This window comes from Danio rerio, chromosome 20 (genome assembly GCF_049306965.1).
Source record: "Danio rerio strain Tuebingen ecotype United States chromosome 20, GRCz12tu, whole genome shotgun sequence".
Lineage (NCBI taxonomy): Eukaryota > Metazoa > Chordata > Actinopteri > Cypriniformes > Danionidae > Danio > Danio rerio.
The window spans coordinates 39,494,552-39,638,730 of NC_133195.1; the positions used below are offsets into that span (position 1 = coordinate 39,494,552).

Consider the following 144,179-nt stretch of genomic DNA (forward strand, 5'->3'; position numbering starts at 1 on the left):
ATCTGATTTATGTCCACATATAAAGGAGGCATGAAACCAATCTCTAAATATTCGAATGCATGCATTTTTGTGTGTGTTTGTGTGTGTCTATATGGTCATAAAACAGATACGATCTGTATCACATATGAGCAAAACATCGGAATTGGGTAATTTTAATTGTGTAAACGTGGCCAATGATGGGCAAAACCTGCAAAAATATGTGGATTTCTACACATGCAGATTCCATGTGGGCCTAGTTCATCTGTAAGTACTGTAATTTTTTTTTTTACTTCAGCAAAACATCCCTGCAGTCTGTGCGCGTGTTCAAATGGCAAACAGAAACAGTAGCCAAGTCTTGAACTGCTCAGTTTAAGGGAACTATTGAAAAAATCTAAATATAATGGTTTTGCCCAAAAATGTCCTCAGGGAAGTTTAAGGGTTAGATTATGCGAAAAAAAAAAAAAAAGTATTTTTCAGATTAGTTGTTCATATAGAAACCAAATCATGTACACTCTTTAGAGTTTTGTCTTTAATTCTGAAGTTCATGGATCTTGTGTTTTTTGTCAATTTAGTTAATTTATTTGTCTCAATTTGTATGCTTTTACATGAGAATTCTGCTATGCTTCAGACTAAAAAAAAAAAAATGATGCCTATACATTTATTTTCAGTTTTCAACTGGAATACAGAATATTTCATGAAATTTGAACCCTTTTTTTAAGACTAAAGACCAAACTCACTGTCTCTAAATCATAGGTCTCAAACTCAATTCCTGGAGGGCCGCAGCTCTGCACAGTTTTGCTCCAACCTTGATCAAACACAGCTGCTCCAACTAATCAAGGTGTTCAAGTCTACTAGAGAATATTAGGCAGGTGTGAGTTGGAGGTAGTTGGACCTAAACTGGGCAGAGCTGTGGTCCTCCAGGAATTGAGTTTGAGACCATTGTCCTAAATACTGTAAACATGATTTACCTCTGGTTAATCTAATCGGTACAGAAAAAAAATGCAAACAAAATAAAATCGTATGACAGAAAAAGAAAGACCACACACACAGTAATGATTACAAAAGTAACAGAGCACATAGATGGTTTTTACTGCTCCTTATTCTACCCTGCAATTACATTTTGACCAAGTGAAAAGACCTTCATTTGTCTTTGTCAGGGAATTAAGGAAAATCTATTTGATAGAGGCCCAACTAATAAGGCAAGGAAAAAGGTCAAATCATTTTGACTGTCTGAAGCCTGTGGCATTTTGTCCTGTTTCAGTCAAACGTGCAGTTCTAAATTATTAACACCAAAATACTGCAAGCCATGAGTGGGTGTTGAAGGAAAGAAAACACTTTTGATGAAACTGAGATGTGTCTAACAAAGGAGAAAACACTAACAATAACAACACCTTTCAAATTACATATCCTGCGGAACTGTCCTGTCATAGATGTCTGGTGCTGGTCTCCAACTGTTTAAACTCTTGACTTCAAGAATATCCTCCTCTCGCACACAACCTTTATGATTCTCTGCATTTGGTGGCCTGTACAGTACAGTAAATATGCGGTAAGTTTTATACATATTTCTTATTCGCCATGAAGCTGGTTCATGCCACCATAAACGTATTAATTTTCCTACCTTTTATATTTTGTTGGGGGTTTTAAGTGAATAAGTGACTTCAATGCGCCACAAGAACTGGACCTAGAATATTACAAAAGTAAATAAGAAAGAAAGAAAATCCACTCTCAACAAACATTCTTAAACATTTTGTAAGCACATCATAAGGTTAAAATGTGCAAGCGCACTTCATTTGACCTTCCCCCCCGTGTTCTTGTTTTAAGAGTGGTTTTCAATTGTATTTCATAATAGTTTCACTTCTATTGTCATGAACATTTTCTAGAACAGCAATGCATTTAAAACAAAAATATTAAAGCTTTTTTGCTTTTGTTTCTGCTTTTAAAGAGACCCTATTATGTGTTTTTGAAAATTTCTATTCATGCAGTGAATGGAAACATCAAGATGTGATTTAAATCTGAAAGTGCACTTTGTTTAAAACTATTGATTCTATTTAGTCGACTTAAGAGTCAAATAAATGATTCATCCTTTGTTCAGATCTTTTTTCTGCACTTGTCGCAACAATACGGTACATCTCCAAATGTGAACTGTGGGATCGGATAAAACGTGAACTTGCCTTTCTCTTCAGACACTAGTGGAGAGTGAGGGATCATGGGATTGATAATGATGTGAAGATATACTAGTATAGCCAACTGTGTGCTGTGTTTGTTCCTGTCATTTTTCTGATGATTGATACAATAACCTACGCTGCAGCGCAGGATTCGCCAACCTTTTGCTATTAAAGGAAGGATAAGCAAAGTCAGTAACTGTTACAAACTTTGTATGGACCACTTTCTTCTTCCCCCAAATCCTGTAAGTGTTTCTCCTTCCTACACCATGTAAAGTGTGATAAAAATCGTTGCCTCATTTTCTGTGGTTTGCAAAATATGTATTTAACTGTGTGTTAATTGTGTCTTGTGATCACTCCACGCAGCTTGTCATCACGAATCTGTAATAGATCAGTGCTTGTAATGTATCTCTCATGTTAAATTTGTATGAGCTATTTCACATATTGTGTCCAAAACCACGTTGAAAACATGACGCGTGCCTTCTCCTTTACCGATTTAAATGTGTTTTGTGCTTGCAATCTACTGCTGTTTGTTGCTACTGTATGTCCATCATCAGCTGTTACTCACGTGCGTGGCATGGTCAATTTTCTAAATAGTTCAACTTTTGCCACTGTGTGGATTATTACTGAATGTGTTCTGTTGTTTATACTTGGGATTAAAGTTTAGAATAGAGTAATTTACTGGTGTTTAACTGCATTGCTTTAATGCACTCCTGCATTGGGCTCTCACATATACTCTGAACTCCGGCTACTTCATAGCCATGGTGGACTTTTCTCTAAGTCTCGCGCTGAACGCAGTCCACAAATCACAACAAACTGGTTCATCGGACCAATCAGCGCAGATTAGCCTCACGCAAAGGAGGGGTTTGGGAACAAATGAATCACTGAATGAATCATATTGTCGTTGGGATAATTAGGTAAAAATAAATGCAAATTATAAGACAATGAAAGTGTTTTTGGATCTTCCATGCATATCAGCCTGTTGTTGGAGACCCCCAAAACCAAAATATGACCTTTTTAATGCAAAACAGGGGCTTTTTAAACCTTTAGACCATAGACATTTTTTATGATAGAAAACCTGATGGAAAAACAAACATTAGTTTGTACAATTTAAAAAAATTGTCATAGTTAAAACAATGTAAATACAGTTAACTTGCAAGGAATAGCTGTAGCAAGGAAAAACTGTTGCCTGTTCTCGGCCAAGCATAATTTTACATCAAATAAAAATAAAGCCATTTGTTGTATGATATTTGGGTCCAAACTGTATGAAATTTAGTTTAATTGACGAAAAAATGCTTTGAAATGCTGTGCTCATATTTCTTCAATAAATAGACATTTTTCTGTTCAATAATGAGAATAGACATGGCCACAGTTTTGTCTTTTTGGTCTTTCTTGTCCTGAGTCTGGAGTAAACATTTTATTCCTTACCCATAATTGGTTGTGCACCATGCTGCTGATTCACATTTATGAAAGTCAGGGCTGTACTCTGGAACTAGAAATGGTCTGACCTTTCTTGATGGGTAATTGCTGTATTTGTCTGTCACTGAAATAAACCAAAAAAACAAAAAGATAACGCTTATTAAAGGGAAAGCTCGCTCATTATTTACCCACCCTCAAGTACTTCCAAACTTTTATGAGTTTCTTCTGTTGAACACAATAAGAGATATTCTGAAGAAAGCTGAAAACCCTGTACCCATTGACTTCTATAGTATCTTTTTTTCCCAACTATAGAAATGAGTGGTTACAGGTTTCCATATTTTTTTAAGTTATCTTCTTTCGTGCTCAACAAACCAGGTTAGGAGAGGTGATTGTCTACTAATAATGACATTGCTATACTGTCACCATTCAAATCCCGCATCTACTACCTGCGCAGAAATCAACAGTGCAGCTGCGTTGTAATGTATGTTGGCAGACTGAAGTAAAAATTCTTTGAGATTTGAATATTTTATCAATTGTGTGAGGTGATGAGCTTCATGCAAGATCTGGCAACAAACATGGGCAAAAAGTGATTTTGATAACTATAATGGGCCATACAAATTACATGATTTTCCCTGGAGAAAAATGAGAGGTTGGCAGGATATGAGTGTGAAATCCAGGAGACTCATAGATCTAGAAAATGGAAGTGTTGGCAGGTATGGTAAAAGGTGAGAAAATGATAACAAAGTTATAATTTTTGGATGAAAAGAGTAGTTATTTTCTCACCCTTTCAACAACAAAAACGAAAGTAAACCAGGTTTGCAGCAAGTATGGGGTGAGTAAATAATTGTTTCGGTAAAAAGAATGGATATTTTCCCACCCTCCACATGTTCCAGTTGTCTTTATGTTTTCTTTCATCTATTCAACACAAAAAAAGACAATTTGAAGAATGTTGACCAGTAGCTATCAACTTCAATAGTATTTTTTTTTTACTATGGGTGTAAATAGCTACCATTCTTTAAAATATTTTCTTTTGTGTTAAACACAGAAAAAGAATCTTGTGAAAGTGAAGAAATTGTAAGGAAATGTATTTTTTGGGGTAAATCTTTCATTAAAGGTCTTACTGTTTCTTAGGCTACAAACGCTAATCTATTACACAGAATTACAAATGGCCTAATGTCCTGACAGATGCATTTCTAAATGCAATTTATTTTTAAATAAACGGCTGGGAATATCAGAAGTGGGAGTAATCATCAGCATTGATAATGTCGCTCTTACCCTGCTTTTTCTTCCCTATGGATGATTCCAGAGAATTTTCTGAAATGCATCTTGTGCTTCTTGTATGATTAATGCCATCCATATAACATCTTTTTCCATTGTGATAGGTTTTGGGCTGTCCAAGGTTTGGATAAAAACTCCATTCAGACCCAGACACCATATTAGCCTCTAAATCGACACAAATAAAGATAATAATAATAATAATAATAATAATAAAAGGATCTTGGAATCTAATGATAAATACCAGAGAAGAGGGTAAAAGTAAAGTCTTCTACTGCAAAAAAAAAAAAGAAAGAAGAAAAAAAAAGAAGCTTTTCTAACTTGGAGTTTTTTTTTTCCAAGTCCAAATATCCAATATTAAACCAAGCAACATTTTCTAGACAAGTAAAAAATATTTTTTATTTTCAAAAACAACAAGTCTAAATTAGAGTTGGACTTGTGAATTTATGTTATTTTATTTTCTTTTTTTGTAAAACAAGCAAAATAATTTGCAGTGAAGAAAGTAAAATAATCTTATTTCAAACTCATAACAAGATTATGGGATTTACTCAACTGGTAGATTGTTTAAAGAAATTAAATAAATTATAGATTTTTTTAAGATAGAGAGTAATAAAGAATGCAGAGGTAAAGTCATGTGTGAAAATGATTCATTATAGCCGCAGTAAGGTAAAAACATGAATGAAAGTTAGATGGTGTGTTGACGGAAACTGCATATGTGATGAAATGTATCATGTCTCAAATAATTGTTGAATCAGTTATGATACATTACATTTACTTCAGAAAAGTCATGGTTTATCCAAAACATATTAGTTACAGTAGCAGTTAAACAATTAAATAAATAAACTAAATGCCCATAAATGCCCAATTTTTATAAAAACAGATTTGACATATTTGTGGTCATATTAATGATCAACGTATCTAATCATAAACATGAACAGTTGAAGTAAGAATTATTAAACTTCCTGAATAATCAGCCCCTCATTTACTTTATAGAGAGAATAATTTTTCAACACATTTCTAAACATAATAATTTTGATAACTAATTTCTAATTACTGATTTATTTTATCTTTGCCATGATGACAGTAAATAATATTTGACAAGATATTTTTTTAAAAACACTTCTATAGAGCTTAAAGTGACATTTAAAGGCTTAACTAATTAGGTTAGAGTAATTAGTTAAGTTATTGTATAATAATAATTTTGACCTTAAAATGTTTTTTTTTAATTAAAAACTGCTTTTAATTTAGCCGAAATAAAACAAATAAGACTTTCTCCAGAAGAAAAACTATTATCAGACATACTGTGAGAATTTCCTTGCTCTGTTAAACATTATTTGGGAAATATTTAAAAAAAAAGAAAAATAACTTTGAAGGGGGGCTAATAATTCTGACTTCAACTGTACAGGGTTTATATACATTTTACTAATAAAATTCAATGACTTTTCAATGACTTTTGCAGTTTTACCTAACTGGCAGATTGTTTAAAGAAATTAAATATATATATATATATAAAACACAGTTCATTTTGACTTATTAATTCTAAAAACAAAACTATATTTTTTTATCTGTCTAGAAAATGTTTCTTGATTTAAGAATTTTTGGGTTTTCTGACTAGAAACAAAACTAAAGCTCTCATTAAAAGCATTTTTGCAGTGTAGGGAAGTATATGTTCTACAAGAGATCCTTTTTATTAAAACTAATAAACAGACTTTAACTACTGATAGCCTGACTCACGTGGGAATGATCTCATGAGTTTTCTTTCACTTGGAAACTTTATGTCTTTGATGTGTGGAAATGGGGCATCGCTGTATCGAGGTTCAGGTATCCAGCGCAGATGGGATTTCCAGTCAAGGTCACATCTAATAACCAAAGGCACTGGCATCACATTAATGTAGTGTAGAGGAAAAAAAACATTTCAATGGCACTAATTTGGACGTTATATTTAACTTATTCATTTGAAAATATAATCAGGGACAGATTACAAATGCATTAAAACTAGCTTTAATGCTGTAACCAAAATCAAAAAATCCACTCAAGTATTCAGTTTGATTAGCAATTTAAATTATACAATAATACCTGCTTTCCCCGCTTCAGAAACCAAAGGGAAATTTGAAAAGCTGTCACTTAAAAGTAATTTCAACTGTATTAATCAATTTTTAATACTAGTTATGGGAATAATAAATTGATTTATGAAATACTTACTCAGTGAGCACAGGCTCAATGTGTGTAATGTGAGGTTTGAAGTCCCGTTCTTTTCCAAAACTCCAGAATGACTCACTCTCTGTGGGTTTCCTAATTATGATAATAATAAAGGGAATAATCTGTTATAGCATGCATTTTGAATCTTGAATGTAAGCCTGCTTGAGATGAATTGTATAACATATATTTGTATACAATTTGAAGTCAAGTTAAATTATTTAGTCATTAATTTCTCTATGACACAAATGTTAAAAAGCTAAGACAGATGTTGTGGTAACACTCATTTTATTTATTTGTTCATTATTATATTAGAATACATACAAAACCTATGTTGCACCTCACAACAACTATGAAAATAAAAAGGAGAATATGTGAAGAGTTAAGATGCAAAACCTCTGTGTCGTTTGACATTTCCATCAAAAATTAACATTGTTTCTCAGCCTCCTTTGTTTATGTTGAGATATTTTACTTTAAAGACAAGGAAAATGACTTATTCTTTGCCATAAAAGTGATATTACTGAACATAGGCCTACACAGGAGCCTGATAAAAATGCTAATTTTAGAGAAAGATTACAGCATGCCAATAGGGAAAAATAATTAAAGTTTAAGTAACAAAGTAAGCAAGCAAAAAAATAATAATATTAAACTCTGTACACAAATTGGATACTTTTAAAGTAAAATAAAATGTGTGTGGACCTCCAAAATACAGAAGTTATAGAGACGTTTTCAAAAATAGTCTTGAAACACTAAACAAAAAGTTGCTCGACATTCTTTAACATCATAACAAAATTCACATCAATTTTGTTCAATTTGTGGTATTTCTACATTATTTATATAGCCTGGGAGAACTATGTTAATAGTAATCTTACCTCTTGTCCATTCTGTAGGCTACAAAGGCGTTGTTATAGAGTGACGGTGTTTCAAAAGAGAGTTAAAGGCTGCAGATTTGACCATTGTTATAATCCGTTGCTCGGAGAACACAAACAAAACGCTACATGTTTACTGATGTTTGTATACAAAACACTTATAATAAGATTTTGTATTCACTTATAGGCTAATCATTTATTGACTGATACAGGCTATGTGCATTCTTTATTCATTAGGTCAATATTTATTTGTTTGTTTTTTGTTACGAAATACGTCAGATTTTTTTTCAGATTGCCTGACTTTGGTTTGTCGAAACGCAAGATGGCGCAATAAAACCATTTTTCCCCCTAAATCCATTTTTTTTTTACTTTTTTTTTTCTTAAATCTTTTTCCTGTCTTGGCTAAATATCTAACAATAAAATACGCTTTTAAGGCTGATTATTGGCGTTACTATAGTTATTTATTTATTTTGGGAAAAAAAATGCTCAGAAAAAAATAGATATACTGACGAAAATTTTTATTGAAGGCTACTGGGAACAAATCCATTTTTAAAAACAACAACGACAACAACAATTATACAAAAAAAGTAAATAATAATAACACTGATAATAATAATAATAATAATAATAATAATAATAAATAGGCTACTAGAGTCTTTCTGAACTGCAGATAAAATGTTATGCTAAGTGGAAAGTCAGCATGAGGACTGATATTCACAAATTTCATATATCTGAGAATGATATTATAACTGTGAAATCTCATAAAAGATAACTATTTCTAAAAGATTATAGCATGCATTATAGTTTATTTCTTTAATCCAAGTATTCCAGCTTCAGATGCGTTATTATGCAAAAAATAATTTGCATTGTAAATGTAGGCTAAATTATGTTTTTAAAAAGTTATTGCAAATAACGTTATGGGACATGATTTGACCCAGTGATGAGAGAGAGAGAGAGAGAGAGAGAGAGAGAGAGAGAGAGAGAGAGAGAGAGAGAGAGAGAGAGAGAGAGAGAGAGAGAGAGAGAGAGAGAGAGAGAGAGAGAGAGAGAGAGCTCTTTAAATCCACCTGTTAGCCAGCATATTCTTGCGCCTTCTGTTTGGGAAGGTGAACTGATCGCCAGGACCGCGTGTCAGTGATTTAACTCAAACTTCTGTATTTCTAAAGTCCTCACTGCGCACATTCTTCATCTTTAATGGACTATAAATGCCGACGACACCATACGGGACAATGTTAATGCATCGTTGGCCACAAATGCCTTGATCTCCATATGGACTTCGCCACAGAGCTGCAACTCGCGCAATATCGCCACGCCACCGGACTTTTATTTTTGTAATTATTATTCATTGGTGAATATGGCGAAGAGATCGCAGTGAACTGGAGCCAAGGTTTGCAACACATTGTTGCAAATATTAAGCAGAAGATCATGATGCTCTCCCTCTCGCGTGCCCCGTAACTGCTTCCATTCATTCAGTCCAGTTTGGCGCTGAGCATCGTCTTCTCTCCTGGAGATTTTCCTTCCAGTTTCCTCTCAATTATGTTCACTTTCGCTGCCTTTTGCTACATGCTTTCCCTTGTCCTCTGTGCTTCTCTCATCTTCTTCGCGATCTGGCATGTAAGTGTTTGCATCTTTGGCGTGCTTTGTGTAAATATATTGCTGCAGGATGGCATGCATGCATGTGTTTGCTGCATCAGACAAAACTGTCCAGCACCTGATCAAAGGCTCCCTGATATCTCTGCCATGTCTTACATCACCAAACTATGATCGTTTGCTTTTCAATGAATAGTGACTGGGCGACAGCATTGACGCAGACCCTGACTTGGTGGCACCAGCATGTGCGAGGGAAGTCTTTTGCACACCTTTCGTGGGTTTTCCCACCGCTCTACCTTTCTTTAATGACTAAAGCACCTTTATGGGTTGTTTCAGATGGATTATATCCATGTATAACTGTGCTGAACCTCTTTTAAGCTACAGCTGTGTTATTTTCCAGTGCTTGACCTGTTTTGATGTTGAGCTGAGCTTTATGTCTGTGCACTTTTTGCAAGGTGTAACATTATTTTTTTCTTCCATAAGGAAAGCTGCATTAAAGCGCTCGCTCACATTCACAGCACTGCAAGACTGCTCTAGATTTGGGTCAGCACAGTCGTTTGCCCTAGGCTTGCTTTTGCATAGCAACAGACATTATAGCCCCAAGGGTTAAATAAGGGGTAATTATGAGCACATCACAGTTAACCCAAACCTTTTAGTAAGGCATCATTAAACTAATCTATTTCCAATATCTCCACTAATGTCATTTGGTTCTTCTAACAGAAGTTTTTTTTTTTATTTGTCAGATGTTTTGTATGGCAGGCAGGAATGCTGTCCCCAGCCGTTTCAGCTTTTGAATCTTTAATAGATTTAATTTGATCAGCACACAGTAGGAAAATCCTGCCATGTCAGTCGCCTTTCGTGTCAGAAAACTGAATGCATTTTACACTTTAGCTTCTGTTTTTGTGTTGACTGCACTTACGATATGGCAGAGATCATGAGACAGCTCTGTCATTGTAGTTTTAAGCAGTGCAAAAATAAAACACATCAACCTGGCATTAAAAGAGATTTGCTTGAGGTGTTTGTTGCAGTTCAGAATATTACTTGATGAGTATCGTTCACCCAGCATCTTTAAGGCATTGTGTTTTATTCAGTAATACACACAACTTTATTTATACTGTACATAAAAAGTAGTGATGGCATCACATGAATGCAGAAAATCCCAAGAGATTATCTTGAGCTGTGGTGTGAAAAGCAGAAGACAGGGACAATATTCTATGAAAGAGCATTTCACGCTTTTAAGAGCCCTCCATAAAGGCACCAGCACAAAATCTACTGTTATATAATATTTGTGATTTATTTATTTCTAGACAAAAGTTGTGTTCAAGTACATGGCCGTTCAAAAGTTTGGGGTTATTAAGTTCATTTTTTTTTTTTTCAAATAATCCAGCTCAATTTTTTTAATGAAATTATCTTAAAAAAACTCTTGAACCTTCAGACTTTCTTCAACATTTGTAATAATAAGAAATCTTTACTGTATATAAAACAAAATAGACTAATTTCTGAAAGTTTATGGATTGTGGACAAGTCATGACTGCTGAAATTTTGGAACAATAGTGCACATGGCTAATTTTGTATGGGCAGAAATTTGTATTTAAAGGGCACCTACCCCTTTTCAAGATTTAAGATAAACGTTTTGTGTTTCCATAATGTGTCTCCATAAAATAATTGTTATAGCTTTCAGAAGATAAGAAATTTCTGCTTTGAACTAGGGTTGTAACAATATACCGGTATGACGGTTTACCATGATTTGAACGTGCACGATTATCATACCATGAACAATTGCATATCAACGGTTTTAACCCTTAAAGACCGAGACAGCCGCCCGCGGCTAAAAATAAGTATTGCTCTTAAATGTTTAATAACTTTTGATCCGCTGATCCGATTCATACAATTCAAAGATTGGCATAAAGAAGAGAATCTCAGCTTTCCAGTGCTGTATCACATAATATTCGCGGACTTTCAGAGGCTCCGGAATCAGTGTGGTTACGTCATCAACATTTGACAACGCTGATTTGACAAAGAAACGCTCGTCACTGTGTCTCCGGACAAATCAGACATGATACATTGATGCATTGTCCCTCCTCCATGCCCAGATTGGTTCAAACTCGCTATATCACAACCAATAAGCATAGGTTTCGCTTTTGTTTGTGGACCAAGCTTTTTGAACAACACGGAATGAGAGAAAGGCATACATTTGTGCGCGGCTAAATAAAACGCAAAAAAAAAAAGTTTTGCATGAAATAATTCTCATACTAAGTACTTTTGCATGCACAGCAGCACAGAAACATGACAAAACAGTGACACAGCAAAGACGAACTGCTGCTCTTGCTGTTTTCAAAAGACGCAAATGAAGATGCAGCGGTTTGTCAGTCTGCATTGCAGACAACCATATTCAAATCCATATCCACTGACAACCATATCCATGCTGGCACATAAAACCTAAGGATGTTCCATATTGAATCTAGTTTCGTTATGTAACTATTTATAGTATAGTAAATATTTATATCTATTTTTTACTGAGGATTTGCACCATGTTTATTTGGACTTTATTTGGACTTTGACACATTATTTATTATTTTCTTATTTTTTATTTGTTCATTGTAAGTGGTGTTTATAGTAACTAAAAATATATTATTTGGAAAAAGTCAAATTTGCTTCACTGTTCTATTATTTTGTAACATTTGTAACATACCGTATACCGCGAAACCGTGGTATTGTTTTAGACGATTATCATACCGTGAAAAATTCATACCGTTACAACCCTACTTTGAACACAATGTTGCTGTTTTCGTTGCCTGTGCATTTAATGCTAGTTCTCCCCGCCCACAGCTCCCACATGCCTGTTAGAGTGTACTTCAATCTCTGCCTCGGCTGTGTCAGATAAACAGCACAGTGACAGACATGAAGGAAGCAGTTTTCATGTAATGTTTGTGAGAAATACTGCAGCAATAATTTCCCAATGATTATTTGATGTATTTGTTGGGAAATTGCAACAATGAGTTACACAAAATGTTGCTACAAAGTTCACGCACATACTCAGCGGACACACACACACAGCTCTCGTGTCTAACTTTGCAATGTTTTTGTTCGCAAATGTGACAGGATACACGTTAAAATACACTGCTGTGTGGATATCCGTTTTGTTAATGTACAAAATAATACCAATTTCAAAAGTTCACACTTAGCTGATGATTGATAATAAAGCTTGTTTGGCATGCTGTCCTGGGAGAAAGCCCTGAGCTCATGAGATCCTCGAGCCCTGGGCTCCCTCCCAGTTGCAGGGCGAGAGGGGAGTTTGAGCTTAGGTAGATCTTGATAAAGTCCCCCGGGCTTATTTCCAGCTAAATGACGGATATGGATGACTGAGGAGAGGTGTACTAGCTAAGAGCTTGGCTATGGTATCAATTTTGTGTTTTCAACTTTCTGTAGTTGTCAGTTTTTGAAATATGGGAGGAGAACCTGGGAAAAACCCACGTGAGCACCGGCAGAACGAGCAAACTCTGCACAGAAATGTCATCTGGTTTAGTAGGGACTTTAATCAGAGGCATTCTTGCTGTGAGGCAACAGTGCTAATCAAGACGAAGATAGTGAGATAAGAAAAACTGTTTATTTATAGTGAGTTAGGAATCATCTGATTGGAGAATCAGTCATGAGCTGACGCGGGGACAGCTTCAATTCAGTAATTCATTACAAACATACACTGCTTTAAAAATGTTTTAAACTTGTAAAACTCTTGATCTTTTTATCCTGGTTGCTTTGCACACGTCCTGCTTGTTGACATGTTTATACTCATTACTACGGGGACATTTTAATACTGTCAGTCAATTTGGTGGATGAGGAAACTGTAACGTTGCGGTGGGCCTCAAAATGGAAGGGATTTGGATCCTATTTTAACATCAGGGATGTTAAAAAATAGACGTATTGTCTTTATATCACCCCAATATGAATGTGGACATACTATACCTGCACACATTCTGTCCAAACAGCTTCCAAAAGATAATTGTTATCATAGGTGCTCTTTAAAATATCACCGCTTTTAGAAATAAAGATTCTAAAACAGGAACTGTAATAACATTTCATAAACAGTTATTTAAAGATCTAGCAAACACAATTTGAATGATCTTTTCCACTTTGAAGAACCTTTTGTGCAATGGAATGTTTACATGTTTGTTAAAGGTTCTTTATGGAACCATCAATACCAACAACCTTCATTTTCAGGAGTGTACCAACAAGTTTTGTGAAACAGCACTTACTAAAAGTAATTATATGCAAAAGTAATGAATGTATTCCAACACATCTGTCTTCTTTATGTCAACTCACACTACAAGCATAGCAGAATCTATCTGTAGTCCTTTTCAAAGGGATCTGAAGGGATGCCTAATCTGCATATTCCCCCATGTGTGTTATTCTACATCTGAGGGGAAATGATCCCCACATTAGCTTAACTAACACTGAGAGTCAAAAGCTCCCTCAGCAGATGTTTCGAGTAGACTTTCACAGCCAGTAGAAACTAAAACACATTAATGCCCACAGAATGCCTGGCAAGGATGTGCAGTTTAGAGCAGTATTTAACAGATTATCCATGAATGCAATGGTGCGTTCATCTGTGAAGAGTTGAACGTATCATTGAGATGTATAGTTCAGCAATCCTGCAAGCTACTTCAAAGAGCTCTTGTTAAACATTGGAGGTCAACTTGATTATTCTACAAGCTGAACTGCAGACTAATGTGCTGCACACAGTCTTGCACATGCTAACATGACTTGAATAATATTAGTACATTAAACACAAATCCATTCTGCCAGACACGAACATCTTAGCCATACTAAATAGTTGTTTATGTCTTTCAGTGTTCACAAACTCAGAAAATAAAAACGTGCTGGTGACGTCATTTTAATTTCCAACAGTTTGGAAATTAAATGTCTAGTGAGTGCTGTTCAAATCTTGTTTTTTTTTAAAGCAGATGAACATGGATGTGGCAAAAGTTTATTACACTGCTTGCTGTACATATTTCGGCTGTTCGTAAGTGAAATGCCCAGTGGCATTTAAAGTTTAATGCTGGTGTTTGAAAATAATCTTCCACCTACTCTACACTAAAACTAAACTTAACCATCAGTGTTAATAAAGCAAACGTGGAATAAAATCACATTTCCTGAGGTAATTTGAAGTATTAATGTAACTCCAAATGTAACTGTGGTCAGTGGTGAAGGTGTTTCATAGTATGAAATAATTTGATTTATAATTAAGTTTGCATGTATGAAGCATCATTAAACTCGATGAGCATACAACACTTAAAAGGCAGGGTAGTTATAATCCAACGATGGCTCAAATATATGCAAACATAAACATTTCGATAAGAAGTGTAATGTAAATTTTGTATTTAAAAAAAAATAACCCAATGATGTATGTTTATATTTTACCTAATATTGGATTTTGACAACCCAGCACCTTTCAGAGTGGATATACATAGACAGAGTTACATAATGATGTACAATACTGATAACTCATGGTATGTTTCTGAAGTAAGTTACAATTTTGAAACATGGCTCAGCTAATAAGAATAAAGGCTTGGAACATGTACAGTGCTCAGCATCAGAGTACACTCCCACAAATTTGTCATTTGAATTAATATTTTCTATAGGAAGCTTTACAATATTATATTTGTGCATATACATTAGATTAGTCAGTACTGAAGTGAAAACTGGAGCTCATTTAACAAAATAACTTACAATAACGATTAACGGTTCAAAAATTAGTAGCACAAATTAATGTTATGGAAAAATTTATATTTTTTAAATTCGAAAATAGCAAAAATCAAGATAAAAAAAAAAAAAAAAATATATATATATATATATATATATATATATATATATATATATATATATATATATATATATATATATATATATACATACATACACACACACACACACACACACACACACACACACAAACATAGACATATACATATATATATATACATACATACATACATACAATACATACAATATTTTGCATGAGTTTAAATGTATTATCTTTCCATTTCTAAAGATGTTATATGACTAAAATATTATTTAAAAAAATATATCTGTTTAATAAATCAGTTTTGTTTAAATGCAACAAAATATATTACCCATATTCAATGAGAAATTGATAAATGTATCCATTTTCAAAATAGGGTGTACGCATATATGCTGACCACTGTATACTTTTTATACATGTTAATTTGTTTCTTCATGTCTTTGTAGTCTTGGTGTTCTTATGTACAAGAACACTCTACACTGACATTTAAGTGCTCTAGCATAGGAGCAAACAAGCTAGTTTACCATCAGAAAAACAAGACGTATAGAACTGATTATGTGACGCCAACACCAAAATTTGTTTGTTTACAAATCAATCTGAAATTGCATACCGGCGGGGTTACAAATACTATATAGACCATTTTGAGGTCTATATATAACAATGGTCCTAATATATTTCCTCTATTACATTTTTCATTACCATAGCTCCCAAGAATCCAGTAAGGTCAAAAAATTAAAAAATGATGTTGTGATAGCTTTTTTAACGCAAAGCTATGATTGAATTGTTTCTTGCTACAGTTATGAAACAGTTTGCCAAGAAGCAGGAAATGTTTTTGGGCCAATGTCATGACCATATGGTCTATAGTACACTAAAAGCAGTATGAGAGTAGAGTAGTATGTCTGAATTCATAAAACTCGAAAAACAGTATGCGAGAAGTACCTGGATGACCTACTATTTCTGGCGATTCTAAAGTGCGCATCTGTTGGACGCTATGCTATCCCATGATGCACTACGAGAGAAATCATGAATGGGAGTGAAACTGGCATGAGAAGGTCACATGATAATGTCAAAACGGCAGATGCAAAACGTCCAAGTTCTATTCATACTGCTCACAATTATACTATATGGAATGTACTTTTCTAACAGTCGAATAGTACGTTTAAATTCTAATGCAGTACACTGCAAAAAATGCTTTTCTTACTTAGATTTTTTGTCTTGTTTCTAGTCTAAATATCTAAAAATTCCTAAATCAAGAAGAATGGTATACACAAGCACAACATATTGTCTTGTTTTGAGAAATAATATGCCAATATTAAGTGAGTTTTTTCTTAAAATAAGCAAAATAATCTGCCAATGGGGTAAGCAAAATAATCTTACGTCAAAAGAAAAAACAAGATTAATTTGCTTACCCCATTGGCAGATTATTTTGCTTGTTTTAAGGAAAAACTCACTTAATATTGGCATATTATTTCTCAAAACAAGACAGTGTGTTTTGCTTGTCAAGAAAATTCTTCTTGATATAAGACATTTTAGATATTTAGACTAGAAACAAGACAAAAAATCTAAACAAGAAAAGCATTTTTTGCAGTGTACCTACTGACTAGTAGATGATTTCAGACGCAGCCCTGATCTCTGGAGAAAGTGTTCTTACTTTCAAAACCATACTGGGTTGACGTAACCCAACATTTGGTTTGTCCATGTTCCTGGTTATGACAGCCCAATGTTGTTTGGAGTATAATAACACATTATGAATTGTGACATGACTTTACTACAGATAATGATTTTCTTATTTCCAGTTAAATTTAAACATTGAGTCAAACATGAACAATCTTAACACTTGTTTGATAAAAGTTTAATTTAATCCTAATTAATCCAATGGTTGGGTCTGTTCAAATTTGACCCACAATTTTGTTAAAACTACTCAGCAATTTGCAGGATGCTGGCTAGTGTTAACCCATATTTGACCCAAATTTGGACAGAAACAACCATTCCTACTATCAGAAAAATAAAACATATGGAACTGGTTAAGTGATGCCAGCATCATTCACTCTAAAACATGTTGGGTTGTATTAACCCACCATTGGGTCAAACATGGACAATCTCAACACTTGTTTGATTAAAGTTTTATTTAAATTTAATCCCAATTAACCCAATGGTTGGGTCTGTTCAAATTTGACCCACAATTTTGATAAAAACCACTCAGCAATTTGCAGGATGCTGACTTGTTTCAACCCATATTTGACCCAAATTTGGACAGAAACAACCATTCCTACTATCACAAAAGTAAAACGTATGAAACTGGTTAAGTGACACTAACATCATTCACTCAAAAAAATGTTGGGTTGTATTAACCCATCATTATGTCAAACATGGGCGACGCAGTGGCGCAGTAGGTAGTGCTGTTGCCTCACAGCATAAAGGTCGCTGGGTCAGAAGAGATTTCTGTGTGGAGTTTGCATGTTCTCCTCCCGTTCACGTGGGTTTCCTCTAGAAGTTCACAAGTCCAAAGACATGTGGTATAGGTGAATTGGGTAAGCTAAAATTGGCTGTAGTGTATGTGTGAATGAGAGTGTATGAGTGTTCCCCAGTGATTGAAAAAAGAAAATGAATGAATGAATGGGTCAAACAAAGACCAACTCAACACTTGTTTGGTAAATGTTTAATTTAAATGTAATCCCCTTTTTCCCAGTGGTTAGGTTTGTTCAAATTTGACCCAAAATAGTGTTAAAATAGTGTTAAAACCACTTGAATTAGCAGGATGCTGGCTTGTTTCAACCCATATTTGACATAAATTTGGACAAAAACAACATTCCTATGCAAGGATTTGGGTAGAAATATGAGTTTTAGCCCCCTGTATACATTAACTGTGGAAAGAATACAAGATGTTGATGTATTGCTAACAGTTAAATAAATTTTTGTTTTTCAAAATGCTGCTCTGTTTTAACCCAATGTTGGGTAAACTATGGACAAATCAGATTTGTCTATTTTACTTAAATTTGAGTTAAATTAACCCAAAATCTTCTCAAGTAAACACATGTTTTCCAATGAGACTATGTTATTTTTCTCATCTGGCTTATGTGAGCTAGTATTAGGATGGGCTCTAACCCAGAACAATGGGTAATACCACTAAGAGGATTAGTTAAGTTAATACTAACACAATTCAGGAAATAATAGTGTTAGAGGCTAGGTCAAACCTAAAAACATTTGTAGACAGTGCAGCAGGCAATCACACAACAATCCATCATTTCACACAGCCACATTCTCTCATGACAGATAGACAGATGAGGATGTTTATGACTTGGAATCATTGGAAAGATCTGCACTAAAGCAGTTAAAAACTATTGTTCAGTGCATCACATAAACACATCACATAAGCTTATATACAGTACAGTTGTGCAGTCAGCTCAGCTTTTTTTTCAATGAAACGTAATCCCCAAATGGGTTAACCGATGTCACATAGGGAACAAAACAGCAATGTTTCCACATGGATACACTGTGCACATGTTACATTCTTTGTTGATATTCTGTTTTAGTTGCACTGACTTTTTAGATGCATCTTAGAAAAAAAGAATGCAAGAAAATACTCTATTTTTTACAAGTGATTAAAATTCAAGCGCCTCTGTCAGGTTTAAACCCAATCTTAAATTAAACCAACCTGTTTTAAGTGCTTTTTATGCTTCATCAACATTTAGAGTAGTGTTCAGTTATTAATATGTCACTTGTGTAGTTTCCATGGCTCAGTGATTCCCCTTTCGTGGTATAAATTTAAATGTGATTATTAAAGGATGGCCAGGTTTTAAAGTGTGTATGTTTTATTTTTTTCGAGTAATATAGTGGTTACATCGCACACATGATTATCTGATGGCCAAGAAGAAAAAGAGAGAAAATCAAACCCTTGTGCTGACTGTCACCTACAGAATTGAGAGACCATTGATAGACTACAGGAGAGGCAATGCAGGGCAGTTTGGTCTGTAACAGGGGAAATAAGCTTGTCTAATTTGATCAAACTTTAATTTAAGCTTCTCTTGCGTTGTGAATGTTCTATAGCCATGAGGCACCACAAGACCATTTCTGCTCTAATGCACTTACTACAGGGGATAATTTCATGTGTCTCGCAATCTGAATACATTTTCGCTACATAAAGCACAATGATTTACAGCATCTTTTACTATAAAAAAGGTTTCACTTTTTACACTATTTAGCTGTTGCTTTTTAAATATGACATTTCTGTGTATCATTTTATACGGAGACCCGGAAGGGACATGATGGTGGGGGAAAAAAAATTGGTGGAAGAAAAAAAAAAACTGGGTGGGAGAAAAAAAACAGAGTGATAGGAAAACATATTTTTACGTTTTTTTTGCGTTCCCTTGCAAAGATGTTTTGCGTTCCCTCGCAAAGATGTCTTGCGTTATCTTGCAAAACTGTTTCTCCACAAACACTTCCTGTTCATTCATGTAAACCCTCACGTTTTTGCCGAAATTCTCCTGTATTTTACCATTCTATCCCACTATCATCCTATCATTAAGTATTATCCCATATTTCTCTCATATTTTTAATCTTGAAAGCACGCTAAAATTGATATTAAAATGTCTGCATTCACTTTCTTTACATTAAAGCTGTGCATCGATCGTTGCCTTTCATATGCAACCTCTGAACCAGAGGGTGCATGTTTAAACAGACAGACACAGGCCCGGATTGGCTAATCGGGAGGACCAGGAGAATTCCCGGTGGGCCGGTCCGTTTTTTGGCCGCGAGGGCCGGTGTCCCTAGCTCCAGAATCTGTTGCTCTCAGCAGTCACACTTTTAAAATTAATTTATTTATTTACTTGACCACAGTCTTCTTATTCATTATTTTACCGCAGCTCTGCTCTTTTTATATATAACCAGCCTGCAGGTTAATCATGACTCGAATGAGTCACCTCTAAATATCGAACTGTTGTGGTCCAGTGGTTAGCACATTAGAATACGATGCCGCTGTCCTGGGTTCGATCCTCGTCTGAGTATGTTTGTTTTTTTTTCATTTTTATTGTTAAGACATATAATACTGTTAGGGTTGTTGAACATTTGAAGTTCTAAAGCAGCTGTTTTCTTAAAAAAAAAGACGTGATAGTGTATTTAGAAACTGAATTGTAATGACCTAATTTTAATATAGTCAGTCGTGAACTGAGGTGGGCCGGTCTGAGGCTTGAAACTCCAGGGCTGAAAAGGAGTCCCACTCCGGCCCTGGACAGACAAATACACTGAATAATAAGTAAACATCTCCGTCCTGCATGTTTTATTTTAAACAGCTAATTTTCTCTTAAATGAGCACAAACAGTTTCTAAAGTAATGGAATGCTTTCATTATAGATCTGTGCATTCTTACAGAGACATCTCTGTTATCAAAAAAAACAAAACGAGAGATTCTTTTGCAGCTCACTTGTTTGATAACAGAGGTGTCATGTCACTTTAAATGGCGTGTACAGAAGCTGATCTGGGATCAGTTTATTATACGGAGCGCGTCTGTCAATCAGCGCTTATACATGCATTCACTGGTTCAGAGGTTGCATTTGAAAGGCGACGATCGACGCACAGCTTTAATGTAAAGAAAGAGGGATAGGATGGCAAAATATGGGAGAATTTCGGCAAAAACAGGAGGGTGAACAGGAAGTGTTTGTGGAGGAACAATTTTGCGAGATAATGCAAAACATCTTTGTGAGAGAATGCAAAAACCTTAGAAATATGTTTTATTATCACTTAGTTTTTTCTTTTTTTCTCCCATCCAGTTTTTTTTTCTTTCACCTTTTTTTTCCCCACCATCACGTCCCTTTCGGGTCTCCGTATTTCCGGGTCTCCATAGTTTATTGTATTTTACTAAAATGATATTCTTGTCACATCAACTAAAGCAACAGTTACTGCTATTGAAGCAATTATTTATTTTTTTCTATTCAATGGATAATTTATTTTTCAGATTTGCAAAATACATATCATCCTGTTTTTAATAATTTTACTTACAAATGACAAACACAAACGTACTGCTTCATTCATTCATACATTTTCCTTTGGCTTAGTCTCTTTATTCATCAGGGGTCACCACAGCCAACTTATTCAGCATTTGTTTTTCCAGCTGCAACCCAGTACTGGGAAACACCCATTCTTACACCTGTACTGCCGGCAAACCGGAGCACCCGGAGGTAACCCACATGAACACAGGGATGCCAACTGACCCAGCCGGGTCTCGAACCAGCGACCCCTTTTGCTGTGAGGCGACTGTGCTGTCAACTGCACCACTGTGTCACCCCTCTCACAAGCAACAGATAAACAGGCTTAGTTTTCCATGGTCGTGTCACACATACACAAATTATTTGAATATCAACATTCCTGTTCAACACAAAAATGTTTGTCCAGAAAACTCAGTTAAACATATAGACATAACATTTTAGCGAATATTGTTCACATAACATTTATTTTTATGTAAATCAATAGTTATTTACAATTCTTATTGTCTTATATATGACAGAAAAAGTACAGTGTGCTGAACAAATGGTGATTTAATTTTTTTACAGTGCAGTGTTGGGTCAAATATGGACAAGACTAATAGTTGGATAAAAAAAACGTAATTAAATTGTAATTTAAAAAAGTAACATGATGATTGAGTTTGTTTACCTTTGACCTTATGTTGGGTTAAACCAGTGGCGACCAACCTGGAGATCTACCTTCCTCTAGATTTCAGTTGCAACCCATATCAGACACACCTGCCTATAATTATAAAGTGCTGTTCAGTTCCTAATTAGTAGGTTTAGGTGTGTTTAATGAAGGTAGGGGCTAAGGATGTCCAGATCCGATTACAAGATCGGAAATCGGGCCTGATCAAACAGTTTCAGACTCGGATGTTACCTCCCAATCAGGAATGTATATGTGTGTACATATATATTCTCATCATTTTCAACACATCTATAGTTATGCAGTGGTACAGAGTTAGACCTCTACAGTCTGGACATATTTTAAAGTTGATGATTACAACATTGCCATAGCAAAACATGAGATGTGTAAACTTGGGATTGCAAGAACGACATTTGACACAACAAACAAACAGAGTTGTTGAATTTATTGTCCATTGTTTGTTTGTGTTGTTATATACATTAAGTAATTGTAAAGTGTTAGGCTATTGTAGGGGCAACACGGTGGCTTAGTGGATAGCACTGTCAGCTCACAGCAAGAAGGTCACTGGTTCGAATAACGGGGGGTCAGTTGACATTTCTGTTTGGAGTTTGCATGTTCTCCGTGTTCACGTGGATTTCCTCAGGGTGCTTTGATTTCCCCCACAGTCCAAAGACATGTGCTACTGTATAGGTGAATTGAAAAAACTAAATAAGCCATATGTGTGTGTGTGATTGTAAGAGTGTATGGATGTTTCCCAGTGCTGGGTTGCAGCTGGAAAAGCATCTGCGGGGTTGGTGGTTCATTCCGCTGTGGTGACCCCTGATGAAAAAAGGGACTAAGCCAAAAGAAAATGAAGGTCTAGGCTACTGTAAAAGGTGCATTTACAAAAAACAACTCTGGACTTTATAGCAATCCATGTGTACAAATATATAATGTTAATTAATTTGAATGTATTACAGTTGTATCTCCCAGCGCGCCTTCCACTTTATACGATGCTGAAATAATGGAGGATAAATTGGAACAAAGTAATAAAACGATCATGTACCCTTGAAGATCACACAAACACTACAAATCCGTGTGTCTAACCTAATGATAATGATCGTGTTCTTCTTCTTCTTTTTCTTCGGGATTTCAGATAACGGCCTTTGATGAGCTTCAGGCAGACTTCAAGGTGCCGATCGATCAGGGCAATCCACTTCACGCGGTAAGCCATACAAATAATGAACCCGGATTTATTGCCTTTTCCTGCACTTTCATGGAAAGTAAATGAGTCTGTGTATGTGTGTGTTTAATTGTTAATGGTGGGAATATATTCAAGCAAGTCCTCTGATCTTTTGCCTGTGCCAGGTGTGTTGCCTGCCCCAAACTCTCAAACATTTCCTGCCATCCGCAGCATCGCATGAATAATCCATAGAGCAGCTGTCTATGTGTTGTCTTTCCTCTGCTGGAGGCTCTGGCAGCTTTAATCTCGCTAATTAATTCAAACGGAGGCAACTTTTCCAGCTTTTTGGACACACCAACTGTTATCCAAAAGTTTACAACAACATTGTTATTCGACATGCCAGAATAATTTCGAGTTGCGAGATGATTTACATGCGAGTGATTCTATAACTGCGGGTACATTTTGGGTCTCCAAGATAAACCTCATAGTAATTTGCAATAGCAAAAACTTGATGATAGTTTTATTGAATAATAGCACAAATAAAATAAACGTATCTCTAAAAATAATGTTTTCATGTGTATTTATCAACATAATCAATAAATATTATACATTTTGTCAGTTTTGTGGCTATTTTATACCAATTCAGTAGTATGAAAATGTTAGATTTTTAAAAGTAGGCAGGTCACCAAACAGTGTTGGGGTAACGCATTATAAGTATCGTGAGTTACGTACAGTAATATTGTTACTTAATGTAATGTAGTAGTAGGCCCATGTAATGAGTAGGCCCACACGGATTCTGCATGAGCAGAAATTGGCAGATTTTCTTAGATTTTCAGCCCAACATTATGTCTATATATTGACTTGTCCTAATGTATGAAAATTTATATTTACTTAGTTTTTTAAATTAATTTCAGTAATATTACTGACTAATTTGAAAATGTTAATATGATTTATTTACAATACAGTTTGTAAAGTAATATTTTCTGTCTTTTAGCAGATATTATATGAGACTTTCTTTGTTTACTAAATAAGTGAATCTAATTAGATTTGCATTGTAAACATTAAACAAAAGTTAAATCGGTATTATTTTTTATTTCATAAATTACCTTTTTTGCTATGATACTCCCAAAATCATTCTGCTTAAATCTGCAGCTGAAATAGTCAAAAATGTGCACAGACTCTTTTTAAAAAAGCTACTTGAGTTACTTTCTAGCTTAGTTAATTCACTTTTAAAAAACAAATTGTTGAATTAAAACTATTGTAGTCACGTTGAATCCCGCACACAATGAGAAAATGCAGGATCAGACAGAAATGAAGACGTCTGAATCTTATTATTCTGCGATAGAAATATTCTCTTTATTTTGAACACAAAAGAAGATTATCTGAATGGACAGTGATTTTACTTTATAATAAGACAAAAGTACAAAAGTAGCAAACGCATTGCTTTAAACTTTCATTAATCTGTATATAAAGTGCGTATATAAATGTTAAATCGAGGTCCTTACTCTCTGTAGTTGTTAAAAATCCCAGGATGTCCTTTCGACAAGAGTAGGGGTTTAACCCCAGTATCCAGGTCAAATGTACCCACTGGCCTCTATTCATCATGGCCTCCTAACCATCCCCATATTATAATTGACTTCATTACTCTGTCTACTCACCACCAATCAGCAGTGCGGTCTGGTGCTATATAACTGATTTTGCGTCATCCAGGTGGATACTGCACACTGGTGGTGGATGAGGAGATTCCCCCAATGTGTAAAGCGATTTGAGTGTCCAGAAAATCGCTACATAATCTAAGGAATTATTACTTATTTTTATAATATGTAGTTTTTTGGGGAGTATTCACTACTTTCTTAAGTAACCCCCACCCCTTCACCCCCCACACCCAATTGTCATTGGGGGATGAGCAAATTGTATTAAATTGTATGAAGGGGATACGAATAGGTATTGGCCACTAAATCAAAACGTTACAAGTTGACATAAGATAACGTTGGTATTTACGGACAATTTGAATTCACAATATTAACTTAAAGACTGCATTAATACCTATTTTTGACCATCTCTGCCTCCTGAATCTTACATTCTGCTTACATTGACATTGTTTGAAATTTTTGAAATTAAAAACAATTATTTTTTGTCTGCGCCTACATTCTGGTCAACTCGCATGCAAATTGCTCCAAACAACTTCCACTGACAATCACTGAAAGACATTGAGCCGAGTCAACTCTGTTATTGTAATATTTCAGTGAATGTGTCAGTCACTTTTTAAAATCAGTGAGGAAACTACAGGGTGGGCCATTTATATGAATACACCTTAATAAAATGGGAATGTTTGGTGGTATTAACATCCTGTTTGTGGCACATTAGTGTATGTGAGGGGGCTTGTAAATAATTCATGAAAGAATAAAGTTACGATTAAAACCAAGCACACCATTGTTTTTCTTGTAAAATTCTCAATAAGTATATTAAGGTGTATCCATATAAATGGCCCACCCTGTACATCTGTTTTAGACATGCCATGTGGTATCTGGTTTGAAGTTAGCATCTGGAGCTAAAGCACAAAATGGTGGAATATGCCTGTTATTGTCAACTTTGCTACTAATTTAAAAGGTTTACCAATAAGTTAAACAGCAATGAGTTTCAGAATCACATGTTCCCTATCACATTTAAGCATTTAACTTTATTTTACATTAGTAATGGGTTTAGTTTACTGTCATTTGTTGTTTTAGTTTAAGGAAAATGATTGGAAAAATGCTTGAAATGTACCCGCAATTCTAGAATGAGTCATGTTCGCGCTTGATACCTTGCCAGGCTAAGTGCTGACAGAAAACAAATCAGGTATTTTCGGTCTTTTGGACTTTTGTGTGTGAAAGTCTCACCGTGACGTGTAGACAAAGTATCCGAGTCACGTATCCGCTCCACACAAAGCTTCCGCAGTCGTAATTTATTGCCGTCTTCCCAACAAAGTTTCAAAGTAAGAGATACAAGCTCTGTATGTCACCTAGCCCTCAGTCTGACTGAAGGGAACTATGGAGGATCTGGAAGGTGGGGGTGCTGAAAGATTGATGGGCTCCTAGCTGATCTCACCACCCAGTCAAGTCAATCTCACACCCTGCCTGGCTAATTGGTGGCTTCTGTCAGTCTTCAGCTGGGAGGAAGTCAGGGCTTCATCCTGTGATTCTCATTGGAGATCCCCTTATGACTCCAGTCTGTACAGTGTGTGTTTCTGTGTTCAGTCCTGCAGGCCCTTTTTCACACCTGCCACCAATATGCGTTTTATATCTGGAAAGAAATTTGTTTCTGTCTTTTTTTAGTTCTGAGAGTTGAATATAGTTCACCTAAAAATGAAACTTGTGTCATGATTTACTCACCCTCAACTGGTTCCAAATATAGTAGTTTCTTTTTTTTGGTAAAATTGTTTTTGTTTTTTTGTTTTTAATAATAATAATAATAATAACAATAATTATATATATATATATATATATATATATATATATATATATATATATATATATATATATATATATATATATATATATATATATATATATATATATATAATTTTTTATTTTTATTTATTTATTTTTTTTTTGATGTTGGAAAGTGGTAGCCATTGACTTGTATAATATGGAGGGTGAGTAAAAGACAATTTTCAATTTTTGTCGAATTTATAGATATAATATTGACCTTATTCTGCAATGCAGAAGTACAATTTGTTAGCTCTTCTATGTGATTGTTTTAGAACTTCCAATTATTTTGCCTATAGAGAAATCACTAGGAATATTAAACAGCAGTAAACGGTCAAAATACTTGCCCTACAAACAATTGTGTTCATGACTATACATACAATTAGAAATAATTTATTAAGAAATTACAAGTCAGTCTCATTTGTCAGTATAGCAAGCTGTTTTAACACCTAAAAATGAAAGAGAGCTGAAGAATAAGGTTAATAGTCACAATAATCACACAATTAATACATTGTTTAATGTATTTTGCACTCTATTTTATAAAACAGTTTATAAATAAATGTGGAGACTTAGACCCAATCACAATTCTACCCCGTAGCCCTCCCCCTTAGTCCTCGTGTTGCGCGTTTACTTGAAGGAGTAGGGGTGTCCCAATTCTCTTTACCTTGGAGGCATAGGGCTGAGGGGAAAGGGCTAGATAGCCCTTTAAACAGAGATTTTTCAGGACCACACTCGAAACCAAGGGGTAGGAAAATTTCCCAGAATACACCAACTACAACAGCAGCATAGCTGCACACAGAAGTAATGAGATGCACAAATCAGTATTTTTTGTCATTATTACAAATTTTTACAACCAACAAGCACGTTTTTATATTTTCACAACCGCGTTTATGTTTTACTTGCTTAGATGCTTAAAAAAACGAAGAAAAAGAAAAAAGCTAAATTTCCTATTAATAAATGCTACACTGTAAAAAAATATATATGTGTAAATATATGCTTAAAAAAACGAAGAAAAAGAAAAAAGCTAAACTTCCTATTAATAAATGCTACACTGTAAAAATATATATATATGTGTGTGTGTGTTTACAGAAAATATCTCTAGATTTTTCACAGTAATTTTTTGTCATTTCAAATTATATTCAAGACAGTAAAATGAAAAACAATCTCTCCAAATTAACAGTTTGACTTTCATTTTAGATACTTTATCATTAAAGACAAATTACTGACATTTTTGTTTTTTATACAGGGAAATTACAGTATTATTTATACAGTATTATTTTTTTTTAATTATATTCAAATCCGTAAAAATTACTAATAATATCTGTAAATTAACAGCTTGATTGTTATTTTATGTACTATATTATTAATGACAAATTACAGCAATTTTCCTGTTTTATACAAAAAAAAATGCAGTATTACACAAAATTTTTCCTGTTTTTTTAAGTACATTTTAAATTACATAAAATGAAAGTATTATATTGTAATTACTTGCTATGTAAAAAAAAAATTTTTAAATCATTAAAAAAGGTCAAATGACTGGCAGCTACGGCTGCCAAACAAAAACCATAAAATTACGGTAAAATTTCTTTTTTGAAATAAAGAAAAAAAATGCACTTTATTTTAACAAAGAAATTTTACAGTAATTTTATGGTTTTTGTTTGGCAGCCGTATGACATATGATGACGTGTGCAGGTGTTTTAGTGCTGTTCCATTTCTCAGGGGTAAAATTTTGAAGACCTTTACAGTGTTTCAAGGGCCAGGGGAAGGAGTAGGGGTACCAAAATAGAATTTGGATTGACCTTAATGTACTAAACTCCCAAAAATTACTGTGCTGCTAGTTGAAACTACTCATGTAAAATGAGCCTAAACAACACAATTCTCGAGGTTCTTTTGGGACAAATTAATTGTTTTATGTTCAATCCACAACAATCATTTTGTGTTGGGGCAGCCTAAATGAAATATTCTGAGCCATGATTTTTTTTTTTGTGTATTATATAAATATGTAAAATATTGGGTAACGTATTTAAAGGTGTCCTTTTTACACGGGTTCCGTGTATACTTACAATATAAGTAATTACAATTATTCATTGATTCATTTTCCTTTGGCCTAATCCCCTTTATTCATCAGGGGGCGCCACAGCGGAATGAACTGCAAACTTATCCATTATGTTTTACACAGCAGATGCCCTTCGAGCTGCAACCCAGTACTTGGAAACATCCATACACAGTCATTCACACATACACTTCAGCCAATTTAGTTTATTCAATTCACCTGTACTGCGTGTGATTGGACTGTGTTGGAAACCGGAGCACCTGAAGGACTCCACACAGAAATGCCAACTGACCCAACTGACTCGAAACAGCAACCTTCTTGCTGTGAGGCGACAGCGCTTACCACTGAACCACCCCTAATTATGTATTAAAATAACCTTATTCTTAACCCATATTCTAACCCTATAGCGAGTACATGTAATTAATTATTATTGTTCAGTAATTAAAAGAATAGTTACAATGTAACAATGACATATTAAAATAAAGTGTGACCAAATATTGTTTATACAATATGATTTTACATTAAATTGGGGCTTAAGTGTTCATTTATTATAGCATGTTTTTTTTTTTTATATCAGATGTAATAGTATATATCTTGTTTATCAGTAAATATAAAAATCCTTGAAACAAAAAACTTGCAAAAAAATTGCTAAATAAATTGCATCTGGCATTAAGTTTCTAATTTTTCAAAACAGTTTTCTAATGAAGTTGCCGCAGACTTTTACTCCAGTAAGATTGTGCGTTTGCAAGTGAAATGAAATATTAAGTAGGGGTGAGGTTTAATTTTTGAGCTCCTCCTATCATCATTCACTCTTCGCAAACTACAGGTTGGAGGGGTGCGGTTAATCATATATTGCTCAAACCACCAAACTTGCACCATCAGGCAAAGACCCCAAACAGTTTTCCAAACAGATACTCTTTATGTGGATTAACTTAGGGTGCTTTCACACCTGCCTTGTTTAGTTCGGTTTAAACGCACTAGAGTTTGTTTTCCCTCTTGGTACGGTTTGTTTGGGCTGGTGTGAATGTAGTAATCATACTCTAGTGTGAACCAAAAGCGGACCAAAAAAGCATACCAAGACCTTCTTGAAGAGGTGGACTACCATGTCACAGTTTAGCTAAATTGATTCACGCCTCCTCCTGAAGTGACTTGCGATGTGCCTTCGCTGTTTGCAATGCATTAAAACATTGTTTTCCAGTCGCAGCCACGCTTCATTTTCAAAAATGTTTTGTGTATACAAACTATATAGTATACTATGGCCATGGATACAATCAGCCAGTGCAGTCGTCCCTCCATAGTAAAAATCGACATTTTGTGTCTGCCAGCTTGTTTACTTGTGTGAGTTTCATTGCCATTTTCCAGCACTTTCATTCTGACCAATCGAAAAGCAGTTTAGGAAATACGTTTAGTAACATCTGGCCAACGATTGATGTAGATTTTGTCACATGACTGCATTTTGTTTTATTTCAACTGGTTAGGACCAAAGCAATCATGGTGTAAAACAGACCCAAGACAGCAGAAAAATGCTACAATGTATCATATGTTGCTCTTAGTCCGGACCAAATGAGCCGAACCACAGATGTTAAAGCACCCTTAAAGACTAACAATATGATCTAGTGAAACAAACACTGTATATTTTGATTTCATGCTGACTTTTAACATAAATCAAACTTAATTTAGTAGCGTTTAAAATGTAAAACATGATAAATCAGAGGTTGGGAGCTGACAGAAGCATCAAATTTAACTGCTCTTCACTGCCACTGCCCAGCTATTTCTGCGAAAGCTTTCAAAGTATAATTCTCCAGCAATTAAACACTTCTGATGCTATTCTTTTATAAGATGCTCTAATAATCCTTGATGAGTTTTCTTTGTGTTGAAACGAGGCATCTTTCGTGTTAATGTTATAAGCTCATTAGACCGAATTTGTATCTGCTGTGCTGCCTGATGCGCGCAAGCTTTTCGTATTTTCTCATGCTAATGTTCGAGACAGACATTACCATGCATGTGGCTGATTTTCTATGTAAAACAACACTAAATTAGGGATCATTAGCCTGCATGATGGCATGAGTTTTATGACACAGATGTTTGTCAGCATGCATAAAATGATTGATCCAACACATCAACTGAGATAACTTGTTCTTTTATTGTTATGTTGTCTTTGGATTTACTTATTCTTTCTTTTTTTTCAGAAGACACGTAATTTAAATCAGAATTATCTCTTATTTTAGCGAAAGAAGCATTGCTAAAACATTAGCTAACTTAGAGCTTATATTACCTACCAGCACATTGTTTTAGTAGAGGTCACTCGACTCTCCTCAGGGCCCACTTTGAATTGGATACGGATGGTCTCTTCGGGGTCAAATAGCATCTGTTACTCTCCATACCACTCAATTAACTGCATGAGCTGAGCTGCAAGTCAGACCAGTTTTTTTTTTTTTTTTTGCACTGAAACTCTAAACTGAATTGCTCAGAAGAGAAAAATGATTTTTTTTCAACTGAGAAATAAGTGATTTAACAGACACAGCAGTATGGGCTTTCTAAAAACCAAAGGCAAAGATTTAGCTAGATAAAGCTCAAAACATATAAACCATTCATTTATAACCGGGTTTGTGTCATGACCTACATTTTTACAAGCCAAAATATTTTATTTAAAAGAAATTTCATGTGATTATAGCAACATAGACTCAGCAGAAAAACATGCTTCAGCCTACATTTTTGTGAAACCACAAATGCGTATTTAACATACACCGAATGCGGTTTCCAAGTAAAATGAAAGCTATGAGGCAGCATGGTGCCAACAGCTTTTATTCCTTTTCACACTAATGATATTTATAGGGGCATGTTATTGATGAATAAAGGAATGCAGTTCTTTTTATAACACCACATAAAACATCTTAACGGTGTTCATGATATGTAAACAAATATGTTTGCCTCACCTATCGATCTCCATATGGACAACATTTCTACCATGGTCAGTTTGCTCGGTAGCTCACCTTGTACGATGTTGTACTTGTCACGCAAAGCACTCTAGTTCAAGTCAGGTGATAAAAGCTGCCATTTCTGGGTTGTGTTTTCAGTAGTGGTAGTCATCAGAGTTGAGAAACTTACAGTGCAATGAATGGGAGGGCAAAACTATTATACTCATTTTTTTGCTAAAATAATAAAAGGAAAAACTCCACGATGGTGTTATCAAGACTCATTTATCAGAAAAAAAAGTAAAATAGTGTGAGACTGATAACAGCAGCAAACAATGTCAAATTTACTGTCTCCCCATACATGCTGCAATTCAAATGCTTCGCAGAAGCAGTAATTTGTTTTTTGTATTTTCATGCAGAGATGACACTATACATAACTAAATATAGATATACATAAGTTAAAAAAATCGAAATATTAAAAACGTTTAAGGATTTAAGATGCTGATGTCTATTTCTACCATGGTCAGTTTGCTTGGTAGCTCACTTTGTCATATGTACAATGTTGTACTTGTGACGCAGAGCACTCTGGTTCAAGTCAGGTAATAAAAGCTAAAAGCCATGAAAAATCAAGGTAAAAATATGGAGTCACAGTGAACTTTTCGATAACGTTTGCTTTTGAAAACACTAGTGGTTGCGTTCAGGGCTGTGGTTTGCTGGTGATCTGACAAGATACACTTTCTCGTGGACGCATACAAAAAAAGACGTGTATCTGAAACATACAACAAAACATCAAATAAAAAAATGCATTTTAGATACACAAAAATGTAGACAGCACCCTCTAGTGGTTTTTTCATCAGAAACATACAGTGAAACATACCATAAGCAACGTATTTTACCTTTGGGTTGCATTATAAGTTGCACAGGGTCACAACATAATTTTTTTTATTTTGCATTAGCGTGGTCATATTTTAGAATTTAATTAAGCCTTTTCACATTTCTTGGTTTTTCAGTAGCAGAAGTCATCATAGTTGGAAGACGTACAGCGCAATCAATGGGAGAGTACAATTTTTTTTAAAAACAATCCTATTTGCTGGAATAATAAAAGAAAAACTCACACGCACACACACAAAACAGAAAATTATAATAACTTAGGTTGGAAAAAGTAACTCTTTCAGGTGTAAAAATTTATATGCAAATTTTTGTTGATCTAATTTACAGTTATTACAGATTATATAAATTGTTCTTGAATAAATTCACATTTCAAATAATAAAAGACAACTTTTATTTAAGAAAATGTGGTATACAAAATGTTTTATAAAAGTAAAAACATGCGGTAACACTATAATCATTACACACTATGAATCATTTATTAAGCATTAGCAAATAGTTAATTCATTATCTGTTAAGTATTAAATCTATATTAATAGACGTTAGTAAGCAGTTTATTTTTTACAGATACAAATGCCGTTTTCTTGACTTTAAAGCACATTTATAATGTGCTTAATGATTGTGTTTTTATACTTTTTTAATAATTATTCTTTAATTACTTAATTAAGTTTTGCATTATTTACAAACCATTTAATTAAGAACAGTTGGTGCTATTTTAAGATCATTCAGAATGCTTAAGTAAATGATTAATTTACTTTTTCAAATCAACATTTATAAATCTCATTATTCAGGCATATTAATAGTTAATTTGTATGTTAATAAATGCGTGACTAACTTAACTTCATTCAGATTTGTGACCTAATCCAGTGAGGATTATTTAAGCTTTATAAATCCCTTATAAATGACAATCAAAGGCTCAGTTACATTCTAAAGAGTACAAAAGAAAATAAACGACTTTGTTCATTTCTATTTGTTCGAAGATGCACAAATCAATTTGTATCAAATGAAAAATACATCTTTGCAGTTTTCTCTTTAATAAAATTACAGTTTAAACTTTACTAAACTACTTTTTTAATGTTGTATCATAATATATTGTTAAATTAATAGATTGTTGTTTTATCCAATTTTATTTAATTGTATTTATTTCTAATGGAATTTTACACTCCTGTTTTTCAGCACTGTTTTCAGCAAAGTTTACAGTAATTTTATTTTTTTAAATAAGATAATAAAAATTTATTGTTTATTTGTTATTCAGCCTTTAATTGTTATTAATAAGGGATTTACAAAACATAAAAAGTCCTCACTTTAGATTAGGTCACAAAAATGCATGAAGTTGATTTAATAAAGCATTTATTAACATACATAGTAACCACTTTATGCCTGAATAATAAAATATATAAGTGTTAATTTGAATAGTTTATTAATCATTTTCCAACTCAAATGTTTCTAAAAGCCACCAACTACTCTTAAATACAAATGATTTGTAAATTTCATTACTAATGACTAACTTTTAAAGTATAAAAATACAAATATTAAGCACATTATAAATGTGCTTATAAGTCAAGAATACAGCATGTGTAGCTGTATTTAGAAACTGCTTACTAATGTCTATTATTGTAGAGTTAATGCTTTATGGATAATGAAATATGAACTATTTGCTATGCTTAATAGATGATTAATAGTGTGTAATTTTTATAAAGTGTTACCAAACAGGCCAACCATAAACAAACTGGCAATTCACAACTTAGGTTTTTAAAGTTGTGTTCACATCTGACAGTTTTGGGTTTAGTTACAATGAACTCTGATGTTTGGCAATTCTGTGTGGAGTTTGCATGTTCTGCCCGTGTTCGTGTTGGTTTCCTCCGGGTGCTCCGGTTTCCCCCACAAGTCCAAAGACATGCGGTACAGGTAAATTGGGAGAGCTAAATCGTCCGTAGAGTGTGTAAATGGAAGTGTATGGGTGTTTCCTATTGATGGGTTACAGCTGGAAGGACATCCGCTACGTAAAACATATGCTGGATAAGTTGTCGGTTAATTCCGCTGTGGTGACCCCAGATTATTAAAGGGACTATGCCGAAAAGAAAATCAATGAAAGAACTCTGACGTAATTGCTATGATTGTGTGGTTCATTGCAAAAAGTGTGAACCGTGCCATTCTACCCTAGACATATACCAAACACGCAGATCCAAACCACTGAAAAATGGATGTAGTCCACTTTCAAGTGAAATCTGGTGCGGATTGACTGAAATATGAATGCAACACAGACCAAACTCACCACATGAAATCACCATGAGACCATTTGATGCAGTCTAGATTACATTTTATGATGATATTTTACGTGCATGCTTTGTTGGTTTTCATGTATGAGGGGATGCCAAGAACATATCCAAGTTGGCATCCATCTAAATTGGCTAGCTTCTAAAATGACCAAAATAATTTGAGTTTGTTTTCAGGCTTGTTTTTTGATCACATTTTTTTCATTCCATCAGCCTAAGGAATGCTGAACATTCTTCATGCTACAGGGATAATGCATCGTTGTTCTGCTGTGTTTGCATTTGTATCTCCGTCAAGGATTATCCATTTGCACGTCGCAGATTGGACGGCTCAAGAACATCGTACATCCGCTGCTGTATTGACTCTCTGTCCTATATTTAATATTTTGTTTACACTGTACGCCAGCACTTGTCAAGCAGAATTTATGCTGACGAATATTTCAAAGGGAGATGAGTCTAATTGCCTTCTAATTAAAAGTGCTGATATAGCTGCGGTTATCTTCACTCGCTATGGCTGCCAGTGGAATATATTTGCATGCTGTTGTTGAGGAGGGAAATAGTGTGAATAAAAATGTCTCAAGCAAATTGGGATGAACTAAAATGAGGAGCAGACCAAAAATAGTCAGCGTTCAGTGTAACTTTGGGTGTAATCTCTAAAACACAGCTGTGTGCCGGAACAAGACAGTGGGAAGTTGCCAATCAAAGCTTTGGGGAAAAAAAATCAAATCAAATAAAAAACAACTGTTTAGAAATGCACAGAAACAGCTTTGGTGAATAAAGCTGCATTTTTTTCCCAATTCAGCAAAGAAAATCATTTAGCAGCTTGTCATTTTGTCAAGTTTTTACTAAACAAATACTTGCATTGAATACATCCATTAAAACAATTTGTGTGTATATATATGTTTATACATCATCTCTCAAAAAGATCCTAGCAAAATTAATTCGGTCAGAATTTCTCAATCAAATCAAAATACCTCCAATATTAATTATACTTTGTAATTAGATTAGATGGCAAATAGATTAAATGATATGATATGTGTATACATTCTCCACCTCACCTGATTTATATCACTGCATTACCTTCTTTTTGTGCATCTTCTTGGCCCTGTACCATGCCTTCGACAGTGGTGATATTTTCAACAGTATGGGCAGTGTGTGGACGACCACTCACGGCCACATGACATACTGTTTCAGTGCATTCAATTTTCACCAACAAGTAATCCAATTGACCTTTTGTCCAGTTTTTAGTCAGAAATTCATGAATAAAATGTGTAGCCTTTCAGTTCTCATAATGCTTTGATTAAACATTTATTTTCATTCGAAAATACACTCTTTATTTAAGTTTTAAGCAGCTAAACGAGCAATATCGCATGAGTAGCAGTGCAATATGGCTTTATATCGAAACTGGTGGGAGGCATGCATTGGCATGAGGCTGTAGGCCAAATGCTTTAGTGTCCCACCAGCAGCCACATCGCACTACTACGAGTGGGATATTGCATTTATACAACAGTTTGACAACATAATCGTGTATATAAATAAAAAAATTCAAACATGGAGAGTCTAAAAATCCTTTTCTAAGAGGAACTATCTTCAACCATTCCTGAGCTGCACCATTTTCTGCAGAAACAGAAACCATTGCTTCTTCACCAACTTCACTTTAGAGCTAGTATTTGAATGATTTTCTAGTGTAATGTCCAAAGTGATAACAAAACAGGTGATTTTGCTGACACTTTAAGACTAAACGGCATGAAATGCCATCAATCAACAGAGATTTCCCAGTATTTCTCTGTTGCAATTGGGAGATCACAATAATTATTCCAGAAAAAGCCATAGCAATACAATTACTACCAGATTACTATTGCGTTTGTGATTAACGCTAAACATATGTGGGAATCTCTTTTTTCTTTTTTTTTACTGATCTAGTCTGCAGTAACAAAAACAAAAAACTCATTGGAGACAAATAGATGTTTGGAATTTGGATGTTCTCCCGTATTTATGTGGGTTTTCTTCGGGTGCTCCGGTTTTTCCCACAGTCCAAAGACATGTGCTATAGATGAATCGAATAGGCAAAATTAGCCATAGTGTATGTGTGTGCATGTGAGAGTGTATGGATGATTCCCAGTACTGGGTTGCAGCTGGAAGGGCATCTGCTGTGTAAAACATGTCCTGGATAAATTGGCGGTTCATTCCGCTGTGGCGACCCTTGATGAATAAAGGGACTAAGTCGAAGGAAAATGAATGAATGAATGTTAAATGAAATGAATGCATTAATGTGAACAATATACTGTACTTAGCGTGCAGGAATCTCTATTGTCTACAGATCATTTGAATATATAAAAGATATAATATACAAGGAAACAAATAGAGGACACATTTTGAGTTGTGTAACTAAACTGACTAACAAGGTCGCCTCTGGTAAAGAGAGCATTGTTTCTTGATGTGGTCACTACGGGTGGTTCTGTGTATTAGTGAATAATAGTGCATTATTTACAAGTGCAGGCTAGCAGAATATAAATAATGCATTGGTCTGAATGAAGTTGGATGAAAATGTAAGAAAATTGCAATTAAATATGTATGTTTAGACATCATTAATGCAGAAAACAGCATCCATGACCTCCTCCTGCCAAAGGGCATAAAAACAATGCTCTTTAGGTAGAGCACAGGCATTTCTTTCTTTTGTGTTGCTCATGTAAGATTTATTTGTGCAACAAATGTACATTGGCGCATGCCTCTATTTGAGCTCTGCTTCTTTTTTGAACCTCAAATAAGAAAAGCTATAGTAAGAAAATGCAAGGTTTAAATAAATGACTATTTAATTTGATTGTCCTGACTTTGCATTGAAATTCTGTTGATGAAATTTAATCCATTGCACTTGTGATTGAATGATAAAACACTGACTATACTCTATCTGGTAGTTTTTCTGTATAAAAATAGATTTTGAAACATAGTCCCTTGAGAATAACGCCACTTTCCTGCCCCCCAAAACATACATCGGATGTAATCGCCATATGCCATTTTCACGTGCCATTCAGAAATCTCCCTTCTGTTTTTTTTTCCAGCTCTTGGCAGTTGTTTTTCTAAAAGCAAGTCCCTTGATGTCCTTGCCAGTGTGTAGTGCAAGAGAACATCAGCCAAGAGCTGGAAAAAAACACTAGCCTTAGGCATCAGTGGCACGTCAAAGCCATAACCACTGGGCCACAAACACATACAAATGCATATATACACATTTTAAGAGATAGTTCCCTTAAAAAATCTGTCATCATTTATTTGTTACTTGTTCCAAACCAGATTTTAAATTTAGTTTTTTCTTCTAATACTAAACCAAAGTCGGTGACCCGGGGGCGTTACAGACTGTACCAAAAAGATGAAGGAGATTCCAGGAGTTTTCCGGGAGAAATAACAAAATGGGAGGGTGGCGGTAGATGAGTCTGAAATATGGGAGACTTGCAGGAAAAATGGGAGTGTTGTCAGGTATGTGTTGGAAAACAGTAACCATTGAATTACATGGTATTTGTTTTTCCCACTATACAAGTTAATGATTACAAGTTACCAACATTCAACAAAACAAAACAAAAAAACATAATGAAACTAGTGTGGAACAAGTAAAGAGATAGTAAATTCATTTATTTTCCTTTGGCTTAGTCCCTTATTTATCAAGGGTCGCCACAGCAGAAGGAACTATCAACTATTCCTGCATATGTTTTACACAACGGATGCCCTTCCAGCCAAAACCCACTACTGGGAGACATGCATACACTCTTACATTCACACACTACAGTCAATTTAGTTCATCCAATTCATCCAATTCACCTAAAGCGCATGTCTTTTGTGTTTTGCGCATGTGGGGAAAACCAGAACTCCTAGAGTATAACACAGGGAGATCATCAAACTCCACAGAGAAATGCCAACTGGACAAGCCAGAACTTGAACCAGCTGTGAGGTGACAGTGCTGAAAGAGTAAATGATGACAGAATTGTATTTTTTGAATGAACTGTCCCTTTAAGCTCAGTTAGAATCTAAAAAACTGCTCAATTTTATGATGATCAGATAAACTTTTTGTAGCAGGATGTGGCCTTTACAAAAGTTTTGTCCTTGAGACCTGTGTTTTAGGTGTTATGGGAGATTCACCAGATTTTTTTTCTCTTAACAGCGTGAAAGACTGAGGAATATTGAGAGGATCTGCTGCCTGCTGCGAAAGGTATGTGATGTTTTTCTTTATCTGTGGGGGGATTTTATGTTCAGAATGAGCCATTTTCAAACATTCAATTCAATTCATGTTTATTTCTATAGAACTTTAACAATGTAGATTGTGTCAAAGCAGCTTCATTGAACTTCTAGTACATTAAAACAGTGTCAGTCCTGTTTTCAGAGTCTAGTTTAGTTAAGTGTGGTTTAATTTTCACTGCTGAAAGTCCAAAACACTGAAGACCAAATCCCTTGATGCGCACATCCACAAGTCCCAAAACAAGCAAGCCAGTGGCAACAGTGGCGAGGAACAGACTTTACCAAATGACGAAAGTTTGAAACATCTTGGAAACGTGTTTTAAATTTAATTATATATTAAATAGTATAGATGAACATATTTCTATGAGTGGGGTCTAGTTTTTGTGATGTTTTGTTTCAAAGTAAGTATTCTATTGGTCAGTACACAGCTTATTGACTGATCAAATGTGCATTTGGTACTTTTATGAATTTAACAACTAAATTATATATACATATTTTTACATCCAAAGTTATTGTTAAAGGTTTATGAACTAATCTGGCCTCATACAAGATTAATAATATTATTATTATTTTTGATTAAAGAAAAGAAGCACATGAAAGTTCAACAAAATCACAGCTTAAATAAGAGATAGAACTGCAGAAGTATAAATGACTGGTAATTTAAAAGCTGTTCATTAAATTTACGAAAACAATATTCCACATTTATATCAAAATATGCCTACATAGAAATAATTTGAAAGTGTATGGAGGCTTGATACCATAATTATATTATATTATATTATATTATATTATATTATATTATATTATATTATATTATATTATATTATATTATATTATATTATATTATATTATATTATATTATATTATATTATATTATATTATATTGGTCATGGTCATATGGGCAATAGTGCAATGGGTAGCACCATTGCCTCACAGCAACAAGATTGCTGGTCTAAGCCCCGGCTGGGTCAGTTGGCATTTCTGAATGGATTTGAATGTTCTCCCCTTGTTCGCATGGGTTTCCTCTGGGTGCTCTGGTTTCCCCCACAGTCCAAAGACATGCGGTATAGGTGAATTGAATCAGCTAAATTGGCCGTAGTGTATGATTGTGTGAATCTGAAACTTATTCAAACCTATAAAGTTATTTTTCTGTATTTATTACAAAATAAACATCCTTCTAAATGAAGAAGAAAATATCTAGAAATATCTACACCTCAAAAATCCTCTTTGAGGTCTCTAATAAAACGTTGTATGGAACATCTGATGCTTCAGCTTTCTTTGAAGCTCATTAAAATCATATTGACAAAACTGCAGCACCAGCTTTACCATTTTGGCTATATTAGATGAGTTCATTATTTAGTCACTCTTTTTTAAACAGCAAAACATTCTAATCGTCACTATTATATTCCTAATAATTTATTATATATTAACCAAAAGTATTTTAAAGTGTTTCCTCACACCATTTTAGCATGAAAACTGGAAAGAATTGTGTTTGAGCATTTGAATCCAGGCGCTGTTAGAGAAGGCCAGAACCTGTTATGTCCCATATATTGTGCCCACATCAGCAGAACGCCTTCATGAGTAATATGTCTGGTCGTCTCGAGTCCCAGCTGCTCCATGTGCATGTGCAACTAGCAGAAAAGGTTTCTGCTGTCACTCGGTTTCACCTGACTGCAAATGTAACAGAAAACACTGTCTGACAAAAAACTGTGTCCACAAGGGCATCACATGTGCTCGAGCTGAACTGCTTGTAATATTACAAACACCACACTTAGGTTCACAGGTCTGAATTGTGATCAAATGTGTTAAACCCATTAAATTAGTGACATCTATGCAGTGCATCAATCACTATAGCATGTTTTAGCAATTGTAAATAGACCATTTAGTATTTTTATAGCATCTTTTCCATTGATTAATTCTTTTTTATTATTTATCTATTAGTGCTTACTCTTTAGTTTCTGTGTTTATGCTTTAGAACCTAGTTTCTTTTAGGTCACACTTCATTTTAAGATTCAGTATTTGCTATTAATAATTCTTTAACTATGAATTTTGCTTATATTAACTCCTGTTTGGCTGCTTAGTAATAGCTATTAAGGTAGTAGTTGAGGTTTAGGTGTTGGGTAGAATTAGGGGTGTAGATTAAAATCATGTGAAATACAGTATAAGTATTAATAAATATCCAATATTTTGGAATGTAAGTTAAAGCCTTTTGGCAAGATATTATTAACATGATTGACCAAATTTTATTAAAGAAATTACCATTTGATTCTAAGATTTATATCCTGTCAGTCCTCTCTTACAAAGCAAAGAGGTCATATTCATAGAAATGTGTACTTAACAAGCTAAACGTATTATTGCTTTTAATTAGAAAAATATAAATTAACCTAGAATTGGAAAGTGGATAAAAGAAATGGCATCACATATGTCAATGGAAAATATCACTTACTGTATATTGTCAAAAAAACAAAATGTGTTTAAAGATATCTGGAGACCCTTTAATAATGTCCTAAAGTAAATGTAAATTTTGGCAGTCTGCTACAATAAGAACAGGCTCTGAGGGAGTATCGTAGTATCATGGTCTAAACAAACTTGGGAAACACGCTTTACCTTATTTAAACATATCCCCCTTTTTGTTTGTACATGATTATCATTATGTAACCGTGTAATCTGTTGTAATATGCAATCTAAAAAAAAGTGATGAATATATATTATAAAAAAGTAGTCAATGCGTTAATAATAGGCATGCTAAAAAGCAACTTGTTGATAGTGAGAATTGGTCCCTATACTGTGTGCAGTACATGTTAGTTATTAATAGTACTTATTCTGTGTGGTTCTAAATTCTTATTTGTTCATCCTCATTTTGTTAAAAGTCTAAAATGACCTTAAAGTTACTTTTTGTTCTATTTCTTGTTACCTTTCCCTTTTTGGGTAACACTGATTATTATTATTATAATTATGTTTATTTAGAATATAATTTTCACATTCTGATTCCAATGACTAAATATTTTAAGGAATAAAATATTTGATATTCTTTGAAAGATTATAGCATTATTATGCTATTAAATTGCCATACTGGCATTATACACTTACTGGTCACTTTATTAGGTACACCTATACAACTGCTCGTTAACGCAAAGTTCTAATCAGCCAATCACATGGCAGCAACTCAATGCATACAGGCATGTAGAAATGGTTAAGCCGATCGGCTGCAGTTAAAACCCGTGCATTAGAATGGGATTTAAGGAGAGAGGGGTCTGGATGCAGACCTGGTGCAGTGCAATCAGGGCTGCATCCAATGCTTTTAATGGCCTCACCTAACCCCACCCCTAACCCTACACGTCACAGTGACGTCACTAGCTCCATTTGAGTGCATTGTGTCTGACATTGCATCGCTGAGTGATGCAGTCTCAGCTTGCATCATAAAGGCTGGATCCAGATACTATATTGTTTAAGGAAGGTGATTTAAGTGATTTTAAGTGACTTTAAGGCTACTTCCAGCAGGATAACGCACCATTATCATAAAGCGTGAATCATCTCAGACTGGTTTCTTGAACATGACAATGAGTTCACTGTACTCAAATGGCCTCCACAGTCACCAGTTCTCAATCCAATAGAGCACCTTTGGGAAGTGGTGGCACAGGAGATTCGTGTCATGGATGTGCAGCTGACGAATCTGCAGCAACTGAGTGATGCTATCATGTCTATATGGACCAAAATCTCTGAGGAATATTTGAGTACCTCGTTAAATCTATGCCACGGAGGATTAAGGCAGTTCTGAACGCAAAGGAGCAATGAAACTAGGAATTACTACTAACTAAAGATAAAGGATTAGCAGCCTAATTTAGCCTAACTAATTTTACATTTAAATTAGGTACTGGTAGTATAAAAATAGATACTAGTATGATTCATATTTAAGTGTAATAATAGCTTGCCGTATATCCTCCCATTCTTTTTTGTCTCTCAGTGGGGATCTTCACGCACACGACGCCTGCTGTTTGTCATTTATTATCATTATTAATTATCTTTGTTGTAAACACTTAGCTTAAGGCTCTTATCACTTCATAATGGGTTACGGAATCTTTGCTTTGACTGACATGAGCATAATGATCATTTATGAGAATCAAACCAGAGTAAATAAACATTCATTCCTATTCTGCACAGGTCCTAACAGTTCAGGATCTCTTTACTCAGCAAATAAGAGTTTTGTGTATTTATGTGGGAGAGAATAAACAGTTTTGTTGTTAGTGTGACTATATTTTATTGCTGAGTGCGTCTGTGTTTTGAGCATTTTATCAGAATGTGACGTTCATCTCTGCTCTCAGGTATTCAGTGACTAAAGTAGCAATAGATTATTTTCCCTTACCAAATGTGTGGGGTACTTTTCACAGCCGGCAAACTAACATGCATGTTTTCTAGTTGTTAGAATGAATGTCAGACTTTGACATCTGTGTGGTTTTGTGAGGATTCACCATAACACACAGATCGTGAAACGTCTGGGAGAATAAAAAGGAATAATGGTTTGTTTGGATGAGTTCGGAGACTGTCAGACAAACTAATGCTGAGTCACGCAGAGCTCCGTGCAAAGCGGCAGCATATTTTTAAGACAACTGCTAACACGTCCTTTCAGGATCCATTACTCAGATACCGGTCATTTACACACATAAACATAAAAATGCATGTAAAACAACATTCTGACCAATACTTATTGTCATATATAAACGAATAAGTCATCCTATTAGGTTGTACTTAATTTAAATTAGTAGAAACCATCTCTTTTTCAACAGTAAAACCTACTAAATTACAATTATTATATCACGAGTATTATATTATTATACAAATATAAATAAGCAATATCACACAATTAGCAGCGTGACATGGCTGTATACCGGCACTGGTGGGAGGAGTGCACTGCTACAAGTGTGATATTGCGTTAATACAACAGTTCGACAGCATTATCGTGTGTATACAAAAGAAAATCAAACATGGAGAGTCTAAAAATTATTTTGGAGAGGAACTACTTTTTTCCGCCACTCGTTCACAGCTGCAGCTGACATCAGGACAGCAGAAACCGTTGCCAGTTCACAAACGTTATTTTAGAGCTAGTGTTTGAATGATTCTCTAGAGTTATGTCTAAAGTGATGACAAAACAGGTGATTTTGCTAACATTTAAAGATTATAAGGCTGAACGGCAAGAAGTGCCATCAGTCTACAGACATTTCTTAGTATTTCTCTGTTGCGATGGGGAAATCACAGTAATTAACCCAGAAAAAAGCCAGGGCAGTGCAAACGCTACTAGATTACTGTTGTGTTTGTCTTTTTTTTTTTTTTTTTTACACTGAACTAGTCTGCAGTGGCAAAAACAAAAAAAGTAACTCAGGGTTAAACAAAGAGTGGCCAAAACAAAATACACTCCTGAAACCATCTCACACTCAAACCACTACAATTACTATGGTATAAATGCAGCACTACAACGTACAAAAGAGAGAGATCGACTTAGAATGTCATTTACCTGTTTTACAGTATAATGATTGAGCCCAGTCCCAATTCTACTCCTTAGCCCTTCCCCTTAACCCTACCCCTTGTTTTGCACGTTCCCATGAAGAGGTTAGGGTGTCCCAATGCTCTTTAGCTTAAAGGCTAAGGGGAAGGAGTAGATAGCCCTTCGAATGAAGATTTTTCAGGACCCCACTCGAAACCAAGGGGTAGGAAAATTTCCCAGAATACACCAGTCACAATGGAAAGATAGCTGTACCCGAAAGTAAAGAGATCCACAAATTAGTGTTTTTTGTCATTATTATGAATTCATACAATAAACAAGCATATGTTTTAATATATTCATAACGGCACTCCTATTTTACCATCATGCTTGACCATCATATAACATCAAATAGCTATAACTAAAATAAAAACAGCTCAATTTTGCTATCAATAATCCATAACAATTACTCCTGTATAGTAGTCCCACAACATTCTGTCACTCGATGTCGATGACACTTGAATACCCCGTCAGAAAAGTCTAGTGGCTGGGAATGAGCTTTTTACAGTGTCTGCTATAATGTTAATGTTGTTTCTTTTGTTTACATAGATGAATATGGCCACTGTGTAAATACGCAGTTCAGATACGATCTTATTGCCACATTAGATCATTATGATAACATGATATATGCCTTCAGTGATTTCCTGAAGATAAACAACAAAAAACAACACAACTGGAATAACTACAGCAGTCGCAATCGTCCCGATCGCATATGAAGCATGAGTTCGGGATGACATATGATGATGTGTGCAGGTGCTGTAGAGGTGTCCCATTTCTTAGGGGTAAATTTTGAAGCCATTCCCCTTCATACTGTTTAAGGGCCATGGGATAGGGGTAGGGTACAAAAATAGAATTGGGATTGGGACTTGATCAGCTGAAGTTTGAAATGATGCTGTTTTTCTCCTCCATGGGCTTATTATGAGGTCTCTGTCACCATCTTGTGGATGGACAAGGTCAACTGTCTTTGCTCTTCTCAATGACAGGCTAATGGCCTCTCCGAAATCATAAATATTTTAAAACAGGGACTATCCTCATAAATAAACTGCATAATTGCTATCTAAACGACTACATTCTCCACTAAAAAAAGCCTCAAAAGTACATTATGTTGTCTAACAGCAGCAATATTTGTCAAACTGTAGTGTCCTCTGCTTGTTGCTGTATGTGGGCGGAGAAATACACAAGGGTGAAGAGGCAGTACCAGTGCTTTTTGCAAAATATTGAACGGCTATCAGCCAATCAGATTCAAGTACCAGACAGAACTGTTCTATGTATAAACATACATACTGTATATATTATTTTGTGAAACATCCTTGAATTAATTTTTTATACTTTATTTGATTCTTGTTTTACTTGATTTTATACACACACATGTTGATATTGGTGGTTTATGAGGACTCTTCATAGTCGTAATGTGTTTTATACTGTAAACACTGCTTATTATAACCCTACACAATCCAACACTTTTTTTTTATTGTGAAAAGATTTTAAGCTTTTTGAATTACAAGGATTCAACACATGTTTCTTTCTTCTGTTGAACACAAAATAAGATCTTTTTTTAAGTTGAACATCTTTAAACATTGACTTCCATAGGATTTGTTCTATGGATTTGCATCCATTGCTACTATGGACGTCAATGGTGATCGGTTTTCAAAATATCACTTGTGTGTTCAACAGAAGAGTGAATCTCAAACAAGTAAATGAACTATCCCCTTAAAGTTTTGGCTTGAAATAGCCCTTTTCAAAATCACATAGAAAGGAGCTGTATGTCTTCTTGTTCTCTACACATTAAAATAAAAAGAAAACCACTTTACCAACATTCAGGGCAAACTGTTCGAATACAGTCAATATTATTTATTTTTTGTTGTTCCATTTTGTGTAAATATGGTTTCTGAGATGATTCAACATCATAGATTGCAGACCCCTGGTTCAAAAGTCTTATCAAATGTTTGATTCTTTCCTTTTTCTTTTTCATATCTGTAATTATATATCATGTACTCAACCATTATTAAGGAGGTTTCCTGAGATATCACACAGAGCTTTTATGAATAATCCTCTGCCTTTTAACTCCATCTTTTTATTTCTGTTTATTGCACATTTTGTGTAAATGTCCATATACACACACATACAAAGTTAGTAATTATGTTTGCTCAGGAAAAAAAAATAAACATGATACATTCTAATGTGTGAAAAAACATTTAATTTAGTCTTAATGTCTGTGATAACAAAAAAAACAGATGTACAAAGTGTACATGATCATTACTGTTCTCTAAAACTACAGTTACAGCATAATGATGGTTTAATTTAGCTGTGAAGTTCTGTCCCTGCAGTTTAGCATCATTGTTCTGACCCTGTCTTTCTGTTAAGCTTAGCTTTTCTCTCTCACTCTGAAGGTCAAGGTCAATATTCCATCAGCCAATCAGAGGCGTCCACCGGGGGAGCGCGGCGTAATCCCCTATGGTTGCCAACGCAGTGTGTTTGTTCTTCAAACGAGAAGCTACTTTTTGATGTTGCAGTACAAACGTTTCTGTCCTCTCATCACTCCACTTCACTCCACATTCATCACCAAAGGCATTTGCACAGAATGTGCGATAAACAGAAATGACAATGTGAGGTTAAAAGGCAAAGGATCATTCATAAAAGCCCCGTATGATATACATTTCTCCCAGGAAACCACCCTAATGATGGTTACATGATTTCAGCTATGATAGCAAAGAAAAGAAAAAGGAAAGACAATCAAACATTTGATAAGACCTTTAAACTAAGGATCTGCAATCTGTGATGTTGGATCTTCTCACAAACCACTTTTACACCAAATGGAGCAGTAAAAATAATGAATGTTGTTTTCAAACAGTTTAAACTAAATGTTGGTGAAAAGTGGTTTACTTTGAATTTTAACTTGTAGAGAACAAGAGAACATTCAGCTACTTTCAATGTGTCTTATGAAAAGGTTATTCTATTCTTCCAAAACTTAAACTGTTACAGGTGAAGTGGATATTCTTGATCATTTACTTCTACTATCTACTATAAACAAGATCACATACAGTGGTGGAAATAGTATTGAAAAATCATACTCAAGTAAAAGTACCATTACTTACCTAAAAAGTAGTGCAAGTAGAGTAAAAGTATCTTTTATAAATATTACTCAAAATAGGAGTAAAAAGTAGCCCTTTCAAAAGTCCTTAAGAGTAGGGATTATTATGGTGTGAAAAGCAAATGAATTGACATGTAATATGTAGATGTGTGTAAACGTAACATTCTCAAGTGCACTTTAATTTAGTTATTGCCCAGCTGGCACACAATGCCATAAGACGTTAATATTAGGTTAGATTTTGGTTGTGATGTCAGGTGACCAAAATTCAATGTCAAGCCATTATCTAAGGACGATCTTACTATGATGTCCAATAACGACATCAAATGATGTTGATATTTGGTTGATTTTAGGTTGTGTTGGAAAGTGACCAAAATCCAACTTCGAGCCAAAATTTTAAACCAACGTCATATTGACGTCAAATACTGACGTTTATTAGTCAAATCCAACATTTGATAGACGTCATATTGGTAACATCCACACAACATCAAGCTGTAACATCATTAGCTGTTGATTAGATTAGACTTGGTTGATTTTAGGTTGGACGTTGGACATTGACGTCGGCCTGACATTGAGTTTGATTTCAACCTGATTTTCATTTTTAAAGGTCATTTCATACAGTAAACGTTCGCCATCTTCTCATCAGTGACATGCATCTAAACAGTCTCTCGGTCATTGCGTGTAAAAAATTTGTAGACATCTTCTTGAATACTTTTAATGCTTCCAAACAGTTTGCTGCAATTATAAATCCCCATGTGTTGAGTTTATTATGATGCGATATACCTTCCATGTGCGATCTTATTAAACATTCACAGGACTGATTTTTCTAATCACCATAGACAATACTATGGTGTCTATGGTGTAGTGAAGTAGTGGCTGCAGGTTTAAGGAAAGTAGTTGAGTAAAAGTACTGATACTGCACTAAAAATGTACTCAAAAGAAAATAAAAGTACACATTATTAGTTTTAATAATAATTACAAATCCTGAGAAAAACTACTCAATTACAGTAGTTTGAGTATTTGTAATTAGTTACTTTACACCACTGATCACATATTAAAGGTATAGTTCACACACAATTTCCTTATATTACTCTCCTTTAAGTACTTCCAAATTTTTATGAGTTTCGTTTTTCTGTTCAGATGCTTTGATTAAGGCTAAAAACCTATAACCATTGATTTTCATACTAGAAAAATCAATAACCATGGAAGTTAATCATTATAGCTTTCCAGCTTTCCTCAAAATTAGAACGAAAAAAAGTCAAACAAGTTTGGAAAAAGTTAGAGTAAATGATGACAGAATATTTAGTTCAGTTTAGTTAACGATTAGATGGTAATCAACTAACCAATCAATGTGTTGATTGCAGGGCAAATAAGAAATACATTTTGACAAGAGTCAAATTGTTATGGCAAGACAACTGAGTTAGAATGTCTGAGATGGCAAGCCTTGTGGGTAGCTTTAGGTCACCAGAGGTCTGAGAAGAGACAAACCACAAACTGACGACAGAGTGTTGGGCGCCGCAACAAAAGCTGTCCTGTCTCTGAACAAGCAGAAGGCAGTCTGCTCCATATGTGGCTGTATAGCTGCAAAGCTTGCAGAATCCCTCTGATGAGCCCTGTCTGCTTTTGTGAATGCTTACAAAGGAGCACATGAGCAACTGGACCTTGGAGCAGGGGAGTTCTGATGAGTCACGTTTACTTTTATCACATGGACATCTATGCTTATGTGCTCCTTTACAAGTGAAAGTGATGGTACCACACACAAATAGAAAAAGTAGAACAAAAAAAAATACAGGACAGTCAACAATAAAAACAAAGTAGAAACAAAGAAACATAAAAAAGTGTAACATGCATACAAAACAGAAACCATGATGGCAGTAATACTACCTATTGTGTAAAGAAAGCAGGAATAATAGCAAGAATAATAAAATGAAAATGAAAAACCATCAGTGGTGAGAATGAGGATGTGATGAGGGGTTAACAACAGTGGTCGGATCTAATGCAGTTTTAACAGACAGTGTGGCAGGCAAAGTTTTGATGCTGGAACAAACAGTAACATGAAGATTATCCAAAGAGTAAACAGTGTAACAAGCGAAAGGGTCGAGACTGGCGGCAAAACAAACATGAACAGTATAAACAAGGAAGGGTCGAAAACACGGCTAGGTAATACAGAGGAAACACATCAGAATGATTGCTACAGGAAAACAAGACTCAGCACTCAGATGCATGTGTGAATTGTGCATATATATAGCCTATGTAATCAGTGATGATGTCCTTCAGATGTGTGTGTTTAATTAAAGTTAATGAGCATAAGGTGTGAGGAGATGAGGATTATGGGTAGTGTAGTCTAGTTCTGTGACAGATGTGATGTGTAGAGTGCCTTCTAGGGCCCTATCATACCCCGACCGCAATAATGCGCAAGACGTGTTTTGCGCGATGTGATGCTATTTTCAGACCAATGCAACCCTAATTTTCCCGTTTTGTACCACATTGTTTAAATAGCAAATTCAGTTGCGCCGTGTTGTGGACTCATGGGTGTGCCGGTCTAGAATAGAGATGTGTTAAGGTGCATTGGTGGAGCGTTGCTATTTTGAGGAACTGAAATAGACTGCGCAATTGATCAGCTGGTCTAAAGTCCAGCACAGAGTGCGTTAGTTGTGCGCCTTAAAGCTTACACATTGTTCAATACACACAGGATGTACAGCAATACGCAAATGTCAGGTTTTGTACCATATGGGGCAAAGGATGTGTGTTTGAATATACTATAACTCAGTTTTTTGACCACACTTTGTTATTATTGTATATTTATGTGTTTGCTGGAAATTAGAACTGAATTTAGAAATAGCTTTAAAACAAATATTTGCACTTAAACAAAATTAAATATGTAGGCTAATTAATGTCTTCAGCAGAGTGCACACAACACCGTTTTCTTATCCACAAAAGTGAAGGAATAAAGAGTAAAGAGAAGAGACAGTAGAGAGGCCAACTGGAGGAGGTTCGTTCTTTATCCGTGCGCTGCAGATGTGCTGTTTAACTGTTTTCTCACCATGTCAATAGCAAATGTACCATGGTGCGACGCAACCAAGGGAATGGGAGATGAGCCTCAGATTGATTTAATGCACGTTATTCTCAAAACACACCCATAACTGATAGCTGATGACAAAGGAAGATTATCCAGAATAATGGTAATATTAGTAAAAGTAGTGGTTATAATAATAATAATAATAATAATAATAATAATAATACAAAATTGGCTTTTCTCTTATTTCTAGTCATAATATCTAAAGATTCTTAAATCCAAAAGACTTTTCTTGACAAGTAAAAAATATTTTCTTGTTTTTAGAAAAAAAAAAGTACAAATTTTGGGAGTTTTTTCCCTCAGATAAGCTAAATAATATGCCAATAGTGTAAGCAGATTAATATATATATATATATATATATATATATATATATATATATATATATATATATATATATATATATATATATATATATATATATATATATTTTTTTTTTTTAGAGAAAAACATGTACATACTTTTTACACATACTTTTTACTTTTTACATATTTACATATTACTTTCTGAAAACAAGACAATATATTTGTCAAAAGATTCTTGTTAATTTAAGAATTTTCAGACATTTGCACTAAAAACAAGACAAAAACTCTACGAAAATCATTTTTTACAGTAAGTTACAACAACAGCAACAACAACAACAATACTACTACTACTACAACTAACAATAATAATTATAATTATAATAATAATAATAATAATAATAATAACAATAACAATAATAATAATAATAATAATAATAATAATAATAATAATAATAATAATAATATAAATCATAAATTTAAATAAATAAATAACAGTATTAATTAAAAAGGTTGATGTGGACATAAATTGAACACATCCAACCTATCTAAACATTACTATATACCAGGTAGTCAAAAAAGTTTTGCTGCTTGTTCAAACTAAAATGGGCTGAAACAACACAAGTCTTGAGATTTTTTGGGGGGTACTATCCCCTACAATTTATGTTATGTTATGTAACTTTTGTTAACTAATCAATTTAAGTTGAGACAACATGAATGAATAGGTTACAGTGTACAACCCTTCAAGACAATAGTGTTTTCTAAAAGAAGTGGCTTCTTTAAGCAGCATAATGCACACATTGCACACAAGTAACCCCCCTGGATTCTGCATTATTTTCATAGTGGTTACAAAGTAGGTCTTATTAAGGCATTTAGAATGATGCACATTTTCATGCACAAGTCGGAACAAATCTTGTAAACTGCTACCCCCCCCCACACACACACACACACATACATACACACAAGTACGGTATACTTTCCCAAGCAATCCTTATCTCATTAGAGCCGGGAATGCAATTCTTCTTTTTTTACGCCCTACACTGATATACTTGGGGGCGCAGTATGAAATCCTCCCTCTGCCTGGAGGAAAAGCTCCATTCGCCTTCAAAGGAAAAGAAGCGAATGAGGCGGGAGCTTTGTTGCACTGTTCCGAGTCTCTTGCCGAGCCCAAAGCATCAGACAGTCTAACACAAGACTAAACTATGCTGCTGCTCAGGTGTAGTCCACAAGTCAATTTGCATGAGCCTTGCAGATCGCTCGTGTGCAGTAAAAAAATATCTCAAGCACTTTTCCATTTATCAGCCCATGATGCATATGCTATACTCGAAACCCCGGTTAAAAAAATACGCCTTTGTTATCAAGGCTCTTATAGACGGCCTCTCGCTGCATGCTGGAGAAAAAAAAGAGCATTCTCCTTTGTGGCTTTTAAAAATAGCAGCATCTGGCTGGTAATCAGACAGTATCTTGTCTCTGTATGCATCTTGTTAGGTCTGAGACAGGGGTGTGTAGGGGGGCAGCAGGGGCCTATTATCCTGTCACAGTCTCTGAGACAGTGTGCTCTCTGCAGAGGTGTGGCAGTGCGTATCTGCTCTGTGGTATCATTAGCTCTGGCCTTAAAAATCACAGTGTTCCATGATAACTTTCAATTAGCGTAGCCCTTCCAGTTTGACGTCATTCTCTCCTACCCAAGGTCGACTTACATTTACATATATTTATAATAGTCTTTTTGTACTTTTTGAGTCCTTAAAGAACCCTTTCTGCTTGCCGGCAGTGAATATTTTGCTAATTTAGTTGGGAATTTATTATGCAATTAGAGCATACTTTTACTGATGATGTTCTAGACTTATAGAAACACAGAATAAATGTACAGCACTAGTGTTCATTACTTTAAGAATTTTGTGCTTGGTTAGTGTTCTCTTTCACATCAGTTACTATGGCAAGTATTTATTTCACTATTCAATTATGTTATAATTTATGTTATAATGTATTGCTTTATTCTGAGTTTGCAGGACTGAAAAAATAGCATGATACTACTACAAATGTAAATGTTATCGGTTAATCATGCATATTATTTATTACCATTTGATAAAATAAAGTGTTCCGCAAGAATTGTAGTTCACATTCATTACTACAATCTGAATATACAGTATATAATCCCTTATACAGAATGTGTCTGTAAAATTTCAGCTCAAAATACGCATCAGATTAGTTATTAAATGTACAATCTGCCCAATTTTAGTGTCTACGGACTATGTAGCTGATTTTGTAGCCTGTCTTTAAATGCAAATAAGCTGCTTCACCCCGCCCACTGCTCCGATGTTAGTGTCTGCTTCTCAATCGTTTCATCAGATAAACAGCCGTCAGTGATAGAGATAGACTCAGATGAAGCTGAAATAAGGTCACTGGACAAAAATACCAAGTAAGTTTATTTGATGAATTTGTGGTGGAGTCTGTTCAAGCCTTTCTGAAAGGATGAGTTACACACACAAATATATAAGCTCGTTTACTAGCACCATGCGGCTGTGGTGATTTTAGTGGTTAAGAATTACACAGCCATTTTACTGTTTTTATAACAAACATCCACTGTTAAAAAACCTTTTAAACTTATAATATTAATCATTGAGGTGCAACTGATCACAGAGACTTGCAAAAACTGTTTATGAACATGTGTATACATGTTATTATGAAGACATGGCACCTGTCAATCAATTTGGTGGGCGGGGAAACTGCACTCCTACATCACGTTGCAATGGGCCCCTATTTGGTTCCTATTTTAATATCAGGAAATGTAAAAAAAAGAGGCTTATTGTTTTTATATCACTCCAATATGACTGTGACCTACACACAGTTCTGTCCAAACAGCTCACAAAAGTACATTTTCATCATATGTGCCCTTTAAAATATATTACAGTTTTCAGTTGTGCTTATTTTGTATTATGTAGTTAACAATAACTTATTAAAAAAAGTTCAAGAATAAAAGCTCACAGCGCAATTCAATATATTTTCTTCTTTTATCAAGGCATCAAAACAAAAACTGTATGAAGATATAAAACATCAAATATTTAAATGTAAACCTTTCACAGTGCATAAAAATATGGCAGCAGCTAAGATGAGACCATCTTTCCATTGCTAGACTCATTTTAAGAAAGAATTATATTAATAATATTCTTTTCTTTTCTTTTTCTACCTGGAAGCATGTACTGTATAGCCTCAAATTCAAAATGGTGAAAATCACAGTCTGAATAGTTAATCACAGAGCCGGTTCATATGCTGTTCTGTGTCATGGGGTTAGGTGTTTTTTAAAGAGAAAATATGTATAATTCTTTGCTGTAGTTAATTATTAGCTGCTGCTGAAAGAGAAAGACATTAATTGGAGACTAGCGACTCTTCTGATCTGCTAAGGCCAAGAACATTTTGTAGCTAATCTGAGGACACAGAATGTGAAAGGCAATAGTTCCTGGATGTGAATTTATTTTACTGCACATACAGTACACTGTGCAAACATTTGGGAACAGTATGATTTTTGAACCCTGTTTTTAAAAGAAGCCTATTCTGTCTTATTCTTCAAAAAAAATAAGACGCCTCTTTTTACAAGAAAAAATAAGTCGCTTATGTGTGTCATGTAACGTTTGAGCTCAAAATACCACAAAAATATGTGTTTAGAACTCCTTTAAACCTTGAACCAAATTGTGCTATTTTGGTGACTGTTGCTTTTAAAAAGAGGGTGGAGATACAAAGTGTCAGCATAGTGGCAGATTCAAAACAGGACTAATGTTGACTTATTAAAAAACTGAAAATGTTAAAAGATGTGGTGCAGAAAAGTTAGTCTATGGAGACTACAGTGTTCATTTGTGCATCCTAAAACTCTAACTGTGCGTTCACACCGCAGGTGGCGAGAATGTCAAAGTTTGCTCTGGCCACCCTGGCGACAACGATGTCTGCCTTTACTTTATTTCGATTGGTTGCCGCCGAACTGCATCACTGTCTTTACCATAGAGTTGACTTAATTTCAACTCTCCTCAACGCCCACACAGGCGAACACGCATCGCGCCTCACTGCAACTCACAGCTTATCGTCACCGGTGATCAACTTCCGGTTAATTGACAATCTCACTGCTTTTTGTGTGAACGCACAGTAATGACTGATGATCGCTTCCACTCAGGGCTGTTTATACTAATGAAGGAAAGATACAATTGTATCATTAGAGGCTGGCGATGTTCACACACTGTTGCCACACAGGTGTGTTTAAACCCCTTATTAAATTAGATTTTTTTTTATTTTTTATGATAGGTCCCGTTTAAAATAACTGTATTTAAAATGTAATTTAAGATTCAAAGTTGAATTTTTGAGCAATTTTTGACATTCAGGTAAAATGTGAAATTTTTATTTCTGTATTTATAGTCAGTGAAACATTTTTCAGTGTTTATTAAACTCATTTGCTCATTGTCTTTTAAAGTCTTTAAATTTGATATTAAGCCTTGAAGGGCAAATACATCATATTATGCAAAAATATAATTAAATAGTTCATATATAGCATATAATTCAATAAATATGACCATATTAATTACATTAAATTATACATAAATTATACATAAAATGTTATGCTTAATAAAAAAAATCATTCTAAAACATTAAATAAATTGAAAACATTAAAGCAGAAATGTAACTTTCTCGAGCATCAACATTTTGTTGCAACACCGATTTATACATTTTTAAATTAAATTAATAAGTTGATTGATTCTATTTCTTGAAAAGTAATGCTAGAATTAATGATCTGCCAGATAGAACCGTATAATACCAAGCAGAAAATGACTGTTAAGAATTAGAAGGTTTTATCTGCATTTGCCCTGTTTGTTGTACACCAATTTGCAAATTAAGGAGAAATTTGATGATTTACATTTAGAGTACATTTAGGGTCTCTGTCATGGTAATGTATAAAAGAGATCTGTTCACACGTATTGTTTGCTATATGTTATGAAAAAAATTTAGAACGCAGAAAGAACGTTATTATTCTAAGGTGACGATTTATTATTATTATTATTATTATTATTATTATCAGTGTTGAAAACTGTTGTACTGCTTAATTTCTTGGAATAATGTCATAAGTCAAAAGTACTATTAAAATTTATTTTATTGATTTAGGACACATCCAATTGTTAGAGAATGCAAGTAAAGACAAATATTTTTAAATATTTCAAATTTAAAATTTTATTTGAACTTGCTATTCATGCTATTCTAAATTGTATCATAATTTTCACAAAATTATGAAGTGGGAAAAAATTCTACACACAATTATAAGAATTATCATCATTAAAGGGATAGTTTACTTTAAGCTGAAAATTCTGTCATCATTTAATCACCTTTTACTGTTTCCAAACCAGTTTGACTTTGTTTCTTTTATTGAACACAAACAAAGATATTTTAAAAAACATCTATACCAGGAACCATTGACATTCACAGTATTTGTTTTTCATACAATGGAAGTCAAGATTGTGTTTGACAGATAAAAGAAACTAATAAAGGTTTGAAACCACTTGAGAGAGCGTAAATAGGGAGCAAATGTTCATTTTAGGGTGAACTGTCCCCTTAATGACGAGTACTAACAATTTTTTTTAACAGAACAGCAAATCAGCTTATTATAACTATTCTGAAGGAATATATTTATTAAAAATATGGCTATTTTAAATTGCAATGAAATGTAATAATTTTACAATCATTTTGGTCAGAATCAATTTTGTTTTGATAGATCAGTCATATTTTTAAAATGTTTTCTCTTTTTTGTGTAAGCCTTGGTTAATTGAATAGACATACATTTAAAAAATCTGAAAGTCTTAATGATCCCAAACGGTTATTATAGAGGTCAGTTGTCTACCACAAAATACCTCTAAAATGTAGACAGCATTTGTCCCTTCCTTTTTTTTTATGGCTATTCTTAATATATACACTGTCAAGACGCATTGGCTCATTAAAGAGATATCCACAGGTTTGGTGGCCACTCCATTCTGCACTAATGGTGGGACATGTCATTAGCAGTAAGCAGTGTTAATTGGAGAGACCTGTAGTGTCAGAAGCGGAGGGCTGGAAAGTGAATGAAGAGGACACTCCACAGTAAAAAGCACTCAGCCACAGCAGACCCCTCATTAGGGGTGCTACATGCTTCGGAAGAGGCTCTTGTGGGGTCATCATGGGAAGAAAACTTTAAAACATTACACCTTATGCACTCCTGAACTTTGGTTTGAGCGGCCCTTGACTATAGATTAATGATTAGCATACATATATAGCAATGGTGTAGGAGAAATGGGTACTTTCTGAATGATGAAATATGTGCATTAGAGGCTTCAAGTGTACAGAGTCAACCAAATACAGAAAAATAGTTGATAAAGGTCTCCATGAACCAAAGCAACCAGCAACAAGTTGAATCAACACATTTCAAAATTCGATTTGAATTGAAAAAGAAACAAATATCAGACAAAGAGAGAAGTACAAGACTGTTTACTGAACAGTTTTAAAGAAAGATCTGAAACATACTAATTCTGATTGGTACCACAGCTGTATCACTCTGCAGCCCAAGACAGGTTACTCACTGAAACCAGGCAGGGCTGAGCCTGGTCAGTACCTGGATGGGAGATCACGATGGAAAACTAGGTTACTGTTGAAAGTGGTGTTAGTGAGGCCAGCAGGGGGTGCTCAACCTGCATTCTATGTGAGTCCTAATGCCCCAGTAAAGTGAAGGGTACACTATACTGTCAGTAAGCGCTGTCTTTTGGATGAGGTGTTAAACTGAGATCATGGTCAGTAAAAATCCCATGGAACTTCTTGTAAAGAGTGTCCTGGCCAAGTTACTTCTATCAGCCTTTACCTATGATGGCCTCCCAATTATCCCTATCCACTGTATTGGCTCTATCACTGTCTCTCCACTCTAGCTATAGCATTGCTGAGCATTTTCTTGTGGCTGCCATCGCATTATTCAAGTGGATGCTGCACACTGGTGGTGGTGTGGAGAGACCACCCTCATGATTGTGAAGCGCTTTTGGTGTATGGCCATACACAATAAATGCACTATATAAGTTCACATTACATTACAATTCTAACTTTCAACTAGCGTCCTATTAGCTGCCTATTATTAAGATATTGAGTGTTTATTTTCACTTGTTAATAGCAAGAACTAAACTGTACCTTGAAATAAAGTGTTGGCTACTCAAGATAACTACTATGCCATAATGCACTGCGAATGTCAATCAAATAAAACTGGCAAAGAAATATAAAACTGTTCATTAAAGTCATATTGAAGCAGAATATTTCAAGTTTGTTGTGAAATATGCCTATACAGTATATACACAAAGATTGGAAATCATTTGGAAATCATCAGCTGTATTACATTATTTGTGGTGATTTAAGGCTGTGCAGAGTTAAAGATCTCTACGATTGGTGGAGTTTCAATTTTAATTTTTTCAATATTATTTTAAAGGTAAATTAAGGTTTAACAGATTATAATTACAGATTATAGTTAATCCAGAAATCAATGGATTAACAATCTTGGCACTTCTAGAAAAACAGTACTATTGTTCACAGTGTAGCTGACGCTGATCAGTCAGCTTGTATTTTTGCTTATTCTTTTGTATTTCATTATGTGAATGTGTATTGGTGTATGTTTATGTCACAAATTTCTTTGTTTCCGGTTAGCTTGGGTGGGAGGTCACATGATTCTTGTTGATTGATTTAACCTGCGAGAGTTTGTATGGTCACTCAGCATAGTGAGATCTCAATGCAAGCCCCTGTTAAATGCTCCTGCTTATTCTACAGCTGGTTTTCAGGCCAATGCGGTAAACTAAAGATTGTTTTGTTTATTATTTGTTTATTTTGATGTCCTTTTGAATGTTTGTGTGAAACATTTGATTTGTTTATTTGTTTATCCTTTAGTTTTCTCGGTGTTCAATAAACTAAAAGCATGAACATCGGTATTTGGGAAGCGTGGACTGTTTAAATAACCAGCGGGTAGTTACACACGGAATACAGCTTTTTTACAGGTTTATACTGTTGCCAGTAAATAGAAGTTAGTCATTTCATTGGTATAAAATATCGGATGCTTGAGAATGGCTATTGGTCGATCTCATGTGGGTGATGGGTTGTCCCTCATCTCTCCAGTAAACTTCATTAGAGAAGAGATGTCTTTGCAAAAGGTAGAGGAAGTTAATTTGATTACAGATTATGAGAGTGTATGATTTTTTTAAATAATGATGTGCACTTATAAATGATTTATAAGAAACACGGCAACGCTCTAAAAAAACAGAATTGTCAATTTGGTTTCATGGTGTCTTAAGGCATGCTGTTATTACAGTAAGTGCCACAGCTGGGCTGCTGATTAAAGATTAATGTCACATAAATATCACACACAAGTTCACCCCAAAACTGCCATTTTTGTTTATGTCTGCCCCTAAAATGAAGGACAAAATATTGTGCCTAAAGTAAGTCAGATGTTCAGAAGCCCTGAAGTCTAACAGATAAAGGCCGATCTTCCAGATGGGCCCTTCCTAGACCAGCTGCCAGTCCATATTTACATGATTATCCAGCATTTCTCACTGCCCTCAGTCACTCTGCTCCAAAATCCACAATGGCAGAATGCAATCCCAGAATGGATTACAACAAATTCAATGGGAAAATAATAAAATCAAGATGGTGGACAAGGTGATAGAAACAATCAAAATCAAAATCATGATTAAAATCAGTAATATGAATATACTGTACATTTCGTTCAACAAATTGTTTTCAACTGGCATCAGTTAAATATTATTGAAAAAATAATTATCTTCTCCTCATAAATTGAAATGGAAGATTAAAACTCTACCAATAGGGTCTGTCAATTTTGATCCAATTGTTTGACCATCGGCACCATGTGCAGCTAATTAGTGGCATTGGCAGAGGGTTCAGTTTTTGCTTATTTTTTTGCTCTGTTTAAGCGATTTGGAGGTCATGTTTACTCAAAATAATAGTTTACTTAGAAGTGTTCAGATTTATAGTTCACAGGTAAAGTAAACGGGCTGTATGTCAAATTTAAATCAAAAACGCATGGGAGAGAGAAACAAACACAGCATATTAACCCACTCAACTAGAAGTCCTGAAAAAAATAATTAATGTGAAAAGCACTAATAAACTTGAATTGAATTGAATTGAATTGAATTGAATTGAATTGAATTGAATCAGTGATTCCATACATAAACTTTAAATTCCAGGGAAACTTTCCATTTCACAAAAGATTCTTTATAGTGGAAAAAAGCCCTAAAAGTGATCAGGCAGACCAAACTGTAAGTCGTAGAGACTTGAAACTTTGCCAGATCCACCCCATATGCAACATCACCAAGACTAGCCCAAATAGGTCTCATGTTGATGCTGCAGTGGTCCAAAACATGTGATTGCTCATAACCCCACAAATACTGGCCACAGACTCAAGTGCCTTACATCACTGGAATGCATATTGAATATTGAATGTTAATGTAATGAATATTAAAAGTTATTTTAAAAGTAGATTTTCCATTCAGCTTTACCACAGAATGGTCAAACATCTAAAGTGGGCGGGATAATTTTTATAGAAATCATATGTATGAGCTAGATCTGAGGTCACTGTATCACCACCATGTGGTCAAACCAGCCTGCTCTCACAAGGAAATGTAACTATTTTATGTTTGTCAGTTTATTAGCAAATTCGTACAAGTTCAGTCGTACGAAAATTACGATTTTAAACAGGAGGTGCGGCAGCCAACTCAACCCCTAAACCCAACCTTCATTGGGGATAAGTAAATCATACTAAATTGTATGAATGAGAATGTACGAATTCATTTGAAATAGCCACTAAATAAAAATGTACGAATTGCTGTGAGATAGCGTTGGTTAAACTCTGCTATTTTTTACAATGCGAAAAAAATTATAAAAAAGTGAATGAATGAACTGAGGGACTGCTGGCCCAATTGACTCAAAAATCCCAATGCAGTGTGGCAAAACTGGTTAGGTGGCACCTAGGCCACCACAAGTGATACTGCATTTTACATGCGTATATGCAACTGTATTTTGTACAATGTTTCATACCTTAGCAAGAACTAATGTTTGGTAAATCAGGGAGTGCATATAACACAGTAATATGCACTTGAAAGCATGAAAATGTTAACAACCGATTAGTCACACTACAGCTGGTAAAAAGTTGAATAATGCTGTTTTTCTATAGAAACTAAACACTTTGAACTAGTCAAAGATTTACTGTACTAAAGGATAAATACTACATTTTCACCAAAAAAAAAAAAAAAGAAATCACTGCTTGAACCCTGATAATTGCTGCTTGCAGCTATATTTAAAAAAAAAAATGTTTCTTTTAAGGACTGCTAACTGAAAGGTTTTATAGGGAACCCACATTGATTCTTCTGTTGCGACACTGAAAAGGTCCTTTTAGAATGTTTTTTTTTTAAGAGTGAATACTGAAACTTATTATATTACAACAATCAGGAAGATCATTTATTCTTGTGAGGAGAGTAAAGTTTTAGTCAAACTCTGAGAAACTCTGCTTTGCCAACGGCAGTTCACAATTTAGCTGAAACCCAGATAAGAAATTATCCATAAGCCCCAGCTTGAGGAGAATAGATACTCACCAAGGGAACAGTTTTGAATAATAACATGAATTTATGCTAAATAAGTTGAAGTCTTTCATTTCTGTACATGCTGAAATGTATGTTTAATATTTATCTGGTTATGAAAATGAGTGTGGCGCACAGACAGGAATTGCACAGGACTAGATATTCTCTGAAGTATTCATCCTTTCTTTTTTTTTTAATCAAGGATATTTTTGTAGTGGTGCTGAAATATTTTGGGCCTTTTTGCGCCAATAAGGTTAAATAGCTGGGACAGGTCGGATTTTAATGAGCCCTTTTACATAAAGGTTGGCCTGAACCACATTTCCTTTAGCCTGCTGTGAATATACTCCACAGGAGATTTTTGTGCCTTAGGAGGTTTTGTCTTAAATGATAAATGATTCACTAAAGCCGACCTTCAGTTTGTATCAGATACAACCACAGTTAATGGCTCCTAGATTCTGCAAAATTCTTATTTGTCGATGCATGTGAAGATATAAACTGTGGCTATTGTGTTTTTATAAGTGTTGTATACTTTACCTCTTCCACAATTTCTTTAGGAATTTGTCATGGAGGAAAATCTACTGAGAATAGACAACACATTTGGAAATAGTTTTGGATGTAGACATATGTGCAATCAATCTCAACTACTGCTTAAACAAACTGACCTAAGAGTCCACTTTCTTGTCCATTTACAGCAAAACTGGCACAGCGCTGTTGCCAAAAATTGTCCTGTTCTTCCTCAGCTGAAGGTGAACGAACATAACCTAGAAACCATGTCCTCAAACTCACAGTGTTAACTCCAGTGATCAGATAAGATTTTATTGATTCCATCAAGCACTCTGTCTTCCATTAAATTTTAATTCCACCATCATTTAATCATAGCTTAACATATTAATATCTCCTAAGAAGAACATAGTGTGTTGTGACTGTTTTGTTCATTTTTAATTTGAGTGAGTAAAAATACTCTTGTTAAATTCAATCAATGCATAAATATCAGTGTCAAAACATATTGCAAAACTATAGTATTTTCTCCATATAACTTCGAGACTGAATTTGATTTACATCTATACCAGGGGTGTCTAATATAGGTCCTGGAGGGCCAGTGTCTTGCATAGTTTAGCTCCAACTTCCTTCAACACACTTGCCTGGAAGTTTTATTATGCCTAGAAAGAGCTTGATTAGCTGGTTCCGGTGTGTTGGAACCAAAATATGCAGGACACTGACCCTCCAGGACCGAGTTTGGGCACCCCTGATTTATAAAGTATGTACGCACAACTCAAACCATCGAAGCATGAAAAATATATAGCTTACACTAGGGCTGCATGATATTGGAAAAAACTGCCATTGCAGTATTTAATTTTCTGCGATACATATTGCAATATTGAGAATAACTTTAGCTCATTAAATGAATAGCATTTGGAAATAATTAATAACGTTAGGTATTCCAGTGATGGGTTATGGCTGGAAGGGCATCCACTGCGTAAAACATATGCTGGATAAGTTGGTAGTTCATTCCGCTGTGGTGACCCCAGATTAATAAAGGGACTAAGTCTAAGGGAAAATGAATGAATAAATTATAAATTTGGGATTAATTTGCATGATAATAAGATGGTTTTGTAGTAGAGTGCATCTGCATAAAGTGTAATAAATCAAATCACAAGCAACGGTAAATACAGTAAAGCAAAGATACAAATGAAATAAATGCTTTGTGTTTTTTTCTGGGAGTCTAACAGTATTCAGGTAGACAGGTTAAATAATTAAAGGTAACGTAAATAACACTGTATAATCTGCACATGAATACATCTTTCTTGAAGTTACAAACTTTAAAAGTTACTGAATGCTTTAAACTGGTTAAAAGGCCTTAAAACACAAATGACACAATTTTTGGTGACTTTATGGTTACACTTTGCATGTACTCATTTATTAATCATTTGTGTTTTAACTCCTACTCATCTATAATCCTGATTCGACATTGCAGACCCTCCGATGCGACTATTGCAGATGTGCACATTGCCATATCAATGTTGAAACAATATATTGTGTAGCCATACACTGTAAAACCCAACAGTCAACTTTATCAAATGAAATGAGTGTAGTCAACTCAAAATTGACTGAAAATTAAATCTACTCATTTGAATTTGAGTTTTGAACACTAGAAATTATCTCTACCATTAATTTTACTAACAATGCTTTTGATAAACGCAGCCATGGGATGTTTTTGAGCTATCATAAATTATAAAATGTTTTATGACAATTAAGAATGAATCAAATATCAGACATGAAATGAGAGCACAGCCTTCAACCCAAGTCATTTGTCTGTGTTTTCTCTAGCTGGTGCTTCCAGAATACTCCATCCATGTCCTCTTCTGTATCATGTTCCTGTGTGCTCAGGAGTGGCTGACCGTAGGCCTCAATATCCCTCTGCTCTTCTACAACACATGGAGGTGAGCACCTGAACCAGCCTATTTATTCCTATTCAAAAAACTATAATGCACTCACTGTGTGCTTACTGTTAAATAAGTATCCTGACAAATCACATCTTTAGGGCTGATAACATGGGCAACATTTATATCCTGATTTAGTTCACTCAACAATTAAAATTTGGAGTAACACTTTAGTTAACCACTCACACGATTTATTACCAGCCTATTATTAAGATATTCACTTTTTTGTTAGCACATATAAAGTATGATCTTGTTTCACATCCCTAATTCTACTCAATACCTAAACTCAACTACTACCTTACTAACTATTAAAACACAGCTAATTAGTAGTTTATTGAGCTAAAAGACTTAGTTTGGCGATGCAGTGACACAGTAAGTAGTGTTGTCGCCTTACAGCAAGAAGTTCGCTTGTTCGAGCCTCGGCTGGGTCAGTTGACGAATCTGTGTGGAGTTTGCATGTTCTCCCTGCATTTGTGTGGGTTTCCTCCGGATGCTCCGGGTTTCCCCACAGTCCAAAGACATGCGGTACAGATAAATTGGGTATAATCTAAATTGTCCATAGTGCATGTATGTGTGCGAATGAGTGTGTATGGGTTTCCCAGTGATGGGTTGGCAACCCCAGATTAATAAAGGGGCTATCCGAAAAGAAAATTAATGAATGAATGAAAGATAGTTTATGGTTTGTTAGTGTGAATTGCACATTAAAATAAAGGGTGACCAAATTATGTTATAATTTACTCACCCTTGACTTGTTCCAAATCAATTTGAGTACATTTGTTCTGTGGAACACAAAAGAAGATATTTTGAAGAATGTTGGAAACCTGTAACCATTGACCATTGTATAAGAAAAGTAAATGGTTACTGGTTTCCGGTTATATTGTATTAACAATTATTTCATATGTCAATGAACCAAATCAAAAATTGATTAAATATACCTCTATTAAATTGAATTCCCTGTAAATATTAAATTGACGCATGAGCAGTGAGCTGTGGATACTAGTGAGTTTTATTTCAATCAAAGGCTGCAAAATGTTGAAACCTTTAATATTCATTATTTGTCATGCTAAATGATCTACACAATAAAATACTCAATATTTACATATGAATCCATCATTTTATAAGAGAATTGTAGCATCAGTATTCAAGGGATCCGTATTTCAGATCAACGACACTCCTAATGTATTCTCCTTGCCAGTAAATGAAGTGTCTTTTTGTCCGAATCTTGTCAATGCGCATTAGTCTTTTTCATTTTTGCAGATGAAAAAATACCAGACTGAATGTTTCATCACACAGTTAAACAACTGGGAAATCATAAGTTCGATAAAATGAGTTTCAGTCACTTTACAGTGGAGCTCTAAATCTTTCCTCAGGTTTTGATACTGAATGTTGTTCTCAATTACTGCCACAGAATATGAGAGATTGCTCTGCTGTGATTTTTCTGCGGAATGATGACATACTGAACTTAATCAGTAAGATAGTAATGTGGATTTGGATTATTGATGTGATTAGCTGGATGAGTTCACCATCAGTCATTTTCCTTGCAAGATTTATTGCTTTTTGCTTGCAATAAATCCACCTCTTTTTTCTTGCGGATCCAATGAAGCTGCTATCCAGCACTCTGTCACTTCATTTCTTCCACATTTTTTCTCCAAATGTACTTTAATGCGTCGGTTCCTTGTTTCTGATTTCCCTAATACAATTATTGTATCAGGGGGGCCGTGTTTTATAATTGCAGATTATATTTAAGTCACCCATCTCTAAGGAGTGCCTAGATTGATAAAAATACTCAGAATAAAGAGGCTTACACAAAAAGAAATTAAATTAAATTAAATTAAGAAATTGAGCATTTCTTAAAAGATGAAAAATAAACTTATAGGATAAGGATAATTAGGGATATGATATTTGTCTGAGATAACTTTCTGGAATTCTGGAATCTCAGGGTTCAAAAAAATACTGAGAAAATCGCTTTTTAAGTTGTCAAAAAAAGTTCTTATCAAAAGACATTGCTAATAAAAATGTATATTTATAATCTTATTTAATAAATTAATAAATTAATAATAATTAATAATAAATTATAATCTAGAACAAAATTACGTTGCACCAGAACCCCCCCCCCAAAAAAAAACATAAAAAACAACTTAGATTATAAAAACCAAACATAATAAATAAGCTTTTATAATTTCATAAATATATAAAATATAGTTATAAAATATAACCCAATTTTTTTTTTTATCATAGAAGGGAAAAAATAATACTTTAATAACTATTGCACAGTTTGTTATCATAGTTATAATATTAACTATTTGTGCTAGTTTAACTATTGTTGGGAAAAGAGAAAATATTTTTTATTATTTTTGTCTCTTTTTCTTTCATTAAACAATTATTTGTATTGGATATTTAAGGGTCCTAAATTAACTGCTTTTATTGTTGTGCAGAACATTCGTATTAAAAGAGAACTTAAGTCTGGGGTGTGGCCAATGGAGGACTGGAGAATTATTGATATTGACTCCACCTGTTAATATCAGTTGCCTATGAAAGTTGTTGCGCACCTCCTGAATGTAACTTTGGCATTGCATTGAGGATAACAAAATTCTGTGAATCAAATTATTCATTTGTATCCAATAAATTGCTCATATGTTAAACTTAAGAAAAACCTCTTCTGACCTTTTATATTGAACATGGAATTGATTCAAAATATCCCAACACAATATAATGATTTATTATTACATACTAGCTTTCGATAGTATTTAAGATATAGTATTATTCAAAAGTCTTATAATAACAGGATAAAAACTATTACAAAACCTGATTTGCTCCTCAGGTTTCTGTAACTGATGGCATGAGCAGACTATGGCCAGGGTAGGTTGGTTTCCTTAAAATGTTATTTGCCCTGGACAGACAACGTTGTTGATACAGTTCCTGATAGGTGTTATTTTGATTCCAACGGACCTTTCAGCTGAATTTATTATCTTCTTAATAATGTTCTTGTCACATACACTGCTATTCTAATACCAATAGGAGATGCCATTAGTGAGAACATTCAACAGCTCCTATGTAAAAAGTTGTAAGGCATATAAGCTCTTTTTAACCTTCTCAGAAAGTGCAGTCGCTGGTGTGCTTTCTTTGAAAGATAAGGAATTTCTGTGTGGAGTTTGCATGTTCTTCTCATGTTCATGTAGCTTCCTTCGGGTGCTCCGGTTTCCCACACAAGTCCAAAAATAGGTATAGGTGAATTGGATAAGCTAAATTGTCTGTAGTGTATGTGTATATATTTGCATGTATGGGTGTTTCCCAGTGATGGGTTGTATGCTGGATAAGTTGACGGTTCATTCTGCTGTGGCAACCCCTGAATAATAAAGAGACTAAGCCGAAACGAAAATGAATGAATGGATGATTTAATGATTATTTAAGGTAGGAATCTTCATAGAACATGATCTTCACTTTATACCCTAATAATTTTTGGCATAAAAAGAAAAATCAATGCTTTTTCGATACATTTGTTGAGATGGTTTTGTAGTCCAGGGTCCCAAATGCAAATGGGCACCTTTGATTTAAACATTAAATCAAAGGTGCACATATTGTTTCAAGACGCACTACCCGCCTTGTGTTTTTTCCCATTTTGCGGCAGGTACTTCCATAGCCCAACAGACACTAAAGAGCTTCTCTACGATCCAGCGTCTGTCATGAACGGAGACACGCTAAAATTCTGCCAAAAAGAAGCCTGGTGCAAGATGTCCTTCTTCGTCCTCTCGTTCTTCTACTATCTCTACTGGTGAGTAGATGTGCAGCAGTTGTCTCAACCATCAGGACTCTGTGCAGCTTGTTGAATGATTTTTATATCTTTGCAGCCTAATATGCTTCTTAGTGTGTGCCTTTGCTATAATATAAGCTATACCTGAAGCCTATGGCATAGCAGAGATGTATACTTAAACAAGCATTTGAACTGACAAGGACTCTGTGCTCTTGGATGGCGCCAGCAACATGCCTTTGGGTAGAATTCCTGATTCTTCTTTCCTCTACATTATATCATGTCACTTTAAATGTTAATATACACATAAAACACACATATTCTAAAAGCTCACCCTTACAGCAAACAGACCTTATGACCTTTTGTCAAATCTAAGACAAATGTTGTGTATCAGCCACATTTTGCATTATTTAATACTCTTTGCTTCTGGAATTGAAATTTAGTCATTTAGCTCCCTTTTTTCTAGTGTCTTCTGGAACTTGGTGCTTTTCTTCCCAACAGTTATGCAATCTCCTCTAACTGCTTGCTTTTCACTGCTGTTCTCTTAAAGCGAAGTTCAACAGAACCTAAACCTAATCGACAACATTTCTCATTTTAGGAAAGTAGGGGTTAAATGGACCATAAATGTTAAAGTACACCACAAGTATAGCTACACTATTTCATATCATAATAAAGTGCTCATTAACTTTGGCAAAAAAACACCTGCTCTCCAAAGGGTGCTAATCAATGACACACAGGTCGAGGTTGTGGAGGAATATAGGTACCTAGGAACAATCATTGACAACAGTTTAAAAATTTGATCAAAACACACATACAATTGTTAATTGGGCTCATTAAAGGCTGTCTTGATTGCGGAAACTCAACTCATTTAATGTACAGAAAGTTATCCTTAAGAACTTTTACAAGTCATTAATTGAAAGCATTTTGTCTTTTTCTTCATTTGCTGGATTTCTTCACTGTCTATAAAAAACAAGAATTGTCTTTATCGTTAATTTGTGCTCAAAAAAATTAGGAGTTCTCCTGCGAAGTCTTGCGTAATATAACAAACAGCATGTGTTTAGGATGGCACATAAAATGACAGCACACCCCCTTTAAAAAAACATTTTGAGTGGATGCTCCTTGGTCAACGTCTAAGGACAACAAGATGTTCCACAAATCGTTCTAAATTTACTTTTGTGCCTGAAGCAGTTAGGTTACCTAATAAATGAAGTTAATCGATGGATGATTATTATTAGTTTTTTTTTTTTTTTTGTACCTGATGTTAAGTGATGAGGTTTATTGTGTTAAGTGTGTCAATCTGGTTATATCTAAAGCACCACTATTTCAAAATGAATTATCCCAAGGGGATTAATAAAGTTTTAAACTAAACTAATAATGTAATATAAAGCATTAATCAATATGCAACATAATATGATCTAGTCGGACATTAATATTATACATTCTCAGAAATAAAGGTACAGGAGCTGTCACTGCGGCAGTACTTTTTCAAAAGAAACATATTTGTTCCTGAAGAGTTCATAATGGTACCTCAAATGTACTTAATGGGTACATTTGGGCATAAAAATGCACCTTGTATAAACATGTATCTTGACAGCTCCTGCACCTTTATTTCTGAGAGTGTAAATTCACTGGCCTTGTTTAAAAAGGATTATTAATTATTATGCTATTATTACTTCATCACACTTAAGACCTTTGTTTGTCTTCAGAAGACAAATTAAGATATTTTTGACTCTTCTAAAGCATATAAATACTGTAATTAATTTGCAGATATTTAAGAAACATGCCAAGTGAACATTCTTGTTTATCTGAAAAACAATGCTGAAGTCAGATATTCTGCTTTGAAAATGTGAGTTACGTGCCGGAACGCTGTCTTTGTTTGGTTCTTTTAACCTGCCCACTGCCAGTTTAGCCAATTATATTTCAGCACCACGGGTTGTCTTGATGGAAAACCAGCTATTTCATATATACATTAATTAATTCATTTAGAAAGGCTCTGGAATTGTAATTCAGTCATTTAGCCCCCTTTTTTCTTCTGGAACTTTGTGCTGTCATTCCTAGCAGTTATGCAATCTCCTCTAGTTACTAGCTTTTTACTGCTGTTTTTGTTTAAAAAGGATTATTAATTATTATACCGTTATTAGTTAATCACACTCTGAGACCTTTGTTTATCTTCGGAAGACAAATTAAGATATTTTAGATTAAAGGTGCTGTGTGTAAGTTTTTGACTCTTCTAAATCATAAAAATACCATAATATGTTGCAGATATTTAAAAAAAAAACATGCCAAGTGAGCATTCTTGTTAATCTGAAAAACAATGCTCAAGTCAGATATTCTGCTTTGAAAATGTCTGTTACCTGCCGAACGCTGTCTTTGTTTTGGTTCTTTTTACCCGCCCACTGCCACTTTAATCAATTATAGTTCAGCACTCCGGGTTGTCTTCATGGAAAAGCGCCTATTTCATTCAGAAAGGCTCTCAAAGCATGCGTCTGTGACTGAAATGCAACATGAGGTGGTTATTAATTAGCAAATAATATAAATATTACGAATGTAAACATTAGGTAAGCATGTTACATTGGAGCCCCGTGTCCTAACAACACGCTACTGTGACAACATTTGCAGAGATAAGCAATTTGGCTGTTTGCACCAGACGAAACACGACAGAAATTTAAATAGAGCCACTCAGAATATGCACTCACTTACGAAATGGTAAGGTTTATAATCTAATTAATGCATATTAAATATGTTTAACATTATGAAATCATTTGTGTTGGTTTTGAGTCCCTTTTCAGTCCCTTTGAGTTTCATTTCAAGATCTGAGGTGAAATGCTGAAGGCATTATTTTAAATATGAAATGTTTTTGTTTCACATTCTTTGATTTTTCCTGACAAAAATGCCTCTGGTCATGTACGTAAAAATCTGTGTACAATCTCTTTTACACATTTCCTGACAATTCCTTTACACATTGGCAATAAAAAAGCAATTAATACAGCTGTTATACAGCACTTGTAAAAGCAGTAAAACTAAATGTCTTAATTGGACTGACCCTGATTTGATATATGAGCTCAATTTGTCCGCTTTACCTACTTTAACCCCTGCGGCTTGATTTTCAAAGCACTCTAACTGTTTGTAATAACCACAACGTTGTGCTCCCTTTTATGAATCAATCTTACAAATCAATTGCAAATCCAATATCTGCACAACAGGCCATCACCCATCCAATTACATCAGTTCACTTTTTCTAAACCCCATTTAAACCTAATGACTCAAGAAAGGAGCGTGCCACTTTGATAGAAGTGAAAGAAAGAGATTTGAGCGAACAGACTAGTTCTCGTGTGTTTACAACGACCGCAAAGGCATGAGGAGCACTGCTCGCCTCGGGCTCCATCAGGATCATATCTATGATTATAGCTGAAATACAGCTTTCATTGATCTTACACTTTCAGCACGAACACTGATAAGCCGCGGTTCTCTATCTTTGTGTTTGAGACGAACCTTGAGATGTGCACTGAATAAAATAATATTTTCCAGTTAGGTTCAATGTATATATCCTTCCCATGCAGCAGTGATATCACTTAAAAGGACATAAATAAATAAAAAAAAGATTGAAAATATAAAGAAAAACCCATGCTGCTACTTTTGCAACCCCCTCACGCTGAAGATAAAGACACAGCGAGCCCAGAAATGCTTATGCAGTTTTTATCAGGGCAACCCCTTATTATGTATTAATGCCCATGAACAGCATTCTGGCATGACATCAATGGCCCCTAGTGTGAAGTCAGCACAGAAATTCGCCATACATCAACATATGGCAGTGCATTCTAAATAAATGCAATACATATCATACTGAACCAGCCCGGAGTGATGCTGGAGCTGGAGCAGCTGTCATTTTCCACAGTGTCAGCTGCTTTTGAAGCCTCTATCATCTTGCATATCTATGCCTCATCCAGATGTGAATGAATACAGGGGTTTCAGCTGGGTAAATTGAGGAGAAGATGTGTATCTGTGTTTGTTGTTAACTAGGAAGAAATGAACTAATTAAAGCAGTTTCCTGACAGAATGATAAAATCCTCGGGCACACACTCATTTCACAGAAGTTAAAGCATAAAGGGAGAAATTCCTATTTTTCAGCAATTACATAGGATGAGAGGTGTTTGGGATAAAGTTAACCCTTGAGCTCTTTTGAAAAAGCAATTGCACATTTGATGTTTCCAGATAAAAATGACAAGCCTTTTAAATAATAGTTTGTAAATTGCTTTACACGCTGCATAATGACCATTTATTTATTTATTTATTTATAATTTTTAAACAGGAAAAGATTAAAAGATAATCGGGCCTGACTCAGCATGAATGCAGTTTTTCAGCAGAATCCTGCTCTGCAGAACATAAAAACAGACAGACATCTCATCCATCAACACAGTACAAACAATCACCAAACATATAAAATAGAGAAAAGCAGGCTACTATCTCCGTGGCTACAGTGATAGTTGACCATCAGATGACGAGCATGGGATTTTTTAAAAAGTCTCAGTGTTTGTATTGTTTTGAGATGTTGTGGGATCTCATTCCAGGCTTTTGTGAAAACATAAAAGAAAGATCTTTAAATAAACCATATGATTTAATATTTTTATCAACTTGTTTTATCAACTTGTTTGTTCTTGTGACCTATTCTGTTTGGAACTGATTGAGACTTAGATGTAAATTTTTTGTGTAAAATATGTCTCTCTAAGGGCGTTGCTGTGACGCAACAGGTAGTGCTGTCACCTCACAACAAGAAGGTCGCTGGTTCGAGCCTCAGCTGGCTCAGTTGGAGTTTCTGTGTGGTTTGCATGATCTCCCTGCGTTCGCGTGGGTTTCCTCCGGGTGCTCTGGTTTCCCCCACAGTCCAAAGACATGCAGTACAGTTGAATTGGGTAGGCTAAATTGTCCGTTGTGTATGAGTGTAAGTAAAGGTGTATGGATGTTGCCCAGAGATGGGTTGCGGTTGGAAGGGCATCCACTGCGTAAAAAAATGTGCTGGATAAGTTGGTGGTTAATTCCGCTGTGGCGACCCTGGATTTGTAAAGGGACTAAGCCGAAAAGAAAATTAATGAATGAATGTCTGTCTAAACAGTTTATCATATTAGAGCATTAAACATTCAACAAGGAAAGTTTATTTTGAAATGCTTTAATTTTATATAAAGTCAAACATATGGACTTCTCAGTCCAAAATTCATTCATTTTCTTGTCGGCTTAGTCCCTTTATTAATCTGGGGTCGCCACAGCGGAATGAACCGGCAACTTATCCAACCCATCTCTGGGAAACATCCACAGACACATTAACACACACACTCATACACTACGGACAATTTAGCCTACCCAATTCACCTGTACCGCATGTCTTTGGACTGTGGGGGAAACCGGAGCACCCGGAGGAAACCCACGTGAAGGCAGGGAGAACATGCAAACTCCACACAGAAATGCCAACTGAGCCGAGGTTCGAGCCAGCGACCCAGCAACCTTCTTGCTGTGAGGCGACAGCACTACCTACTGCACCACTGCCTCGCCTCAAGTCCAAAATATCTGTACTAAAAAGGCGCATAAATCATGTTGCCCTTGTGAAAATTAACAAAGGCTTTAATATAGTAAAAAAGAAATAAGTAAATAATACAAAAATATTTATTACCATACTAAAATCACAGAAATAAAAGTTTAAAAATAGCTGTCGCTGGGACAGTTAAAAAGTGCTAACTATCACAATCACCAGTGATCTGGCATTTGCAGATCGCTAGAGAACTACAAATCTGCCACTATAATGAACTACACATCCCATCGTGCTCTTTACTCACACACCTGGCCCAGATTCCCCTTGACTGCTAACACACACAGCTGAAGCTGTTCAGGACTAATCAGATGGATTATAAACACAGCACACATATATCATTGCTGAGTCTTGTCAAACTGTAAGTGAGCATCACAAAGTGTTTCCTTGTCTTGCCGTGTTTTTGACCTTTGCTTTGTTTTTGTCTGTTTACGTTGTTTTTCCGCCTGTCCCGACCATTCACTAGTGGTAGGCAAAGTAAGGCTTCGTGTTACACTAAAACAGTTGAAGCAAATTGAGGTATTAAATCCCACAATGTAGAGCTGAGGTTTCAAGTGATTCCGTGAAGCAGTGAGAGTTTCTGACTAACATGAAGAGAAAATGGGATGTAATCAAGGGTAATGCATCTATAGATGTTAGTTTTTAAATGCTCTGTACTTATAATGTGTTTTGTGTTACCATTGGTCTGACATCCGAATGAACACTTTGTGAATAAATATATCTTGTTTTGGTCAACTAAAAAAATAACATGATTAAAATACATCGAGTCATAATTTCAGAGTATTTGTACATTGTAAGTCGAAGAGGGCAGCACAGTGGCTCAGTGGTTAGCACTATCGTCTTAAAGCAGAAAAACTTCACAGAATGTGAAATGGAGGTGCTCCTATTGGAGTTAGACTGGAGAAAAACTGTTATTTGCAAGATTGTCCTCTGGAATCAATAATAAAAAGAAAAGAAAAAAATAGGGTGGCAGAGTTTAGCTGATGCGGTTAACACAGTGCGGTTAACACATACATATATATATTAGTCAATTAACCCATTTTATAAATTAATAGCAATGTTTTCCACTTGTTTTAATGGGATACTTTGTAGTGTGCAATTTAACATAATTGCTTCTAGGAGTCGCCAATGAAAATAAAACAAACACACACAAAAAATAAATGTACACCAGAAATGAAGTTGGCATGGACAACACACATTCTCATGTTAATTTCATCGTTAGTAAATCCAAACGGGAGCTTGAAACCTGGTGTACGCAAAGTTTTTGTGTGTACGCAGCGTTGATACATGAGACCCCTGGTGTTTTGAAACACTTTAGTCACGTGACCTGGATTTTTCTAATCATGCTTCAGTGCAGTTCTTTGAAACACTTTCGCTTCGCAATCTAGACATTAAATCTAGAATTGGATTATCTACATGCTCCTGTTTGCCCCTGTTGACCGTTGCCTGTCTGACGAATCTTATCATAAACTGCATTTGGATCCTCTACTCTATTGGTCCCTGACTCCTTACAATAAAATGTACTCTTTAAGTAATGTACCTTTAGAAATGGTACCATCCCAGTGACAGCTTTTGTACCTTTATTTCTGAAAGCACATGGTTAAATTATGGTTATGGTTAATTTGTTATTAACTTGATTCAACTACAAAAAAAAACAATATATATATATATATATATATATATATATATATATATATATATATATATATATATATATATATATATATATATATATATATATATATATATTACAGTATTTGTATTAAAACCATGATTCATTTTGTTAGGGTATGCCATATATGGATTTAAACCTGTTTTACTAGGACTGGTTTTTGCAAGTTGTTAGTGACTTATAACATTAATTATTAAAAATTTTATTAAAAAGGGTCTATCACTTCTTTCAGATTTAACTCAACACTACTATTTTTTATGAAAACTGTCAGTAAAGCCTGTTTGTTTGTCTTGCAGTATGATCTACACCTTGGTGACCTCATAACAGAGCTCTCAACACTGAAGAAGACACGCGTCAGACACTGTTTTCGGAAAGCTCCTGCATTTGGACATTTTGACGAAACAAGAGCAGCACCAGACACAAGTTCAACACGCTGCAGTGCAAGACTTGACCCCACATTCCCAGAGTATCAGAAGAAGTATCAGTGTTGTTTACAGATCTGACTCAACTCCCTAAATGTCTCATAGACCCAGTGTGATGCGCTTTTCACAAGCTCACAGTAACGTTTGCACAGATTGTCTCAGGCATAGCACAACATGTCCTTTACCACTTTGAGGCGCAAAACCTGCCAACCTTTACACTCACTATAAATATATGTAGCTTAAAATATAACGTCGGATCAAAAAAAGAAGTGAAAAGAAACGTTGACAAAGTTGATCAGCGAATGTCACATTTTTACCAGTCACACACTAGGCCACTGAGTTTTGATTACATGTGTGAGAAGCTTTTGTGATATTTTCTGTGTATTTGTGCAATCCTAACATAAGCGTTTTTAATATGAACTGCGTATCTGTGTACATAGAGAACTTTTTGTGTAATGCTTTTATGTGTTGGTGTCAGTGGGTTGAGATGTTTTTTGGACTTTATATTTACAAAATGCTGATATGGAGGCTTTATTGTAGAAAACAAGAGCCACTTTTCCACAATTTTGCACAAAGTTGTTATGAGTTTGCACAATAGATACAGTTATTGGTCGTGGTGGAAAAACAAGTCATATTTATATACCCGGTACGAGTCTTCCAATATATTACAGTGTATTCAATTATCATACGTTTTCATTCTAGGGAAGAAATTAAAACCACAACTCATGATCTACAAGTTTCACTTTCTCATTTTGTATCGTTGTTATTAGAATAACTATATTACTGTTATACAGCAAGGTCAGCAATACTGAAACTATATATTTAGGGATACTTCTTTCTTTCTTTCTTTTGTGTCTATCTTCAAAAAAATCTCTATCCATCCATCCACCCACCCACCCACCCATCCATCCACCCACCCACCCACCCACCCATCCATCCATCCATCCATCCATCCATCTATCCATCTATCTATCTATCTATCTATCTATCTATCTATCTATCTATCTATCTATCTATCTATCTATCTATCTATCTATCTATCTATCTATCTTAATTTTTGCTCAAATAAAATTTCAATCTATCCATTGAATGTAATTTTTGCTAGAAAATCTATAGCCATCCATCCATCTCTCAATCTCTCTGTCTATCTGTCTGTCGTCTTCATTTTTGCTAAAAATAAATAAATCTCCATCCATCCAAATTAATTTTTGCTAAAACAATCTATCCATCCATCTACAAGTATCAACTTAATTATTGCTTGAAATTTTGTATCCATCGATCCATCCATCTCTCAATCTCTGTCTATTTCTCAGTCTATCTATATCCATTCATCTACAGGTATCCATCCATCTATCCATCCATCCATCCATCCATCCATCCATCCATCCATCCATCCATCCATCCATCCATCCATCCATCCATCCATCCATCCATCCATCCATCCATCTATCTATCTATCTATCTATCTATCTATCTATCTATCTATCTATCTATCTATCTATCTATCTATCTATTTTTGCTTTAAAAAAACAACTTTAAACACACTGCTACAAATTCATCAGTATTTATATGTCTTTCTTTAAACTGATGTTGGATCAGTCAGGTTAACTATCCGGAGTAACCACATGATGCACATAAGCATAAACCCCTCAAGACATCTACGTTACGCTTTGGTTGAGCACCATATATAATGCAGAGTACTGAAAATAGCAGTAGACACACTACATCAACTTCATCGGCGTGTAGGGGATAATAATACCAGTCCCCAGCAGTACTATAGTCTGCTGCTGTCATGTAGCCTGCTGTCTTTTGTATGCCTTATGTAGTTACACACATGATGACCAAACATTTTCTACAGTATATCATCATTGTGGACGTGTTCCCCTCTCCTAATATAATTTAAAACATTTGTATATGAAATAAAGCAGATTATTTTAAAACTGTTATAGGTGCTTTCTTAAGCTTGCATGTGGCATATGTATGCTTATTTTTAATGGGATATTTAGTTGGGATCTTTTACTCACCATCCACTTCTTAAAAACCTGTTTGTGTTTCTTTCTCCTGTTGAACACAAAGGAAGATATACTGATTAAGTAGCTATGATTTATAAAGTATATTTTGTTCCTATTATGTATGTCAATGGCTACTAGTTTCCAACATTTTTATAAAATTTTACATTGTGTATATCACAAAGAAGTTCACACAGGTTTAGAACCAGTTGGGTGTAAGTAAATGGTACAGTATGGAAATTTTAATTTCTGGCTGAACTATCCCTCTAAATATCTTTAACATTTTCTAATTATACTATAAATACCCACTATGTTAAGACTCACAGTTTCCAAGGGGTAGGCATGGATTTTGTCAATATTGATATACTTCTAATACAGCTCATTGATACCAGTTTTTTAGATAGTGCTATCAATTCCAATTTCGTTAATAACTTTTTGCAAAAAGATGTGAAAATATGTTAAAAAATTTAAGTTATTTTATTACTGTTAAGCAGTTTCCAAATACCTACTGTACAAGCAAAGCTAAGGTATGTGCATGAAGTACAGAGACATGCTGTAAATAACTAAATAGGGTACATGGCTTGAGTTGGATGGAATGTTTTGATAGTAAATGTTTTATTAGACTACTAATTTTGCCACATTTGTTTACTATTACACTACTGCATATTTTCAAAGACTATAGAATACACAAGACATGTCACTCAAATAGTTTTGAATGGGGAAAAGGGTCCAACTTTATATCACGTCGCTTAAACCTGTGAACTTACATGGTGACCAGATATGTAAGTAATATGTAACTACAGTAGATGTACGCATTGGTACATAGTATTTACTTGTGTGATACTGGTGTAACTACACGCATGTAACAACACTGAATAATATGTGTAAGTTCAAATGTGTAACAGGACATTGCAGAAGAGCAATGTACATTGCAATAGGACATTGTTAAATCAATTTGTGTCATTTCTCAGCACTACTGGTATTTGGACATTGCGTTTTGCAAATAGAGAATGCAAACTGCTGAGTTATTTGCTATTTTCTGATAAACGGTCATCTCGAAGTTTGTTCCATCGAATTAAGCACAAATAAGACAAAAAAGTAAATTTTGTGTATTTAAAGAAGCAGTCAATCATGAATTGTAAAAAAAAAAAAATAGGCTATAGCCTTACTTAAAATTTAAATAGCCAGTTAAAAATGCATATAAATGAAAGATAAATAACTTTTTTATGAAACCAAGAGAGAATATTGCGGGAGTCACAGTATAGTGGCCACATCTGTATAATGCAAGTGTGTGATTCAGAGACAGGACATCAAAAACTGGGTTGTATGGTCATCCTAATTTAAAACCGAATAAACTTCTGAAAAAAAAACAAAAGCTCAAATCAGTGCAGTGTACGCAACCAAACAGAGCAAGCTGTTATTTATTCACAAAAGAAAAGACAGGGACTGAGGACATCTTATTCAATCAGAACATTTTTCTACTTCCACTGTGTTGTTTCCTTTTTTTCTCATGTAAATGAGTTGCCAAACTGACGTGTTTAACCATTGAATTAGTGTTTTTTGCAGTCTTATGCATGACATGCCATTCTAAAAACAGGCCCCTCAAGTTGAAGTAGTTGGACTTTTTCACATCTCAAGGCCTCATGAACTGAATGTATTTCAAAGCAAAACACACTGGCTGTATCTAAAATCATCCCTATACCCTTAAATAGTGCACAAAGTTATATATACAACCACAAATCAGAAAAAGTGGGGACAGTTTAGAAAAAACATGAAAAAAAGAAAGAAGTGATTTCTTAATTTACTTTAAGTTTTTATGTGCTTCCATGATGAAGTGTTTCAGGTGTAATTTTGTACCATTTTTCTGCAAATCAAGTCTAAAGGTGGGCAACAACCAAGGTCTTCGATGTTTTGCTCTTCAAAATGCACAACACATTCTTTATTGGAGACAGGTCAGGACTAAAGACAGGCCAGTCAAATACCTGTACCCTCTTCCTCCACAGCCAGGTCTTTGTAATGTGTGTAGAATGTTAACCTGATTACTAGCCATAAATTGCTCCCAAACTTTCCCAACTTTTTAAAAATGTGTCGCAGATCTAAATAACAGGAAAGAATGTATATTTACAAAACAATTGAAGTTAATGAGACAAAACATGAAATATTTTGTGTTCATATTGTCTTCAATGAAATACAAGTCAAAGTAAATTTGGAAATCACTGCTTTCCTTTTTTTATTTGGGTTTTCCATGCTGTCCTAACTTTTTCTGATTTGGGGTTGTATTAAATATAAACATAGTAAACCTGCAGTTATATTGTATATAGGTATACAATACGTTCAATTTATTGTTCTATTATTTTACAACTTCAGTGTATGTGACCTATAAGAGAGCTAAAGGCATTGTTTTGTCACTCCAAACTCATATTAATTTCATCAGTCATGCATGTTCATAAACCATATGTGGTTATTTTCACTCAATTACCCACAAAGCATTTCTCACATCTCCTCATTCGATTCCTCACCCCGGAGTGATTCTGGAAAAAACCATCCACCTCTGCCTGACGTGTGTCCCCATCTCTCCTCTTCAGGGGACGCTGCCTCCCGCTTGTAAGTCGACTATTATCTGCGATTTTTGGGCACCAGGCCCTGTGTGGCAGTGACTGGCTGACAGATCGGTGACAGGCTGTCCTCCTGCTCCACCTGCTATCCGTCCAAATCATTGCCACATGCTCCATAATTACAGTTTGTTAAGGATGCGGCTCCCTTTGCCAACTATCTAACACTTTGCCACTTATAGCTGTGAAATGAACGTCATCAGATGTCTGCAAGTCCTGGCACGGCAAGAGCATTCTGTCACCCTTTCGACACCCAATTCTGACCCTGGTCAGTGTGCTGTACAGCAGATAAGGAATGAATTTTGGCCGCAGCTTTAAAGTCTCTATGAAACCAAAATGTCTCTTTGTTTTTTTTTTCATGTCAGCATTAATATGCTAGTCTTAAAAGGTCACGGCAGATTAAAACACATTTTTTGAGACACATATATGTGCCAAATTGCAAAAAAAAAAAAAAAAAAACTTCTAGGAAACATATATATTTTACTTAAAAAATGAAAACCTGTTGTTTTGGATTTTTAAGAACAAATTCATTCACATTCGGTAACAGCGATAGGATCATTGTATAAAATTCCAGTGTAGTGATTGGCTGACTGCACTGGCCAGTACAAAGTGACGTCATTGAGTTTTTAGTATGTCACTGCATTATTCATGAGGAAGAGTTGGTTTGAATCAATCAGTATGCTCTATTATGAATAAGATACAACTTCATTAATATGCATGAGACAGCGTCATCGCTTTTTAGCTGATAGAAAGAAGCATGGTGCAAATGGTATTAAAAAGCACAACTAAATTCAATAGATTGTTCAGAGACATTGGTCATCAGTGTTCCGTTTTAAAGTGTGCCACAACAAAAGTGTTGTTTCCGTTTCCCAGCGGTCTGCTAACACATGAGGTAAGTTTGTTTTTTTTTAAGAAAAATGGATTTGCCACATGGCAAGACGTGGTTCTAGTTTGTGTTGATTTTCATATATCTATAAATTTGGTAAGTGCATGATAATTGCTCTTTAGGTTTATTAAGATGGCAAAGTTCATAAGCAGTACTCTTTCAGTTTTTGAAGTCATATCTTAGTCAAGTAGAGTCAAGTTACTAAGTTCAGTTTTAAGGCTGATTTATATATCTGCGTCAAGCGCACGCGTAAGCTACGGCGCAGCCTATGCATGGACGCATAGCCCCTCACCGTGGCTGTCAGCGATGTTGACGAGCACCTCTCAAAAAATGTAAAGCGTACTCGTAGCGCAAGCTCTGTGATTGGTCGGCTTGGTAATATTTCTGACTTATATTGAATCTAAAGAGAAATTTTTGCTGAAGTAGTTATTTTTGTTATTATTCTCATAGCTTGATAATATTCTGATTAAAACACTGAAGTAATTTGGTCTGTTTTAAAGATGTTTTCTGATATTTTTCTGGATTTTGAATGAGCTGTTTTTGGACTTTGAGCCATTGTCTGCTATGGAGAGTAAAGGAGCTCTCAGATTTCACAGGAAATATCTTAATTTGTATACCAAAAGTAATTGAAATCAGAATTATTTTATTTTATTTATTTTAAAATAAATAATAAAATAATATTCTTTGGACATCAGAAACACATAATTCGATGAACTGAGAATTTTGGATTTCTGAAAATATTAATTTGCATGAAGTAACAGCTAATCTTTGCTCTTAAGAGTTCCATGTGTTCCACTCCCAGAAAATATCCCTGCCTCAAGCGAAGAGCTTTGCACATTATATGCTTTGACAAGTGTGCTTGTCCCCCACACAGTGCTGGATGGGCAACCTGTCAGCATGCCGGGTTTCTGAGATGCCCAACCTGTCAGCACAGATTACCCAGGAGGCCAGCTGAGCATGGATTTTTACCTGCCTGGTGTTTCTAGTGTTGCATAGCTTTTTCACCTTGATTCCATGGCTGCACACACAAACACAACATGTACTCATTGAGTCAGGCTTATGTTAGCATTTTTCAAAAGTTTGTACAGTCTGCGATTACTGGCGTGTCTAGCAACAATTCTGGCAACCAATCATAAAACCTAACAACCACCCAAGAGAAGAACTGTAGCCAAGGTGCATCTGTTTTGTTTTTTTATTTAATAATAAATCCTCTTAAATAAAATTATTATATGATCCCATGTAGCTTATTGTCTATTATTCAAAATAATCACATCTGTAAACTTTCATACAATTTGTTTTTTAGGCTCTTTTCCAACTGCACCCTCCAGCTTCAGTAATACACCTTTTTTTCTCTTAAGATGATGGCTCTCCTTCTAAAATATATTAAGCTATATTTTATGTATAAAACCCTTAAACTCTAATAGATAAACATTATAATGTAGATGATTTTAGACTGTGCTTTAAAATGAAGTAATTTTATAATTAGAATTATGTAATTATAAATATATTATAATTATAAACCTTAAAATAGTTAGCAGTCAATAAACATTTATTAGAAACTCAGTAATCAAAAGTAAATGTAATCCATTATTTTACACTTTTTACAGTTACACTACTTTTTACATTTAAAATAGGTTAACATTTTAGACATAACCTTCTCAACGCTGTTAATAAATACTAATAATCAGCCAAATTACAAGCTAAAAAGTTAGTAAAAGGGCACCTATGATGCAAAATCAACTTTTGAAAGCTGTTCAGACAGAACTGTGTGTCCCCTGTCATATTGAAGTGATATAAAGACAAGTCTCTTTAAAAAAAAAAATAAAAAAAAAGGATAAAATAGGATCCAAATCCCAGTGATTATGAGGCCCACCAAAACAGGGCAAAGGAGGCAGTTTTCCCCACCCATGGAATTGATTGACAGCCGCGTATTAAAATGTTTCAAGAGTATTGCGCATAAACATGTCCACAGAACAGGATTTGCAAAGAAACTGGGATTAAAAGATCTGTTCCAACTCTCTGTGATCAGCTCCACCTCAAGAATGAGGTCTACATAATAAATTCTTTATAAAACAGTGCATGTTTGTAATAAAGACAGTAAAGTTGTTAAGTAATTCATTGCCGCTGAATCACCATAGTGATAGTGAATCAACATAGTGTCAGTACAACAATATACGAGAAGCAACAATATATGAGAGCAAAAACAGTGCAAAGTTAAACGTGTGTGAGTGTACTGCAAACGCTGTAACGGCATTTGTGTGACTAAACTCCATCTCAAAGCTTGGTATTTCTGACTAAGGAGCTAGATTTCTGTTTAATCCGTGTCTGTCTCTTTCACTGACTGCTGTTTATCTGAAGTAACTCATGATACAAACCCGCACATGGGAAAGTTGGGCGGGGAAAAGCAGCTCATTTGCATTTAAAGGCACAAGCTACAAAAACAGCTACACTTTGCACAATTCTGCATTGTATAACACATAATCTGATGGCTATTTTAAGCTGAAACTTTACAGACACATTCTTGAAATACTAAAAACTTATCTTATTGTAAATTTTGTAAAAGGGGTAGAACAGGAGCCATTTAATTTAGTCCCCAAATGCATTTCCAAAAATAATCAGGGTTTGCTTGCCTTAAAATTCTTGGGCATATAATCTAAGATTGCTGAGTGTCAACAACTTTGGCCGTAAATCAGAGCTTCAGAACTTTCAAGACAGATGAGCACAATTTAAGAGGAATGCAAGAAAATAAAAGCTGATGCTTGCAAAATAGAGCAAACTCGGATCCTTTCTAGTTAGATAACAACACCGATGCCTGTATATGATGCATAAATTGGTCCACTGGGTAAAGTAAAAACTGACGCTGAGCGCTGTGCGCAGACATCAGAGAATGTTGTCCTCTGCAATGATTCCCAGCTCTCCGCGTCTGAACTAAAATCCATTTCAAAACATGCCAGTAGGGATGTAGAAAGGCGATAATAACAACATCAGGTGGAAGGCGCAGTGCTGGCCTCTCTATTGTTTGCACAGAACATTTATTTCTTCCCACCAGATTAAAAGTTGGCAAACCTGAGATCTCAACCATCTAACCCATTTAGCACAATACGGTGGCACTTCCTACTGTATATCTGTTAATCTGACACAACGTAAAACAACTCTATTTCTGCCAAGCAATCTGCTCTTTCTGTTCCTGAATACATTTCTGATTATGTACATTTTGAGTTCAAGTCTAATTGATTTATATAACTCTTTATACTATGCAGTTTTAAAGTGACAAATAGTCACATAATGATCAATGTTGGACATTCAGATACAATTATATAGTAAGGAGTACAATATGATAACTATGAAGGGTTTTCTACATAATACTTTAACAATAAAAGTGACAAGACTATCAAGTTCATACATTTTAAACAACATTTTATCTTTATAACCGAGCACCTAATATTTTTCTAAGACAATATGAATGAACTGTAAACATAAAAATATACCGGTGGCTTTTATTTTTGAAAAGGAGTTCTCATTTTAAAGTGAATGAAAATACAAGAAAGATGTGAAATTAACTGAAGCTATATGGTTCCAGAAAGCACTTTATACAATAATTAGGAAAGAGTGTAAAAAGACAGTAAAAATGCATCATGTAAGTTTATGGATGTTATTACTAGCTTGGCAGCATAGTTAGCTTTAATGGGTCCATTATTATATTTTAAAGGCTATTCGGGTATCTAAGGTATGCGTTAACAAAAAAAAAACTGCTACATTAAAATATACATTGTTATATTAATAAAATTATTTGCATTTTTCACAGATAACAATGGCTCTAATTCAGAAGTATCATGTAATTCATGTGAGAATGACAATTATCCGATCATAATCTCCTCTCAGTTTGCCCACATAGTGAGTTGAGAAAGGGCAGAGTCGGCCATCTGACTTTATTAAATACGTGTGGGTGCATGAGGTTATTCACTGACCTGAAGCAAAAAAACTAGAGACTTCTGACTCATGAGGATGTGCATATTAAAATGCAGACTAGTCAGAGCACCTTGACTCAGTCAGAGAAACAAATGCCTAAACCCACACAAATAAGCCAGTGAGATGTTTATGAATCCATTTCTTAAGCCTTTATGAAGATTGATGGATTTTGGTGTTAAGTAATTGGACCAGATTTATGTTACATTTTGCATCATTTATGATGTTAAAAATGCATAAATAATAAAAGATCAAAAATAAATAAATACTGTCAGCATTTACTGATGATACACAGTGGGAATGTATTACTGAAATAGAGAGAAATTAAAAATATCTTGCAAAAATCTGTGTTAATATTGTATTAACTCTGAAGTAAAGCGGACTCTGTTCTTCAAAATTGGCAGATCTCATTTAGGAAGTCAAAGTAATATTGAAAAGAAAGAAAACCCAAAGATTTTGGGATGTAGATGTAGGCCCTGTTTACACTAATATGTATTCATTTTAAAATGCATAAGTTTTGCTACGGTTACGACATTCGTCCACACTATCCTGGAGTTTTCGAACGCCGAAAAATGGAGCATTTTGTAAACACTGCTGCTCTGATTGGGGCTTTTTCTCAATATTAAGTACACACAGTTCAGTCTTGCATAATTAAGTTCAGACTTCGCAAGTTCGATATGGAAAACAAACTCAGAGGATTGGTCGGGGTGAATCTTCAAAGGGAACAGTGTACTTTATAACCTCATTCACATCACCCTGTGTACATTGTTTCACTTTCTTAACAATAAAATAAAAACATGATAAAAGGAACTGCCTATTTTATTTTGTATAGCTTCTTAATTCTTGATGAACCATCCTACATGTAAAGCTCTCACAAGGGGTTCTGTGCTCAAAGCACCCGCTGACTGCCTGGAGCTCAGACACGCGCATACACTGCAGTGCATGCCAGAGTGTGTGTGCGATCCCGTGTTGTGCACTTTCAACAGTATAGTGTGGACAGAGCTGTTCAGAAATGCTAGGTGAAACACCAGCGTGAATCTGATAAAGTTTTAAATTTAAAACTGTAGTCTATTGTCATCTGTTAGGTAAATAACAAACTAACCAGTACATTCTACTTTCCTTAGTCAGAATTTGGTCCTTTAATAATACAAATTTAAAACATAATAATAATAATAATAATGATAATAATAATAGTAATAATAATAATCTCTATTTAACAACAATACTAAAGATCAGTAGTGAAAGACGACTTCACTTACATCAGATTATATGTTTTCTTGCACAGCTGAATGTTGGACTTAAGGAAAATAATAGTTTGCTTTTGAACCACCTGTGTACGAGTTATGAGCACCCATGATTAAGTTTAAATCCATATTATAGACTTCCACTGAATGTTTTGAAACCCAAAGATTCCATCTGGACCTGCTAACACATGATTCCTAATAAATGAGCAGTTAAATTCCTCTGGCACGAGTACTAAAATGATCAAATGTTCTCAAAAGGCCTTCGATTCGATCTCAACACATTCCTCAGACTTCTCAGCTATTAATAACAATTAGCAGTGTTAACAGACGTGCTCCCCTATAACGAGAGTGGCTGTTTGCATTAATCCTGGGCTCTTGGCTCGGGCTCGTGTGTGGATTCGCCTCAGTGAATCTGGTGGAGGACGCCGCAGATGCCCGAGTCTCCATCAGTCTGTTAATTATGGTCAATTCGTGCTGCCTCTTAACCTTCAGCCTCGTCCTTTGACTACCTCGGTCAAATCGCTCATACCTGCACAGCATGTGGGAGGACAGAAACCACTCAAGCACACTGTATTCATGCTTTTTTACTGTAGGAAACACCACACTTCCTTTACCTCATGCTGAGCTGGAGATGTGTAATGATTGGATTTACTGTAACCGCTTTGTTCTGATGGATTCAGGGTTTTTTTTTCATACTAAAGGGTGACATAAGCGGTGTGTCTATGTGTGTTGTGTTTTGGTTTGTGCACCTCTTTGAGTCTGCCAGTATGATCTCTTGGCTGCCATTTTCTTGGATTGCTCGCGCTTACACCTGTGCCTGGATTATAAATGATTTATGTGCCTTCTGTCATGCTATAAACAAACATATGATGGCAAAATGTGGCTCAGAACAGACTGTGGCCCAGAGTATAAAAAAACTTAAAGTGTGTTTTAAATTAAATCTTTTTTTTTCTTTTTGTTTATCAAAGAATGCTGAAAAACATGTATCACTTATAAGCAGCTCAGCTGTTTTTAACATAAATAAAAAAAAATGCATCTTAATATTTGCAAATATGAATGTTTTTTGAAGGATTATGTGACACTGAAGACTGGAATGTTAATGCTAACAATGCAGCTTTAAATCACTGTTAAAAAAAGGAAAAAAAAGAAAAATCACAATTTTACATTTAACAAATAAATAGGAGCATAAAATAGACTGTTTAAATTTATCTTTAATTATATTTTTTCTATAATTTTAATCTTTATATTTACACAATTTAAAATTGATCTTGTTTATTATTACACACACACAAACTTTAAGCAAAAAAAGATTATATATATATATATATATATATATATATATATATATATATATATATATATATATATATATATATATATATATATTATTTTATTTATTTATTTATTTTTTAGGCAACACAATGCCAATGTTTCAACTACAAAGTTAAGAAATAAATATCTAGTGAAATAACCAAGATTTTAAATCATAACACAAAAAATAGATATATATATATTTATAATAAATATTAACAATAAATATTCATAATAAAAATAAATACAACAGAGAGTCTCAAAACCCTTTTGTATGAAGAACTACTCTTCCGCCATTCTTTCACATCTGCAGCTGACGTCAGAACAGCAGAAACCATTGCTATTTCACCAACATCACTTTAGATTTAGTGTTTGAATGATTCCCTAGCATAATATTCTCTAGCGTAAAGTGATAACAAAACAGGTGCATTTTAAGATTATAAAGCTGAACAGCATAAAATGCCATCAGTCTACAAAGATTATACAGCATTTCTCTGTTGCAATCGGGAGATCACAATAATTAACCCCAAAAAGCCAAAGCAACGCAATCCCTACCAGAATACTGCTGTGTTTGCGATAAGGAAAAGCGTTAAACACATGTGGGCATTTCTTCTTTCTTTCAGTTTAACTGTAACAAAAACAGTCTCATTAGAAACAGATGCCCATCTCCGGTTTAAGACTTTAAGATGAGTCACATCTACAATACACTGCAATTATTATGGTATAAATAAAGCACTACAACGTACAAAAAAATTATTAACTCTGTAATTAAAGCAATGGAATTATGTTTCTAACATTTATTGAAATAGAGAAGAAATGCTATTAGCCCTTTTCAAAACAATTATTAGCATTTATCTCAAACCAATCCCTAATAAATCAAATTATAAATTCAGTTATCCATTATTATTAGTAACAACAAATTGCAAAGGAGGGACAATTAAGAACTACACATTAAGTATTTTGTTGAAAACATACTCCAATCATTTTATTTACAGCTTCATCATTTTTTCCAAGTGTACATGAAATCCTGCAAATTAATTAGCACTGGCAAGACAAAAAGAGTAATCCAAGTAAAGGCTTTTTCCCTAGTCTCAGACTTTTGGTGCTTGCTGAGAATGTGGCGTTGGGGATTTCTCTGGTTTCCAACATTCATATAAGGTGGTATCCTGGCCCACATAAATCTCTGTCAGTTTGCCCAGAACTAAGGGCTGAAGACTGGCCAGCAGAGGGAAACAGACAAGGCGCTGGCAAGCAAACATCACCTCCTTATGCTCTGATGCACATTCAAATCCTCCATGCCCTTCTCTACTAGCACCTATTTAATATTCAAGAACATTTACCTCTGCGTTTAGCCATTTTAAAGCACAGACTCCATATAAAATATTGTATTTTGCAGGACAATCATGAGCCTATATGTTTTGATGTTGATGTTGTGTAAAAATCCATGTGATCAATGCAATATTTTGTATATAATAAAGTTGAATGCATTTTTAGAGATTGCTTCAAAAATAACAGGAGCACAGCAAGCTCATGGGAAACAAAAAAGACACTGCCTACAGTATTTAAAGACCACATTTCATAATATTTCTTTTGTTAAAGTATGTTTTGTACTGTCAATTATTTTCTCATCTGAATTTTATTGAGGAACCACTGCCACCTCAGAGAAAAAATGAAACCTATAATATGTGATGATCTTGAGTTGGATCTCTGTCCTCATAACCTCACAGATTCTGGGATGTTGAACTCATAAACAAATTGTCCGCAGCAGACAGGCTATGAGAGATCCTGAAATAGCTATAAGCACGTTAGTGGCTATTGGGGATCTGCAGATCTCCCCCATGTCCACAGAAAACCCAGCACAGAAAACTCATCTGAGCTTAAACAAACAACTCAGCTTCAAAGCAGCGATAAGAGAGGAGTTTTAATTCCCCTGGACCTTCCTCTACAGAGAGCTCTTTCTCTCAAGCATTTTTATTCTAACTTACATTGCAGTGTGATCAGCAAGTCCAACACAATCTCACGGCAATTCGTAACTTTTTGATTTAGTGGCTAATTAGTATGGGTTTGTACGATCTCATTTGTATAATTTACTACGATTTGCTTATCCCCCTATGATGGTTGAGGTTGGGTGCCACGCCTCCTTTATTAAATTGAACATTTTCGTACGACTGAACTCAGGCTGGCAAGTCATATTATTCTGAAAGAAGTGTTTTTGGTGACAGTTACAGTCAAGGTGTCATGATTAGATGTTCAAACCAGGCTTTAACTTGGCCTAAACATTAGTAACTCTCCCTTATATTTGGCATGGTGCTGGCCAAGAGAGTGATTCTGACAAAGTGGAAATCCAGGACACCTCCAGGCTTTTTTAAATGGTTAGCTGAAATGGTTAGCTGAAATTCTGCCCTCAAGCTGGAAAGGTTACATTTGGCAAACAGAATATGACAAAATAAGGGGCCCCTTCCATATATGTATAGGTTAATAATAGCCCCTTTCACACAGTGATACCGGTAAATATCCGGAAAATTTCCGGAACGACTTTACCGGTATATTCAAAAAAGCGCTGTTTACACAGGCGAGGACGTTACGGAAATTTTCCGGAAAAGAGCATTCACACATCCATTCCAAAATACCGGTAAATTCTGACATCATTCACCACAAATGAGCTTTTATACGGCTGCGCTTGTATTTGTAAACATTTGACTAAATTACAGACTCTGTGGATGATCAATATTGTGAACAACTTTCGCAGGATCACTTCAGATGTTCATAATATGTGCGTGTGCAGGCGCTCATAGGCGCACGCAAAGCTTGAAGGTAAACAAACAACGGCTTATCATAAGCATCTCATCGATGATTATTTACACAGTTGGCATTAAGAAGAACATATAAACGTGATCTGACTAACTTCTAGCAGCTAAATGTGTCTGGAAAAATATTCAAAGGCTTTTATCCTCACAAACCGCGCGGACGTAAATGCGTCTGACTGTTGTGATTGGCTAAAGCAGACGTCTCACGTCAGCACGTTCTATACGTGCATGCGCTTATTACGGGAATCTTCCTTCTGCATTGACACAGCGCAGCATTCCGGCAAATTGCCGGTAATGTTACAACTTCTCTTTCCGGAAAATAGCCAGAACGAATTTACCGGTATTTTCAAAAAGGACCTGTTCACACATACAACCTTTCCGGAAAATTGCCGGCAATTTTCCGGAAAGGTCTGTATGTGTGAAAGGGGCTCATGTCTCTGTAATTATGATATTTTATTTTGTAATTATTTTCACCTTTTTACATGTCATTCTGTTTTGTTTGGTAATCCACTAGTCCGCTGAGATTTATTATTTATTTATTTATTTTATTTTTTTGATGGTGCTGTATAATTGCTGTAGTTTTTGCTAGTGTTTTGGCTGCATGTTTTAGTTGGTATCAAGTAATAACACCAGACAATTATGTTAACGTGTGCGTGTGTGTGTGTGTGTGTGTGTGTGTACATACAGTATATATATATATATATATATATATATATATATATATATATATATATATATATATATATATATATATATATATATATAGTTAAAATCTGAATTATTAGCCCCTTGAATTATTAGCTCCCCTGTTTATTTTTTACCCAATTTCGGTTTAACAGAGAGAAGATTTTTTTCAACACATTCTAAACATAATAGTTTAAAATAACTTATTTTTAATAACTGATTCATTTTATCTTTGCCATGATGACAGTAAATAATATATTTGCTACAAATTTTTCAAAACACTTCTATACAGCTTAAAGTGACATTAAAAGGCTTAACTAGGTTAATTAGGTTAACTAGGCAGGTCATTGTATAACAGTGGTTTGTTCTGTAAACTATTAAAAAATAGAGCTTAAAGGGGCTAATAATTTTGACCTTAAAATGTTTTTAAAAAAATTAAAAACTGCTTTTATTCTAGGCGAAATAAAACAAATAAGACTTTCTCCAGAAGAAAAAATATTATCAGACATACTGTGAAAATTTCCTTGTTCTGTTAAACATTATTTAGGAAATATAAAAACAAAAAATTAAATGGGGGGCTAATAATTCTGACTTCAACTGTTCATGATGTACACTATTGGGTGTTATGTTCTCATAAAAACTTATATAAATAAAGTGAATGTGTCATGTTTACTGGTTTCAAGGTAAACCAAGGTAAATTTTCCATTTGTATTATTGTTTTACATTTTCAATCGTATGGCGATTGAACCAGCGAGTTATGAAAACATCTTCATCGGTTTGTCAGCACCCATGTTGCAAACCCTCACAACGCAAACAGAAATAGAAAACAGGCTGAAATTCCCATGCGTTTACTCCCGGCCACAGTAAAGTCATTATTAATTAACCCGATATTAAAAACTACTATAAATACTATAACACTGCAATTAGCTAAAGATTTTTAAACAATTGATAAATATGTTTACAGACAGTTAATAAATAAATATCTAACTATCTATATATCTATATGCCTAGTGTAACCAATCAATATACAGTAGTGTTAAATTTCTGACCTATTACTCACTGTTTTTCCTGCATCCCATTTTACAAAAAAATGTATATTTATTTAAGATCCACATCCCATTTTAGAGGTAGTGGCAGTGTTTTAGTGAATGCTATGTGTTGTTTTTAAGAAAAGTGACAATCGACACACCTATAGTTAAACTATAATTTGGTATAGCTTTTATTTTGAATAAATATTATGTGCAGAAATAAAATGTTTATAAAAAAATTCTAATTTATGTTCCAATTATTTAAGTTTCTCGTTAAACTCATAAATTACTTGACTCCAATATCATAAAAATAGTCAAATTCTGCATAAATATAGGATGTTCAACTAAACTTTTTATGCATCATTTACATGATATCTGCATCGTTTTTTAACTTTTAAAAACTATTTTGTTATCTCTTTGAAAAAAATAACTTTATGCATATTTCATGTACAGTTTATACTGATATGCAAGTACCTGATAATCAAAAGAGCATATCAACAGGACATTATGTTCCCATGCACATAGTATTTCATTACAAATCGATAGCGCCAACCCAGGCTCATTCTGAAAACGTTCAGCTACTGTATATACATTTCTGAAGAGCGCCATATATGTCCCAGGAGCTATGTTTTTATAGAATAAAATCACTGTCATAAATATTTTGTGCGTAAATAAAATTCATGCATCTGTAATTGTAAAATTGTAAAGAAAAATGGAGCGTACTCGTAATTTTACGAGGGAACATTTCCAAAATCTGCGACTGGAACAGACACAGATATGACATTTTCTTTGTCTGTTTGTATACAACTTTACGATGGGTGTACTTTACAAAAACAAAAATAGTTTCACTCTGGACACAAAGACCTGATTATGAGTATGAATCAAAAAGCGTCACTCCACTTTCAAAACTATGTCACCGCTGCCACAGGCATTATTAAACAAGCAAGAGCCATCAATCACACAAGATGCGCTTGCTGGGCACTCGAGCTCCCACACACCGTCTCAGGTAAGAGTTTTGTTATTCCCTCTTTGAGAAATGTCCGTCTCGAGCTGAGAAAAAGGTTGAGACTTATTGAGGTCCATTTTCGCTGTGCTTCTTGGACATTTTACAGAATCAAAATTAAGAACAGGCCGAGGATAGTGAGCATAATGTAAGTTAACGTTACAGGCAGCGAGCGCAGAATTTCTTAGTGAATCACTTATTCACTGTTGATTAATTGCTCCCTCGTAAAATTACGATTACACTTCGTTTTCCTGTACAATTTTATAATTACAGATGCATGAATTTTTTTACGCACAAAATATTTATGACAGTGATTTTGTTCCATATGTTTTTTTGCAGTTTTTGTTTTCGCGAATCCGCCAGAAGCAACTGTGTATGCTTTTTGAGATCTCAAATTTCTGTCACGAGTGTCATTCGCGCTGGCTGTTCTCACATAAATCCACCAGAGGCCGCTGTCGACTGACTGACTGACCGATCGAATGACTCAACGATTGACTAAACCCAACCAAAAGGGTTTTCAAAAGCACTGATTGACCCGCACACCCGCAATCCAGAAAAAGAAAAGCCCTTACCTGATTTTTACCACGTTTTCAGATTTTACCACATTCTCACCCTGTTATTTACTGTTTATTTTATGTTTTGGCTTCTGTTTTTGTCTTACTGGCTTTCTGGAACTGAACTCAAACACCGTCATAGAGGTCAACTCCTCTCTGTTTCTCAGGTCAACTGACGTAGGCAGCGACCTACTGGTCAAACATGTAACAACGGAAAAATCGTCCATATGAAGGTAAGCAGTCAGCTGGCAAACAGGAACAGCATTATACTGAAATGGCAGCCAAAAAATTATGCACACCTAAAAAAGTTAATGTTCTTCTATGGGTTACACACTAAGCTGGAAAAAAAACTGAGGATTTTAGTTAACCTTTTCTTAGCTGCCTATAACTTTTTTTTATTAATCCGGTTCTCAGTATTTGCCTTCATGCTTCAATCCACAAAGTAAGCATCCCCTATCTATCCTTAATTTCCGAGAACTCATTTCTCATATGGATGATGTTGGGAATATGTTTGTGTAGATAATGATGATGAGTCACCCACTGGATTCTGCCTCTCTTACAGCTGGATTAAAAGCAACAGCAGACCAACACATTTGCACATTCACTCATTATTCATCAATTGGTTTAAAGGGAACGCAGCCTTCAGAGGGGGGATCTTAGCTTTCATTGAGGTCGAATGAATGTCTCGAGTGATGCAGAATACATTTGGTGGCACTGGATTAGTAAAATGCAGAGAGAGATTAATTTAGAAACACTAAGGGACCAAAAAAAAGCGAGGGTGTGAGAATGTGAGTTTCTTGCTGGCTCGACTAGGCAATTTTTTTTTCCCTCGATGTGTGTTATTGGCACCATCGGAATTAGATGAAATTCTGATATCAAAGTCTTGCGCTGAGATATGAGAAAGCCTGTTTAGGAAATTCTCTTTAATTATGATGAGCACAGAAACCTTTAGTGACGGAAGCATGCGGTGTGCCTTCATGACCTTAAAGTGTCTTCACATTTCAGTGACAGGTCAGTTTCGCTAAGAGATGGAGAATGACTCATCTGGAATGACCTGCAATGTTTTTGACTACTAAGCACTGATAAAACAGATAAACAATTCAGTTCACATAAGGATAATATTTCTATTTGATCAAAAAAATGAGATAATTTGTAATATTGTGAAATAGTATTACAACTTGAAGTATTAATTTTATATTTTAATATATTTTACATTTTACTTATTCATGGCAAAGCTGATTTTTTTTCAGAAGCTATTCATTACTCCAGTCTTCAGTGTCATACAGTGATCAGCATACTGTATATAAGTACACCCCTCACAAATCTATCTTTTAAATTAATATTTTAATAGGAAGCTATACAATATTATATTTATGCATATACATTAGATCAGTCAGTACTGAAGCCAAATCTGGAGTGTATCTAACAAAATAACTTACAATAACAGTCCAAAACCTAGTAAATATTTATATGTTATAAAAAATATTAAATAAAATCTTTCTTAAAAAAAGAGGAAAAATGAAGAGAAGCAAAAAAAAAAATAAAAATAAAAAAATTTGTAGAAATTTTGTAGGTTGTAATATTTTTTTCAATATAATATTTTGCTTAAATTTAAAGATGTTTGACTAAAATATTATTTTAATATATCTGTTTAATAAATCTGTTTTGTTTAAATGCACTAAAATACATTGCCTATATTCACTGAAAAATGAAAAAAAAATCATTTTCAAGATGGGGTGTAATTAATTATTCTGAGCACTATATGATTCTTCAGAAATTATTTTAATATTTTGGCATATTTTGGGTCCCACTTTAAATTAGGCGACCTTACTAATGTACTTACATTAATATATTTACACTAAAATACATCATTTGTTACAATGTACTTACATGTAAATACATGTTTTTACATTGTACTTATGATTAAATACCTGCATGTAATTACATATATAATTAATATCTCTGTTGACCACCTCTTACACCTTAACCCTCCCTTGAACCTACCCATACCACCAAACTTGTCCTATCCCTACCCGTATCTCACTACAAGAGCATCAGAAGTGTTCTGCAGTACATTAAGAAAGTACATTGTAATATGCATGCATATGCTGTAAACTACAGTGAAACCCAGTTTTGACAGAGAATGCGCTTTTACTGTCCGAATATGCACTGACTTTTTAGACACTGGACAATAGAAAGGAAATGTGAATGATGTAGGGTGTTTTTCTGCTCAGAGTTGAAGTTTTTCCAACTGCATGCGCTCAGAGCGCTTCTGCAAAAAGCAAGTCACTGCAGGTGGTCAAATCGCAAGGTGCCCAGGGTGATTAACAGAATGCTAAATGTTCACTGCCAATTAAAAAAAAAATGTATGTGATTGGGGCCTAATGCAGCCATCCTCCATTGATGGAAGACGTTTTATATTAATATATGAAATGGTGTGGAAAAAAAGTGTTCGCCCATACTGATTTCACACACTTTTATGTTTCAGATCATCAAACAAATTTAAATATTTACCAAAGATAACATAAGTAAACACATCAGGCAATTTTAAAATCAAGGTTTTCATTATTAAAGGAAAACAAAATCCTAAATAGCCCTGTGTGAAAAAAATATATATAGTTTGCCCCTAAACCTACAGTAATAACTGGTTTGTTCACACTTAGTAGCAACAACCTCAAATCAAGCATTTTGAAAACTTGACAAGTCTGTTACATCGCTGTGGAGGAATTTCAGCCTACTTATATATATGTAGACAATCCCTTTAATTATTGTCATAATGGAATAACTTATTACTTAAGCTATATTAAAAGTTCACCCAAAAAGGAAAATTACCTCATCATTTATTCTCCCTCATGTAGCTTTAAACTTCTCTTGAATACAAAAGAATATATGACAAAAGCTTGACAAATACTGGTTTATACAAGATACTTGACAAATGCTACTGTAGCTGCTGGGAACCAAAGACTTACATAGTAGGAAATTCATTTGTAATTGTTTTGCAGTGATAGTGTTTGTCCCACATTCCTTGATAAATACAAATAAAGAAAGAACAGCATTTATTTGGATTGGATAGCTGTGGTTATAAAGCTCTTTAATGGGTAACACTTTACAATAAGGTTCATTAGTTAATGCATTTACAAACATGAACTAATCATGAACAACACTTGTACAGCATTTATTAATCATAATTGAACATTTACTAATGCATTATTAACATCCAAACTCATGCTTTTTAACATGAGTTAATGCACTGAGTTAACATGAACTCACAATGAACAACTGTATTTTCATTAACTAATGGTAACTAACATGAACAAATACTGTAGTAAATGTATTGTTCATTGTTTGTTCATGTTAGTAAATGCATTAAGTAACATTAACTAATGAACCTTATTGTAAAGTGTGACCTTTTAATGATGTAAACGTTAGTGCTTGCTTGTTCTACTTACTATAATCATTCTTAAACATTGCATATTCAAACTCTGCCATCTGAAATCTGTTTGCGTGAAAAAATGTTATCTTGCTGTTCTAAATCTCACAAACCCACAGTGTTTGATGTAGTTTTGCTATCAGAACAAAAACAGAAATCTTTGCATTGTTATTAATTGCTTCCGTTTACATTCATGTGGAAATTGCATTATAGAGTTGTAATTTTGGTTAAACTATCAATTTGTCATTATACAGCCTCCTTGTTACGAAATCCAATAGCCATTGACTACAATAGTATTTTTTCCTTTTATGGATGTAAATGGACACCAGATTCCAACTATCTTCCAAATAATTTCCTTTGTGTTCAACAGAAAAAAAGAAATTCATAAGAGGATTCAAACTACTCGAGGGAGAGTACATTTTCATTTACATTAGAGTAAAGTAATCCTTTAATACCAGGTGTAAACAGGGCCTAAAAGGGAGCTGATGAAAGAGTTTGGGTGTCTTTGTCCCAAGCCTAAAAAAAAGCATTTCTAGTCTACCATCTCATACTCCCTCCACCTCAGTTCTCTCTCTCAAACAAACAAACAAGCACATCCCCTTTATATAAACAAGGTTGATATAATGACTTGAAACCACCAAAAAGAGTGGCCCGAATCAATACCTCAGCTCCATTGTCGCAAGCTTTTGTCCTGTGTCTCCCACACAGGCATATCCTGCTGTTTGCTTCAGCGAGTCCATCCGATTCAGTTAAAATGTCTCCCACTTCTGGCTATATGCTCCAAACAGAATCCAATGGAAAGAAGCATGTACTATCTGACACTTTTTTTTTTGGTTGCAATGATACACCCAAGGTTGTCAATAAGTGCAAGGGAGTGATTAAATGAAGCAATGAAGTCAGGAAGGCTAAATAATTCAAGTGCACAGCATCAGTGATGTCAGTCGACTTCAAAGGCTTGAAAGTGTGCAGGATCATGAGGGGGTGTTTCTTTAGAACGACTTCTCTGCAAGACAGCTTTTCAACTCCCTTTTGTGCCCCACAATTTTCGGCTTTCCAAAAGAACGCCTTTGAAATGCTTTTAATAAATTACTGTGCCACGCTGCAGACTGGTAATGACTCGTTGAAGACCCAAACTGAAACCCAGCTCTGCTAAATTGCTCCCGTTCCCGAAGACCAATGCATGTTACGTTGGCAGCTTTTCAGTTTTCCACTGGGATATTCAGGAATGCTAAGGCGCAGTGAGAGGGGTCAGATTGCCTCTCTTAATTTGCCATTTGCAGCTGGTGAAATTGAGATCTATATCTCTGTGGTGATGGTATCGATTCATGGGATTGATCTGCGGGGTGTGACAAGTCGCATCCCATCACCCCTACAGAACACAAAGTCCTCTGATGATTAACGACACCCATATAACACAGTGAACCAGCAATTACTACAGCCTCAATTGGGATTTAATGGACATTTGTAAAACATTTTAACACCACCAATTACTGCAAGCATTTTCTTTTAGAATCTGATCAATACTTATGCATAAAAAAACTATGACTGATTTTGTCAGCGAAGGTCACCTTATTTTCGCTTTCAGACTTATGACAGCAATTATAGGTGAGCTAAACAAATGGCTATATATTTGGAAAAAACGAGACATCATATCATGAATGGCAATCAGACAATTGTGTGTTTGTGTGTGTGTGTGCGTGTGTGTGTAGAACCCATTTTAATTTTTTTTTTTTTTTTTTTTTTTTGCTGTTTTAAATACTTCCCAAATGATGTCTAACAGAGCAAGGAAATTTTCACAGTATGTCTGATAATATTTTTTCTTCTGGAGAAAGTCTTCTTTGTTTTATTTCGGTTAGAATAAATGCAGTTTTTAATTTTTTAAACATCATTTTAAGAACAAAATTATTAGCTACTTCAACCTATATTTTCTTTCGATAGTCTACAGAACAAACCATCGTTAATTACTTGCCTAATTACGCTTACCTGCTAGTTAAGCCTTTAAATGTCACTTTAAGCTGTATAGGCGTGTCTTGAAAAATATCTAGTAAAATATTATTTACTCTCATCATGGCAAAGATAAAATAAATCAGTTATAAGAAATGAGTTATTAAAACTATTATGTTTAGAAAGAAGGGTTAGGTTAGGGTTAATAATTCTGACTTCAACAGTATATTCCGTTCAACACATTTTAAACATTTCTTTAAATAAATGTTAAAACATTTTTACTAATTTAAAGTTTGGATGTTTTACAGTTAAATGTTCTTTTATTTCAGTTTTCATATAAACCTTTTTATTATTATTTTTGTTAAAATTTAGATTTTATTTTATTTCAACTTTATTTCAATTAACAATTTTAATTGATTCAGCTAAACATGCTACATAATTTATATTACCGGACAAAACTGTTTTCGCCTATCCAAGTTTTAGGAACAACAAATAGTAACTTGACTTCTAGTTGATCATTTGGTATCAGAAGTGACTATAAAAGGCAAAGACCACTAAATTACCTTTGTTTTCCCAAAATAAAATAGGACTGATTTTTTACTTTGCTTAGACAAGAGTCTTGTCACTTAACAGAAATAATGTCCAGTATAGAATATAAAGTCATGGTGCAGTGGAAAAAGAATTAATATTGTGCATGACTCCCATGAGCTTGGAGGACGGCATCCATACATCTCTGCAATGACTCAAATAACTTTTTAATAAAGTCATCTGGAACGGAAAAGAAAGCGTTATTGCAGGACTCCGGGAGTTTATCAAGATTCTTTGGATTCATATTTAATGCCTCCTCCTTCATATTACCCTAGACATGCTCAATAATGTTCATGTCTGGTGACTGGGTTGGCCAATCCTGGAGCACCTTGACCTTCTTTGCTTGCAGGAACTTCAATGTGGAGGCTAAAGTATGAGAAGGAGCGCCATTCTGCAAAAGAGTTTGCCCTCTCCTGTGGTTTGAAATGTAATGGGCAGCACAAATATCTTGCGACCTCGAGCTGTTGATGTTGCCATCAACTCTACAGATCTCTTACACTCCCCCATACTGAATGTAACCCCAAATCATGAGTTTTCCTTCATCAAACTTGACTGATTTCTGTGAGAATCTTGAGTCCATGCAGATTCCAATAGGTCTTCTGCAGTATCTGTGAGGATTGGGATGCAGTTCAAGAGATGACTCATCTGAAAAATCTACCTTCTGCCACTTTTCCAAATGATCAACCAGAAGTTATTATTTATCCCCCTTACAACTGGAATCGATGACAAGACTTTTGTCAGGTAGTGTAGATTATCAACCAAATGCTGCTGGCCTTTATAACCAAATACCTTCAATTCTATCCCAAGCCCCAATTAATTTGTCTTTAAAACTCAATATCCAATAATTTACCCTCCATTTCATCCAAGCACCTAGCCAAGCATCTGCCATTCAATCCTGAACTGAATCATTTACACTCTTTTCAGACATACTAATGATGGTTTCCTACTGCGCTGTTCCTATGGCCAGACAAAAAAAAAAAACTCATTCTGTTTAACAGTATGGGATACTTTATAGATCCCTAGTATGAATATACAGCTTTTAAAAAACTTGCACACCATGTCAGAGAAAGCAGTCAACCTCATTACCAGATAAACATACATACATACACACACACACACACACACACACAAGGGGGTGCATATCATGCCGGGGAAATGACCTTATTACTGCCTTAAAGCCTTAACCCGAGCTGCTTCTAAATATTCATGTACTCACTAGGGAATAGGGCAACAGCTCCACAACTGACATGTTGATGAATGCAAGCTCCCTGAAAGGGCCGTGGACAACATACTGTACATCTGAGGAGCTACATTTCACTTTGCTCTATAGATAATATGAAAATACAGCTTTGTTTTCATATTAAGACAGGCTGCATGCTATAAAATATGCTGCTGATTCATTTTAGCCTCTTGTCTAATGTACCAGAGGCTAATATAGCATTGGACCGAATTAATGTGCTTGCCAACTGACACAATCCTCTGGTCAGCAGGAGAATTAGATTACAGAGGATCCCAAATGAATCTTGTGTTCAAACAATGCAGTGGGTTCAGACATTTTCAGTAGCGTTATGTTGCTAATGACTTTGACCGAGCAAGAACTGATGTTTTTGTTTATTTGTAAATATTAGATTATTCACCACAGTTAATATGCTGTAGTAAGAAAATCTGCAAATTGAGATACAGTTACACATACGGAACACGTCTGTTTTAAACTATTCCATTTAATAATGTTGAAACAGACGTACAGTAGTCAACATTTGAAGTGAATCAAAAATGTTTTTCAAAATTGACCTGAGAAAAGAACTGGTATTGTTTAAAAATTTTCGGAAAGCTTTGATAAAAGGTAGGAATCTACTTCAAATGTTGACTACTGTATGTGCACTAGAAAGACTTATCCAGTCATCCAGTTTGATGGCGAATTTAAAGTTCTAATGAACTGCTATTAAATTCTATAACTGCGTCCCAAATAGCACACTATACACTTATGCACTTACACACTCAACAGCATAGTGTATGAATGTAGTGTCATCCCAAATGGAAAACTAATGTTTTTTTCCTAAGCGGAAATTCAAACCATTTCCCAGGTGACGGTCGCCAAATTAGTGAAATAAATGACCAAATTACCAAATAATACCTGCCATGAGTATAACTGCATTCACTATCAGGAGGCGGTATGATCACTCTTTTAGGAGAATTTTGCTTTCACAATGCAAAAAAAATTAATTAATCCAACATCAGTGGCCGAAAGCTCCGCCCTTCCGCTACGTGAGCAAAGTCATGGCTTTTCAGTGTGTGAGGTGTCCAACATTCCACACTTCTTTTTAACTTCCTTTAAATAAGTGTTTTCAGTGTCAATGCACTACTTATACTATTTATACTACAAAACGGCGTAGAAAAGTGCATAAGTATGTGATTTGGGACACACCTTATGGTTTGTTTAATGTATATGTAACATATGGCATCAGGATGTTTACATCCTGCACAAAATTATTTTTGTCATTTGAAGAGTGTTAGTGATATGTGCCTATAGTTGAGTCCACAACACGGATTTACATTGCTTATTCCACACAAAAAGATGTGCAACAGCGCATAAACATCTTTTTTTTTTTTTGTAATTTAGTTTTTATTACCAAAAATGAAAATATAAAATTTTTTACAAACAGATTTTTTAATACCCCGTATCAAGATTATTATAGTTAATGAAAACCAATGAAAAAATTAAAACTAGAATTAAAAATACATTTTTGTTAACTAAAATAAATGTAATTTTTTTCTAAAAAAAACTAAAACTAATTGAAACTGTATTGTGTTCATACAAAACTAACTGAAACCAAATAAAATAATAGCAAAAATGTCCTTTGTTATTGTCTTTGTAAATGTATTTAACACAGACTGTAGGGTATTTAAAAGTAAATCTATATACTTCGTGCAGTCCAGTCTTTGACTGTCTGTAATCCTGCTGATGCTATTGGCCAGATTGAGCCGGTTCTCCTCCTCGCTGTTGCTCCCACGACAAAAACAATTGCTGGACATAGGTTTTATTTTTTTATTAGTGATTGCGATATTGAATGAAAAGTTCTTTATTTACTGGATCTTCTAAGTAAAACAGTTGAACTAATTCACCAAATCAAACTGAATCATATGAAACCATTCGCGTCTCCAGTAACGTTAAGCACTTATCCAAAAACTACTTATTGACATGCCTGATACACCCTCCGACTCGAAATAAATACTACAATATATACTGAGTTATTCAGTTATTAGAAACACAAATAACAAATTTGACAAGTGGTGAACCGATAATACTGCGCATGTGTGATTCAGTGAACCGAACACAAATAGTACAGTACATGGCAGCCTGCTGTGATTGAACTAAACTTGAACAACTGCAGGTAATCCGAGGGCTTTAAATGAGAGGATCTGGCAAAGCGTAAATTTATTTCATAACAGAATGTGAATCATGCTTTAGTTGGGTTGCAAAACGTAAAAACTTTTCAGATTATGGTGATGTTTTAACTGACTGAAATTATAATTGCTGACTACATATTTTTGATATGCTGAGTCCAAACCTGGGAAGACTGACACAAAATATCCAGTTTGCATTAAAAATCCAAACGTCCCATCACTACTGTGCATTTACTGTAACATGAGAATGTCACATATATCGATTTTCCACACAATCAAAATATCCAGTTTAGCATGGTTGATCTGTGCTGATGACAATTTTACTGTCTATGTACAGTATTTCCAATAGTGAATGCAACCACTACTTAACAGAGAGACTATGAGGGTGTTTCCAACATTTTCTGTGTAGCAGTTGAAGCAGCTAACCAAAATGTACAGACTTTTGCATTTAAGGGAAATGGAGAGTCATCATTCAACAATAACAACACAGGATCTGTCACATTTGGGTCTCGGCATGGCGAAGACAAGAGAGGTAGGATCAAAGTGCAGCTTAATAGTAATTTATCAAAGAAAGTATTCGTGCAGGTTATCGTGGGCAAAAATAGGGAAAAAAAATCAAGAATCAGACAAGGCAATCCAAAATCATGGTCAAAACAGTAATGAAGTCAAAAACAAGGCATCGATTCAAAAGTACAAACAAAACAAACAATAAACTTAGCCTAAGTCAAAAACATAGGAAATCTACAGGATCAGAAACAAAGACTCACTTCAGACTGATGTGTGTTAAGTGTATATATAGTGCAGATAATCAGTAATAACGAGAGTCATGCATGTGGGATCAGAGAAGAATAGTGACCGGTGTGTGTAACGGACATGCAGGGATTTGTAGTTCATGAATGAGTTCGTAGTTCACCAGCGATCCAAGAAGTGATCGCTGGTGATCATGACAGAATCTTTGGAAAAACTAATTTTTGTAACTTTAAATAAAATGTCTAGCACAGAATCCCACAGTTTTTGCACCTCCAGACATCCCTACATCAAAAAAAAAAAAAGTATCTGGACACCGTGGTTCACAGAACTTATGATAAATAGGTGGAGAAAAACAAATGGTACGTTGTAAATGTATAGTTAAATATGCCCTGTGAATAAAACATCTTTAAATATGAAAAATTAAAGGATTAAACCTGCATCATGCACTTTTGACCATGTGCTTAGATTGTTAAAATAGAGCTCATAAGCTCCTCCTCTTAAAAAAACAGAAAGCCATGTTTTGTTTATATAGATTATAACTGCTTTGCCAGTCAGTGGTTGAACTCAAGTACATCAGACACATGACTGCCACAGTCTATGATAAATCTGACTGACCATCCCTCTGCTTTTAAAACTTATTTCAAATGGTACCAACATGTTGTGTTGTCAGCATGTGCACTTTAAGTGGGTTCAAATCCACTTTTACATTTGAATCCTTTCATTTTTCATATTTAAATATATGTGTGTGTGTTGCTGTGCATCCCTGTGTGTGTAATAAGCAACAACATACAACACTTAAAAGATTACTAAATTCGAATATATATATATATATATATATATATATATATATATATATATATATATATATATATATATATATATATATATATATATATATATATATATATATATGAAGAAAGATATTAGATGCAAGCTATTAGATGCAAGCATTTTATAATTTTATTTTATTTATAATGCATTATGTTAGAAATCATGCAGCTTTATAAAAGGATGGAAGGATGTGATTAAAAGGCTTAAAGTGAGCTTTCATTTGCTGCACAATTTGCATAAAAAAATAAAAGTTGCCTGTGTTTTACTGCCTCTAGTAATCATTTTAGTGCAAAACTACAGCAAATTGTACAGCTTTGGGGGTTTTCAAAAATGTTGGCAGAAGCACATTTCTACAACGAGCCTGAATAGCTGTATAATTGCTGAATCGACATACCTTTCAGAGCTGCATTGTGTAAGTAACATGTTTATGATGTTTACTAATGTCTTGGAACAAAAATAAGCAAAAATGTAGATGACAATGGGAAAGCAAATGGGAATATTCATATAGTGCCTCCTCACACACTGCGCTGAAGACGCTTTCAGCAGCTAACCATGTTAATTAGTGCTGGATGTGGCATCTGCAGTCTCATACTGATCTCCTCAGGCTGTGCATGAAGATCAATCCGAGCGCTCCACACGTCTGCTGCTCCAAGCCACACCACAACTAATAAAATCCTACTCCATTCAAACATTATTCATCACAGCACAATGTAGCTCTCAATAAAATGTCTATACTAAAATGTTCATGTACGCTGGTTTAGCTTCTAATTTTTGCATGTAAATCATTGTAGTGCACACTTTTACTATTTATTTACGTTGCAAGATTTTTAAAAAGCATTTCGTCTAGTTTTTCCCCCAGTACAAATATGCAAGCAACATGTATTTAGTTAAAGAAAATGTTGTTTAATCATAACCCAATACAATAAGATAATAAAAATAAAATGTGATTAAATAGTAAAAAGTGACAGGCACACAGTACAAAGTAGGACCGTTAAAAACAAAACTTGTTCTTTTTCAGCCTCAGGAGGTCAAACTAAATAATATATGATTCATTTTATTTCCTTTTAATTTTATATGAGGCTTGCAAGCCCTGTAAACTACAAAAAATAAAAATAAAAAACCTGACTAGTGTCATTTTGCTGATGTTTATTGGTTACTTCATTCATTCAGTCATTTTCCTTCATCTTAGTCCCTTTATTCATCAGGGATGGCCACAGTGAAATGAACCAGCAACATATACAGTATACTGTATGTTTTACATAGGGGATGCCCTTCCAGCCGCAACACATTGCTAGGATACATCCATACACACTCATTCACACACATACACTACAGCCAATTTAGTCTATTCAACCGACTTAAAGCGCATGTATTTCGATGAAGGAAGGGGAAATCGGAGCTCCCGGAGAAAACCTACGCCAACATAGGGAGAACATGCAAACTCCATACAAAAATGCCAACTGATCCAACCAGGACTCAAATCAGCGACCTTCTTGCTGTGAGGCAACAGTGCTAACCACTGAGTTAGCCTTATTAGTTACTTATTATTTATTATTTTATTATTAGACTTTTATCTGTTACTTATTATTTTACTGATACGTTTTTATTATCAGTTATTTATTTATATATATATATATATATATATATATATATATATATATATATATATATATATATATATATATATATATATATTTATTTATTTTTTTATTATATAATATTCATTTAATAATATTGTGACATTATTGTATAATCGTTGGCTATAATAAGGTCAAGGTATCTGTTAGGATCACCAGAGATCCAGGCTTGCAGATCGCTGACAAACATGCACCATCACCTTGATTACAATTCTGCCACCTTATGAACTACAAATCCTGTCATGCACGTCACACACACCTGTTTCCCATTTTGCTAGGGCTGACTTCATAATAGAGCACATTTCTATTGAGCCCAATGTTAAAATGGCCAGCTTTAAATCAGAAAAAAGCTGTTTACAGCCTGGTACAAAAAAGCTATTTTGGTGTATATAGCTATACACTTCATGACATGTGTGAGAGGGGTAAATTTTTATATAACTCATCCATTTCGTCCTTGTTTTCGTTATTTGCAGCCTATTTTGACCATATTGCCAGTGACCTCAACTAGGCTTTTGGATTTCCCTGTATGTCCCCACTCCTGTGATTGACCATTGCCTGTCTAATGTTTCTAAATAAAGCTGAACGTGGATCCTCTTCCCTATTGTCACCGGACTCCCTTCTGGGTACAGTATCTAAGATGCAACCACGAGGATAAACATATTCATTTAAGAGCATTACAAGACAATTCGAAAAAATAACAAAAGAGATAAAACATTTTAAAACTATTCTTTACACAACGCAATGTTCTAACTTCAACACTATGTCATGGAAAAACCATCATTTTCAGTCAATCACAATAAGTTATAGAAAAAGTAAAGGATTAAATAGTTAGAAGATTTTTAACATATAAAAGTGCAAAATTACACATGCACACAATGATATTCTCTCAATTGTCATTTGCATTACATCATGGTCACAACCTCTTTAACCACATTGAAGCCTATTGATTCGATAAATAAACAAGCAGTTAAAATTATGGACTTAAAGCCTATGCGATGGCATCATTATGAGGTTTTATGCAAACCTAACCTTGTTAGTTCTGATAGTTTTGTTTTATGATGTAACCAGCATCAAACCTCGCACCGAGTCACACAAGCAATTGCTAATGGTGACTGTCTTGTACCAAAGCGTAAGAAGTCATTTGGTCAATCTGTTTTCTCTGTTAAGGGAACCACATTGTGGAATGATTACCTTATTACGGTGGCCGGGAAGTGCAAAACAACACGGTCACCATAAACCTTGTTTACACCATGTACTCCACAGCACAAATTTACCGCACTCACCAGCAACAACATCAAATTTCCCCCGCGTCTCTCCCGGTGTGGTACATTCACGTTACTTCCGGCGTGTGGTACATGCCCTTTCCGTAGGGAATCTGTAATTGTAAGTTTGTTTCGGGATTTGTAAAAGTGTTTTGCGTCTTGTTAATTTTTTTTCTAAAATGTAAATTTGTTTTGTCCTTGGTAAAATTGTTTTTCCTATGTAATTGTGTCTGATAATAAGTAAAAATGCTTTTCAAAATGTAAATTTGTCTCGAGCTTCGTAAAAGTGTTTCACACTTTGTAATGTTGTTTTGCACCGTACCTGTTAGCCCAACATTAGAAAATAATATAAATGTTATTAGTTGTGTACTTAAAAAGTAGTGAAAAACTACACAAATGTTGTTTACACACAATACAATGGTGTTTACACAAATAGTCTACTATTAGTTTGTTTGATCATGCCACCTTTACTTTTGCCTAACAACAATTTTATCTAAAGAACTATAATGTTGTGTATATGTATGTCAAACAAATGAATAAATGAATTCAATAATTAAACACCAAACTAAAACCTCATACCTAGTAAATACAGAACATCCATTATTTCTCTTATTTTTCCTTAGCCGTTTGGTGTTATCATCAGTATCCGGATGTTGTGGCAATGGACGAGGGCTTTTCTTTTTTGCATTCTCAATTGCAGTGGATTCTCCTAAACAATATGCAATATGCCTGTGTGTAGGTTTAGCCACAGATCTAAAGCCAGCTTATTGAGGAAACAGTATAAATAGACGGGCTTCTTGTTGCAGGACTTGAATGAGCAATCTCTAATCCAATTCTGTTATTAATAACAGCAGCTTATATTATTTCCACATATTATTTACACTTAGTGCTGCGCTTTAGGCAATCATCACTGGTATATGCGAAAATGATCATTTTCTTCTACTCCTTTGTTTATCATCAATGTCTTACATCCCAATATGCAAAACAACCCTCACGCTGGTGCCCGTCAGAGAGGGAGCTGCAAATAGTTTTCCCTCATGCATGACGCATCCATCTGACATCCATTTCTGAGTTTATGAAAAATTGTTTGATTTTATTTTGGATTATATGCGTTGTTTGATGTTTATACAAACCCTATAGCCTTCAGAGACTGCCCCAATTTCCAGACAGGTTTTAGAAAGGACATGTTACCTCCTTTTCAAAAGACACAAAATAAATCTCTCGTGTCCCTGAATCCATCTGAGCAGTTTTAACGAGAACAAAAAAAAAAAAAGATAATTTATTATAGCTTGTAAAATTTGCTCCCATTTGGGTGTGTACATGTCCCTTTAAATGCAAATGATCTACTGCTTTTCAGAAGAGACAGGATATTGGAAAAACATTCCAATGTTTTGTTTTTCTGCAATTATATAATGCCATATAAAAATAATTGCACAAGATGACACTATTTGGAAAGAATCCTAATACTAATTGTAATGATTTGCAGTTAAGCGCAACTGTATAAAATATACAAAATGGTGCAAAATAAATTTAACAGAACAAAGATAAAGATAATAAACAACACTATGGTTTCGGTTGGATTTTAACAGCATTGAAGTATATAAATTCAGTAATTAAACACTACATAGTCTTCTTTCTACTGTATCAATCAATTAAAACAGTCTTTCTTAAAGCTGTAAACTTAAAAATTTTGTGTGCCCGATTAGTTTAAATTATCTTGAAATTTTAAAGTCACAAGTCTAAAAAAGCACATTCAAATAAAAGTCTTTCATATTATTAGATTAGAGTTGCAATGACGACACAAAATGCATGTTCTGTTCTGAACTGTGTTTTCTGGTTCATTATAATCCCAATTTGACATTGCAGATCTTGTGATGTGACTATTGCAGATTTGTACATTGTGATATCAATGCTGAAATTATATACTGTACAACCCTACATTCTGACTTTCCAGAAACAACAAAACAAACAAATCTCACACAGGCAAAATACCAGAAATTACAGTAAGCAGTTAAATATGGATTTGTTCAAACTAGTCAACTTATGATGATGAGTTACAATTTCTAGAATACACCAGAATGTTTATTGTCCATTAGTGCATACATTTATTTAGTGGTTGTGGAGTGAGATTGATTGAAGTCATAGATTAGCAGGTTACTGCTCTGTACCAATGGTGGACTGAGTACACAAGTTAGGCACTTGGATAAAAGTGCAAATGCTTTAATAAAATATATCTTCAGTAGAAGTATCAAGCCCTCCTTTTTAATATTACTTGAGTCAAAGTACAAAAGTACTTGCTTCTTAATTTATTTAAGCAATAAAATAATATGTACTTAAGCTGAATGTTTTTTTTTTTTACAACAACATTGGATTACCAAAACCTTTCATACTCTAATAACCATACAGATAATTTATAATTCAAAATGAAAACATGTCAAATCAAAATTTACATTTGGAATCCCTTTGAGAAGTTTGTGGAATTAGTGAATCGTTTACTGGAAACCCACTCCGAACAGGTCATTTGAATTGGTGCATCATTTACTTAAATCGGTGAATGAGATCCTTGGCTGAAGACTCAGGCTGCATTCCCCTACAATTACAGACAAGCACTTGCAAACTTCCCTTTGCTTGTTCCCTAAGGAAAATCCCTACTGCCAATTTAAAGTGTGTTGTACTTCATAAGGTAATCGAGAGAGCCTACATGTCATGAACATCCCAATGATTGCCAGGTGGTTTCAGGTCATTCATGTTCTAGAATGCAATGCATATGTGACGTCACAACAGTGTAGCTTGTAATGTAACGTAATGTGTATTTATATATTGCATTTATTTTGTATGGCCATACACCCAAAGCGCGTCACAATCATGAGAGGGGTCTCTTCACACCACCACCAGTGTGCAGCATCCACTTGGATGATGCGACGGCTGCCACAGGACAACGGCGCCAGTGCGCTCACCAGCTATTGGGGGAGTGGAGAGACAGTGATAGAGCCAATTTGGTGGATGGGGATGATTGGGAGGCCATGATTGTAAGGGCCGATTGAAGGACTTTGGGTTACACCCCTACTCTTACGAGAAGTGCCATGGGATTTTTAATGACCACAGAGAGTCAAGACATCGGTATAACGTCTCATCCGAAAGACGGCACCCACTGACAGTGTAGTGTCCCCTTCACTTTTATTGAAGCATTAGGACTCACGCAAACCACAGGTTGAGCGCCCCCTGCTGGCCTCTTTAACACCACTTCCAACACATGTGGTCTCCCATCCAGGTACTGACCTGCCTCAGCCCAGCTCAGCTTCAGTGAGTAACCAGTCTTGGGTTACAGGGTGACATGGCTGTGGCAATGCCACCCTGCAGCTTAACTTTACGATTCAAACAGGGCATTCCATTTAAGCCCTTTCAAGTGTCCCATCAGTAGTGGATACTTGTGTAATGTAATCAATGTATGTCTGAGGAAATGAGACAGAGATAGAGCAAGTGAAGGGAGGAGAATACAAATTTGGACTAAAATGCAGCCCCACTCTGTATGGATCATTTGAATCAGTGAATTGTTTTCTGGAGACTCATTCTAAACAGACCATTTGAATCAGTGAATCGTTTACTGGAGACTCACTCTGAATGGATCTTTGAATAGATGAATTGTTTACTGTAGACTCATGCAGCATTTGAAATTCCCCTAAACCCTAATACACTATTCCCTATATTATCCTTAATATATTCCACTTGAAGGAGTGTATGAAAATGAGTGAGTGATTTCAAGCATTTAGTGTACCACAAGGCATACAATTTTGTTTATTTTGCTGGTTGATAAATCCAAGATGGATTAGATTTTCAACTTCTTATTTAGACACTGTAGTAATTTAACACTTAGTATTTTGATTTCTGTACTGTATACAAATCTTACTTTAATTAAATAAACATTTGTTTTTTAACTTAAAGCAATAGAATTCTGCAGTTGATGCCATCTTGCTGTCAGATGCAGAAATGTATTTGGCGTCTCACAGTGCATTATACCAGAAAATAGTTCACAGCTGTAACTACTGTAGGTAATCAAGCCTTAAATAGGAAAATAACAGATTTTTTTGTGAGATGCTAACTGTCTAATCCAATTAAATAAACTATGCTAAGCTAGGCTAAAAGTGCTCCTGCAATACCTGGAGATCGGCTGAATGGATTAAAAAATGGCAAAACTCAACTATTTAAATCTAGGAGTTGTAAAACGAGTAATAATATTTCCCAAAAAAAAAATGGAATGCTCATTTAAACACTGAAAAGGTCAGATTTTCATGAAGTGTCTCCTTTAAATATGAGGAATGCAGTGACACTGCAGTGTATGCTGATTGAGAAGGATGGGCTGATAATAAATATGTATCATGTTCTGAGGGTATGTTATGTGCTTATGTGTTTGGACAAAGGGATACAATTTGATGTGAGCAGTCAAGTGTATTGAATCCACAGGATATATTTTTGTTGTAATGACTGGGCCTGGTGAAGCAGAAAGCCAATGTTCTCGCAGGGCAGATAACAAAGCATTTAAATAAGCCAGAGTACACGTATAGGTACACACGGACAGACTTTGAGGAACATCTATTTAAAGGAAAATGACTGTAATCCTGACATCTGAGGACAAGCGTGTCTACAACTCATAGCATAAAAATAAATACTATCAGCGTACATGAAGACAACAAGGTTAAAATGGTTTAGGCATTATTATTTGTTGTTGTTGTTGTTGTTGTTGTTGTTGTTGTTGTTGTTGTTATTATTATTATTATTATTATTATTATTATTATTATTATTATTATTATTATTATTATCATACCTGTCAACCTTCCCGTTTTTCCCGGGATTCTTTTTTACAGTTCTTTCCTGCTATCGTCCCGTAAAGGTATTTTCCCGTATTTCTCCCGTATTTTCAGTGTATCTCTAAAGGGTGGCAAGAAACATTAAAGAGCCGATCCTCCCTATACTCAACCCATACCGCCGAACCACCAGGGGCCGCCTCTTGCTCTTAAATGTGAGTCTGTTCTGTGCTTTCACTTTGTTTCGGCATGAAAACACTTTGAAATAAACATAAAAACGGCGTGATTCCCCTTCCTTTTGATTACAGGTGCCGTCACCCCTCCTATACAATTCTCAAAACAGTCATATAATGGTGCATGACTGTTGGCTGGCGCGCTCCATAGTGATAAACAGATGCTGTTGTCCAAATGGATTCTTTACAAGTGATTTTAACCGGAGCAAAAATCTGGCTTTTGGGCACATGTTTAAACAGACATGTACACATAATTAATAATATTAATATCTAAAGATGTCAATCTTGGTGTTTTTTTTTTTTTTTTCAAACAACTAATTACGTCTTAAATGAGCATAAAAAGTTAGGAAAGCAGCCGAATGCCTACATTATATTGTTAGATGTGTGCATTTTTGAAGTGACACTTTCTGTTATTTAATGTAATCAAACGAAAAAATTTAAATAAGAGATTTATTTGTTGCTCTTTAATCAGAATGTGTAAGTTATGCAGTAAATAAACGGCTATAAGATTTGATAGCTTGATTCTATTTCATTATAATAGCTATTAATTTTAATAAGCTTAACTGTTTGCTAATGTATTTGCTGCTAATGTATATGTTTATTTTTTCTTTAATAATAATAAAACATATTACTGACCATTTAACTGTTTATTTACAATGAAACAGCTCCAAACGAACATATTTAGTAATTAGGGATTTTTTAAAGGTTGGTGGGGGGGGGTCCCTTATTATGGTGGGCATATCCCATATTTTCACATCCCAATGTTGACAGGTATGATTATTATCCATAGGACTGGAACGTATAAGCAGCTGAAAATTGATGAAATTTTACATGCAAATTTTTTATTTAATATAAAAAATGTTTTTTATTTAATAGTTAATAATAATAAGAAAATAAAACATTGGTTATAAAATAAATATTTTAAAATGTATTGAAATAATAATAACAATAATAATAATAATAATAATAATAACAATTTATACAAAAATATTCAAATATTCAAAAATGTATACTCAATATTTTATAAATATTTATTTACAGTTAGTGTATACGCATGCTATTATATACATCATGTTGTATTCATATGTTGTCTAAATAAATTCCAACTGTTAATTGGATATTGCCATGGAGGGACGCTGACAACGGAGAAAGAGAAGTCGAACAGGCAATAGTCAATAACAAAAGCAAACAGGCACATACGGGTGAAGCAAAAGAGTGGTCGAGTCAGAGGCAAAGAGATCGGTCCAGACGGCAAACTACCTAAACATAGGAACAAAGAAAGGGATCAAACACTGCAAGGAAAGGCAAGGGAAACACATTGTAATGTCAACTAACAGTTAAACAAGACTCAAGCACTGTAATCAGTTCATTAAGATCCTCCGGCTGGTTGTGTGTAATCAATGTGAAACAGGAACCGGTGTGTGCGTGGTGCATGCTGGGACTTGTAGTTCGTAAATGTGGTGTGTGTAGTTCTCCAGCAACCTGCAGTAGCTATCGCTGGTGACTGTTGCAGACATTGTTGTTTACTTACATTTATTTACGTTTTTACTTTTCTTTAGTAACAACGGCAGTGTTAATAAGCAATTTATTATTAATTAATATAGTAGTCATTGCATTTTAAAATAATATTATTTTCTAAATGTACTTTTGAACTGAAATTTAAATATATCCTTGTTTATTATAAACAATTGAATGTAATATTATTTGACCTACAGCAAAAGCCTTTTTGTCTTCTTTTTTAAAGAATAAACCTGATCACATATAGGTTGGTGTGCAAGAGGAGAGTGAATGAATTTAGCTGTTTTACCGATGGATCAGAAAGCATCATCTATTGATTCCTCTCTCTGTTCTCAGGTCACATTGATCACTGCTGAAGTGTTCAACTGAGCTTTCTCTTCCCATATACATTCACATTGATTGTGGAGGAGCTCTGCTGTTTAATAGGGAAAGAGGAGAGCACTAGACAATTCATGTGATTCCTCTTCTACTGACCGTCCACTCTCTTATCTAAACGTCTATTGACCTGCTGAAGAACAAATACAGTGTTTTCTGTGATGTGCTATTACACATTGACATGACCTTTATGCTTTTAAACACTGAAAACGCCACAACTGAGAGCCTGAATGTATGCAGTGGATGAAATTTGTTCAAAAAACATTCATGCATTCAGGCCTATATTTCAATTATCTTTAATATAGGGGTGAAGCGGTGGCGTAGTAGGTAGTGCTGTCGTCTCACAGCAAGAAAGTTGCTGGTTCGAGCCTCGGCTGGGTCAGTTGGTGTTTCTGTGTGAAGTTTGCATGTTCTCCCCTAGTTTGTGTAACGGAGGCCAGCTGGTAAGTGCTGTGCAGGTAAACCTCACTCCTCTGACCTCTAAAAGGTGCTCTAGCGACAGACGGCAGAGACCATGGTCTTTAGCCTCCTTGTTAGAGCAACCGACTCCCATGCGAAAGGTCGCTGGTTCGATACCAACTCTGAGCGGGTTGGTTAGCTATGACCGGTGGGGTTTCATTGGTGCCGTGATCCGGATGGGAGTGAGGTTTGGGGGGGTGAGTGTAACGGAGACCAGCTAGTAAGTGCAGTGCAGGTAAACCACACTCCTCTGACCTCTAAAAGGTGCTCTAGCGACAAATGCTAGAGGCCATGGTCTTTATCCACCTTGTTAGAGCAACCGTCTTCCATTCGAAAGGTCGCCGGTTCGATACCAGCTCTGAGCGGGTTCGGTGGCGTACAACCGGTGGGGTTTCATTCACGTGGGTTTCCTCCGGGTACTCTGGTTTCCCCCACAAGTCCAAAGACATGCGGTATGGGTGAATTGGATTGGCTAAATTGTCCCTAGTGTATTTTGTGTGAATGAAAGTGTATGGGTGTTCCCCAGTGATGGGTTGCAGCTGGAAGGGCATCCGGTGCATAAAATATATGCTGAATAAGTTGGTGGTTCATTTCACTGTGGGGACCCCGGATTAATACAGGACTAAGGCGAAAAGAAAATGAATAAATAAATATCTTTATATAATGAGATCAAGTCATGTTTATTGTGTAGAAAAAAAGCAAGTTCCTGACAGTATGTTTATTCTTCGGTACACTGTTTTTATGCTTTTAATTATTTGCATAGATCATAATATCAATTAATTAGCAGTTTTTTAATAGTTTGTGATTCATGTGTGTTTCTGTTTATTTACACTTATGAACTGCATGATGGGAAAACTCAACTCTGCAGTTTAACAGTGCAATTTATTGGCATTTTTGTTTTTAACAATATATTGTATAATAAATAAAATATGAAGAATTAGGACTGTAACATAACAGGAAAGTACTGGAAGTTTATTGCTGTGTTTTTGTACCATAACTTCCAACACCAACCAGACAAAATATCATTCAAACTATTAAATACTTTAATTTCTCAACATCAAACATTGTTGAGATTAAGGTCTTAAAATGTGATTTAAAACATAAATACATACCCAACAAAAAAACATGAATGACAAAATAGGGAAAACTGTTCATTAGTGAGCAGTAGATTACCTTAATAGATTGTATAGGAAAATGTTATTATATTATTAAGTCTTTGTACCTACTGTAAATGCTCAGGTTAAACTTTCTTTACTTTTTAATGCGATTTCAAGAGTGCACACTTAGCTGATGATTGGTAATAAAGCTAGTTTGGCAAGCTGTCCCAGGAGAGAGCCCTGAGCTCATAAGATCCTCGAGCCCGGGGCTCCCTCCCATTTGCAGGGTGAGAAGGAAGTTTGAGCTCAGGTAGATCTCGAGAAGGAAATTTATGCTTGTTGAAAATAAGGCTGTATTTATTTTTTTGTACAATGCTGTGAATAAATTAAAATAGAGTAAAGAGCAAATGCAGTAAAACTGTAAAACATACATATTCAGTGTCTTGTACTCAGATACCTCACTAAATGCAGTGATGTCTCACTTTACTGTAGTTTTCAAATGGCTGTGCAAATAGTATGCTGTCGAGCATTTACAGGAAGTGTCACCAAAGTCTGACTTTTTGCATTGGAAAAAAACTTACAGAGTAAACTGTCATAATGAAAACATGACAAAGTTTTGGCAGTTTGTACTAAATATTTTGAAAAATGCATGAACTGTTGTGCAAATGTAAATAGTGTTGAGAGAAATGCACCAAAGTGGTTGAGAAAAACTGTAATACATCCATAATACTGCCCTTTTGCACTGTCTTGTTTGTACGCAGCAACACTGCACTGCTTTGGCAATACGAATGTACAGTTATTTGTCATTCCAATAAAGCACCTAAATGTGAAATGTGAATGTGAGAGCACACGCACCCACCGTGGTAATAGGCTGACTGGACTTTGTAGCATCCAGCTGGGTGTTTTTTGGGAGGCATATTTAATCACAGTACATTTTACATTCTTTCTTGGCCCAATATGTACCGGCTTCGTGCATGAAAATAATGCTGATATGATATATGAAACATAATCGGTAGTTGGCAAACATATTGAGTGGTTATGTTAGTAAATCTGACTTTGGAGTATCCACAAACCTCACCGCACGCCATGCGGCACTCGCATCTCATCAAAAAGGCGCAAACAAAACTGACATTTAGCCTACAATCCATGCACAACCTACACTTTTATCTGTTATCTCTCTCTTTTGGTAGTGCCTCAAAAAAAGAACATGCAAACTTCACACAGAAATGCCAACTGATCCAGCTGAGGCTCAAACCAGCAACCTTTTTGCTGTGAGGCATTCCTGCTACCCACTGCGCCACTGTGATTTCTTTTTTATAGAATTTTCCTTTTTTATAAATGAATAACGAAATGAATCACAGTTTCCACCCAAAAACATTGATGATAAAAAAAAAAATTCTAAGCAGCAAATCAGCCTATAATCACTATTTATAAAAGATCATGTGACACTTTATGACAAAACAATCCTGCACACTATGTGGTCTAAATGAGGCCTAAATTTGCTTTAGGTAAAAAATTTTGCTCCAGTGAAGACTAAGAGAAACTTGTTCATGCTTTTATCACCAGCAGGGTGGATTACTGTAACGGCCTCCTCACCAGCCTTGCCAAAAAGACAGTCAGTCGCAGCTTATCCAGAAGACTGCAGCCAGGATTATGACCAGAACCAGGAAATCAGAGCACATCACACCTGTCCTCAGATCTTTACACTGGCTCCCAGTAACTTTCAGAATAGAGTTTAAAGTACCCTTACTGGTCTATAAAGCATTAAAAAGGCCTAGGACCTCAATACAATACAGATATGCTCACCAAATACAAACCTAACAGATCACTCAGATCTTTAGGATCATATAAACTAGAAATTTCAAGAGTTCAGTCAAAGCTGGGTGAATCGGCTTTCAGCTACTACGCCCCTCGTTGCTGGAATCAGCTTCCAGAAATGATCAGATGTGCTCAAACATTAGGCACATTCAAATCGAGACTGAAAACACATCTGTTTAGCTGTGCCTTTACTGAATGAGCACTGTGCTACATCGGACAGATCGCACTATTATGTCTTTCTCTTCTTTTTCATTATTTTATACATTTTATCTGCTTTTAATCTTTTATTTTTATCATTTTTATTATTTGTTTTTATTTTGTTACACTTGTCTATTTTACTCCTGTTTATGTAAAGCACTTTGAATTGCCACCGTGTATGAAATGTGCTACATAAATAAACTTGCCTTGCCTTAAATGTTACATTTAATGAACATTTAATTAATTATTATTTCAATGGCTAAAATTTAAAATGCTAATAAAATAAATGAAAAACTGTAGAACACATATACTCAAATATCAGTATATGTATATATAGCAGTATCAACAGATATCAAGCAGACAGTCTACTAATACTCAAATGGACCATCAAAATGAAGAGTTAGTGAAAAATTTTATTAATCTGAAAGCCTCAATTCCAAACTTCCTCTGTATTCTGTATCTCATGCATGTATCTCATGCATGCATGTAAAATACCTTGGTGTCAAAACAACATCAAATTGACATCTAACATTGACGTGAAAAAAAAACACACATCAAAAATCGGTTACAAGACAGTCCTGTAATCAACCTTTGACATGTTTTTTGACACTAATGTAAGATGTCAATTTGATGTTTTGCATCAAGGTAATCGATTGACGTTCAATCAATGTGTGTTTTTGATGTGTTTTAGACATGTTTTTTACATAATCTTTCTTTAAATGTTGCTAGCACTATTTAGAATGAATAATAACTGCATTATTATTCACCCCACATCTATATCTACCCAGCATATCTACAAGCTCCCTGTCTCATCTGCTTACACTGATAGTCTCAGCCTTTCTCTTTATACACAGACTCTTTGAAAAGTTCAGATCCCAGTTAAACGAAAAGTTTGATCACAGCCATCATGTCGTTATCCGTGAGATGGAGGGTGGCAGAAGGCCGGTTTAAAATCAGACGATATGCAAAGCCACTCTGCATATAGTTTTGTGCTGGCGTCCCTGGAGGCGGCGCGGTGGTAATGGAGAGTAGGAGCAGACTGTCATTATCTCCATCTCATGGTGGAGCTCCAGCACATTAACAGACTGACTGACTGCATGAGGAACAGAGGACAGATATACGCTGCGGGCTTTATTTCTGTGCTGCTAATCAACTTTTAATGGAGTCACAAGGCATTAGAGGTCCTTTATTGTTTTAAAGTTATTATTTGTTGGATTGGATTGTTCGCTTAGGAAAATGACTGTCGTTTTAATAAATCTCAGGCACAAATATCAGGTTAGCTGTAATGGAATGTTTAAAAGAGACCCTGAGTGCCACCTCTAACTCTTAAAGGTCCTGTGAAGTCAAAATAAAGGATTTTTTTTAGATGTCACTACATCAGTATGTTAGTCTTAAGGATATCTATAAGCTAGTGTGCTTCAAAACAGTGCCACAATTTGCACTCAGAAGAAATAAACATCCAGCTTCCAAACATTGTCACTTCTGCCTAAATGGATAAATGATTTATTTGATGTCACCTCATATTTTGGTACCTCATCAAATCTTCTGACCAATCAAATGCTCTCTTGTATCTGACATGCCCCGCCAACTTCAAGACAATTTTTATTTGATGTGCTTAATCTCAACCACTCTCACTGGCAAAGCTGTGAAAGAATGAATGATTGAATGAAAGAATGAAGGAAAGAATGAATGAATAAATGAATGAATGAATGAATGAATGAATGAATGAATGAATGAATGAATGAATGAATGAATGAATGAATAAATAAATAAATAAATGATAGAATAAAAGAATGAATTAATGAATGAATGAATTAAAAAGAATGAATGAAAGAGTGAACGAATGAACAAAAGAAAGAAAGAAAGAAAGAAAGAAAGAAAGAATGAATGAATGAATGAATGAAAATGAAGAAATTAAAGAATGAAAGAATAAATGAAAGAAAACTAATTAATTAATGAAGAAATTAATTAATCTAGATAAAATGCTGCGATTCCCACCTCCAGTCGCAATGACTTCTGAGACTTTTAGAGCGAGTTCGGTGCTCAAGTCTGCATTAGTGCGTCCTCGATATCAAGAACACATCAGGGAAGATTCACGCATCCTCTGTACTTGGGGTCTTGAGTTTCAGAACTGAACTTTGGCAGCTGATGATGACGTTACACGAGAACACGAGGACGCAAGACTCGTGAAAAAAGCATATTGAGAAACAGCCACAGTCCTGGAGGGCCGATGTCCTGCAGATTTTTGCTGCAACTGGTGTCAACACACCTGCACGGATGTTTCTAGAAAGCCTAGTATGACATTGATTAGCTAGCCCAGGTGTGTCTAATTGGGATTGGAACTAAACTTTGCAGGACACCGGCCCTCCAGGACTGAGCATGGACACCCCTGGTTTAGATGCATGTCACTGATGAGAAGATGAAGGATATTTACTGTATGAAGACCGAAATGGCCTTAAACACCCAGCAGGCACAAGACGTCAACATGCCGTCAGACTGAAATTGTACCCTAACGTCGTTGAGACGCTGCATTTTGTTTGGAACTGAAAATCGGGTTTACATCAGAACTCAAAACCAACCAAATATCAACGTCTAATGATGTTACAGCTCGACGTTGTGTCGACGTTACCACCATGACATCTATCGGATGTTGTATTTTGGCTGCCATAACTGATAAATAAATGTCAGTATTTGAATTCAATAGGATGTTGGTTTAAAATGTTGGCTCGAAATTGGATTTTGGTCACTTTCTAACAAGCTAAAATCATTATTGGACATCAAAATAGTGTTGTCCTTAGATGCTGGCTAGACATTCAATTTTGGTCACCTGACATCACAACCTAAATCTAACCTAATAATAGCGTCTTATGACACTATCAGCGCTAAATGCACTACAGAATGTTACATTTACACACATCCACAAATTACATGTAAATGCATCAACTTTTACCAGCATAATACTCACTACTCACTACTCATGAGTACTTTAAAAGCGCTACTTTTTACTCCTACTTTGAGTAATATTTACAATAGGTACTTTTACTCTACTCACACTACATTTTTAGGCAAGTAATGCTATTTTTACTTAAGTATGCTTTTTCAGTTCTCTTTCCACCACTGCCTACTACATCCAGCGAGATTCTGGAGTGCGCATTTGATGGACACTATTTATCCCATAGTGCTTCGCGAGAGAATTCGTGAATGGGAGTGAAGTGATGCAACTGAGTAGTAAATTCAAAATCAAATGCAGTACCTACTGAGTAGGTGGCAATTTCAGATGCAGCCATTGAAATCACATGGTTCAAATGAGAGTAAATGTGTGACATGATTAAATTAACTGACACTAATTAATTTGTGTACGCTATAAAACATTTCCATTTAATCCCTCCAAAAACATCTTGATTTGCTGGAAGTAAGGTGAGGTTATGTTTTGCTGCAGCTGCATCAGCGGGTGTGAGATTAGACTGGCGGCAGTGTTTCATCAGCAGGACTGACTGATGGTCAACAGCAGGACAGTATCTGCCATCATGACAGCTAAGGTTAATAAACAAGCCACGGATCTTTGCTCCAGGGTGGTGAACCAGTAAAAACTCTTGTCCTTTGCATTGCCAGCAATCAAAAGATATGTCTGAACGCTGTCTGATTTCCCAAGCAGGGGTCTTTAAACAACTTCCCCACCACATACTGCATCAAATTGAGAGTTTCTTTCTTTCTTTCAAAACAACAACAGGTAGAAAATCAGGAATGAATTTAGGCTGTAAATTTTTGTACCTGGCAGTGGCCTTTTATTCAATAGCTCTTTGAAAGTGAAGCCCTGGCGAGGTGGAGGTCTGCAGGCGGTGTTCATGTGCTTTATTATGCTCTATAATAGCTGAAACTCCACCTGTCTGCTCAACACTCGCTCGGGAGGGAGTTTCCTTTTCAGAAACTTCAGCTCCAACTTACTGCTTTGCAACAGCAAATATTAATTGGAAGGATGATGTAATGCTTTGAAACACGGAGAGATCGTTTGAGGATTAAACTAGGTCAGAATACTCTTACAGTCATGTTTTTAAAAATTAGGCCTATATGTTTCACTGCACATTCTACACTTTCTAAATGATATTTGTCAACCTGTAGGGGAGACCGGGGCTATAGTTGTCACACTAGAGGCGATAAAACACAGGCAACTTTTTGTTAAAAAATTATTTTAAAAATCACTTCAGCCCTTTAATTATATCTTTCTATCATTTTTACAAAACCTGATATATAAACCAATTTATTATACATTAAATATTAAATGCATGCATCATATATACTTGAAGTCAGAATTATTAGCCCCCCTGAATTTTTCAGCCCCGTTTATTTTTTCCCCCATTTTCTTTTTAACGGAGAAAAGATTTTTTAGAACATTACTAAACATAATACTTTTAATAACCCATTTCTAATAACTGATCTTAATAAATTATCTTTACCATGATGACAGTACATAATATTTTACTAGATATTTTTCAAGACACTTCTATACAGCTTAAAGTGACATTTAAAGGGCCATGAAACCCCCTTGTTTCAGCAGGGTGTTTTCACACCTCTACTTTGGGAAAAGTCAGAAAAGTGGGCGTGTCCAGCTCTGTTTAGGGGGGAGTGTCGGAGGAACTAAAGTGGGATGGTGTGGGAGTGTCTATTTGGGCACGCACGAGTTTCAGAGTCAAAACACACACTGTGTTTCTGACTGTGTTTACATGGACATCTGTAGTCGAATTATTTGCCAAATTATTAAATGGTGGACTTTAACTGCAGTTTGGCTCTTTCAATTAGGAAATTCATTCATGCCCCTCGCGACAAACAAGATATTTGATTCGAGGAACTGCTCTAAGCGGGTATTTTTCATGCAATGTTTGATACCGCACGGCGAATGAGAGAAAAAAAACCTCCGCATTTCCCGCAAACTTAGATGCACACAGCAGGTAGTGTCAGAAAGCCGTGTGTGTTATTCCGATCACAAAATGCGGCGAAAATCCTACATGAGGTTAAAGTTTGGTTGTGGTGCTAACGTGTTTACACTCGGTGCAATAGTTAACTTAGTTCGATACAAACAAACTGAATAAACAAAGAGCACTGGTCGCTCACTTACCAAATCTGTAGAGACAGGACAATCACCAGCAACTAGAGCGGCGTCTTTATTAAGAGAAGACTACAAGCGAATCTGGATCTCAGCATTTGCAGATGAGAAAAGTTCTCAGGTAAACAATAATAATCCTTAGACACGCAAGTTATTGTTGTCGAGCGTCGCGTACACTGTTAATCCACACATGACTCCAGCTGCGCTCTCACAGAAAGAAAATGAAAACAAAACTTAACCGCAGCAAACTATAAAAGCAACACTTCACGCTTGTTTTGCCAATACAACGTGGCATCTCTGTCATCTAAAAACTGTGACAGTAATGAATATTAATGAAGTCGCACAATAGAGCGCGCTGATTGGTTTGAACCAAGCCTTACTCATGCAGTAATGCAGCACACTCTGAGACGTAATAAGACTCACTCTGGCACAGACGCCCAGTCTGCACGCTGGAATACACGTTATTATGTCATGGCCGTGACGAAGCTTCAAAAATTTGTTTCAAACGGGAAGTATGAATTTGCTTGAAATAACGCAAAAACAACCAATTTACACTTTTTAACAAAATATAGGTGTCCTTATAGTGTTTTTAGCAGTATGGGACACATATACGACTGTCAACAGCTCAAAAAATGTGTTTTGGTGTTTCATGACCCTTTAAAGGCTTAACTAGGTAAATTAGGTTAACTAGGCAAGTTAGGGTAATTAGTTATTGTATAACGATGGTTGGTCTGTAGACTATCGAAAAAAATATATAGTCTAAAGGGGCTTAAATGAGTTTTAAGAGTTTCTTCAGGAGAGAAAAAAATATCAGACATACATTGAAAATTTCCTGGCTCTGTTAAACATGATTTTGGAAACATGTAAAAAGAAAAGAAACATTCAAAAGGGGGCTAATAATTATGACTTCAATGTATATATTTTACTATATAATTGAAATACCCCATTTGTATTTTAATTATGAAGTTTAGTTGTTATTAACTAAATATATTAATAAATTAATATTATTATTATTTAATTTTTCTATATAGTGTTTATTCAATGTATTATCCAAAAAAATTGTAAATTTAAATTATTTTACTACACCAAACTAAACAGAAAAATGTAAAAACTTGCATTTAACCAAGCAAGAGAAAAGTTTAAAAGGTTTATTTGTTTAAAAAAAATAAAATTAAAAAAAATAATAATAATATTTAAGTTAACATTTTAGTCAATTAAAAATAAAGAAAAATGTTTTATGGGTTTATTTCATAATTATTTTAATTTTATTAACAAGGTTTGTATTTATTTAAAATAAATAAATAAATGAATATATATATATATATATATATATATATATATATATATATATATATATATATATATATATATATATATATATATATATATATATATATATATATATATATATATATATATAGTTATTTATTATTTATAAATAAAAATGAAACAATTTGGTTTCAGCAAAATGTAAAAATTATAAGCACATAATTATTATTAAAACAAAAAAATAAAATAATCATTTAAAAAACATTATACAAAATATTTAAACATTTAAAGCATATGCACTTTGACTGGACAAACTATACAAAAATATAGATTATGTGAAAACTAGCCCCATTATCCTTTAAGCAATATGTAAATGCATAATTTATTTTTTTTTTATTCTAAAAGAGACAACTATGATCATGTAAAAACATCCACTAAATATTAATACAAATTTACAGCACATCTCTTTAAATAAACTCTAATATATAAATGCATAAATTACCAGACAAATTACTGGCAGCTCTTAACTGGTGCTGTGATTTGTATTGCTACTTTATATAACCACTAAGAAAAAATCTATAAAAGGTCATATGACAGGCTTTGCAACAATTTGCTAAACAAATTATGTGCAACCCTGTGCAGTTATCTGTTCTGTCACAACACATTCATTTTATTGAAACAATCACAAGCACACTCTATCAATAAAATGACTCACGGTCAAATGCTTATGTTAGAATTGTGCAAACATGTAGAACTGCCGGTGCGTATGATGGAGATGTGAAGTCTCATGTGTATAAAGTGCGTCTGTGGAAGCATGAAAACTCGGTGAAACAGAGCAAAGAAAATGCAAGGCTCTCTCGTGCTTATAGCGCATCACACATGACTAAAAACAACGCATGATGAATGTTATGGCTAATTTACATCAAGCTATAACACACAACTTATTTGTGCAATGAGGAATAGCATAAAACACCTAATCACAATTCATCATTCTTAATAAAATTATGCATTAACATGAATTTCATTTATTTAATTCATCAATATAAGAGGGACAATGAGACATTTAGCTGAAATGATCAATCGTCACATATACAGTTGAAGTCAGAATTATTAGCCCTCCTGAATTATTAGCCCCCCTGTATGCTTTTCCCCAATTTTTGTTTAATGCAGGCCCGAAAAGGGACAGTTCTTTGTTCTCAAAAGATAGACCTTTTTCTTACAGTTATTGGCCTTATTTTTTATTTAAATATGAAGTTCAAATACTGCATTTTAGTCACATTTTAAGGACCATTTTTTGCTTGATTAGCTTGCCAGATGGTAATCATAACCACAATTTTTGATTTTCCAAAAAAAGAGGATTCTGTTAAAGTTCTAACCCCTTCGGACCCTGTGTCCATTACAATAGGCATCACGTCAGCCCATGTTTTTTTCTGTGGTTCCTGAGCATTTCATTTCATTTAATGCCTGCAGTCCATGAGAGTAGACAATTGTCATCCAATCAAATGGCAGTAATTATAGAACTATACTGCAAAGCTGCATTGGCATCACTTCACTCCAGACACAGACAAAAGACACATTTATTTAATTAGATTATATATATATATATATATATATATATATATATATATATATATATATATATATATATATATATATATATATATATATATRTGTATATATATATATATATATTACAATGTTTTAATACAGAAATATTGATATGATTGTCAATATTTCATAGATTGGGTTGCATAGTTTTTTTTTAACATTGCAACCTTTAGATCGGGATTTTTTTTCCAAATATGTCTGTCTATTAGGTTGTACAATGGGTACAAAACTGTTACTGAAAGTAAATCTCGACTAGTGCTGATTGAACAAAAAAACTATATTGATGTACTAATTCATTGCTGCAACAAATTCATATGCAGAATATACAGATCTTAAAGTTCTTGGGCATATAGCAGATGGAAAATCTCAGATGTGGACATTATGTGGAGTGATGAGGAAGATGAAGATATTTTGCAGGTTCTTTCCCTGGCTACGGGCCTAGAAGAACACATTTCAACACATTCTAAAAATTCAACACATTTTCAACACATTTCTAAAAATAATAATAGTTTTAATAACTAATTTCTAATTACTGATTGATTTTATCTTTGCCATCATGACAGTAAATAATATTTTACTAGATATTTTTCAAGATACTAGTATTCAGATTAAAGTGACATTTAAACCAAGTTTAATTAGATTAATTAGACAAGTTAGAGTAATAAGGCAAATCACTGTATAACGATAATTTGTTCTATAGACACTTGAAAGACATGTTGTAATAATATTAACCTTAAAATAGTTTTAAAAACTATTTCCGAAATCAAACAAATAAGACTTTTCCAGAAAAAAAAAAATATTATAGCAAATACTGTGAAAAATTCCTTGCTCTGTTAAACATGATTTGGTGAATATTTAAAAGAAATTCACAGGAGGGCTAATCATTTTGACTTTAACTGTATAGATTTTCTTTGTTTAGTTGTTTACCTTTTTGCAATTCAAAAGTGTTTAGTGACAATTAGTGATGGTATAAAAAAAATGGCACACTTCACCTTTGAATAGCATTATGCACTCAGTGAGAAAACAACAATGAAGATGTTTCCTCCAGGACAGTAAAACAACTGACAGAATGAGCCTGGAGAGATAATCCCTTCAGTGTCCTGCGTTTTGATGATAAAAGAATTTTCAGAATCCCTCCAGGAAGAGTTTAATCCAAAGAAAACTCCCTGGCCAGAAATAATAAATAAATAAATAAAGCCCAGAGTGCATGGCTTGCATGATCTCAGACACCTGGAATCACAGCAGTGGGGAAGTGTAGAGTCTGCTGATGTGGGGAGATTTACAGATGCCTGTTCAGCCTCCCAATAAACACACTAATGTTTATTTATTTATTTAAGTTTTTACCAGAATATATTTTTACTTAAATATATTTAAAGAAAATCAGAATACAATTGAAGTCAGAATTATTTGCCTGAATTATTAGCCCCCTGTAATTTGTTTCCCCAATTTCTGTTTACCAAAGAGATTTTTTCAACACATTCAACATAATAGTTTTTAAAACAAAATAACAACAAAACAATTTAATAACTGATTTCTTTTATCTTTACCATGATGACAGTACATAATATTTAACAAGATATTTTTCAGATAATAGAATTCAGCTTTAAGTGTAATTTAGGAGCTTAAATTATGTTAAATTACTCAACTGGGAAAGTTAGTCAAGTCATATAATGATGGTTTGCTCTGTAGCCAATCGAAAAAAGGCTAATAATTTTGACCTTAAAATGGTTTTTAAAAATTAAAGCTGCTTTTAATCTAGCTGAAATAAAACAAATAAGACTTTCTCTAGAAGAAATGTAGCTAGTAATTTTGACTTAAACTGCATATTTATCCATAAATGTGCTTTTGGGTGGCTGAGATAAACAAATTTTCTATGACAAAAAAATACATATATATAACAGTTTTTTAGGCGCTGATAAATTTTTACTTGCTGCACTTAGTATGGAGGGTTCATTTAGAGTGCACTGTGGGGATGATGAGTGTTTACGTTCTCATTGTCACATTGTTGACCTCTTTTCTTTGCAATATGAGTATCAGCAATAATACATTTACGCTGGGGTAAGACAGAAAACAGATGGGCAAATGCTTAAATAATAATTCAGTATAGACAAACGGTGTGATATTTAATAGCTGACAGATAATGTATTAAACGTCTTATAGGTATTATGACAACTTATAATATAAGACTTTCGGTGTCCTTAGGTGTGCAATTATTTTCTAAGAAACACACAACCAAGTAGCTTCAGGGAAGATCTGACCAGATTACAGTTTTATATGACTATGCAGAATAATTTCATGTATTTCAAATATTCTTGCAGCTTAAAACAGCAAACTAATAAATAATCAAAACACACAATGATACAGTATTAAGCAAATATAATAAACAAGACAAAATCTTTTATTGTTCCTCACTAAAAAAAAGAATTTAATGTTAATGTTGTTGCCTTTGCCAATTAAACACACCTACATTACTCTGAAACATTTATACCAACACAGAAACTCACTGTGAAACACACATATAATTTTTGTGAAACATAAAATATGTTGTTCCGGGTACAGTATGTTGCACGTTTCTAATAACAAACCCACTAAAGGGTGCTGTCTACATTTTACTTAGGAAATGTTTTATTGTATGTTTCAGATACACTGCCTTTTGGTACACACTCACAACAAGGCAGGGCTTGTCATAGATCACCAAGCAAACTGGCTTAAACTTTCAACTCAACCAACAGTGTTTTCAAAAGCTATCTTAAGAGAAGACCATGCAGTTTTACCTTGGTTTTATATTGCGTTTACCTTTTTTGTGGAACCGTGACTTAAATTATGCAGCTTTTGAAATGACTTTTGATGTGGTGTCAGGGTGTGAACTACGGGGAAGCTAGGGGGAGCTCAGCTTCTCTTAAATAAGGCATGGGCTCCCTTGAAAACATGATTTGTGAAATTTTGGGGGGTCTCAAAAAATACTGACAATAGGGTATTTTGACATGCGGTTTTGCGTGATCATGGATTATTATGTGTAAAAATGCAAAAATATCATTCATTCATTCATGCATGAAAGCGATTTACACTTCCCTTTAAAAAAGTACACGTTTTTCTTGTCATGACATGATGTATGGGGGCGCTGAGGAGCAAAGTTCAGTCATGTCAAAGACTGACAGCCAGATGCTTTCATATGGACGTTGAGACCCTGTTTATTCATTTTCCAAAACAAATGACATTTAATTTACTTTATACAGTTGGCCAATACAATGTTCTTTTTATTTTTAAACACTGTGACATTGCTGTAAACATGTTGGATAAGTAGGGTAAACTTGACAATGATTTTAATCCTAAGAGAATGATTTTAATCCTAAAATAAAGACTGATTATTAAGGTTAAGCAAACAAGTATTAATGGAGTGAGTGTTGAGAGTTTTGATCAGTATAGGTATTTGGAAACTGTTTTAGATAATAAACTGTTCTTTTCTGTTAATACTAATATTTTGTGTAAGAAGGGGCAACAAAGACTATACTGCTTACAGAAATTAAGAAATTAAAACACTCATGTGAATGTCTTACAGTTCATACATTCAGTCACTGTTATCCTTTTCTTTGCTTTGTTGGTTCAATTGTCAAAGTGTAAAAAATAAGAGTTGTTTGGAGAAAATTGTGAACCTAGGAGGAAAAATAACGGAGAAAACAGATGACCATGGTTCAGTTATACCATAGACAAGTTTTGAGTAAAGCTCAGAGTATTCTGTTAGATGATTCCCATCCTAAGCACCACGAGTTTTATCTTCTCCTTTCTGGTATTCGATATAGAACTCCTATTAGTCAAACAAATCGGTTTAAACTTTCATTCATCCCCTCAGCTGTAAAGTTTTTTTAAATTTAGGGTAGAACTTATTGTACAATGTACTTTTGTGTATTACGTGTGACATGCTTGTATGCTGTAACCAAATTGTCTTCGGGAAATGAAAAAAGACTAACTGACTTCAATGGTGTTTCTTTCATTTTCCAATTCGCGATTATGTTTTACCCGAATGAAGAGTGAGATCCCATGACATTCTATAGCCCTATGTGAAATAAAAAAGCATATGCTGTCCTTAGTGCCATCTTCTTGAACTTATTGAGTGAATAGAAAAAAGATACAAAATGATATATGATGAGGTTATTTATTTTGTTGTTAAGTGAAACATATTTGTGTTTGCTGATTTTATATAAATGAATGTATTTCTCTCACAGAAGCACTGCAGGTAAAAAAAAACTGTCAAGATCAAAGCAACTCAAAAAAAGATAAAAGGGCTCCCACGAAGGCCACAGTATAGTTCGTACACTGTGTGGTGTGTATAATGGAGCTATTTATGAATGTATAAGTTTAGCAAAGTTTCAATTACCAAAGTGAACAAACACATTTATTGTCTGCTAAAAGAAAGCTGAGGTACTTTTCAGGCAGTTCAGAATCTTTATTTCCTGCACAAATCTATGTAAGGATTGTAATAATTTGCATAATGCTAATCAATTGGATGATGACTTGCACTCAAATTAAAATAAATGTCAATGGATATAAAATTGGTGAAATCTTTGGAGTTGAATTTCAGATATGTTAACTGACACACTGTAATTGACAACATTTTGGACCATGAGACCAATCAGAGGAGAACAGGCTCATGGAAAAGTGGGGCTTAGAGAAAACAGATCCTTGAAGCAACAGTTTCAGACAATGTATATTATTATGTAAATTAAGCAACGTAAAATGTAAATTGACCTTGCATGTAAACCTACTGTAAGAGACTCCCAAAAACACCTTTTAAAATAGCACAACAAGCAGTTTAATGGTGATATCGACCCCCCCAAATACTAATGAATGTCTAATGTTAACATCCAAAAGAAGCTACAGGGGTAAGCTTGGTATGTTTTGAATACATTAGCCATGATAATCAATGCTTTTTAACTTTTTCCCTATTTTTATTTAATTTAATTTTATTTTTTTGAGTGCTTTGGAATGATGATTTTCTTGCAAACTTCTTGATCGAACCTTCCCCACCAACCCTGCTGTGGGAGGCCGTATCTGATCTTTTTCCCGCAGATTCCGTCAAAAGAGTCTTTCGATGGGATTAGGATTGTGCACACAGTTTCAGTTATCCCCAGCATGGTCCCATTGTGACTTTACCTCCTCGCTAATTAGCTTCCAGTGAGTTATGATAATAGGTAGCTAATTAGCCAACGTAATGAAGCTCTTCCCAGACCTCAGTGAGTTTATAGCTCTCGCAGAGATGCAAAAACTTCTCTTTCCAGCCGCAGCGGTACATTTAAGCAGCCTGATAACCACAGGGAAAGAGCTGGGATTTAACACAGATCCACTTCAAAGAGCTGATGACCTTTCTCAGATGATCCGTGCAGCTCCAGATAGCTGTTGTTTTGTACTGAAGATGCACATGCAACAATGAGCTGCTGCAGTTGTTCATTGAATTGGTTATATCCCATATTCGAATGTTTACTTGAAATATTTTATTCCAGAAAAACACAAAAAACATTAGCATTAATTAGTTGAATGTGGGGTCAAAGGGTCTGATCTTAATTGATTCACAGTCTATTTTTGCTATATCACTCCTTCTGGATATAATAGGCTAAATTATTGTTATAATAAAATCAAGGTCAAGTTAGTTCATCCTGCTAAGAGATTTGAGGGAATGTAAGAAAGTTTTATTCAGTTTTCACTTCTAAAAGAAATTATTTAAATTCTATTGTAAATGGTAACACTTTACAATAAGATTCCATTTGTAAATAAATAATTAATTCCTTACATTTATAAAGCACTTTTCTGGACACTCAAAGCACGTTTACACACTGGGGGGAATCTCCTCATCCACCACCAGTGTGCAGCATTCACCTGGACCACCATATTTGCCATCACACACCAGAGAGACAAAGTAATGAAGCCAATTATGATATGGGCATGGTTAGGACGCTAGGATGGAGGTCAGTGGGCAAATTTGGCTCTTTTCCGAAGAACATCCTGGGATTCTTAACAACCAGATGGCGCTCACTGAGCAGTATAGAGTCCCCATCAATATACTGGGGCGTTCGGACCCACACAGACCACAGGTTCTGCCGGTCTCATTAACACCACTTCTGGCAGCAATCTAGCTTTCCCTTGTGGTCTCCTATGCAGGTACTGACCCTTTTAGCTTCAGTGGGCGTCCATGTGAGAGTTGCAGAGAACTAGTTGCCGGCTACATGTTAGTCAATGCATCTACTAACATAATAAAACAATGAACAGTACATATATTATGGTATGTTTTAACATTTTGTTCATTTTAGCTTATTTTAACTGCTGCAACTACTGATAACAACCACAATAACAAGTTTTGATGTTAAAGATGCATTAGTAAATGTTAAAATTAACATTAACAAAGATTAACAAATTCTGTACTGTTCTTTTTTACTTCATGTTAGTACATCAACTATTAAAAAACTTGAAGTGTGACTTTGTAAATTATAAAATTATTTAACATACTAGGTGAAAAACCTTGTAAAGCAATCGATACAGCTGAATTAAATTAATTAAAATTAAAATTAAGAAATAAGAAATTAATGATGACTGGCCATATAATTGTTAGAAAATAATGTGGCTGCACTGTGGCCATTACAATTCGGTTGTGCATTATTTTTTTGTTAACTGGTAATTTATACACTCAATGGGCTAATAATGCCCGTCTCAAGGTGTAAAAGAAGGGTATAAATAGTGGTCGGAGCCAGCTTTAAGTGGGTGGGGCTTGAGCTCCAATTGGGTGGGCCTTCGAGCTCCAAGAGGGCTGTACAAATTTGGAGTTTTTATTTATTTAATGTCTTGTACATGACACGTCCAATACTGTACTTTATGAATGTCTACACCTACCCCAACCCTAAACCCAACCTCACAGTAACCTGATGTGTTATAAAATATCTGCTCCACCTACAACACCTAAACCCAACCTACTTGCGGTTTAAGTCCCTCCCACTTGGAGGTCACCTAAACTACTTGCAGTGTAATTCCTCCTACTTGGAGATCTTCGGGCTGCAGCGATACCTACTTGGAGAGTAATGGCCACATACTATACTAATTATTAAATACTAATCCTATTTATTCACAGATACAGTTTTATATTCTGGTACATTTAAACTATAATAATGTGTGATTTAAAGAGTTTTTCATAATCCTGCAATGTAAAAATATCTGTATTTTGTGGTTCACTGTATATTCAGTTTATTTACAGTTGTGATTGCAGCATTATGGGAGTTTTACCTCTGCCCTGTCGACTTTCGGTGTAGTAAATTCAACACTGCAAAATAAAAAAAGCTACTTTTATTAGCATTTGTAGGTAGATTGAGACAAGATATTGTTTAAGAAATAATATAGACAGAAATAAGTCTATAAAATAACAGAAAATGTACTGGCAGTTGGTTACCAGGCTTTTGAACTGCAATTTATACAACAATTCTGTCTGGTTTTTGAATCTGATTGGCTGAGAGCTGTGTGATATTCTGCCAGTAGCAGTTCTTGTACCGCCTCTTCACCTATCACCCTTGTGTATTACTCCGCCCACATACAGCGACAAACAGAGGACACTCTACAGTTTGACAAATATTGCAGCTGTTGGACAACACAATGTACTATTGAGGCTTTTTAGTGGAGAATGTAGTTGTTTAGATTGCAACTATGCAGTTTATTCATAAGGATAGTCCCTATTTTAAAATATTTATCATTTCTGAGAGACAGCGCGTCTTTGAGCAAAAACGGTTGACAATGTTCATCCACAAAGATGGTTACAGAGACCGCATAATAAACCCTAAGAGAAAACCAGTGTAATTTCAAACTGCAGCTGATCAAATCATCATTAAACAGGTAAATGGCTTTCTAAGTCAGTCTCTCTCTTTTGTGTTGTAGTGCTGTATTTATACAATAATTATATTGTGATCTCCCGATTGCAACAGAGAAATACTGGGAAATCTTTGTAGACTGATAGCATTTCATGACGTTCAGCCTTATAATCTTAAAATGTTAGCAAAATCACCTGTTTTGTCATCACTTTAGACAGTACGCCAGAGAGTCATTTAAATACTAGTTCTGATGTTAGTGATTGAGCATCTGTTACGTCAGATGCAGATGTAAAGAAATGAAGAAAGAAAGTAGTTCCTCTTACAAAAGGGTTTTGAGACTTTCTGTGTTTGATTTTCTTATTTTTATACATGATTTTGCCTTTGAACGGTTGTATAAACGTAAAGTCACATTTGTAGCAGTGCGATGTGGCTGTAAATCATCATTTGTGGGACACAAAAGGGGGTCACACACCAGAGGCGCCGCTCTATCAGGATACACACACTGGCGCCGCAAGTCGGCGGCTGTAAGTGGTGCCCAGCCACGACTCAGGACACTGCTCATATTTCTGCCATGCCACAGAGCGCCATCCGAATAGTTTAATTTTTTTTTTTTTTTTTTTTTATACTTTATTTATAGAAGTTTTTGTAAGAGCATAACACCAAATAATGTACATCATATATATATGTTGACAAACTTGTCTCAGTGTTATTACCTTATACTAACTAGAACATGCACCAAAACACAAGCAAACATAACAGCAATTTTACAGCACCATCACAAAACAATAAAGAAATTTTTGCCAGACTGATGGAATAAGAGACAAAATAGAATAACATGTAAAAAGGAAGTGGAGAGAAGAAAAAAAAATTACCAGAAAAAAAAAAAATTACAGAAACATTAATAACCTATACATCTAAGGAAGGGGCCCCATGTTTTGTCATACAACTTTTGTTTGCCAAATCTAGAGAAGCGTATCCTTTCCAACTTGAGGGCAGAAACCATTTCAGCTAACCATTTAAAAAAATTTGGAGGTGTTGTGGATTTCCACTCCATCAGAATCACTCTCTTGGCCCGAATAGTTTAATTTTAAATAGCATATGAATGTGCGCATCTGGCGTGCGATACTTTCAACTTTCATGCGTGAGCAGTGTCGCATGCTGAGCAGCGCATCCGGTGTGTGGAGCCTTTAAGGCACTCAGCCAGCGGCCTCCTACCAGTGGCGATATACGGCCACATTGCACTGCTACTCGTGTGATATTGCTCATTTACAACACAAACACAGACAATATATCACTTCAAACTATTAAAAATGTTAATAAGAGTCATTTTTCAAATTTTCAACATCAAAAGTATTTGGAGGAATGATCAATGACCATAATGCAATACAAAAGAATAGATAAAGTGAAAAAATAAATAAATAACCAAATACAGTTTTTCTTTTTTTTTTTGTTACAAAAATGTTTTACAGTGTGTACTGTAATCAAGACAAAATCACCCATGGCATACAGACAGAAACAACAACAGTTATTAATAGTTATGCTGTTATTCTCCAACACAGAGTACAGCAGTGTTTCGATATAGTTACACTGAAGACACTCCACTACCTTCGCCAAGTGAACTCTGTAGTTGCATTCAGAAGAGTGCACCATTATGCCATAATGAGCGGAGCTGTCAGAAAAAATTATATCTAAATTTTATTACGACCCACAACACACTCTCTGCCTTTTGCCAGAGCACACTACGAACTTGTAGAAATCGGAATAATGCAAGCCCGCTTTTATGATTCATATCGTTTATTATTATAGGAGAAGACACGGGCAGTTATCGCACTAATTCAGCCGCAGAAATGATGAGGGAATTTGCTGGGACTGTGTGCGCAAGAGAAGAGGTGTGGAAGGATTAATTAGGCTTTGGTGCTCTTGGTTGCGGAGTATAATGATATGTGCTCATGCTGGTCAAGGATTACAGACTGTGATGGCATCTAACCATCTCATCCGACTTATTAATGCCCGACAACACCAAAAAACCTACACTGAGCTCCTGAACATACCTCCTCCAAACAATATGAAATGGTGACCTGCAGTTTTGGGTCTGTTATGGACAACACAGGCTCATTGTGAAAACGTACCTCTGTATGCATTTCTGGAGAGTGCGAATTATGTAGCCATAGCTACGTATGGATGCATTTAATCTTTAAAATGAAAGCTATGGGGTGGTATGATGCCGCTCATGGCTTTTTTTTTTTTTAAACACTACTGGCTGGCCGCTTACCTCCATATGGATGGCTTTTTCGCTGTTACCAGTTTGCCCAGTAGCTCGCAATGTACGTCGGCGGACTTGAAACGCAGAGGAAAGTTGACCGCGATGACAAGATTTGAGTCGGTTAAAAATGGTTCCAGAAAGCGGGAAAGACAAAAACAAAAGGCAAAAAAATAAAATAAAATAAAAATAAAATAGGCGGTGTGGTGGCACAGTGGGTAGCATGTTTGCCTCACAGCAAGAAGGTCGCTGGTTCAAGCCTCGGCTGGGTCAGATAGCGTTTCTGTGTGAAGTTTGCATGTTCTCCCCGTGTTCGTGTGGATTTCCTCCGGGTACACCGATTTCCCCCTCACAAGTCCAAAGACATGCGGTACAGGTGAATTGGGTATGTTAAAATCAACCGTAGTGTATGAGTGTGTGTTTAAATGGGTGTGTATGTGTTTCCTAGTGATTGGTTGCAGATGGAACAACACGGCAAAAAGTTTTGAATTGAAGTTAAATTTAAATCCCAATTATGATGTCAAGTCAAAATTGAAAGGTTAAAGCAGCCAAAATGAGAATTTAAATATGCGTGTCTGTACAGCATTTGTGATGTGTGCTTAAATATTGTACTATGTAAAAATTATTATTTACTAAGTCAAAATGTGTAAATATAAACCAAGACTTAAATGTCTCTAACTTTGCATAAATTGCATGTGTCATAATTTAAACTTTTTATGCCCGATATAAGGCAGAATTAGCATTCCATACGTTTAATATAGGCTCAGATTAGTCAGCCGTGTGCACAATACAGCCTTTCTGATGTACCCGAGGGACTCGAGTCTGCTTTTCTTTGTAAATAAATTCTGAAGTCTACAATCTGGACCAGCAGCAGGAGGCCGTGTAACTGAGAATCTGAAAGGTCCTTCTGACACTGTGAAAATGTGCAAATCAGATACGCAAACTCAGTCATACTTTGAGAAGTCACACTGAGCTGCACTTCACAACTAAGTTGCATGTGCAAGCAATATCACACAAAACAATTGCCGTGCCGGGTTTTCAGAATCTTTTTAGATGTTCTTGTTATTTTTTTAATATGTTGTTATTTATGTATATATATATATATATATATATATATATATATATATATATATATATATATATATATAAATGTATATATATATATATATATATAAATACCTTAACTTTTCTGTATTTGATTTTAATGCGATAATAAGCACCTTTTGTAAAGCTGCTTTGAAACAATAATTATTGTCAAAAGCACATAAACAGATTGAACTGATTGAAAACATGCCTAAAGTAATATTAATCTTATTTCATATTGATTTCAGCACTTACTAATACAAATGTAATGGATCTGTACTAACAATGATCAATTAATTATAATTAATAAATCCTGCTATGTCAGTGAGACCCCATTGTAGAGTGTTTTGAAAGGTTAAAAAAAGTACAAAAAATAAAAAATGTTTCTGAACTCATATTTGAACACATACTTTATTGTTTGTAGTATTATCGTAGTAAACAAAATTAAAATAAATAATTTTAATGAAAATAAAGGTAACACTATTTTGATGGTCGATTTGAGTATTAGTAGACTGTCTGCTTAATATCGGCTGATACTGCTCCTTCAACAGACATTTAGCTGACTATAAGATACTTTGCAAGTACATTGGTTAAGTCAACTTACACCAACCATAACTCCAACCTAACAGTATACTTATAATCTAATGAGGATTAGTTAGCATGTACATGCAATGTAACTAAAATTCAACAAACGGACCATCAAAATAAAGTGACCAAAATAAAAATAATAATTGTATTGCTTTTTGAAATAAAATAAACATTAACTCAAGTAAAATAAAACCTAACACAAAGAATGGTTTTATTTTGAGCTAGTTGCCAAAGAAAATATTTTTACTTGAATCGTACCTGGCAAAAACTAAACAATAAACAAAACTAACTTAAAACTAACTCATTCAATAAAACTAACTCATTCAATAAAACTAATAATAATAATAATTATATGTAATATTTATATATATTAGGACTATGTTGTTTTGTGTTTCTGTGTGTTTGATTTGATTTCTAGATTGGTGGCGTGCCTTCAGCACCCTTATTTAAAACCCGGTAGAGAGTTGTCGGGGCCGCTGTCCATTCACTTGGCAGTTGGCCAGAGCCGCGCTCCAATTTGGGCATTATGCTTTGTTTCGCATCCATACACTATTACTGACAACATTTACCACATCCATTCATTTGCATTTCACACTGATTGAACATACTGATACTAATATTTTGATTATATAGTTAAAATTGAGTTAAATAAATCTTCTTTTTGATTATACTTCACCTTGTTGTTTCCCTCACTATGTTACATCCCTGAGCCAGGTGTAACACTATATAAGGCTTGTTATGTTATGTAAATTAATTAATTAATTAATTAATTAATTAATTAATTAACGGTTAATTGCCAATGCTTATAGGTTCCAAAAGGACATTTATCAAAATGTCATGAAGTCATTTAAGTAAATTAACTAGATTAAATTAAGACAAAAAGTCAGTACAAATGCATATTCTGAAGAAGGAGGATTCCTCAATTAAGGACATTAAGCTGGAGAAAGAATAAATCCCCAAGCGTCCAGTGCAGCAGAATCTCCAGCACAGCTGTCATAAAGTATGCTGACAAGTGTCACTGGGGAACAGAAGCTTTGCACCAAGTATCTCTGTATAGGAACTATAGTGTTCTAGTGTTATACTCAGCAATTCTCTACCCCAAATTATCCAGCAAAACCAACCATCAGGAAGGAAAGGTAATTATATATACACGTTTGCATAGTATATGATAAAATAGTGAAAGATGTGATGTTTCTTTAGGTAAAACCTGCCATATAAATTATTAGTGTAAAGAAGAAGAACATTGATCCCATTAAGATGTACATTAGAGTATTTCATTCATTCAATCATTCATTCATTCATTCAATCATTCATTCAATCATTTTCCTTAGGCTTAGTCTCAAATTTATTCCCTGCCACAGCCGACTGAACCACCAACTATTTCAGCTAATTCCCTTCCAGCCGCAACACAGTAGTGGTAAACACCTATACACTCTGGCAATCACACACACACAGTCATGCACTATGGCCAATTTAGTTAATCCAATTCACCTACAGTGCATGTCTTTGGAATGTGGGGGAAACCTGAGCACCCGGAGAAAACCCACACGAACAAGGGGCGACCATGCAAAATCCACACAGAAACACCAACTTGTTCAGCCAGGACTCAAAATAGCGACATTCTTGCTGTGAGGTGACAGTGCTTACCACTGAGCCACTGTGCCACACTGCCAGAATTTGAATATTTTGCAACATTTTCTGTACAATATACTGTATACAATACATAATAGTACATTACACATATTTATATAAAACCATCCTTCTTAATTAAGTATTTTTATTTATAAAAAATTGTATTGAAAAATATTGACATTTAAAGCATTCTTCCATCAAAAATGTGATTAGTCCATATCTTACTGAAAGATCAGGGTCATTCAACCAAATAATGAAATCTTTACTCTTCTAAAGCTGGATTCATATGTTGGCCTGGAGCTGTGTAGCACACCTTAGCTGAGTGCACACACCTTACGAAACGGACGAGGCTTTTATACTTGACGCGTTCGCCGCTGAAATATTTTTAAAACGACAGGGGGAGGTCAAAAGAAATCGACCATCAAATCAGATGGATAAACATAGAAGTAGGAAGTTTCCGGAACTACGTCATATTATTACTATCAATAAAGATTTTTTTAACTAATTATTTTTATTAACTATTTTAATGATTATAAGATTTTTTAAACCAAACTTTGATGCATCACTTGCTATTGTTCATATCTCAGACAGTTCAGCCTATTGAAGTTTATTAACATATTAATGACAACAGAACATGGGTTGCTCTCCAAATATATATATATATATATATATATATATATATATATATATATATATATTTTTTTTTTTTTTTTTTTTTTTTTTTTTTTTTTATGGCAAGAATAAAAGCAAATAAAGTACACTTATACTGACATTTTTTTTTTTTTTTAGCCCACTCCACAATTCACACATTACTGTCTGGCTAGTTTGTGTACTGTACTTATATGCTAAAAAGGCAATAATAATAGTCCAACATTCCTGACCATTATAAAGCTAAAAAAAACAGGACATCAGTATATTGTAAACCGATAGGTTCAAATATTTTTTCCAGTTATTAAAGAAATAATTTGTTAATTCATTTTAGTTATAACTATTACATTGTTTTAAATTCAAAATTGTAATATATACATCAGTGTAAAACCTATGAATGGTAAAAAAACATATTCTGTAATTTTGTAATAAAACCATCTGGGTCTCCATTTTTGCCACGCTCTCTCTTTTCAGCTTTAACAAACTTACCCCTCAAGTTTTTTTAAACTTTCAAACAAAAACTTGCAATTTCTAGTCTAGAATTATTGGCCATCTAGTTATCCCTAAGATCACGCATGAAGGGATCATAAAGATGTCTGTACAGGCGTGCCAAAATCTCTTTAAAGTGATTCACATTCAGCTCCAACTAAATTAAATGTGGCACCGTGAGAACTGTTCACTCGAGTCTCAAAAATGTGTGCGCTCCGCCAGCCAAAAACATGTCGCACGCACCCAAAGCGAACCTCCACAAACACTGCCATGGCATTACATTCGCAGTGCCCACTCAAGCAAACTAGTGAACGCGTTGAGTATAAATCAGCTTTAAGGTTAACATGTATAAGTGTATTGTGTTGTCTAAATACCTAAACATTTTTCAAGCTGTGTCATAGAAAGGTAATTGTTTTTGCTGTACTATGTATGTAAGTACAAAAAATAAAGTAAGTCCAAATTATGGGTCCTCCTGAGAATTATTTTTTTCTGTTTCAATTATTTCCCAAAACAGTGTTCAACAGAGCAAGGATTTTTTTTTCCTATAATATATTTTCTTCTGGAGAAAGTCTTATTTATTTTTGTTTCAGGTAAAATAAAAGAAGCTTTTAAAACCATTTTAAGGTCAATATTATCAGCCCCTGAAGCAATATTTTTTTTCGATAGTCTACAAAAAAAAACATTCTTATACAATGATTTGATTTGCCTAATTAACTTAACTTGCCTAATTAACCTAGTTAAGCCTTTAGATTGCATTTTAGGCTGAGTACTAGTTTCTATAAAAATATCTGGTAAAATATTATGTACTGCAAACATAATTAGCCATTTGTTAAATGCACCTTCATGCTGTCACAGAATGCAAATCTTTACGCCTTGTTTATACAATGGGACTTTAGCTTATGTGCCATATGGGGTTTATTGATGTCGCTTCAGTCGATTGAGAACGTTTCACTGAAATCCTCATATGCAATTCAAAAAGAGCATATTTAAACCTGCATAACCACAGCCACCACAGAGAGAGAGAATGAAGAGAGGGGGTGTAAGGTAGATGACAGAAGAAAGACAGGAGAACAATTAATACAATGAGACGTTTTCCCAATCAGTTTATGCCCCTATGTGAAATTCAATTTCTGTTTATGTGCACGCTTTCATTGGCTGTGACTGACAGGCCTGACAGCACCTGTAAGGGGGAAGAGTTTTGTGGGGTGAGGAGATGCACACAAATCTTCTTGTGCCCCAACCGTAAACACACCTGCCATCTCGCATATAACAGCACTGCACAATGTGGAACCATAGCTCAATTATACCAGATATGCTTCACCTCAGTCATTAAGTAAGTAAATGTAATTAAAAGTAAATAAACAAAATATATAAAAGTCATTTAGGTCATTTACGCTTATAAACTGTTTACTAATGTCTACCAATGTCGAGTTAACGCCTAACAAGGGATGAATTAGCTTAATAGTAATAATTTATAGTGTGTAGTTATTATGAAGTCTTACACATTTTTGAATTCATACCATCCTATTTATAAATATATATATATATATATATATATATATATATATATATATATATATATATATATATATATACACACATACATACATACATTTGCCAAAAAAGTCTATAACTACACTTAAAGCTCTATTTTAACGATCCAGGCGTAAAGTCTATAGTGCAAATCGCAAAAGCATTAAGGTCATGTCTGAATACTTTTTTGCTATTTTAGGGATAAAAAATATACTTTGCGCCATATATATACTTTAACAGGGTTGTGCCTATTCTCTTTATTGAGTTATGGGGGAGTCATGTGTTCGGAGCATAACGTGCATAAAACCAATTAGAGTCTTATCTCACATTCCCTTTAAGAGTGGGTTGTGTCACACAACCAGCGATCGCTTTCCAGAGATCGCTGGTTCTTACACGAACTTCAAGACTACACTTCCGCATTTCCCAGGACTACATTTTCATACATGCACTGCTCCCAGACACCCATGCTCATTCATCTAGCTTGATTGCACACACCAGCTGAACCTTGTCATAGTCTGATATCACACCACTTATAAGCCACTCATGAACCCTTCCAGTTTGCAGAGTCTTGTTTTCCCCAGTGTGACATTACAACGCGTTTCTCCTTGTCTTGTTTTCTCCGTGTTTAGACCCTAGCATTGTTTACCCTTGTTCTCTAGTTTAGCCGCCTGCCTTTTGACCTGTTGCCTGTTTATACCGACTACGATTCTGGACTGCCTTAACATACCCGTTTGCACCTGTATGACCACTGCTTGCCTGACGCTGAATAAACCTGCATATTGGATCTTACCTTCTGTTGTGAGTGTCACTCCACCCTAGTCGTTACAAGTTGCATCACTCCATGGCGGATTTGCTATTTACATTGCAGACTTAGTGGAAAAACTAAATGCTTTACTAGCAAGTTAAACAGACAATCTGCAGCAAGGATAAAGAACGGGCCTGCTCCATTCTGCCTCTTTACTTTTACTCTTTACTTTACTCCTTTACTTTCATGGATATGGAAACAGTGTTGTACACACTCCATTGAAGACATCCATTTGCCTACATATTTATTTTTGTTAAATGCAAAGATTTTTTTCTAAACAATTTCTAAATTTAGTTCTAATTTCCAGAAAATGAATAAATGAACAATTATAACAAAGCGTAGTCAAAAAACTGAGTTATATCCAAACATGCATTACTTTCCCCATATGGTCCAAAACCTGTAAAAAGTGACATCGAAGGGGTGACCTCTGAACAAAATCAGGCCAAAACAAAATAAAAGTTAGAAGTCTACTTTCTGGAAAAGTTAAATTTATTTATTTCTCTTTTGGTAATCACTTTCAAACTACCACTGGCCTGTACCAATGAAACAATAGGTAGTTGTCACTCTCTGAAGTGTGTTTTGCATGCTTGACATTACACAAATACTAATAAAATGTGGACAACACGGTGGCTCAATGGTTAGCACTGTCACCTCACAGCAAGAAAGTTTCTAGTTTCTGTGTGGAGTTTGCAAGTTCTGCCCGTGTTCGCGTGGGTTTCCTTTAAGTGCTCCAGTTTGCCCCAAAGTCCAAAGACATGCGGTATAGGTGAATTAGATTAACTAAATTGGCTGTAGTGTATGTGTGTGAATAAGTGTGCATGGATGTTTCCCAGTACTAGGTTGCAGCTGGAAGGGCATCCGCTGTGTAAGAAATATGCTGGATAAGTTGGCGGCTCATTCCGCTGTGGTGACCCCTGATGAATAAAGGGATTAAGCCGAAGGAAAATAAATGAATGAATAATAAAAATGTATAAATATTAGTGCTGTCAAAAGTAGTGCATTAATGCATGTGATTAATTAAAAATATATAATAAGTTAAAAAAAATTAAATTATGCAATTAATGTTTTTTTTTTTTTCGTGGTCAATGTGTGTTCAATGTTCAAAATTATGGATAAGACCAAGGAAGGACTTTCAGTTTCAAATAATTAACGTCACGTCACCAGGCTCTCCAGTATAATTTCAGTTGTTTAATTTTTATTTTTCTTTAACTGCAGTATGGCAGTTCACTTTTATTCAGCAACATATTGTTCATGCCCCGTGAAAAACTAGGGTATTGGATGAGAATATGAAATAAGGACTGGTGGAAGAGTGTTGTTTTAATGGAATTTGATAGCGCATGCCGAATGAAAAGAAAAAACTTCTGCATTTCATGATGCGGGTGCTTATGGTCCTTTAAGGTAATCAAAAATCCCTGTTAACATGGTAGACTCTTAATCAGAGTATTGTCCTAATCGTTTTAAAATCAGCGTTAACATAA

The 144,179-nt window shown here is 34.8% G+C and overlaps 2 protein-coding genes across 8 annotated transcripts; one reads left to right on the plus strand and one right to left on the minus strand.

Moving 5' to 3' along the window:
- Nucleotides 1–1,035: 1,035 nt before the first annotated feature.
- spats1 (spermatogenesis associated serine rich 1) lies at nt 1,036–8,177 on the minus strand. 4 transcript variants are annotated; one of them, XM_017352736.4, is made up of 7 exons: nt 7,904–8,135; nt 7,038–7,127; nt 6,570–6,694; nt 4,836–5,003; nt 3,570–3,684; nt 1,598–1,660; nt 1,036–1,502 (listed from the first exon to the last, which is right to left on the minus strand). In XM_017352736.4, exons 1-7 carry the CDS (start codon nt 7,912–7,914, stop codon nt 1,379–1,381), a joined length of 696 nt encoding a protein of 231 aa, XP_017208225.2. In that variant the 5' UTR covers nt 7,915–8,135; the 3' UTR covers nt 1,036–1,378. The 4 variants fall into 4 exon arrangements, with proteins under 4 accessions (XP_017208225.2, XP_017208226.2, XP_021324332.2 ...); XM_017352737.3 differs by having other exon boundaries at nt 6,570–6,710; nt 7,904–8,016; XM_021468657.3 differs by lacking the exon at nt 4,836–5,003 and having other exon boundaries at nt 7,904–8,177.
- An 810-nt stretch (nt 8,178–8,987) lies between these two features.
- Nucleotides 8,988–77,337, plus strand: cnih3 (cornichon family AMPA receptor auxiliary protein 3). Of its 4 annotated transcripts, none has more exons than XM_021468659.3 (7): nt 8,988–9,514; nt 23,067–23,135; nt 38,840–38,887; nt 62,225–62,278; nt 63,861–63,973; nt 67,602–67,745; nt 75,268–77,337. In XM_021468659.3, the coding sequence occupies exons 1-7, from the start codon at nt 9,437–9,439 to the stop codon at nt 75,293–75,295; spliced, it is 534 nt and encodes a 177-aa protein (XP_021324334.1). In that variant the 5' UTR covers nt 8,988–9,436; the 3' UTR covers nt 75,296–77,337. The 4 variants fall into 4 exon arrangements, with proteins under 4 accessions (XP_021324334.1, XP_068071774.1, XP_692467.3 ...); XM_068215673.2 differs by having other exon boundaries at nt 63,861–63,972; nt 67,598–67,745; XM_687375.9 differs by lacking the exon at nt 62,225–62,278.
- The last annotated feature ends 66,842 nt before the right edge of the window (nt 77,338–144,179 follow it).

Bases quoted from the DNA above. Each gene is read 5' to 3' on its own strand.
- cnih3 (XM_068215673.2), top strand. From the start codon at position 9,437: ATGTTCACTTTCGCTGCCTTTTGCTACATGCTTTCCCTTGTCCTCTGT. The intron at 23,136-38,839 runs GTAAGCCATACA...TTCTCTTAACAG, and splicing joins AGGGCAATCCACTTCACGCG to CGTGAAAGACTGAGGAATAT. The intron at 67,746-75,267 runs GTGAGTAGATGT...TTTGTCTTGCAG, and splicing joins TTCTTCTACTATCTCTACTG to TATGATCTACACCTTGGTGA.
- spats1 (XM_017352736.4), bottom strand. The intron at 6,695-7,037 runs GTAAGTATTTCA...TTTGGTTATTAG, and splicing joins ATTGAGCCTGTGCTCACTGA to ATGTGACCTTGACTGGAAAT. The intron at 5,004-6,569 runs GTGAGTCAGGCT...GTGTCGATTTAG, and splicing joins ACTCATGAGATCATTCCCAC to AGGCTAATATGGTGTCTGGG.